Source organism: Microtus pennsylvanicus, chromosome X (assembly GCF_037038515.1).
Source record: "Microtus pennsylvanicus isolate mMicPen1 chromosome X, mMicPen1.hap1, whole genome shotgun sequence".
Lineage (NCBI taxonomy): Eukaryota > Metazoa > Chordata > Mammalia > Rodentia > Cricetidae > Microtus > Microtus pennsylvanicus.
The window spans coordinates 116339316-116483494 of record NC_134601.1 but is presented as its reverse complement, the minus strand read 5'-3'; the positions used below and the strand labels follow the sequence as shown (position 1 = coordinate 116483494).

Here is a 144179-nt window from a genome sequence, read left to right as displayed (position 1 = left end):
CACTCACCACACACATCATACACACTCACCACACACACCATACACACTCACCACACACACCATACACACTCACCACACTCACCACACACACCATACACACTCACCACACTCACCACACACACTCACCACACACATCATACACACTCACCACACACACCATACACACACACCACACACACCATACACACTCACCACACACATCATACACACTCACCACACTCACCACACACACTCACCACACACATCATACACACTCACCACACACACTCACCACACACACCATACACACTCACCATACACACTCACCACACACACCATACACACTCACCACACACACCATACACACTCACCACACACATCATACACACTCACCACACTCACCACACACACCACACTCACCACACACACAATACACACTCACCACACACACCATACACACTCACCACACACATCATACACACTCACCACACACACACCACACACATCATACACACTCACCACACACACCATTACACTCACCACACACCACACACACTCACTACACACACACCGCACTCACCACACACTCACTACACATTCCACACACACCACACACTCACCACATACACACCACACACACCATACACACTCACCACACACATCATACACTCACCACATACACCACACTCACCACACACACCATACACACTCACCACACTCACCACACACATCATACACACTCACCACACACACCATACACACTCACCACACACTCACCACACACACACCACACACATCATATACACTCACCACACACACCACATACACACCACACACACCATACACACTCACCACACACACCACACTCACCACATACACAACACACACACTATACACACTCACCACACATTCCACACACACCATTACACTTACCACATACACACCACACACACCATACACACTCACCACACATTCCACACTCACCACACACACACCACACACACTATACACACTCACCACACTCACCACACACACACCACACTCACACTCACTACACACACACCACACTCACCACACACACCACACACACCATACACACTCACCACACACACACCACACACATCATACACACTCACCACACACACCATACACACTCACCACACACACCATACACACTCACCACACACATCATACACACTCACCACACACACCATACACACTCACCACACACACCATACACACTCACCACACACACCATACACACTCACCACACATTCCACACTCACCACACACACACCACACACACTATACACACTCACCACACTCACCACACACACACCACACTCACACTCACTACACACACACCACACTCACCACACACACCACACACACCATACACACTCACCACACACACACCACACACATCATACACACTCACCACACACACCATACACACTCACCACACACACCATACACACTCACCACACACACCATACACACTCACCACACACATCATACACACTCACCACACACACCATACACACTCACCACACACACCATACACACTCACCACACACACCATACACACTCACCACACACACCACACTCACCACATACACAACACACACACTATACACACTCACCACACATTCCACACACACCATTACACTCACCACACACACCACACTCACCACATACACAACACACACACTATACACACTCACCACACTCACCACACACACACCACACACTCACACTCACTACACACACACCACACTCACCACACACACCACACACACCATACACACTCACCACACACACACCACACACATCATACACACTCACCACACACACCATACACACTCACCACACACATCATACACACTCACCACACACACTCACCACACACACCACACACACTCACCACACACACTCACCACACACACCACACACACTCACCACACACACCATACACACTCACCACACACACCATACACACTCACCACACACATCATACACACTCACTACACTCACCACACACACCACACTCACCACACACACCATACACACTCACCACACACACCACACACACTCACCACACACTCACCACACACACACCACACACATCATACACACTCACCACACACACCATACACACTCACCACACACACCACACACACTCACTACACACACACCGCACTCACCACACACTCACTACACACACACTGCACTGACCACACACTCACCACACATTCCACACACACCACACACTCACCACATACACACCACACACACCATACACACTCACCACACACCACACTCACCACACACACCATACACACTCACCACACTCACCACACACATCATACACACTCACTACACACACACCGCACTCACCACACACTCACTACACACACACTGCACTGACCACACACTCACCACACATTCCACACACACCACACACTCACCACATACACACCACACACACCATACACACTCACCACACACCACACTCACCACACACACCATACACACTCACCATACACACTCACCACACACACCATACACACTCACCACACACACCATACACACTCACCACACTCACCACACACACCATACACACTCACCACACTCACCACACACACACCACACACATCATACACACTCACCACACACACCACACACTCACTACACACACACCACACACATCATACACACTCACCACACACACCACACACACTCACTACACACACACCACACACATCATACACACTCACCACACACACCACACTCACCACATACACACCACACACACCATACACACACACCACACTCACCACATACACACCACACACACTATACACATTCACCACACATTCCACACACACTATACACACTCACCACACTCACCACACACACACCACACACTCACACTCACTACACACACACCATACACACCACATACACACCACACACACCATACACACTCACCACACACACACCACACACACTATACACACTCACCACACTCACCACACACACACCACACACTCACACTCACTACACACACACCACACTCACCACATACACACCACACACACCATACACATTCACCACATACACACCACAAACCATACACACTCACCACACACACCACACTCACCACACACACCACACTCACCACACACACCACACACATCATACACACTCACCACACACACCATACACACTCACCACACACACCATACACACTCACCACACTCACCACACACACCATACACACTCACCACACTCACCACACACACTCACCACACACATCATACACACTCACCACACACACCATACACACACACCACACACACCATACACACTCACCACACACATCATACACACTCACCACACTCACCACACACACTCACCACACTCACCATACACACTCACCACACTCACCACACACACCATACACACTCACCACACTCACCACACACACTCACCACACACACACCATACACACTCACCACACACACCATACACACACACCACACACACCATACACACTCACCACACACATCATACACACTCACCACACTCACCACACACACTCACCACACACATCATACACACTCACCACACACACTCACCACACACACCATACACACTCACCATACACACTCACCACACACACCATACACACTCACCACACACACCATACACACTCACCACACACATCATACACACTCACCACACACACCATACACACACACCACACACACCATACACACTCACCACACACATCATACACACTCACCACACTCACCACACACACTCACCACACACATCATACACACTCACCACACACACTCACCACACACACCATACACACTCACCACACACACTCACCACACACACCATACACACTCACCACACTCACCACACACACCATACACACTCACCACACTCACCACACACACTCACCACACACATCATACACACTCACCACACACACTCACCACACACACCATACACACTCACCACACTCACCACACACACCATACACACTCACCACACTCACCACACACACTCACCACACACATCATACACACTCACCACACACACCATACACACTCACCACACACACCATACACACTCACCACACTCACCACACACACCATACACACTCACCACACTCACCACACACACTCACCACACACATCATACACACTCACCACACACACCATACACACTCACCACACACACCATACACACTCACCACACTCACCACACACACCATACACACTCACCACACTCACCACACACACTCACCACACACATCATACACACTCACCACACACACCATACACACACACCACACACACCATACACACTCACCACACACATCATACACACTCACCACACTCACCACACACACTCACCACACACATCATACACACTCACCACACACACTCACCACACACACCATACACACTCACCATACACACTCACCACACACACCATACACACTCACCACACACACCATACACACTCACCACACACATCATACACACTCACCACACTCACCACACACACCACACTCACCACACACACAATACACACTCACCACACACACCATACACACTCACCACACACATCATACACACTCACCACACACACACCACACACATCATACACACTCACCACACACACCATTACACTCACCACACACCACACACACTCACTACACACACACCGCACTCACCACACACTCACTACACATTCCACACACACCACACACTCACCACATACACACCACACACACCATACACACTCACCACACACATCATACACTCACCACATACACCACACTCACCACACACACCATACACACTCACCACACTCACCACACACATCATACACACTCACCACACACACCATACACACTCACCACACACTCACCACACACACACCACACACATCATATACACTCACCACACACACCACATACACACCACACACACCATACACACTCACCACACACACCACACTCACCACATACACAACACACACACTATACACACTCACCACACATTCCACACACACCATTACACTTACCACATACACACCACACACACCATACACACTCACCACACATTCCACACTCACCACACACACACCACACACACTATACACACTCACCACACTCACCACACACACACCACACTCACACTCACTACACACACACCACACTCACCACACACACCACACACACCATACACACTCACCACACACACACCACACACATCATACACACTCACCACACACACCATACACACTCACCACACACACCACACTCACCACATACACAACACACACACTATACACACTCACCACACATTCCACACACACCATTACACTCACCACACACACCACACTCACCACATACACAACACACACACTATACACACTCACCACACTCACCACACACACACCACACACTCACACTCACTACACACACACCACACTCACCACACACACCACACACACCATACACACTCACCACACACACACCACACACATCATACACACTCACCACACACACCATACACACTCACCACACACATCATACACACTCACCACACACACTCACCACACACACCACACACACTCACCACACACACTCACCACACACACCACACACACTCACCACACACACCATACACACTCACCACACACACCATACACACTCACCACACACATCATACACACTCACTACACTCACCACACACACCACACTCACCACACACACCATACACACTCACCACACACACCACACACACTCACCACACACTCACCACACACACACCACACACATCATACACACTCACCACACACACCATACACACTCACCACACACACCACACACACTCACTACACACACACCGCACTCACCACACACTCACTACACACACACTGCACTGACCACACACTCACCACACATTCCACACACACCACACACTCACCACATACACACCACACACACCATACACACTCACCACACACCACACTCACCACACACACCATACACACTCACCACACTCACCACACACATCATACACACTCACTACACACACACCGCACTCACCACACACTCACTACACACACACTGCACTGACCACACACTCACCACACATTCCACACACACCACACACTCACCACATACACACCACACACACCATACACACTCACCACACACCACACTCACCACACACACCATACACACTCACCATACACACTCACCACACACACCATACACACTCACCACACACACCATACACACTCACCACACTCACCACACACACCATACACACTCACCACACTCACCACACACACACCACACACATCATACACACTCACCACACACACCACACACTCACTACACACACACCACACACATCATACACACTCACCACACACACCACACACACTCACTACACACACACCACACACATCATACACACTCACCACACACACCACACTCACCACATACACACCACACACACCATACACACACACCACACTCACCACATACACACCACACACACTATACACATTCACCACACATTCCACACACACTATACACACTCACCACACTCACCACACACACACCACACACTCACACTCACTACACACACACCATACACACCACATACACACCACACACACCATACACACTCACCACACACACACCACACACACTATACACACTCACCACACTCACCACACACACACCACACACTCACACTCACTACACACACACCACACTCACCACATACACACCACACACACCATACACATTCACCACATACACACCACAAACCATACACACTCACCACACACACCACACTCACCACACACACCACACTCACCACACACACCACACACATCATACACACTCACCACATACACACCACACACACCATACACACACACCACACACACCACATACACACCACACACACCATACACACTCACCACACACACCATACACATTCACCACACACACTCCACACACACTCACCACACATACACCACACACACCATACACACCACACACACACACCATACACACCATACACACTCACCACACACACCATACACACACACCACACACACCACACACACCATACACACTCACCACACTCATCACACACATACCACACACACTCACCACACACACACCACACTCACCACACACACATACACATGCACACACACACTAAAGGAGATGTTATAGAAAATAAGATGGAAAAATGTTTAAGATACCTGATGTTTGACTTTGACCCTCATTTACACATGTGCACATGCATCATCTTATACATGTAAGTACAGCAATTTCTGTAGTTCCAAAAGACTAAATATCCGATACCCAACTGACTTTGCAAAACAAACTTCAAACAATTCTGTTTTGAAATTCCCAAAGTAAGATCTAATACAGAGATTGAGGATCTGACTCCATTTCTCTGACCTTCTTTTGGTCTTCCCCATGTACCAAGTTCACCCTCTCAGTAGACTGTGCTTATAGTGACAGTATTGCTCAGAGAACCATACTAGCCTGAGTACGCTGAGTCTTGGTCCCAATTCTCTTTCCAGGAGCCCTGAGATTCATTCATGTTCCCTTTCCAGTTATGTGTTTTGCCCCAATCCTCTAGCAGGAGAAGAGCATGTACTAACTGTCTTAGGTCTGAGATATATGCCCAGCCCTGAACAATCTCCATTGCTTGGGAAGTGGACATTATTAATTGGCATAAGTCATCAGAACCCACAGTTATTGTGGAGTGGTATTAATCTCATGCAAAAACACACATCTGAGAAACTGGAGAAGGTTGGCTTCAAAAAGGAAAGAGGTTCTATTGCGAGGTGGTCAAGGGAATATTTGCTGGTCTTATAACAATAATTGTAGTTATGGTCTAATATAAACTAGATGCTACTTATACCATTTTGCAAATATATTGGTTAGAAAAAGTATATGGCTTCAAATAGGGAAATGGCAGAAGATGAACACTGAAGGGTTGTATTTTTAATCTTATGTTATATGAAGCCAAGAAATAGGCAGTTTCACTTTGTCCTCCATATCTCAGGCATATGTAGCACTTTATAACGTATAATAGATTTCTACTGAATTTTTTTCTTTAAATATATGCATAAAATAAAAATATTTTTAAACAAAAATAATATTTAAAGATATTAAAATAAATAATATTTATTATAAGACCTGAGTTTGATCCAAGGGAACCACACTGAAGGACAAAACAGACACTGGCAAGTTGTCTTCTGACCTCCACACTCATGCTGTGGCACATGACCCCCTCCTTCCACTCCTCCACCACTAAGTAAGTGTAACAATGTTTAGAGGGAGCCAGGCATTGTGGCTCCCTCAAGGTCTTCAGGCTTGTAGGGAGGTACCTTAAATCACTGAGCTATCTCTTGGGGTTTTCACCTCCCTTTTAAATCTCTGTTGTTTACTACTGAACACAATTCCTGCTGATATGCCATATTTCTGCTAGTGTGGTGACATGAAAAGGACACTATGCAATCAAGCTGGTAAAAGATTCAAGATTTTTTCTTAATTGCTTTTTTGCTAGGAAGATGGTGAAGTTAATATAAGGCCTAGAACAAAATGCTGTCTTATTTTTTTTAATTAAAAATGAAGTACTCAGTACATGAACAAGTGGGAAGATTAAGAAAGAGAATTAGGATGTTTTTGTAATTTCAAAACAGGATTGGTTCTGTCACTTATAACCTTTAACAATTTACATAATCTCCTTTGGGGCTCTGCTTCCTCATTTGAAAAATGAGCACTGGCTGTCCATGCAGAATGCCTGAGTTCTATTTCCAGCATCCACATGGCAGTTCACAACTATCTGTCACTCCAGCTCTAGGGGATGCTATGCTATCATCTGGCCTCTGCAGGCACTGCATGCACAAGGAAAACTATAACTATCTATATATTTTTCAACTGCATCAAAGACTCCAGAAGGATGCTATATGACCTAAGCTAACAATAAGTTCATTGTAAGCAACTTCCAAAACTCTAGAATTGACAGAGACATCTTACTGCCTGGACAGTCACCCAAAGTTCTTCTGTACCATTGGGGTATCCATCTTCAGCCTGCAGGCCCATAGTATCCTGGTGTGGGAGGTTCTTCTGTCTATGTGTTGCTTTTATTGGTTGAATAAAGAAACTGCCTTCGCCTTTTTGATAGGGCAGTACTTAAGTAGGCGGGAGAAGGGCAGAGAGAGAGAGCTTCCATGGAGCTGCCAGGTCAGACATGCTGAATTTTTCCAGGTAATCCATGACCTCATGGTGACATACAGATTATTAGAAATGGGTTGAATCAAGATGTGAGAGTTAGCCAATAAGAGGCTAGAACTAATGGGCCAGGCAGCGTTTAAATGAATACAGTTTCCATGTGATTATTTCAGGTGTTAGCTAGCCAGACAGTCAGGATGAAAAGCAGGCCCTCTCCCCTTGTAACAGATGGTGGTCCAATGTGGCCAACTAACTCCATGTAAAACCTAAGAGGACTTGAAAAGGATTTCTAGACACAAATATAGAGTTTAACACAGCTTTTTACTGTTTGCTGGTGGTGTGCCACAGAGAGATTTTCCTGACTCAGCAATAGCACCAAAAAAAAAAGCCACACCATTTTAAAACAAAGCTTCCTGGGCCCTGCCTCCAGTGCAAACTCCGGCTATGGAGCATTGGTGGGCCTGGGTGTTTGTGTACCCACTCGGGATCAGGTGGAAAGTATCTGAGATCATGCCCGTGGCTCAGCTCTTCCTGCCTGGGCAGATGGCAGGATCAGGCTTGGGCAGGCAGGAGAGCATGGCGGATTCCTGCCACCATACAGAGAGATGTTTCCAGGCTGCACAGTGCTCTGTGTGACAGATTTGGCTGTAACTCAGATATAAAGAGCTTATGTGCCGTGCACTCAGTCTCAGAGTTAAAGTGCTGAGTGCAGCTCCTACCTGGTGGCCCCAGAGCTAACAGAAATGGTACGTCTACCATTTTGAAATTGGAGCCAACATCCAGAGCAGCTGCAACCAAGCTGCTTAGCATTTTAAAAGCTCTTCAAGACAGTAGAAAATTAAAGACAATACAATAGGACAGATTTAGACATAAAAGACCTCTAAATGGGTCATAGCGTTAGATAAACATACGTAGGCTTGGGAGAGAGAAGAAAAAGAGTATAGAAAGTCATAAAATAAAATTAATGCTTTAAAAAGGGTAAAGTCTTTAAAGAGACAGAGTACAGATAATCATAGATTAAAAAAATAAGCCACATAAAAATGGAAAATTCACAGAGAGTCTGGATTTTGTGTATTATTGTATTTTCTTTGAATTTTTTGTCTGTGAATGAGCTAAGTACAGAGACTTTTCATTGTATGGACTGCTAAGTTAATCCAGCACATATATTATAAAGGTATTTTGACTTCAGAATTTGGGTCTAAGGATATGATGCTTTGGAAAGGAGGGTCTTCTTTTGTTTTCACAGAGGATGAGACCCTGTGGATTGCTTCTAGACCAATATGGTATGATAGACCATGCCCTCTTGAAAGGTTGCTGTAAACACTCTGAAAAACTTTCTTTGCTCAACTGCCAACTGAGATGAACCTAGCATACAGGATACACCATGAAAGACCTGATTAACAGCGCCCCCATACAGCATAAAGCAGTATATATAGAAAAAACTATTCCCATATTCCCAAATATTGTTTATAAATGTTCTTTTACATTTAAAGTGGTATATAATATACATATGAATAATTTGCATTAGCATGGATTTTGCTTTATTGATATAAATTTAAGATCAATCTTGTTATATGTATATTTCTGCTCTTGATTAAGGTATTGTGACTGTGCAGTTCATTTAAAAATGTAATGTCTACGGGGGGCGGAACGCGGCCGGAACACCGGGCGGCGGAACGCGGCCGGAACACCGGGTGGCGGAACGCGGCCGGAACACCGGGCGGCGGAACGCGGCCGGAACACCGGGCGGCGGAACGCGGCCGGAGGACGCCCAGCGCAGCTGGTGGGGACCCACTGGGACCAGAGCGGCAGCAGAGGACACAGGCTGCTGGCGGCGGGAACCGTCCCAGCAGCAGAAGCAGGCTGCAGGGACCAAGCGCAACACCAAGAACAGATCGCCCCACTACAATTAAACCAAAGAGGTAGGCCTTCGGTTGGGGAGGTCCCTGGCAAAGGAGGAGCCGGGTCCTATTCCTGAAGACCTTTCTGAGGGGTGAGAGGGATCTTGGCCCCCGGCAGGAACCAGGAAACAGAGCAAGGGCATTTTGTAAGAGGAGCCCCTGGCCAGCAGGGGAACCTGAACCAGTTTTAAAAGACCCCTTAGATAGCATCGATAGGAGGAGATGGGCAGGCACCAAGGAAAGAATTCACCCAATAATCTAAAAAACAACATGAAAACACCAGAACCCAACGATCTTACAACAGAAGGTCTCCAACACCATAACACAGAAGAAGTGGAAAAAATTGACTTTATGAAAGCTGTAGAGTCCCTTAAACAACATGTGAAAAATGCCCTTATAGAAATGGACGAGAAGTACAACCAAAAATTTGAAGAAATGAGTAAATATGTACATAATACCCTGGGAAACCAAGAAAGAACGATCAAACAGGTAATGGAAACAGTTCAAGAATTGAAAACTGAAATGGAAGCAAGGAAGAAAACACAAACTGAGGACCAGCTGGATATGGAAAATCTAGGTCAACGAGCAGAGCCTACAGAAACAAGCATAATCAATAGAATACAAGAAATAGAAGAAAGAATCTCAGATTCTGAGGACAACATAGAGAAAATAAACGCTCTGATCAAAGAAAACTGCAAAGCCAACAAATTCTCATCACAAAACATTCAGGAAATATGGGACACAATAAAAAGACCAAATCTAAGAATAATAGGAATAGAAGAAGGAGAAGAGTCACAGCTCAAAGGCCCAGAAAATATTTTGAACAAAATTATGGAAGAAAACTTTCCCAACATAAAGAAAGATATTCCTTTGAATATTCAAGAAGCATATAGAACACCAAACAGACTGGATCAAAGGAAAACATCCCCTCGCCATATAATAATCAAAACACAAAATATACAGGTTAAAGAAAGAATACTAAGAGCTGCAAAGGAAAAAGGCCAAGTAACTTATAAAGGTAAACCGATCAGACTTACACCTGATTTCTCTATGGAAACAATGAAAGCCAGAAGGTCCTGGATAGAAGTACTGCAGAAGCTAAGAGACCATGGATGCAAGCCCAGACTACTATACCCAGCCAAGCTTTCTCCAGGATAAAAACAAATTTAAACAATACGTAGCCACGAATCCAGCCCTACAGAAAGTAATAGAAGGAAAATCGCAACCCAAGGAATCCAACATTGCCAACACTGCTTACAATAACTCAGGCATCTAGCGACCCTTCACTAGCACAACTCAAAGAAGGGAGACACACAAATTCTACTTCCAAAAACAATAAGAATATCTGGCGTAAACAACCACTGGTCATTAATATCACTTAATATTAATGGTCTCAATTCACCTATAAAAAGGCACAGGCTAAGAGATTGGATACGAAAACAGGATCCAACATTCTGCTGTTTGCAAGAAACACATCTCAACCACAAAGACAGGCATCTACTCAGAGTAAAGGGCTGGGAAAAGATCTTTCAAGCAAATGGTCCTAAGAAAAAAGCAGGTGTGGCCATATTAATTTCTAACAAAACTGACTTCAAACTAAAATCAATCAGAAGAGATCGAGATGGACACTTTATACTCATAACAGGAACAATTTGTCAGGATGAAGTCTCAATCCTGAATATTTACGCCCCTAATATAAAAGCACCCACATATGTAAAAGAAATATTACTAAAACTCAAGGCAGACATCAAACCACACACACTAGTAGTAGGAGACTTCAATACACCTCTCTCAGCAATGGACAGGTCAATCAGACAGAAACCTAATAGAGAAGTAAGAGAACTACTGGAGGTAATGAAGCAAATGGACTTAACAGACATCTATAGAATATTCCACCCAAATAGGAAAGAATATACCTTCTTCTCTGCAGCCCATGGAACCTTCTCAAAAATTGACCACATACTCGGAAACAAAGGAAACCTCCACAGATACAAAAAAATATCAGTGTCCACCTGTGTCTTATCAGATCACCACGGATTAAAGTTAGAATTCAACAACAATCCTACCTCCAGAAAGCCGACAAACTCATGGAAACTGAACAGTCAACTACTGAACCACACCTGGGTCAAGGAAGAAATCAAGAAAGAAATTAAAGTCTTCCTTGAATTTAATGAAAAGAAAGGGACAACATACTCAAACCTATGGGACACTATGAAATCAGTGCTAAGAGGAAAGTTCATAGCACTAAGTGCCCACTTAAAGAAAACAGAGAAAGCATACATCGGAGACTTAACAGCACACCTGAAAGCTTTAGAAAAAAAAGAAGCAGATGCGCCCAGGAGGAGTAGAAGACTGGAAATAATCAAACTGAGGGCGGAAATCAACAAAATAGAAATGCAGAAAACAGTCCAAAGAATCAATGAAACAAAAAGATGGTTCTTGGAGAAAATCAACAAGATCGACAAACCCCTATCCAAACTAATTAAACGACAGAGAGAGAACACGCAAATAAATAAGATCAGAAATGAAAAGGGGGACATAACCACAGACACAGAGGAAATTCAGAGACTCATTAGATCTTACTACAAAAGCCTGTATGCCACAAAACTAGAAAATGCAAAAGAAATGGACATTTTTTTAGATAAGTACCACATACCAAAGCTAAACCAAGACCAGGTGAACGATCTAAATAGACCTGTTAGTCGCGAAGAGCTAGAAACCGTTATCAAAAATCTACCTTCCAAAAAAAGCCCAGGACCAGATGGTTTCAATGCAGAATTCTACCAGAACTTCCAAGAAGAGCTAATACCTATACTCCTTAATGTATTTCACAATATAGAAACAGAAGAGTCATTGCCAAATTCCTTTTATGAAGCTACAGTTACCCTGATACCAAAACCACACAAAGACCCAACCAAGAAAGAAAATTACAGGCCGATCTCACTCATGAATATCGATGCAAAAATTCTCAATAAAATACTGGCAAACCGAATCCAAGAACACATTAGAAAAATTATCTATTATGATCAAGTAGGCTTCATCCCAGAGATGCAGGGCTGGTTCAACATACGCAAATCTATCAATGTAATCCACCATATAAATAAACTGAAAGAAAAAAACCATATGATCATTTCATTAGATGCTGAAAAAGCATTTGACAAAATTCAACACCCCTTTATGATAAAAGTCTTGGAGAGATTAGGGATACAAGGGTCATACCTAAATATAATAAAAGCTATTTACAGCAAGCCGTCAGCTAACATTAAATTAAATGGAGAAAAACTCAAAGCCATCCCACTAAAATCAGGAACACGACAAGGCTGTCCACTCTCTCCATACCTCTTCAATATAGTGCTTGAAGTTCTAGCAATAGCAATAAGACAACATAAAGGGATCAAGGGGATTCGTATCGGAAAAGAAGAAGTTAAGCTCTCGTTATTTGCAGATGATATGATAGTATACATAAGCGACCCCAAAAACTCTACCAAAGAACTCCTACAGCTGATAAACACCTTTAGTAATGTGGCAGGATACAAGATCAACTCCAAAAAATCAGTGGCCTTCCTATACACTAAGGATAAGGAAACAGAGAGGGAAATTAGAGAAGCATCACCTTTCACGATAGCCACAAATAGCATAAAATATCTTGGGGTAACTCTGACCAAGGATGTGAAAGATCTATTTGAAAAGAACTTTAAGTCTTTGAAGAAAGAAATTGAAGAGGACACCAGAAAATGGAAAGATCTTCCTTGCTCCTGGATTGGGAGGATCAACATAGTAAAAATGGCAATTCTACCAAAAGCAATCTATAGATTCAATGCAATCCCCATCAAAATCCCATCAAAATTCTTCACAGATCTGGAGAAGACAATAATCAACTTTATATGGAAAAACAAAAAACCCAGGATAGCCAAAACAATCTTATACAACAAAGGAGCGTCTGGAGGCATTACCATCCCTGACTTCAAACTCTACTACAGAGCTACAGTATTGAAAACAGCTTGGTATTGGCATAAAAACAGAGAAGTCGACCAATGGAATCGAATAGAAGACCCTGACTTTAACCCACAAACCTATGAACACCTGATTTTCGATAAAGGAGCTAAAAGTATACAATGGAAAAAAGAGAGCATCTTCAACAAATTGTGCTGGCAAAACTGGATGTCAACCTGTAGAAGAATGAAAATAGATCCATATCTATCACCATGCACAAAACTCAAGTCCAAATGGATTAAAGACCTCAATATCAGTCTGAACACAGTGAACCTGATAGAAGAGAAAGTGGGAAGTACTCTACAGCACATGGGCACAGGAGACCACTTCCTACGTATAACCCCAGCAGCACAGACATTAAGGACCTCATTGAATAAATGGGACCTCCTGAGACTGAGAAGCTTCTGTAAAGCAAAGGACACTGTCGCTAAGACACAAAGGCAACCCACCAACTGGGAGAAGATCTTCACCAACCCCGCAACTGACAAAGGTCTGATCTCCAAAATATATAAAGAACTCAAGAAACTAAACCGTAAAAGGCTAATCAACCCAATTATAAAATGGGGCACTGAGCTGAACAGAGAATTCTCAACAGAAGAACTTCAAATGGCCAAAAGACACTTAAGGTCATGCTCAACTTCCTTAGCGATCAGGGAAATGCAAATCAAGACAACTTTAAGATACCATCTTACACGGGTCAGAATGGCTAAAATCAAAAACATCAATGATAGCCTTTGTTGGAGAGGTTGTGGAGAAAGGGGTACACTCATCCATTGCTGGTGGGAATGCAAACTTGTGCAACCACTTTGGAAGGCAGTATGGCGGTTTCTCAGGAAATTCGGGATCAACTTACCCCTGGACCCAGCAATACCACTCTTAGGAATATACCCAAGAGAGGCCTTATCATACAACAAAAGTATATGCTCTACAATGTTCATAGCAGCATTGTTTGTGATAGCCAGAACCTGGAAACAACCTAGATGCCCTTCAATGGAAGAATGGATGAAGAAAGTATGGAATTTATACATATTAGAGTACTACTCAGCAATAAAAAACAAGGACTTCTTGAATTTTGCATACAAATGGATGGAAATAGAAAACACTATCCTGAGTGAGGTAAGCCAGACCCAAAAAGAGGAACATGGGATGTACTCACTCATATTTGGTTTCTAGCCATAAACCAAGGACATTGAGCTTATAATTAGTGATCCTAGAGAAGCTAAATAAGGAGAACCCAAAGAAAAACATATAGGCATCCTCCTGAATATTAACCTTCAGCAAGCGATGAAAGGAGACAGAGACAGAGACCCAAATTGGAGCACAGGACTGAAATCTCAAGGTCCAAATCAGGAGCAGAAGGAGAGAGAGCACGAGCATGGAACTCAGGACCGCGAGGGGTGCACCCACACATTGAGACAATGGGGATGTTCTATTGGGAACTCACCAAGGCCAGCTGGCCTGGGTCTGGAAAAGCCTGGGATAAATCCGGACTCTCTGAACATAGCGGACAATGAGGACTACTGAGAACTCAAGAACAATGGCAATGGGTTTCTGATCCTACTGCACGCACTGGCTTTGTGGGAGCCTAGGCAGTTTGGATGCTCAACTTACTAGACCTGGATGGAGGTGGGGGTTCTGGACTTCCCACAGGACAGGGAACCCTGATTGCTTTTCGGGCTGGGGGGAGACTTAATTGGGGGAGGGGGTGGGAAATGGGAGGCGGTGGCGGGGAAGAGACAGAAATCTTTAATAAATAAATAAATTAATAAAAAAAATTAAAAAAAAGAAAAAGAAAAAAAACAAAAACAAAAAAAATGTAATGTCTAATTAGGAAATAAGTTGTTGATGGATAATCATCGATATCAGTTAAGCTTGTAGTCATGTTAGTTAGATTTTCTAGATATACAGAGATATATTACAGTTAGATAGGCATTCTTCATATCTTTCAGAGACTACAGAACATGGCATTTAAAATATTTTAATAACTTAGGGCTTTTCATGACAATGAGACACATCTGCTCCTGGCAGCACCAGCTACTTCAAGAGGAAGATGGGCATCAAAGAGTTTCCTCATGAAGTTTGATAGCCATTTGGGCAAGAAACTGCTCTTGCCTGGACTTTTGCATAAACTGGACACAGAGAACCCGCAGAGAGAGGACTGCTGAACTTGTCTAAAGGTGAGATGGTCCTTCGGGGTTCCTGATTCATGAAAGAGTCTGTGAGACATTCTGCAGGACACAAAAGAAAGTGACTGAACTGTCTTTGGAATTTGCTGCTTCATGGAAAAGTCTGCTGGATACTATGGGCCTGTGGGATGAGGATGGGTGCCCCAATGGTACAGAGGAACTTTGGGCGACTGTACAGGCAGCAAGATGTCTCTGTTATTTCTAGAGTTTTGGAAGTTGCTTACTTCTTGTTTACTTAAGTAATATTATCTCATTCTGAAGCCTTTGATGGAGTTGAAGAAGTTATAGATATAATTTTCCTTAGTTATCATAAGAGAGAAAATAGATATAAATATTGTAACTGTAATTCTTGCTTGATAACTGTTTTGTTATATGTAATTTTACTATGTTGAAGTTAAAGCCTTCCTTTTTGTTTAAACAGGAAAGGGGGAAATGGTGTAGGAGATTCTTCTGTTTATGTGTTGCTTTCATTAGTTGAATAAAGAAATTGCCTTGGCCTTATGCTAGGACAGCACTTAGGTAGGCGGAATAGACAGAACTGAATGCTGGGAAGAAGGGCAGAGAGAGAGAGCCGCCATGGAGCTGCTAGGTCAGACATGTTGAATTTTTCCCGGTAAGCCACGAGCTCATGGTGACATACAGATTATTAGAAATGGGTTGAATCAAGATGTGAGAGTTAGCCAATAAGAAGCTAGAACTAATGGGCCAGGCAGTGTTTAAATGAATACAGTTTCTGTGTGATTATTTCGGGTGTAAGCTAGCCAGCTGGGATGAAAAGCAGGCCTCTCTCCTTGTAACAGTATCTGGCAGACTTTTCATGAAGCAGGAAATTTCAAAGCCTATATTAACAGTTTGTCAGTAACTTTCTTCTGTGTCCTACAGAATGCCTAGCAGACTCTTTCATGAAGCAGGAACCCTGAAGGATCATCTCACCTTTAAGCAAGTTCAGCAGTCATTTCTCTGTGGGTCCTGCATATCCAATTCATCAAGCAGTCCAAACAAGAGCAGTTTCTTGCCCAAATGGCTAGCAAACTCCATAAGAAGCCTCTTCAATGCCCATCTTCCTCTTGAAGATATTGGTGCTGCCAGGAGCAGATGTGTCTCATTGTCATTAAAAGTCCTAACTTCTTAAAATACTTTAAGTGCCACATTTTGTAGTCTTTGAAAGATTTGAAGAATCCCTATCCATCTGAAATACATCTATTAATCCATATTTCTTAATTATGCGTTACATTTTTAAATGAGCTGCACAAACACAATACCTTAATCAAGAGCAGAAATACATGTACACAGTATAACAAAATTGACCTTAAATTTGTATCAATAAACCAAAATCCATACCCATGCAAATCTCTAGAGTATATCCCCCTTTAAATGTAAAAAAGATTTATAGACAATATTTGGGAATATGGGTATAGTTCTGTCCAAACTTCTTTCTGCTGTTTATTGGGCGAAGTAATTGAGGGTGTTCACAGCAATCTTTCAGGGGCTCTTGGTCCATAAAACCATATTAGTTTGGAAACAATCTACAGGTTCTTATCCTCTGTGGAAACAAAAGAAGAACCTCTTTTCCAAAGCAACATATCCATAGACTCAAACTTTGAAGTCAAGAATCCTTTATAATATCCATTCTGGTTTAGCTTAGCAGCCCATACATTGAAATTTATCTCTGTACTTAGCTCTTTCACAGTCATAAAATTAAAAGAAAACACAATAATATAGATAATCAGCACTCTGTGTATATTCCATTTTTACACGACTTATTTTTTTACTCCTTTAATCTATGACTATCTGTACTGTCTCTTTAAAGACTTTACCTTTTAAAATACCATTTACTTCTTTTTATAACTGTTTATATTCTTTTTCCTCTCTTCCAAGCCTACATACATTTATCCAACACTGTGACCCATTTGGAGGTCTTTTATGTCTGAATTTGTTCTACTATGTATCTGTAATAATTTACTGTCCAGGTGCCCTTCTTAAAATGTTAAGTGCTTCTTAAAATCTTAAGCTGTGACATTTATAGTACTGTCTGCTTGCCCAGTCCAGCCCAGCATAGTGGAACCTCCAAGAGCCATGCACACTGCCCCATCTCTAGGCACACAGCCGGTCAATGTTGCCACCAAGCAAGCCATGGCATGTTGCTCACAAACTCAATGTTTGGTCTTCTGACAGAGCCAGAGGTCATGCTGGCAGCAGGGCCCAGAAAGCTGGCATTTTAAAACCGCTGCTTTTTTTTCTATTACTGCTGAGTCAGGAAAACCTCTCTTAAAGGAGCTGCAGCATGCCACCAGCAAACAGCAAGAAGCTGTATTAAACTCTGTAGTTTTGTGTCTAGAATTCCTTTTCAAGCTATCTCAAGTTATAAGTGGATTTTAGTTGGCCACGTGGGTGCCAGTTTGTAGTAAGGAGGCTGCTTGTTCATTCTGGCTGCCCAGAACCAAAATAACCACACAAAAACTATATTATTTAAATCACTGCTTGGCCCATTAGTTCTAGGTTCTTATTGGCTAACTCTTACACATTAATTGAACCCATTTCTAGTGTATCACTGCATGGCTGTGGCTTACCAGCTACAGTTCCAGCATCTATCTCGGGTAGGGCTACATGGCGTCTCTCTGACTCTGCCCTTCTTTCTCCCAGCATTTAGTCCAGTCCTCTTTGCCTAGCTCTGCTCCAACCCACCCTGCTCTGCTATAGGCTCAAAGCAGTTCTTTATTCATTAATGGTAATCACAACATACAGAGGGAAATCCTATATCATGAAAAGAGCCTGAGTGAACTCAGAGAATATTCAGTGTTCAACACTTTGAAAACAACAGAGACCCTGTCTCAAAGATCTATCAGGGAGGGGAGAGTACAAGCAAGCACTGGTAGTGGAAGAGGTGGTGGAGGTTGTGGTGGTGGTGGTAGAATGCTAACCTAACACATATGAGGCCCTGGGTTCAATCCTCCATACTGAAAAACAACCAATCAACCAACCAACTAACCAACTCAGCTTTAGAAAACATCCTATGTTGAAAGACCTTAAATGAGAGACTTCATTTACCTACTCCAGGTAAGAGGCCTTGACTTGTGTCTTGTAGGATATTTGTACACTTTGTGAATACATACTGCTGTGATTGGTTTAATAAAGAGCTAAACAGCCAATAGCTAGGCAGGAGGTATAGGTGGGACTTCTGGGCAGAGAGAGAGTAAGTGGGAGATTAATCTAAGCATGCAGGAGATGCCAAGAGACACAGAGAGAAAACAGGAGGTGTAAGATGCAAGAGAGGTAATGCCATGTGATAGAACACAGATTAATATAAATGGACTAATCTAAGGTATAAGAGCTAGTTAGGGACAAGCCTAAGCTATAGGCCAAGCTTTCATAATTGATAAGAAGTCTCTGTGTCATTATTTGGGAACTAGCAGGTAGGACAAAAAAAGCCTTTTTATACTTATGTACATCACTTTCATAATACCTTCATCCTTCAGAGGAACCTTCCCTTACCTCTTTTTGTTTTCCTTCTTTTTTAAAAAAAAATTTTTGAGACAGGGTTTCATTATGTAACCTTGGTTATCCTGGAACTCATTCTGTAGACGAGGCTGGCCTCAAACTCACCAAGATCCTGCTGCTTCTGCATCCCGAGTGTTGGGATTAAAGGCGTGCGCCATCATGCACAGCTTTTCCTTACCTTTTAATTTACTCTCGCAATATGCATCCCTGATTTGTTGGTTTGGGTTTTTTTTTTTTTTGCAACTTCAAATTTTAGTTATTTAATATGTATTTCCCCCACAATACTTTAAACTTCAAGATGAAAGAGACCTTGTTAATTTTATTAACTGTTCTACCCTAGGGGTTACAACAGTAACAATAGATGCTCAACAAATACTCGTTGATGAATATATGAATGACACCAAGACAAGAATATTTGCTCTAAAATAAAATGCTTTAAAAGCTTTCTCAAAGGCCTTTTCATAAACTCTTAGTCATCGAAGAAGTAGAAAGAATTTTCAAAACAAAGCTATGGCTCTTCCATTGGGCATGTTTTTGCTAATAGTGTTGACATTTTCCTTAGAAACAAACTCTTCTTTATGTTCATATAAACATGTGTGTATGTACACACACATACACACAACTGGTTGTTAGGGAGGTAATGATGACCACAGAAAGCTTATGGAACCTTATCATAAACCACAAATAGTTCTCTCATCTGGGTTACATTGCCTACATGTCATTGGCAGATATTGTCATATCTCTATCCTACATTGTGGAGTTGCCAAGGCAACCTATTTAAGAGTCATTCTAGAATTTTTCTCTGAAAGATTCCAGACAAGGCCAGGGAAACCTAAGTAAGGCCTGTAAACGTGAAGATGGATTGTGTCCTGGGCCTGCAGGTCAGGCTGAAAGTTTTAGCCACCAGGAAAATGAAGATCTAGGAGTCTCGCTTCCTTGAGCCTGTGTGGAACATAAAACCTAGAGGGAACGGTAAGAGACCTTAGTGGACAGATGCACTGAGTGAGCACTGGCTAGGAAAGGGACTATTTGAGCTTCGAATCTGCTGCCTCTCTGGTTAATTCGGCCCAACTCTTGTGAACTTCATGTTTTAGGTATATGCTTTAATGTGTATATACAGTTTCTACACACAAGGTAGAAACTGTCATCTTGATGGGATGGAAAAAGTACCAACTAGCTACTAAGTTAGAAGACTTTGATTTCAGGGAGGCTGTGTAACTTCTCTAAGCCTGTTTCTTAATTTTAATGTTTTAAATTACATTTGTGTATTGCGCGTGTGTACGCATGTGTGGGCAAGTGCCTGGGCACGCTTATGCACAAGTCTGAGTGCATGTGGGATAGCACAAAAGGTCAGAGGACAACTTGTGGGAGATGGTTGTCTCCTATCACCGTGTCGAGCTTGGGGATCAAACTCAAGCCAGCAGGTGTGGTAGCATATGCCTTTCCTTATGGAGCCGTCTCATCAGCTCTAGGCCTGCTTCTTCATGCTTCTAAATTGGAGATGTCTGAACAAGTCTAAAAGACCAGAGGTACCCTCACATATCACAGGTTCAAGAATGTTGCCAAGATGGTCTCTCAATGCTACCTTGATGTCTATGCCTAAGTCACTTAACACGTATTGTGTTCCCATGAAAGGGACATGCATTCCCACATAAGCTCCGCTTTCCTTTTGTCTTGGAAAAGGCAGATTTGAGCTCCCACAGAAGGAAAATGAGAAGAAATAGGAGATTGCTACCATTCTGCCATTGACTCATATTCTAGATGTCAAACTGAGATACATGCAAAATGTAAGCATTTACGGGATAAAGGAACAGATTGTAGCGATACTTAAAATATCATAGCTCTTTAAATAAGAAGCAGTTCTGATAAACCTACTTGGAGTTCAGGCAAAACACCCATGGACTCTGAAAATCGAAATTGTACATTGTCAAGTAATGACGTCTGTGCTGAATTGTAGATAAGGTAGGTGTCACTCACACGGTACTGAGAGTCTCCCTTAGCTGACAGATACCACTTGCATCAATCTTTAACTTTGCAGAATGTTTTTTTTGTTAGCATCCCTGTCTGCTCCTTTCTTCTCCTCCTCCTTCTCCCTCCTTCCCTCCCTCCCCTCCTCTAATCTTGGTTCCCTCGTGTTCTGTTTTTACACTATTCTAGCCTTCTTATCTATTCATGCTCTTCACAGCCATATTTATTTTTCCCTATGTATTTCAGCTGTTATATATAACCCATGAGCTTCTTAATCAGACCTTGGTAATTGCCTGGCCTTGAAACCTAGGCTTCTGCTGCCTCTGGGACATTGGAACAGTGAAGTCTCACCAGCACCCAAATCAAGTTATTGTCTCTTAGAACTGTAATTTATAGGAAGGCAGGGACCATGTTTGTCCACCCACCATTATACCGCCATTACCCGAAACATGGTAGACACTTAGGGAGTACTGTGGGACAAATAATGAACCTTGGCATCTCCATGCTGTTTCTGTCTTTCTCACTTCTCATCCTCACGTGTGGACTTGTGGGAGTTGTGACATTTGACCCTATCCTCCTCTTCATGCCCACAGCTGGGGGGTTAATTATTGAGCCTTTATTGCTTATCTCCTGGATTATGGCAGGAGCCTCCTCATTGGTCTTCCTGCTGCCAGCTTTCTCCTGGTTCATCACCAGCTGACCCCCAGAGTGACTGTCCTGAAGCTTGAATTTAATCAGATTACCCTCAGGATCCCCTGGATTTAAGCAGAATGCAATCTGGCAGCTTCAAAATGAATCCAAACAGTCTATTCATGGTTTTGAGAAAATGAAAATTACTGTATTTTGTTGATTCTAAGATGCATATTTTTTTCACATTTTAGCATCTCTGATTTGGGAATGCCTTTAAATTGACAGCGTCATGGTTTTGATTGCTGATGGGTTTCTTTCTTACCAGTACATAAAATAGTGATTGTATCCTGTAATCTATGGCATCCTGATTGTGCTGAGATGTATTCGTGTGGACATTTAAAAATAGAAGATTGTGCATATAGAAGTATGCTTAGCTCTTCTTGAAAAAAAAAATGCATTAGGCAACACTAGCCCAGAATCTCTGGTAGCCTGAGATGGAGTTCCTGGCAAGTGGTGGCTGCCTTATTTAGATAAAGATTCTCGGCAGCGTCTGTAGTTTCTACCCAGCTTGTTATCTACTCCAGCCCCATTAAGAATCTTGGAATTACCTTTCCTGACCAGTAACCGAATTACATTTTTCTTTTGGCTGTGATTTATAAGAATGCTCACAGCTGTCCCTAACCTACCTCCCCACGTTAATGCTTCCGTCTCTGTTCTACACACTTTTTATTCCTTAATCTCGGGAAGCATTACTTACATATTAAGATGCTTTCATGACCCTTGGGATGCCTCTCCTACCTTTTATTTTTCATGAAATATTTCCCGGCTCTCCCAGGCATAGCTATTTTATTTCTGGACTCCAATAGTATGTGGGCATATTGCTATGCTTACACCTCATATTAAAAAATTGTGTGCCTGCCCCATGCCCTTCGTCCTACTGTGAATATGTAGGAGAAGACACCATAAATTGATTCACCACTGTCTCACGCTTTCATAGCTGGAAGAGATCTGGCAGTTATCTGTTAGATGAGAAAAAGATGAGCTGCACCTTTTGTGTTTTGTCTCTTGTTCTTGTTTTGCTTTGAAATTTTTTTAAAGATTTATTTATTTTGTTTTGTGTATAGGAGGATTTTGTCTGCATGTACCTATGTGCGGCACATACATATTGCTGGCATCCTTAGAGGTCAGAAGAAGACATAGGTTTTCCTAGAACTGGAGTTACAGACAGTTGTGGGGCATTATGTAGGTGTTGGGAATTGAACTGAGGTCCTCTGTTAGAACAGCCAGGGTTCTAAATCACTGAGCTATCTCTACAACCTGTTTTTTTTTAATTCATTATATAGTTGAGGTTAGCCTTAAACTCCTGATCTTCTTGTCCACACTTTTTAATTGCTTGAATTACACTTGTATGTTACTCTGCCTGGGTACTTTGGTTGTTTTCAGTATTTGCTACCTGAACCTGTATATAGGTTTTTGTGTGAGCAATTTGATTTCTTTAGAGGAACTGGTCTGTAGTCGAACTGTTGTCATATGGTAGGTAAATGTTCAACTTTATAAGTAACCATCTGTGCTAATTGGTTTATTGTCAAATTAACATAAGCTTGTGTCATCAGGGAAGAGGGAACTCAACTGATAAAAGCCCTGTCAGTTTAGCTTACAGATTGCAAATCTGTGGGGCATTTTCTTGATTAATGACTGATGTAGGAGGGCCAAGCCCACTGAGACCAGTGCCATTCCTGGGAAGGTGGTCCTGGGTTACGTAAGAAAGCAAGCTGAGCAAGCCATGGGAAGCTGCGTTCCTTTATTGTCTATGTTTCAGTTCCTACCTCCAAGTTCCCATCCTGCTTTAGTTCCTACCTTGGCTTCCTACTGTGATCCAGACATGTATGACATATAAAGCCTTTTCTCTTCAAGTTGCTTTTGGTTACAGTGTTCATCACAGCAATAGAAACACTAGCCAGGATACTACCCAACTCTTTTTCAGGGTGATCATACCACATTGTGCTCCTACCAGCAAGGTACTAAAGTTTCCATTATTCACCATTCTAGCTAGTTCTAGACATTATTAATATATTTTAAACAATTAACTATACTAGTAGGTAAATAGTGTATCTTCTTTGGGGTCCAAATTTGAAGTTCTGATGCCTTGAATCCAGTCCGAAAGAATTGAAAGAGAAAACAAAGCAAACTCAGAGGCACTTCAAACTGATTTGTTGACTTAATCTACCTTTTACTACTTAATTTCCAGAGGAAGCCTTATAGTTTTCTATGTAACAGACTAACATTTCAATGACTGTCAGTTGGCTTTTAATTAATTTAACACAAAACTAGACACAGCTGGGGAGAGGGAGACTTAACTGAGAAAATGCCTCCATTAGATTGTCCTATAGGCATGTCAGTGAGAACATTTTCTTGATTGGTCGGTGGTTGATGTGGGAGGGCCCAGGACACCATTATGTGTGGTGTCATCCCTGGACTGGTGGCCTTGGGTAGTTTGAAAAAGCAGGCTGAGCAAGCCATGGGGAGCAAGACAGTGAGAGCTGTCCTCCTCCATGGCCTCTGCTTTAGTTCTTGCCTCCAGGTTCTTGCTTGAGTTTCTGTCTTACCTTCCCCTGATGGTGGACTGTGTAACCTGTAAGCAGAAATAAACATTTTCCTCCACAGTTTGCTTTTGGTCATGGTATCACAGCAGTAGACAACTAAGACGGCCACTGAAAACGACACACATTGGGGATTGCACTGTTTCTGTGGGTTTGGACTCAGGCACAGCTTATCCGGCCCTCTACTTCAGGATCAGTGTGAGCTATCACAATCAAGGAGTTGGCAAGCTGCAGCCATAGGAAGGCTTGATTGAGGAAGGACCCACTTTCAAGATTAAGTTTCTCAGGACCTTTTTGATTTTACATCCGTTTCCCACCCTAAGGTGGTATCTGTCATTGACGGTAAAGTGTGCTTCTTAGAGGTAATACAAAGCTAGATCTTGTTTTTAATTAGGCCTTCAAGACAAGGCCCCCAAAATGACAAAGCTAAGAAACAGAAACCTGAAGCACTTCTTGCTGGGTAAGCACTCCTGACTGGAACAGGCACACTTGAATGCTTCTGACAGCAGCTGACCCGTCTTCTTTGTCTCACAAGAGTCTCCATACTAACCCACCTGGCTAGTCTAGCATCTGAGATGCCCCCCTCCCACTATTTGTCCCATTATAACTAAACAAGCTTTCCTAGCCAGACACTAGGTACTGTACTATCTGAGGAGGCCCAGGAGTTTTGTCTATTAAAGCTGCTATTTCTTTTTCAAGGAGTTTGGTTATGCTTGGTGATTTCTTGCTGTGCCTACAGATGGTTTTCCGATCCAATCTGCTAGTCTGTGTCCTTTTATTGGGCCATTGAGATAGTTAATATTCAGAGTTATTATTATGAATGATGAATTATTATCCTTTTGTTGATTTTGTGATGTTTCCTTTGACTTTTTTTTTAAATTAACTTTTCTGGTACTGTTTATTTCTTACCTGTGACAACATTGGGTGTGTTTCTCCTCCTGTTCACACTAAAGAATTCATTCAAATAACCTGTCTAGTGCTGAAATAGTGGTTATAATTTCCCCTAATCTGTTTTTATTTTGATTTTTATTTCTCCTTCAATTTTAATAGACAATTTTGTTGGTTATAATATTCTGGGTTGACAGTTGTGATCTTTCAGAACTTGAAATACATCTTTCCAGGCCTTTTTGTCTTTAAAATTTTCTGTTAAATAACCATGTTATTCTGATGACTCTGCTTTTATACAAATGACTTGATTATTCTTGCAACTTTTAATACTCACTCTTTATCCTGTGTTTCTAATAATTTACCTATGTCATGATGTGGTGGTTTGAATGAGAATGATACCCTTGGGCCCATAGGTTTGCAAACTTTGACCCCAGTTAATGGAACTGTTTGGGAAGGGCTAAGAGGTGTGGCCTTGATGGAAGGAGTGTGTCACTGGGAGTGGGATTTAAGATTTCAAAAGCCCAGGGCATTCCTTGGTAGCCTCTACCTCTCGTCCTTTTCTCTGTCTCTCTGCTTTGCACTTGCTGACAAGGATGTAAGCTCTGAGCTACTGCTCCAGCACCATGCCTGTCTGCTTCCTACCATGCTCCCCACCATGATGCTTATAGACTCATCCTCTGAAACTCTAAGCCTCAGTGAATTCCTCTGTAAGTCTCTTCACAGCACTAGAAATGTAACAAAGACACAGAGAATTTCTTTTCTGATCCTGTCCATTTAGAGTTCTCTAGGCCTCTCATACCTAGCTTTACATTTCTTATTCTAGGTATTGAAGTTTTTCTTCTCTGATTTTACTGAAAATATATTCCATGTCTTTTTGCATGGTGGTATTCTTCTCCTTTTATTTCCATGATCTGATGGCAATAGATTTTCATGGTGTCCCAAAGCTCTCCCATGTTCTGCTCACAGACTTTTATAAATTTGTCATTGACTTTTATTGACTGATACAATTCCTTTACCTTGTCTTCAAACCTTGATACTCTTTTTCTCAAGGTCCATTCTATTGATAAAATTTTCCACTAAGGTTTTTATTTGGATTATTGAGTTTTTCATTTCTAGTATCATTCTGGTTTGGCTTTTCTTCAGTAATTTTCTTTACTGAATTCTATTTTAATATCTTATCTTGACTTCTTTATTTCATTTATCTCTTTGCCTTTGTCTTCTTTGAGTTGTTTGAAAAAAGTTACAATCATCTTTTGAATTCTTTCTCTGGGAGGTTTTTGAAGTCATTCTCATTTGGGTCCATATTATGGGAAATTCTTAGAAGTCATTCTCATTTGGGTCCATATTATGGCATTAGTAATTTTTGGAGGAGACATGTTTTCTTTGATTTTCGTGTTTCTGGTTTAGGACTGAGATTGTGCATTTGGAGTTGGTTGAATGAGTACTGGGCTAGGACTGATGGTCTTGTGACCATTGTCTTTCAGTGTTAGGAACTAGGGAATCTTCAGAGGTGTGTATAATTGGTTTGGGGTTGAGAACTTCTTATAAGTCAGCACCATGAATTGGGCAGATAGGGAAAGTTTGGGTCCAGTGATTTGGGTCTGGGGGTCACTTACATGTTGGCATTGAACACTTGGTTGCCTAAGTAGTGTGGGCTGAGTTGTTGGTGCCAGGGGCCCTTACCTACTTGGGGTTGTAGCTCAGTGGACCAGGAATGCAAAGTGAATAGTTGGGTCTCAGGAGGGCCCTTACCTGTCACTGGCAAGAGCTCTTTTAATTACTTTCTGTGACTAGTCAAATCTAACCTCTTGCTTCTCTTTTGCGGTCTGATTGTTTTTTCAATACTTAGAATTCATCCTTGGAGATATGATTAAACCCTTTTATTTATTTAAATACAATTACTTGGTATTCTTTTAGTATCTTCATAAAGAGGTCAGACCTTCTGTATCAAAGTTCTTTGCATTTTTTTTGATAAATTAACTCTGTTGCCATAAATGTTTTTTGAGGATGGATCTGTGATATAGACATTTATGGTTATTTACAGCCAGACCACTAAAGTCACATTTTGTATACATGCTAAAATGCACATAAAAATAGAAAACTTAATGCGAAAGAAAACAGATAAATATATAAATTTTAGTATTTTGTTTTCTACTAGCAGATCTCTATTCATTTCTAGGGGTTGGAAGCCTGAACTAATTTCTCATCCCTTTGGTGCTATGAAACTTGAAGGCATCAGGGACCATGAGTGGATAGACTCCTTAAACACTTCCAGTCAAACAGATAGGTGAATGTTGCTATTTCTCAACCTATTCAACCCTGCCACTGTGCCTAGATTCTAACATATTCCTCAGGGCATGTCATGATTCATAATGGCAGCTACCTGTTAGAAATACTTTCCTTTGGCAGGAATTAGACCTGTAGCCAGTTCCAAAAAGTATGCAAAATAGGAGAGCGCTTCCTGCAATGCGCCTTCCTGCCTCAGCTAGCAGCCACCATTTTCTATTCTCTTTCTGTCCTTTTGAAGTTTGTTACTACCATCTGACTAACCAAATATCCTAGTTTGAGGACCCTCAGTAGCAGAGCCTGAGACCAACATTTTAGAACAATAAGTTTTGTGGGCTTTTTTCTTAAAGGGGCAGTCGCACTATGTAAATCCTGGCTGTCCTAGAACTCACTATGCAGACCAGGTTGGCCATGAACTGAAGAGATCTGCCTGTCTCTGCTGCCCAGATTCTGGGATTAAAGGTGTGTGTGTGTGTGTGTGTGTAACCCGTAAGATGAAAGCAAAACCAGCAGGGAAGTCGGGAACTGAGAAGAGGGAGGCTGTGAAGCATCCATTCCTCGTGTAGAGAGGGGTAGGACAGTTTTTCTATTATTATTTATTATTATTAAGAATGTGGTTCATTCTGATTTTTTAGTTCTCTCCCATTCCACGTCCTTGCTAAGCACTGTAGAACATGCATGTCTATGAGAACAGCAAATCTTTTGTATTCTATGTGTTTTTCACATCATGTGTCTTTAACCCATTTCCCTGTCCCTTCGCATCCGCCCTCTGCCTCTGCACGCCCCCCGCCCCGAATAAAACAAAATTCAAGAGAAAAAAGGAAAAGTCAATAAAATGAGAAAAATAAAAAAGGGAAGGAATTAAAAAATCTCATCATGGAAGCTGCAGTGCAACCCAACAAGTCATGCAGTTGCATCTCACTTGAGAGTGTTCATTGCAGAGTCATTGGTAGGTTCAAGGTTACTGGTCTTCACTGTATGTTCAATTCAGGGCCCCCACTGTGACTCTTCCTGGATACCCTGTTGTTGTCCTCTGTTGTAGAAATACCGTAGCTTTGGGTCTGTGGGTCAGGTCCCTTTACATGTTCCAGCAGATCATAGTCTGGGCTTGGGCAGCTACAGAGCTGGTCCACCAGATGGGACAGCTCTCCTGTGCTCACAACTTCAGGGCTGGTTCATCCACACCTGCGCTAACATGGCTGGCTCTACTGTGTTGCCCTGGTGAGATGCAGGGCCTGCTCTCCTAAGTGTTGCAGCTGTGGGAATCAGGGATAGCTCTTCTTTCTTAGGACCACAAGACCAGCTCTCCCACCTGCCCAGGCATTGATGGGCAGAAGGGGCACTTCTCCCTGCCCATGTTGCCACCAGACAGATATGTAATGACAACAACTCTCCCATGCTCACCTTTTGGGGCTTGTCTCTCTTATCTTCACCTCTTCGAAGTTCTGCTCAGTCATGTGTCCCTTCTTTTAGAAAACCTCACACTCCCCTCTATGGACTGTTTGTGCCCCTGTAGTGCCCTGTATTTGTCCTATTATGGATTCCTCCTACCATATCACTCATTGATTTATTGATGTAATATTGCTTTTGTGCCCAGCACCATTAGAGGTACCTGCAGTTTATAGAGCAACAAGGGAGGAAGATTTTTGTTTATAATTTTATGCCATTTCTCATCTACTTATGTATTTGCTCCACAAATCGCACAAAATACAGTTATTTTAGTTACCATTTGTGTCCTTTCCTTCAGTGTAATTGAGTGAACTGTCTTTTGAGAGAGAGTCTCGTGTAGTCCAGTCTTGCCTGGGGACTCACTATGTATACAAGGATGATCTTAAACTCCTGACTTCACCTCTCAAATACATAGTGTGTTGCTGCCATGTCCATCTCTCCATTCCATTTGTCTGTGCCTTTGGCAATGAAATCTCTGTCAAGATTAAAGCCTTGAAACCTTTGCTGTTATTCCAAGAAGTTTCTTATTTTCTTCTCAGGAATTTTATGGGCACAGGTTTTTCATTTAAGACTTTAATCCATTTTGAGTTGACTTTATTTGTACATATTGTAAGATAGAGATCCAGTTTCATTCTTGTGCTTGTGTATATTCAATCTCCCCCGCTTGAGTTCTGTTCTGACTTCCTTCTGTGATGAAATGTAATGTAAAACTGTGAGTGGAAACACATTCTTTCCACTTCAAGTTGCTTTAAGTCATGCTGTTTTCTCACAGCAATAGAAATCCTAACTAAGACAGGCATACTTCTCTGGTCAAGCCCATTTAGGGTTTTAAATATCTTGCTCTTGATAGCCACAGACTTGGGAAATTTTTTTTTCTTTTAGAAGCAATGTTTTTTTTTTAATTTTTTATTGATAAAAGGAGGATAAAGAAAAGAAAAGAAAAAAAAACAAATTTCCACCTCCTCCCACCAGCCTCCCATTTCCCTCCCCCTCCTCCCACTCTTCTCCCCCTCCTCCCACTCTTCTCCCCCTCCTCCCACCCCTCTCCCCTTCCCCCCACTCCTCTCCCCCTCCCTTTCCAGTCCAAAGAGCTATGATTTCATTGAATAGATATCGATCCCTTTAGCTTTTATCTCAGTTCCTTTGTCTACATCATGGATTCTTAGGTTTGGCTTCTTCCTCATGTCCCAGAGTTCTTGACCATTGTAGTCACGTTTGTTTATTTTTCTTTGTCAATGTGTTCATGTAATATTTCCCTGCCATTGTCTTCTATCTCTAATATTCTTTTTGGTACTTTATCTAGCTTACTAGTGATGCTTCCCATCATGGTTTTGTAGGATGAATTGAGTTTTAGTTTTCAATATTACCTACCTCCAATCTCATTCTTTCCTTGCTGAAATTTTCATCTGTGTTTCTTTCTCTTTTAGTTGCTTCTCCTTTCTTTTTCTTGTATCTTAGTTACTTTCTAATGATGTGATAAAACACCACAACCAACATTTAATTGGGCTTACAGTTTCAGAGGTTTAGAGCCCATGATAGCAGAGTAAAGGCATGGCAGCAGGAACAGCTGAAAGCTCACATCTTGATCCACAAACGGGAAGCAGAAAGAGAGCGCTGGGAATGGTGCCAGTTTTTTTAAACCTCAAAGTCCACCCGAGCATCATCCCTCCTCCAGCAAAGCCACACCTCTTATTTCCTCCCTAACTGTTCCACCTTCTAGATACCAATATTTCAAACTTATGAGTCTATAGAGGCCATTTTCATTTAAACCACCACACTTGCTGGCTTTCTAATCCATGTCTTGAATTGACTTTTTTACTTAATTCATCTATTTTCCTCTTTGAAATAAGTGAGCTACTATTTTAAACAGCGTCTCATCATATAACGTTGGCTGTCCTGGAATTCATTATGTAGCCCTGGGTGGCCTCAACTTGCAGAGATCTGTCTGTCTCTGCTGCCAAAGCTCTAGGGTTAAAAAGTGTATGTCACCACACTCAGCACCATTGGCTGATTGTATAAAATAGACGTTTGAATGTTTTGTTTAGTTTATCAACCATTTCAGTATTTTTGGATTCAATAATATTTTTTGGAGGGATCAGACTGCATACTTTTTCTTATTGTGTTTCTGTGCTATGAGATGTGCATGTGTTGGTTTGAATATTTCATCCTGCTTTCTTTGGAAATAGTAGTTGTGAGAAACCTAGAAATTTCTTTTCTGTTTTTCCCAGTATTGAGATAAACCTAGCTACCCATGCATGCCGGGTAAGTCCTCTGCCCTTGAACCATACCCTCAGCCACCTGGAGACAGAGGATCTCAATAAGTTGCCCAGGTTAGCCTTCAGCTCACTCTCTAAGCCAGGCAGACTTTGACCATGTGATTCTCTTACCTCAGCCTACAAAATTGCTGGGAATACAGGCCTGTGCCATCAGGCCTGGTTAGCAACCCATTCTCTTCAAAACGTTTTCAATCAAAATATAATTACATAATTTTCTCCTTTCCATTTCCTCCCTCTAATCATTCTAACTCCCTCTCCCTGGTTTCTCTCAAATTCACTGCCTCTTTTTCTTTATTTTGTTACGTGTGTGTGTGTGTGTGTGTGTGTGTGTGTGTACAAACCCATATGCATATGTATACACAAATATATGTATATGTGCATAAAGGACCACTTGGGGTGAAGGCAAACTGCTTTTATATGAGGTTCTGTCCCCTCCCCTCTCTTGGGAGCTATGCTGGGAGCCATTTTCCTTTTTGGTTTCTCTATACTCTTCGATTGCCCTAACTATCCTATTTGTGATTTCTCATATCTATTCTTTGTCACCCCGACCGCACTCATCCACTTATCACATAGAGGCAGCTTCCAATCTGCTGTCCTACCTTAGAAGTTACCCTATGTTTTTTTTTAAAAAATTATATTAAGGATATAGCCAATCGAATTCATGGTGCAGAGGCTGGCTGTTAAAATAACCATCTTAGCTCTTTTCCTTCTTTTCTTTCTTTCTGTGATTAAACAAATAATTATTGAGTACCTTTTGTGTAGCCAAGGCTATGGACGCCAAGAGGACTAGCATGAACCCTTTCTCGTTAGGGTTTAATTTAGTAAAAGGACAAATTAGAGCACACTTTGGGAAACTCTGTGATTGGCCATGCCCATGGCTTTGCGAGACAGGAGACAGAATGACTAATTCCCCTTTGGTGATTCAGAAAAGGCTTCACACAGAGGAGGTGACATTTGAACAACTACAGCTAGGCACAGCCATCATTTAATCACTGTGGATTGAACAGGCACTTGGCTGGAAAGCTAGCCGTAGCTACATGGTCCACAATTTTGCAGGGGAGCCTGGGTAATTATGCTATCATTTACAATGTGTGTGTGGCAGCCTCATCAGATTCTAGCTTTGGCATTTCTGCCATGAAAACCTGTTTGGTTGTAGTGCCTCCTAATGAGACTCTCCGGTAATATTAAATATGCTAATAAAATACAGAAACTTCAAACTGCCTTCCCGGTTTTCTTTTGAAGTGACTCCATCTGATTAAATAGAAAACTAGCCACTATTTTGTTAGCTCTCCTGTGGCTCTCAATTGTAGAAAGGCATTGGACTAAAGAACAGTTTGGGTAGGGTTATAAAATGGTGCTATCTAGAGTCCTGTCAATCTTTGTTGCCAAAGCCTAAAGCCAGTTAAGTGTGAAAACATATATGGATGTAACCACCTCGTGAGAGCTTGAGAGAAAAATTGCTGGTGGTGTAGCCAATAGCCAGCATGAGCCTCTAGGAGTAGAGCCTCTGGGAAGGATGGCCGAGGATTGTTCCAGAAGGTAGATGAGCTGCTGCTACTGGCATCTGTTAATGATATCGTTGCTTTGAACATAGCGGACAATGAGGACTACTGAGAACTCAAGAACAATGGCAATGGGTTTCTGATCCTACTGCACGCACTGGCTTTGTGGGAGCCTAGGCAGTTTGGATGCTCAACTTACTAGACCTGGATGGAGGTGGGGGTTCCTTGGACTTCCCACAGGACAGGGAACCCTGATTGCTTTTCGGGCTGGGGGGAGACTTAATTGGGGGAGGGGGAGGGAAATGGGAGGCGGTGGCGGGGAAGAGACAGAAATCTTTAATAAATAAATAAATTAAAAAAAAATAAAAAATAAAAACCCCGCAGACCACAGATCAGGTTTCTGTTTCCTTTTTGACAATAAGGAGTTAATTGAACAGCTGAAGCAATATAAATGTCGCATGAAATGGTTTTTGACAGTGTTTTCAAATGCATTTCCTTTAAACCCATGTCTTTCTAGTCTTAAGGAATATTTTCCTATTTCTTTCTCTTAATTATCCACAAATTACATCAATGCTTTCTAAAATTCACCTTCTTTTGACCCAAAGAACGATTTTTCTCCCTTCATTTACTGAATTTTTCTTTTCTATTTTATACTGATGTGGCTTGCCTTTGCAAACAGCAGTCTGGTCCTGCCTGGGTGGAGTATGGTCCCCTTGGAAGTAGTCATGTGACTGCTGAGATTGCAGCCCATTACTTGGGCACACCCCTCTAAAGCCAAGCCAGAAACAGCAGGGTTGTGGCAGACAACCACGCCTTAGAGGCTTGATCAGCTTCTCCAGGAAGTGTATATCCGGGCTTGCCTTCCACACTGGAACACACAGTAGTTGGGCCCAGTTCTAGCTATTGCTCTCTCTCTCTCTCTCTCTCTCTCTCTCTCTCTCTCTCTCTCTCTCTCTCTCTCTCTCTGTGTGTGTGTGTGTGTGTGTGTGTGTGTGTGTGTTTATTTAAGCAAAAACTTACCCTACAAAGATGTGAAGTGTGGCTTTGTGTGTATGTGTGTGAGGGATGCTCTAGAGAGTGATGAAACTGTACCTCTTTCTTTTCAGACCTCTGAATTCTTTCACAAGCAAGGTTTTTCATCTTTGCTCCTCCCAAAACACCTGGAGTGAGGAAAATCTCTGCAGTGGCCCAGCGGAAGATACAGGTAATAGGTTTCTTTTGCACTTAGGCATTGTGGGTCAGAAAAATCATATACTATAAATGTATATCATACTGAGAGAGGGAATAAGTACTCCTTAGAGTATATTTTATGGCTTTGTAATTTCTCAGAATGTTTTTTTTTCAGCGTTGCTGTTTGTAAAGCAAGTGGCATCATTTAACAAGAGTGTACTTTGTACTCTAAAGACTTGTAGCCTAGCCCAAATGAATTTGATTTTTTGAAAAACTCTTTGGTTTCCTTGGGTAAAGGCTAAGAAATGAGGCCAGAGATAAATGAGGAAAGGACCTTCAAGGCAGTTCCTTCATGGGGTATTGTCCTCATTCGTCTATCCAATTTCATATTTGGAATTTTCCCTTTCCTTTGGCCCCATATAATCTCAGAAGACTGCCACATTCCTATCTGTGTGTAAGAATTGGCGATATTTCCTTGCAGTGGTCAAGAATTCCGTTTATTGATTTAGTTCTTCTAGAGAATGACAGACCAGACCCTGAAATGAAGGCCTAGCTAGCCTTTAGAGGGCAAGCCTTTTCATTTTTGTTTGTTTTCCAGACATAGTCTCACTTTAGAACACAGATTGACCTGGACCTTACAATGTGGCCTGGGCTGGCTTGGAATGCAAGGTGTTTCTCTGAAATACAGGGATTATAATGTGAACCACCATGCTCATTTTAGGTCTACTCTCCCCACCCCACCACACTCCCTGACTGCCTCTTTGCCGTGGCTTATGTATACCAGGCTGGCTTTAAACTTACTGAGGCTGTTTTCGAACTCCTTATCCTCCTGCCTCCACCTCCCAAGTGCCAGGATCATAGGTATGGGCTACCATGCCCCGCTATCATCAGTCTTTAATGATTGCTAAGAGGTTTTAGTGCTACCACTAATAACCTCAAAGAATACGATATTTAGTTTGTGAGTCTTATTTTCTTCATAAAATGGAATGATGATTCTACCTTGAAGATGTGCTCTGAAAATTCACTAGAATACTCTAAACATAAAGCACCTACTACATGAGTAAATAGTAGTGATTTAGCTTATTGTCATTATGGTTAGCACAGATTTTAGCACACTGCTGGGGACTAGGAGATCCCATTTCTTTGTGAATCGTCGGTTATCCCAGATTCTTTAGATACCCATGGGGTTTAGCCTCTGAGAAACCCCCCAAAACTCCTTCTGAGGGAAGTGAGCTGAGCACACACAGCCCCTCCTAGCTTTATGCCCTCTAAGAAGGGTTGCTCTTTGTTTAAGCCAGCTTTGTTTTCAGCAAGCTCTTCACTAAGTACAAGCCCTGTCAGGTACGTGCCCTTACCCGGTTTTCTTCTGCACGATCTGAGGTATAAGGGAATTAAAAACAAGCTGAATTCAAATTCTAGTTCATCAGACTTTAAAACCAAGGCTCTCTGGGCCAGCGTTAAGTGGTTAGGAACAACAGTTTTTTGTGAGATGCTTTCCTTCAAGAGTCCCTTGCTAGGCTCTTTGGACAACAGTGATCAGCTTAGAGAGTCACAATGCCTATTATTGTGAGAAGTCCTACAGTAAGGAAACCTGTTAACCTTACCCTCTCCTGAACTTCTCAGATGGTGGGACCTGTACCTCTACAATCATAAAGCACAGAGAGAGTCGAACTTTTGGTAACCCGATGCCAGTGCAAACTGCTGCCTGGCTATGATAATTTCAGATGCACAAGCAGCTACTTTCAGGCCCTTTCCAGGAGCTGAGACAGTTTCCTGATTGTTTTCTATTCTTTCATCTGATGGGTTCAAGGAAGAATCGGCACATCAATCTCGCGTGTCTCTCCTGGTTCATCTAAGACCGTGAACATAGGCAAATGGTATGATATTCTTGGTAGAAGAGAGCTGCGGAAAGGACGTACATAGTGCAGTCTGCCAGCCATTTCTCTACCTGACTCAATCTCCCTTAAGTATATCTAGACCACAGACAGCAGGCTGCAGAACCTCTGTTTCAGCAAGTGGTAATAAAAATGCAGAATGAGAACCTGATGAGGTACCTGTCCCCCTTTCTTCCCAGTGAATGTCTATACAGTTCATGGAGAATAAATTACGCCTTCTTGCCAAATTCCCATTATGATGGCGAGGAAGGGCTTGATGACAGGGTCAGGTTCCCGATTTTACTTCCATAGGGCCAGAGCTTGAGTAGCAATTTTCCACCAAAACAACCCCTTTAGGAAAGAAAAGTTGTACTTCTGACATGGCAGGGGAGCAGGGAGGGAGCTGCAGAGCTGACATCCAAAGCTTTGTCAGAAGGGGGCTCATGGTCAGGGTGGCTGAGCCCAGGTATGGGAGTTGGACAGAGATACACTTTGTAATAAAAACGAATGCCAAAAAGAAATAAAGGCAAGTTGGGGAGGCTGGGCTAGCACTTAGGAAGCTCTGGAGATGAAGCTGACTCCGGTGTCAGCTTTTGTTCTTTCCACGCATTTTCAGCCTTGCAATTCCAGTGGAAAGGGTGAAAACAACGCACGACACCAAACAATCCCACCCTCCAGGCCTCCCCGAAGTACACTGTACAAACCTAGTAGAAGCCCTTCTTTTGCAGACTGTCCATGACTGTCGCGTTCGCCCTTTTAAAACACCCTTGGTATGGGCTTAGAGAAATTTTCATGGTACAAGTTGTCAGCCCAAGTGGAGCTTTAGAAACGCCTGAGAAACCCATGCCCCCCCCCTCTGCCCCGTGCCGAGCCTGAAAGTTCCTCAGGGAATCGCTTCTACAGGCTGTGTTAGGGCACTAAGAGCTCTGCTAGCGCTGACAAGGAGTGGGGATCGAAGCAGCTCAGGCTGCACTGAGGAGTGGCAAGTCTCTAAATCATCTTTATCAGTTGTTCAGTCAGAGGTGTCCTCGGAGGCACATGGACACCGGGCACAAACTGTTTCTCCCTCTGCTTCAAAGTCTAGGTTGGGTAGCCTGAGTCAGCTTTTCCAGTCCTGATTTGGCTCATGTTCTGGTGAGAGCTAAACAGAACTGTTTGTCTCTTTGTCCTCCTCCCTTCCTTTATTCCTCGTCCATTAATGGAGAGAGAATAATAGGCTTAAAATAATTTAATAATTTATAACATGCAATTATAATAGTCAATTACTGTTTCTAACAACCAAATGATTCTAGAACAATTATTTCTTTCCATCATGATTTTAAAATATGCTTTCACAAAGGCTAGATAAGGACTACCCACTTCTACTTTAATAAAAGGCTTTTATACCATCAAAATAGCACATATTTGTGTATACAATGATGCAATAGTAATGATTTTTCGTAATTAAATTTTAAGGAACTCTGGCTTAGAAATATTCAGCATTTATCAAACACAGTCTATGTGAATGCATTGTACAGGTACCTACAATTCAAGGGGCATTCAGGGAGAAAGCTTTGAGCATAGAGCCCACAGTGTGCAGAAATGGACTCAAGTTGGCAAGCTTTTTAAGTTTCTCGTGACTCTTTTGTTCTGTTTTGAATTTTCGAGACAAGCTCTTCCTGTGTCTCTTAGGATGGCCTCAAGCTCTTATTTTTACAAATTAATGAACTTTCTTCTCTCAAGTTCTTTACATTTTTTTCTATTGCATATATTTATTTTGTGTAAATATGTGGGACCGGTTACAACACGGATTGGAGGTCAGAAGACAGGACTGTGAGGTTAGTTCTTTTCCACTGTGTGAGTTCCAGGATTGAACATAGGTCATCAGGCTTGGTGGCAAGTGCCTTTTCCCACTGTGCCATCTTGCCAGCCCTTTGGGACAGTTTCATACATGTATGTAGTACATCCTGATTGTTCTCATCGTCACTCTCTCTTACTGCCTTCCCATCCCTGTCACACTCTGTTCTCCCTGTTGGTCCCTTCACCATGTTCATGTCCTTTTATTTTGTTTTGTGGCCCACCGAGTTTAAGCAGGGTCGTTGGTGTGTCCTTGGGTATGGAACTAGCTAATGAAGTCTGACCGGTTGACTGGGTGACTACACCACTGAAGACAATGATTGACCTCATCCAGAACCCTTCAGTAGCCATTAGTTCAGCAGTGAGAGATAGGGCCCTGTGTGCCTATCCTCCATCTGATACTGGGTACTGACAGGGTCAGTTCTTTCCTGCGCTTCAAACTCTTGAGTCTGAATGCTGAGATTATAGGCATGTGGTAATGAATCTTGTGTCATTTTGTTCCGTGATGGATTAACTTTGAGGGGGCTTAGATCCAAATAGCTTTGGAGATGCACTGTTTTTTTTTTTTTTGGCAAAGAAAAACATCAGTATTAAGCTATATCACTTCCTGTTATCTAGTCTGTTTGTTGCCTGCTCAAGGCCCAACTCTTAAAAGTATTTTACAAGTTATTTATGTGTATCAGTGTTTTGCCTATATGTATGTGTGCATGTCTGGTACCCATGGAGGCTAGAAGAAACCATTGGCTCCTGGTACTGGAGTTAAAGATGATTGTGAGTCAACATGTGGGTGCTGGGAATAGAGCCTGAATACTCTGGAGGAGCAACCAGTGATCTTAACCACTGAGCCATCTCTCCAGCCTCTCAAGGTCCTACTCTTACAATTCATAAAAATGGATAAAGGAACTAGCATAAGGAAGGAGCAAAACCCAAAAGGAATATGGATGCTATGGGAAGATAGTGTTTTTGGCTTGGGAAATGTAGGTTGCCTCCATCAAAGTTCCCAGAAGGGTACACTTTATTGTTTCTTTTAATAGTTCTGGGGATTGAACTTGAGGTTCTTGGGCATGCTAGGGAAGAGTTCTACCACTCAGCTATATCCCCCAGCCCATGACTCTGTTTCAGGGCAGATTCCAAGACTCCAGGTTTTAAAAAAAATGTCTGATTTTATTGGTAAGGCCTGGGGATCTGCATTTTAATCCCTTTCCCCAATGGAAAGCACTAAATTGGAAATAGCTGCTCGGTCTAGAATAATAACTTCCAAGGGTGGGGAAAGAACTTGCTTTCTCATAGGTAACCACAAATGACCTTTAAGGAATTCCTGAGAGTGGAAATGGCACCCTAATTAAAAAACTTAGAAAAGAATAGGTGCCCCAAGCTACAGGCTTGTAATTGCGACTGGAAACATTCACTTTCAAATAGACAGATTGAAAACATTTCTGGGAAAACAATTGCTAGGTAGAATCGCGGGTTTGCTAACATTCACTCTCTAGTAAAGACTGTCAAACTTGGTTGCATATTAGAATTATTTGGAAAACTTTAACAGCATCTTTATTCTAATATCTATATTCTAATATATAATATATATTGTATATATAATGAGTATGTATATGTACACACGTTCTATATTATTGTTTAGGTAGGTGTGTGTATATGTTAATCTATGTGTAGGTACACTGTATATGTTGTGGAGACCAAAGGACAATTTTATGTATTATTTCTCAGAAGCTGTCCACATTGTTTTTTTGAGACAGGGTCGCTCATAGGCCTAGAAATTTTTGGTTAGGCTAGGCTGGCTGATCACCCAAAGAGAGGAATCTGTTCATATTTTGCCTTCTCATTGCTTGCTTTACAAGTGTGCACTACCATACCTGGTTCGTTTTGTTTTGAACCAGGGTCCTGGAGATGAAACCCAGGTTCTTATACTTGCACAGCAAGAACAGTACTGACTGAGCCATCTCCCTAGCCGCCTCCTCTGATGTTTAATCACCATCCAGTAACAAATCTCAGTGGGTTGTTCCTGGGCATCAGTCTTTTTTAAACTCCTAGAGATTCTGATTTAATGGTTCAGGCTGAGCACTGGGAGTTTTAAAAAGCTCCTTAGATAATTCGAATTGCTAACAAAATTTGACTATAGGTCTATATGACACTAAGCAAGTTGCTTAACCTCCTTATACTTTGTATACATATTAATTGTAAAGATCTTTTTTTTACACCTTTAAATGTCTGTGATTCCTTTATTGAAATCTCAACAAACTGACTGTTTTCCTCCCTCCTTCCCCAGACTACCTCCTCCTTCGTCGCCTCTACTTCTTCTTCCCCACCTCCTGAACAAATATTCTTAGGCTTATAGATAATGAACATAGTGGATCTATAGTAATCCCGAAGAACTATGTGGACTGTCATAAGGCTCGTTCTGCCTTTGAACTTGAGCTCGTAAACATTTTTATCCATGTGTTGTGTGACAAAACTTTTCCTGGAGAGATGCAACACACAAATCTACCCACCTCAGATAGGAAGCCCATGACAGACCAAAGTATGGATACCACCAAAGTCCAACTTGGTAAACCACTGACTTTAATTGGGGTTACTTACGGGTATGGGTGAGAGGTTACAAGAGCAGAAATGCCTTGAAGACAGCTGCATCACAAAGTCCACCCCAGCGTGGGTGACAGCTTACAAAAGCTGGGAACCTGGAGCACACTGCACAGCCTGCAGGCAGCTCAACAGGTTGGAGAATCCTTTCCAGGTGATTCCCTTGGTCTAAACCTCTTCCAGGCAGCTTGGCTAGCTTCTGCTTCTTTCAGGCAGCTGGTTTGGTCTGGTCTCAGAGTCTTTACTGTTTGGCTCCTCTGACAATGAGAAGCTTGTCTGAGAGGACTCTAGGTCGTCTACCTTGCTTACTCTAGCCACAAGGAGCCTAGTGAGAATCTGGTCAGTTTCAGGGACTTCCTAAAGCTATTTTGAGTTGTTTACCTCCCTGCTTAAAGAGCTTCCCTGCAGGATAGGATATTTCAATCTTGGTAGAAGCTGTTATATAACACCATGATTTAGAAAACAAATATGCAAAGGGGGAATTTAAGGATTTCAGATTATGAATTTGGGGGAGGTCTTGGCCCTTGGTTGTTTTGTTGTTGTTGTTGTTGTCTTGTAAGGAGCATTTGTCCTTAGTGTTTTTAAGGAATAGCCAAAAATTTCACTTTAACTTGGTTTTTTGGCATAGTTAAATGTTTTCATCTCATAGTCAGCCCCCAATTTGTGGTTAAAAGCACCGATACGTTTAATTGCTTTTAACTTAAAGCCAAAGAAATTGAATTACATTAGCTCAATTGGTAGAGTGCTTGCCTAACATGCACGAAGCCTCCAGCACTGCATAAACTGAATGGTACATTATCTGTTATCCTAGGGCTTGCAAAGTGGAGGAGAAAGATTAGGAGTCTAGGTCATCCTTGATTGCATAAGGAATTTGAGGCAAGCCTGGGTCACATAAAACTCAATCTCAAAATGAAGCAAGACAAGCCCCCAAATGCAAAAACAAAACGACCGCTAACAAAACAACCCACAAAAGAAATTCCCATCCAACTTGAAATGGCCCTATATTTAGAAGGATTAATTCACACAATATATAACGAAATCAGTTCTGATTAGAAAATCTGGTTGTTAAGGTTATTATTGATTACGAATAATTCCATAGTTAAATTTTATTTATTTGATTTTGGTGCTTGAACTTGAAATTAAAGCATCAGGCATGCCAAGAACATGAGCTAATTTCTAGCTTGGTCATCTTAATGTTTTCTTTCTTTAGCTGAGTTGAAAAAATTTTTAAAGTTTTTAGTGAAAGAAAAAAACACAGTTGTTCTCTGTGGTCTTGTCAATAATTGTAAATAGGCCATCTGAAAGTATCACAAAATAACAGAAATGAACCCCAGCAGCAAACAATGAGATGAGGAGATGCTATGTTGCACAGAGGAAGCCTGTGGAAAGCCTTCATCAGGCGATTCCAAAAGCACTGACTGGGTGGCCTCATCTGAAGACTGTAGTAAGTTCCAGGGGAGATGGCAAAGCTCTTCGGGCTGCCTCTGCCACATCTGAAAGCTTGTTTAAGGACGCACTCAAATTATGACTTGTAAGTTTTAGGGGAGGCCTTGAGCCTTCTGTTTTGCCAGGAAGGCTTTTCTTGACTGATTCTAAGGAATATTGCCAAAAACTCACTTTGATTTGATTTTTGGCATAGTTAAATGTATTGTTTCTGTCTCATAGCCTCCAATTTCAGCTTAAAAGCCTAGATAGATTTAATTACTTTCAGTTTTAACGCCAAAACAACTGAATTATGTTAGCTTCTCCATATTCCATCCCCTGTATTTTAATTAGAAAATTATACACTCTTGCATTTCAATGTTTCTTTTCAGTTTTAGTGCCTGAATTCATACAAAGCTTGAAGTGACCCGAACATGGGAAACTATCATTTTGGTCTAGCAGCAAAAACTATCTATAGCTGTTTTATAGCTCTTCCTGTGGTTTGAAAAATAAACAAGAATCACTGTTCACATCCCATGATGAATGCAATTCAGAAGCAGAAAATGAATCGTGCTGGGAAGGGCCTTAGCTACCACGTTGTTGACGGGTGCTTTCTCTCCCTTCTTTGTCTTTCTCATTAGTATCTATGAACTAAAGGGAATCAGTTGAGTGACTTCTTGAAGCATAAAGGGAGGAACTTCACACTCTCTCTTGGAACCAGAAGTTGAATTTGTAAGCATAATATGATCTAGAAGACATGGGCTGTAGCAGTTCTTCAGTGAAAGGCAACAAGTCGGAGAAAGGTGAGTGCTGGGAACAAGCCGGGTTTTATGAATGAAAAAGAAGGATTAAGCTGGACCCACAATCCTTTCTGTTTCTTGTTTATTCCTGTGGTTCTGAAGATGCCCTGTAAAATTCTGTACTAAAAGATCAATATGTGAACTGAAGGGGGAATATGGGAAAACACCTGTAAAAAGATGTAGTTTTTAGTTTATGATATACTACAAGGTATTATTTAAGACATGTGTTTGATTTAATTTCAGTTAAAATGTTTCAGTAGAAAGTATCAATTTATATCACAGTGACAGGGAAACGGAAAGACAATTGAATTTGTATAGCTACATCTTCTATTACTCATGTAATAGGTATCCCATACCTATGTGACATTTAGTGGTGGCATTAAATTTAATTAAATTTTATAGCTCAATGATTACATTTTTAAAAATATCTATTCATTGCAGAACTTTATGAGAATTGCCTTATAATTTAAAAATATTCTAGTGAGAATGCCAGGTAATCTGTATCCAAAAGAAGTCCGTTGCTTCTGCTTCTATGACATACCCACTTCTACCTTTAAAGAGAGACTTAGATGTTCCCTTTGTTTCCTCTGCGTGGAGGTGCTTTTCCATGGCTACTGGAATCTAGCTGAAACTCACTTACATGTTTAAGACATTTAGCTTTTGCAAGCAAACTAAAATAGCAAGCTGGGGCAGCTATATGAATGCTTTGCTCTTAAGTTCCATTCTTTCGTTATCTAAGTTACAAATTCTTACATTGGTTTTTATCCTGTATCTTGGTTCAAAGTTTACCCTAGATTGACGGCAGAGAGTTGTGGGCGCAGAATATTCTATCCTAATTAGTCTAGGGTATTTTCCTTTGGGAATCAACTGTTGTTCTCATCAACTGAATTGTGCGAGGTTTGCGAGCTAATTTCTGAAAGTAGGAAGGGACATGACAGGTGCGCTGTTTGGAATCTAAGTATGCCAAACATTCATCCCAAAGTAGTAGTTTGTTAACACAAACAGAGGAGACTATTTGCCTTATTTGTTTTTACAAAATGATTGAACAAATAAAGGATTTTATTATGATACCTTTCTTTTTTTCTAGCTAACTCATACATTTTATTTTTTATTTTTATTTATTTATTTACTTTTATATTATTTAATTAGAAATTTCTACCTCATCCCATTTCCCTCCCGCTCCCCCATCCCCCTTCCTCTCCCTCTCCAGTCCAAAGAGCAGTCAGGGTTCCCTGCCCTGTGGGAAGTCCAAGGTCCTCCCCACTCCATCCAGTACTAGGAAGGTGAGCATCCAAACAGACTAGGCTCCCACAAAGCCAGTACATGCAGTAGGATCAAAACCCAGTGCCATTGTCCTTGGCTTCTCAGTCAGCCCTCCTTGTCAGCCACGTTCAGGGAGTCCGGTTTGCAGAGAATTATGATACTTTTGTATGCACATCATTTACTTTATTATGCTCACATGTATTTTGCTCGCAGTGACCTTCATATCATCTTCTCCTACCAACTCCTTTACATTTTGTCTGATTTCTTGGTTTTATGAAACAATAAGCTTAGGCTGGAGAGAGGGCTCAGTAGTTAAGAGTAATCGCTACTCTAACAGAGGACCAGGGTTTGGTTCCAGAACCCACACAGTGGCTCACAACCATCTGTAACTCCAGTTCCAGGAAAAATGATGGTTTCTTCTGGCTTCCGCAGGCACCACATACCCATGGGACACACATATATATGCAGGCAAACATATGCATAAAATAAAAAATTAATAAATATTTTTAAAAGATCATATGTTTAAGGACTGAAGAGATGTTTTAGTGGTTAAGAGCACTTGTTGCTCTTACAGAGTGCCCAGATCGGTTTCCCAGCGCCCACACGATGTCTTCAATAGCTGTAACTCCAGTTCCAGGAGACCTAAGTAAGTTCTAGCTCTTTGGATTGCTTTTCAACTTTTCAAATGTTATTTATAAATGGAAATATTAGCTTAGGTTTTGTATTGATTTTTAAGTAACATATTGAGATAAAATTCACATAACATGAAATTATCCATCATAAAGTAAACAACTCAGTGGCACTTAGTGTATTTACAATATTGTCTAGCCACCTCCCTTGTCTAGTTCCAAAATGTTTCTATGACTTCAAAGTCAGACCCCAATAGTTTTTGTCTATTTCCATCTCCTCTCAATCTATAACAACTGTCAATTTGTGATCTATCTCTATGAACGTATATAGTCCAGACATTTTATTTCAATGGAACCGTATACTATGTGGCCTTTTGTGTTTGGTTTCGATCTTGTTGTAACATCTATCAGTATTTCCTTCCTTTTTTAGATAATACTTTACTGTAAGAATAGGCCATATTATGTTTATCCCATTTATTAATTAGTAGATGCTAGGTTATAAGTTGTTTATGCTTTGCACACTTTTTGCTATTATGAACAATGTTTCTATGAACATGCATATATAAGTTTTGTATAAACATAGACTTTCACTTTTCTTAGGCATATACCAATGAGTAGACTTGCTGTGTCAAAAGGTTTAACATTTTGAGAAACCTCCAAACTATTTCCTCAAGTGACTAAACCATTTTTTTTTCCTACCAACAATGTGTTAGTGTTACAAAATTTCCACATCCTTGGCAACATTTTTTTATTGTCTTTTTAAAATTATATTAGTGGGTATCAAGAAATATCTCATTGTAGTATTTATTCATACTTGCCTAATGACTAATGATTTGGAGCTTCTTTTCATGTGTTGATTGACCACTTGTACCAGTCTCTTTAGATAAGTAAATATCTATTAAGATCATTCACACCCCCACTTTTTTTGAGCCAGGATGTCACTAGGGAGTCCATGGGGCCTGTAACTTGCTGTTGCAACACAGATGCCCTTTGTTACTGCCTCCTGAGTGCTGAAATTACAAGCATGTGCTACCATGTCCAAACACTCATTTATTTCTATTTATTTATTTATCGTTTTTTTTCAAGACAGGGTTTCTCTGTAGCTTTGGAGCCTGTCCTAGAGCTAGCTCTTGTATACCAGGCTGGCCTCGAACTCACGGAGATCTGCCTGCCTTTGCCTCCCAAGTGCTGGGATTAAAGGCGTGTGCCACCACCGCCCAGCAGAACACCCATTTTTAAAAAGTCATTATTTTATGCTATTTTGTTGTAAGAGTTGTTTTTGTATGCTATAAAAAGTTTTGTATGCTATAATTTGGAAAGTAGCTATACTTACCAGTGTTTGCCCACCTATCACTCAAATATGTAATTGTAAGTATTTTTCTCACTCAATGACTTGTCTTCAAATTTTGTTATTATTATTGTTTTTGAGGTGGTATCTGTAGTTCAGGCTGGCCTTGAACTCACTATGTAGCTGAGGCTAACTTTGAACTCCTGATCTGTCTGCCTCCACCTCCCAAGTGTGCACCACCACGTCTGGTTTAAGGCATGGTCCAGGCTGACCTTGAACTACTAATATTTCTGCCTTCTATTTTTTTAGCACTTGCCTACTAGCATGTGGCCTTTTTTATTTCTTCTTCTGCTGCCGCTTCTTATTCTGCTTCTTCTTCTTCTTCCTCCTCCTCCTCCTCCTCCTCCTTTTCTTCCTCTTCTTTTGAATTGGAAAATGACAGTACTTTGTGTCATTTAGGTTTTGAACCAACAAACCTAATTAAGATTACTACTGAAGCACAGGTGAGGGGTATTTAGAGAACCATGGACACTTTATCAGTGGCTATACTGCTGAAGAATATCTCCTTCTTTCTGCAACTGTTAACTGCCTATAGATTCCAGGGAGGGGCTGGAACTCACGAACCCTTACTCTTTAAATTTCTTTACTATGAAGTTAAAATATAACATCAAAAGTCCCTAAGAAATAGTGGAGAAGGTGCCTGAACTGGCCTTCCCCTGTAAGCAGACTGACGACTACCTTAATTGTCATCATAGACCCATCATCCAGTAACTGATAGAAGCAGATGCAGAGATCCACAGCTAAGCACTGAGTCAAACTCCTGGAGTTCAGTCACAGAGAGGGAGGAGTGATAATATGAGCAAAGGGATCATGACCATGATGGGGAAACCCACAGAATCAGCTGACCCAAGCTAGTGGGAGCTCACTGACTCTGGACTGACAGTGAGGGAACCGAAATAGCACAAACTAGGCCCTCTGAATGTGGGTGATAGTTGTGTGGCTTGGGCAGTCTGTGGGACCGGGATTTATCTTTAGTGCTTGAACTAGGGTTTTGGACCCATTCTTTTGCTCAGCTTAGGTATGGGGAGGAAGGCCTCTGTCCTGCCTCAACGTGAAGTATCAGACTTTGTTGACTCAACTTGGGAAGCCTTACCCTCTCTGAGGAGTGGATGGGGGGCTGGGGTGGGGGGATGTTGGGGGGACGCAGGAGGAGGGGAGGAATTGGGAACTGGGCTAGGTATGTAAAAGGAGAAAAGACTGATTTTAAAAATATATAGTTTTAATTGGAATATATACATATATATGCACACACACATATAACATCAAAGAGCAGCACATATTTTTATAGCTGCCATTTAACTGTTGCCCTTGGGAGTTTAGTGGTGTCATCCTGGAGACCCAGGTTTATATTCCCTGACTGGGAGGTAGGTAGGGAGATGTGTAGATATGGTGTGTGTGTGTGTGTGTGTGAGAGAGAGAGAGAGAGAGAGAGAGAGAGAGAGAGAGAGAGAGAAAATCTGTTTTCTTTCTGAAGGGAATCTTTTGGATTTCAATATAAATTCAATACCAGAAAGTAAGTTCAAATAAAATGTTATGAAATAAAGAAAATAGGACAGAATAAAGGCTTCATTTCTAAAACCCCACCCTTGGTGGGAACTAATGTAGCTCTACTGCTTGGTGAACTCACCTCATCCTATAGGGCATTATGATGGGCTGGGGCTGTAGACACCCTCCATCTGAATCCTGAGCTCCATTCTGTTACCATGTAGGTGTTACCATGTAGAGGTCTTGATCAGGTTCATTTTCTCTGCCAATTAAAGAAGCAGAGGGCATGGAGAATCTCAAGCTCAAAAGGTAGCAATGGGGGAAATTCTCAGACATAGCAGTCAGCATCATCTGCTAAAGAAAGGCCTTTATTGGGTGTCAGGCATGCATGCATACGGCAAGCGCACAGAGAGGAAGACCCTCTGCAAAGCAGAGGAGATTTTTAACATCATTTATGGTGTTCTTCGTAGTGAAAAAGTTTTCCATTTTGACAAAGTATAGCTTATGTTTAATTTTTGGTTTCTTTTGCTTTTGATGTCACCTGCAATAATTGTTGCTAAATATCAAGTGATTTATGCTCATATTTAACCTCTAAAGTCTTTGTAGTTTTAATTCTTATGTTTAGAGGTTTTGATCCCTTTTGATCCCTTTTCACTTATATGCGGTATGGATATAAACACGTTCCTTGTCTGTGGATATCTGTTGCTTCCATTTGTTGAAGGAACTACTTTTTTTATTGTCTTGACACTCTCAATAAATGACCTAACATGAGGACTGGGGCTTGGAGCTCAGGGGGGAGACTGTTTGCCTAACGTGTGGAAAAGGCCTGGGTTCTGTTCCTAGCACTACAAAAACCAAAATGAGGCTTCAGATGTACCTCAGTTGTTAACAGTACCTGTGTAGCACGCTCAAAGTCCTGTGTTTGATCTACAGCATGACATAAAGCCAGGCACAGAGCACACACCCATAATCCCAGCACTTGGGAGACAGAGACAGGAGGATCAGAAATTCAAGGTCATTCTTGGCTACCTTGCAATTTTGAGGCCAACCTGTTTTACATGAATCATGTCTCTTAGACTTTGTGTCTCTTTTACAAGGTTGCTCTAGGCATTTTGGATCTTTTGCATTTTCATAAGGATTTTATAGTTAATTTGTCAACATATTTTAAAAATTCATATGAAATGTTCAGGGGGATTATACGGAATGTGTTTGGGGAATATTGCCAACATAACAACTGAACCAGGAGATCTGTGAACATAATATGTCTTCTCATTTATTTAGTTTTGGGTGCTACTATGAATAAATTAATTTCTTAACTTTTAAAAAATATTCATGACAAGTGTGTATAAAAATAACTTTTTTTTTTACAAGACAGGGTTTCATTGTGTGGCCCTGGCTGTCCTGGAACTAGCTTTGTAGACCAGACTGGCCTTGAATTCAGAGATCGCTTGCCTCTGCCTTACAAATGCTGGAATAAAAAGTGTATGACACCGCTACCTGGCTAATAACTGATCTTTGTATCCCCCCAAAGTTTTTCTAACTTGGGTTATTAGCCTGAAGAGCTAATTATTTAGGGATTTTTTATGTCATGTCATGTGCAAATAGGATTTGTTTTAGTTCTTTCTTTCAAATACTTTTCATATTATATTATTACTTAATTATTCTGGCTAGATACTTTGTTTAAATACTAAACAGAAACAAGAGAGTAAATTTCCTTGTCAACTTGACTGGACTGAGAATCACTTAGTAGATTGAGCATACTCCTGTGAGGGCATTTCAAGATGGATTAACTGATGGGAGAAGACCCGCTTTGAATGTGGGCAGCACCATCCCAAGGGCTGGAGCTTGGATAAAATGTATTATTTTATTTTAATTTTTTCATATAATATATCTTGATTATGTTTCCTCACCCCCAACTTGTCCCAGATCCTCCTCACCTCCATATCCATATCCTAACTTTATGTGCTGGTTTGCATTCTCTCTCTCTCTCTCTCTCTCTCTCTCTCTCTCTCTCTCTCTCCCTCCCTCCCTCCCTCCCTCCCTCCCTCTCTCTCTCTCTCTCTCTCTCTCTCTCTCTCTCTCTCTCTCTCTCTCTCTTTCTCTCTCTTTCGTGTTATTCTAATAGGTTGGCCTGTCTCTGTATGTTACTTGGTCTTTTTCATTTGTAGCTTTTAATATTCTTTCTTGGTTCTGTACATTTAGTGTTTTGATTATTATGTGTTTTCTGATGCAGTCTATTTGGTGTTCTGTAAACTTTTTGTACCTTTATAGACATTTCCTTCTTTAGGTTAGGAAAAAGTTTTCTTCTATGATTTTGTTGAAAATATTTTTGGGAAGCCGGGCGATGGTGGCGCATGCCTTTAATCCCAGCACTCAGGAGGCAGAGGCAGGTGGATCTCTGTGAGTTCGAGACCAGCCTGGTCTAAAGAGCTAGTTCCAGGACAGGCTCCAAAGCTACAGAGAAACCCTGTCTCGAAAAACCAAAATAAATAAATAAATAAATAAAATAAAATAAAATAAAGAAAAAATAAAGAAAAAAAGAAAATATTTTTGGGCCTTTAACCTGGTTTTGTTCCTCTTCTACACCTATCATTTATAGATTTGATCTTTTCATAGTGTCCTGAATTTCCTGGAAGTTTTGTGCCTGCATTTTTTTAAAGATTCAATATTTTCTTTGACTGAGCTTTCTTCTTCTTTGTCTTCAAGTCTTGTAATCTATTGGTGAGGCTTTCCTCTGAGGTTTTTGTTTGACTTTCTAAATTCTTCATTTCCAGTTGTAGTTCTGTTTGAGTTTCTTTAGTGATTCCACTTCTTTGTTAAATTCTGCTTTCATGGCTTGAATTGTTTTCATTATTTTGTTTAGCTTTTGTGTTTTCTTGAAGGCATTTGTTCATAACCTTTTTAAAGTCCTTGAATATAGTCACAATTGCTATTTTTGAGTCCTTGTCTTGTGCTTCAGCTAAATTGCTTTTCTCAAGGCCTATTGCATAGTGTGGCTGACTTCTGTAGGAAGCACATTAGCTTGGTTGTTAGTGGTTGTTTTATTTTTTTTTTGGCTGAGATCTAGACATCTGGAGTTATGTTTGAGGTGCTCGTTGGTGTAGATATCTGGTCTTGTTCTGTTGGGTGGGCGTTATATTCTTTATGGATCTTAATTAAGCTTTTTAGATTACTTCCACCATCAGGTGGTTAGATATGAATTTACTGTGTCAAGGACTAGGGATAAATTGAAAGATCTTGATAGAAAAGAATAGCTTTTAGGGTTGTGGGGTCCCTGGTAGAGTGTTTCTCAGGGTCAGTGGGAAAGACAAAGGAATGGAGATGGGGAAGTCATAGAGACAGGAACTTGAGGCAGCGGATCCTACTCATCTGCAGACAAGAAAGAGAGCAAGATGAATGAATGCATGGCGCTGCTCATCTCATCATTTGCAAGAGCGGGTCCCTTGCCCAGATTTAAGGTAGATCTTCCCACTTCAATTAAAGTAATTGAGATAATGCCCCAGAGGCCTATTTTCAGGTGACCCTAGATTCTGTCAAGATGACCACACCAATCATCACAGGTCTGTTTATTTCTAATTCTTTTTATGCTTTCATTATCTCTTGTTCAATCAATGTGTCAAGGTTTATTATGACTTTATATAATAACCCTCTGAAATGCTAATACGGCGCTGCTACCCTCTTCATTCATAGACTAACATTTTAGTAAAATAGAGTCTTGCATCCATGGTGTCTGTGTGCACATGTGCGTGTGCCTGTATTTAGAGGCCAGAGATTGATTTTCTGTGTCTTCTTTGTCAACTTTCAACATTATGTTTTGAAAGAGGACCACTCAGTTAACCTGTAGCTCATCAGTTCAGCAAGACTGACTAGTGAATTTCAGAGGTCCTTTGTCTCCACCTCCTGAACATGGTGATATCTCCATGCTTGGCTTTATGTGTAAGGGCTGGGGATCCAAATTCAAATCCTTCTCCTTGGGGAGCAAACACTTTACCTACTGAACCAGATCCTGTCCCCATAAACTCTCTTTAGAAATTTTGAAAGCTATAGAAGCAATTAAAACTAGCTAATTCTACTCCTCATAGATTACAAACTCCAGACATTTTCTTAAGATACTTTAATCATCCTAAATTTTAGTTTTCTGAAGCCTTGCTTGCAGCACAAAATATTATTCAACATAAATATTTCTCAATTTTTATAAGTGTTTTGTAGACATTTTCTGCATTGATAAATACATGATTTCATAGATGATTATACTGTGTTGAAGGATTTTTCTAATATTGCAGCTTTATGCTAAATATAAATAACACTTTGAAGAATTTCTCCATGCAAAGCTGTTTATTTCAGATTGCTTCCACCATCAGGTGATTAGATATGAAATTACTGTGTCAAGGGCTAGGGATGATTTGAAAATTTTTGATAGAAAATAATAGCTTTTAGTTCCAGAGTATTCTAGAAAGTCTGCTCCATATTGTGTGTGCATTTTATTTACTGCTTAGAGTAAACCTGAAAATACTTTACTTTTCTTTTCTTTTGGGACAGTCAGTGTCTCACTATGTAGCCCAGGCTGGCCTCAAATCTATGTTAATTCTGCTCCTCAGCCTGCCAGCACATTGTGAGTCCAGCAAGAGGTGCCATGCCCTGCTCCTGAAGGAAGTTTCCTCATTCCTCTTTGTATAGCTGAAGCAGCTGAGGGCAAATATTTGACATTTGCACAGCTTTAGGCTAGGAGAGTTGAGATTTGAGCTCATGCATTTTTTAAAATTATATATGTTTTAATTGTTTAAAAACAGTCTTACATACCAATCCCAGTTCCCTCTCCCTCCCATTCTTCTCCCCCCATCTCCTTACCCTACCCTCCATCCAATCCTCAGAGAGGGTGAGGCCCCTCATGGGGAGTCAACGAAGTCTGTCAGAGCACTTGAAGCAGGACCAAGGCCCTTCCCCCTGTATCGAGGTGGAGCAAGGTATCCCTCCATGGGGAATGGACTCCAAAAAGCCAGTTCATGCACCAGGGATAAGTCCTAGTTCCACTGCTAGTGTCCGCACAAACTGCCCAAGTCACATGACTGTCACCCACATTCAGAGGACCTAGTTCAGTCTTATGCAGGTTCCCCAGCTGTCAGTCTGAAGTCAATGATCTCCCACTAGCTCAGGTCAGCTGTTTCTGTGCATTTCCCCATCATGATCTTGGCCCCTCGCTGTGGCTGGACTCCAGGAGTTTGGCCCAGATACAGATCTCTGTATCGGCTTCCATCAGTTACTGGATGAAGGTTCTTTGATGACAATTGTTGAAGTCCATGTGGGTCCAACACAGATTCCTTAACTGGACTGGAACGGAGTCGAGAGGAATAATCAGACACATCTTACATGGTCATCCTTCAAGGGCAAGATCTCTCCTTTATTATCCAAACATCTTATATATCACCACATCAATTGAGTGGGAAAACACATTAGGCTGTCTCCTAGGCAACCAGGTGAATGGGCTCAAGTCAAGTCTGCATCTACCTGTGTGTTAGCTGTCACATAGGCCATGAATTAGCATCTCTATAAGACATCTTCCAAATTACAAAGGAAGGAAGCACCAAAACTCCTAACTCTTAAGTCATCAGCTTCAGCCAACATCTCTTCTCAGGTAATCTACATTTATAATAAAAGAAACTAGGAGCGGCACATCCTGGCTATTGTTAAACAGAGACAGCTTGTCTGCAGAGTTCGTGACCACTTCAGACTGGGCTTATGGCTCTTGTGCCATACAGAAATATGGGCCTACAGACAATTAAGGTAGTCATCTATCTGATTGCATGGGAAGGGCAGTTCAGGTACCCTCTCCACTTAGATTCTTAGCTGGGGTCATCCTTGTGGATTCCTGGAAATTTCCCTAGTGCCTGGTTTCTAGCTAACCCAATAATGGCTCCCTCTTTCAAGGTATCTCTTTCCTTGCTCTCCCTCTCTCCTTCACCCAACTGGACTATTCTGATCCTTCGTGTTCTTCTCCCCTTCTCCCTTTCCTACTCCCCTACCACACTTGCCTTCCCTCCACTCCTCCAATTTACTAAGGAGATCTTGTCTAAGTCTCCTTCCAGGGGGGATCCATGTGTTCTTAGTGTTCTCCTTGTTTCCTGTCTTCTCGGGGTTGCAGACTGTAGACTGGTTATCCTTGGTTTTATGTCTAATATCCTCTTATGAGTGAGTACATACTTTGTTTGTCTTTCTGGGTCTGGGTTACCTCACTCAGGATGTTTTTTTTTCTAGTTCCATTTATTTGCATGCAAATTTCAGGACGTCTCCCCGCCCCCACTGAGTAGTACTCCATTGTGTAAATGTACCACATTTTCTTTAGCCATTCTTTGGTTGAGGGGCATACAGGTTGTTTCCAGGTTCTGGCTATGACAAACGATGTTGCTGTGAACATAGTTGAGCAAATGTCCTGTGGTATAAGTGTGCATGCTTTGGGTATATGCCCAAGAATGTGGTATTGCTGGGCTTTGAGGTAGATTGATTCCCAATTTTCTGAGAACTCTCCATACTGATTTCCAAAGCGGCAGTACAAGTTTGCACTCCCACCAGCAAAGGAGGAGTGTTCCCCTTACTCCACATCCTCTCCAGCATAAGCTTTCATTTGTGTTTTGATCCTAGCTATGCTGATTTTACCATGTATATGATGGTATTTTAGAGTTGTTTTGATTTTCATTTTCCTGATGGCTAACGATGTTGGAGCTCATACATTTTTGCTACAAAGCAGCTTTGCTACTGGCCATTCCACCTTCCTATGCCTCCCATAATTGCTCATTTCAGAAATTGCCTTTTTATTCTATTTTGTTTTCTTGAGGCAGAGTCTCATGTATTCTAGGCTTCTCTTGAATTCACTATGTATCTGAAGATGACTTTGAAGTGCTTTTGATCCTTCTGTCTCTTCCTCTGGAGAGTTGGGATTATACACATATCTGGTTTATTTGGTGCTAAGGATCAAACTCGGGGCTTTGTACCTTCTAGGCCTGTGCTCTACCAACCAAGCCACATTGCCAGCCCTAAAATTAGCTTTAATTAAATTGGCTTATCTAAAAAAATACCTTCTGTTTCTGTAATACTTAGTATAGGCCAGGCCCTTTCATGTGTAATCAATCTTCATAACCTGCTATGAAAGTTTATTCTTTTCAGAATGAGGTTTTAAGAGGGAAACTGATTTGCTCCAGAATACATAGCTAATTAATTACCACTAGGACCATGGCCAAAACTTAATTCTTATTTCTTGGGGTCTGGCTGTGTGTTTGTTTTGTTTTGTTGTGTTGTGTTGTGTTTTAGCATGGGATCACTCAGCTCCATCACAGTACTCTGGCTCTGTGTATTGTGGCAATTTTGAGGAAGAATAGTCTTTGTAGAGTTCCAGGACAGACTCCAAAGCTGCACAAAGAAACCCTGTCTTGGAAAAAAAATCAAGGCCATCTTCTTGTGAGTTAGGCAAAATCTATAAACAGAAATAAGAACTAGACTTGTACTATTGCTATGATTATTACTTTGCTTCTTTTGTAACAGATAAGAGAATGCAAGTCATAGCTATCATTCATTGAGTACTTACTGCATTCACTCGTTTTCACTAAAGCTCTTAGAGGAAGCTTTGTCATAGACAAAGAAACTTAGCCTTGAATTAAAGAATTATCCAATATTATGCACTAATTGTTGGCAGAGGCTGAATTAGTGGCAGCTCTAACAGAGTTCAAAGTTTAAATCCATGTGTGTGTTCGGGTGCATGTATGTATATGCCTGTGGAGGCCGTAAGGCAACTTTGGCTGTTGTGATTTTGAGATAAGGTCTTACACTGACCTGGAGCTCACAAAGTAGGCTAGGCTGGGCAAACTGAGTTCCGGGGAGCTGCCCGTCTCTGCCTCATTTGCTCTGAGATTACAAGTGCAAGCCACCATGCCCAGCTTTCTAGGGTGTCAAAGTTGGGTCCTCATGCATTCACAGTGACTTGGCTATTACCCCCGTCCCAACATTTAAGTCCCATGTCATATGCTATCCTGACTTGGAGAATTGAAATTTATGCAACAAACAGAAATTAAACATAATTTCTTTTGGCTGAAATGCACTTTGCACTTATACTTTTATGTCTCTGGGCTTTCAGTTGATCATCCATTTCCTTTTGTTCTACACAGAGCATTCTGAGAGCACTAATACATGGTCTTTTATTTCTGCCCTTGAAACCACTTATCTTTTTAAATGCTAAAAAGCAGAAAGAGACCCATGCCTCTTCGGCTTTGAAGTTTGATTCCTAAGCTCTAACAGAAAATTTTTCTAATGGAATTTTTTTTTATTAAAACTATTTGTTCTTTGTTTTTACTTTAAAATCTGAAAAAAATGGGGAGCAGATTAGGGAAACAGTATAGTAAAGTGCTTACCATGCAAACATGAGTGCCTAAGTTCAGTTTCCAGTAACCATCTATAAAAATGTGATGGCAAATTTCTATAATCTCAGCACTGGATAGATAGAGTATCTCTAGGGCGTATTGGCCAACCAATCTAGCTAAGTACATGGGCTTCAGATTCAGCCAGACACTGAGTCCCAAAAAATAAGGCAGGAAGCAATTGAGGAAGATACCTGTCATTGATTTCTGACTTCCACATGCAGGCACATACCTGTACTTGTGCATGTAAGTACACATATGCATATGCATACACACACAGATATGACACTAAAATCTGAAAAATACTTAAAGCAAATCAAACATTTCTATAATTCTTGATAAAATTTCTTAAATTTAGGGAAAAAAAGTTCATTGACTTAAGCTTAATTTACTTACAAGCTGTTCCCAATGGCTAGAGAGACTCTCTATGGTAACTTCTAGTCCTGTGTCCCCCAGTCCCTCACTCCCAATTTTAAATGCATATTTAAATTTAGGACCATATGGAAAATGGATTCTAACATTCCTTCTCTGGTATTCCCTAAAGAACGTTCTCCTCAGGTTAGAGACTCTTTTGCCACCCCTGTTATTGTTGTCATTATAGCTGCCACTGAGCGGTCTTTACTGGCACTGGGAAGAGCAGCAGACGTCATCTGAGCTGGGGCCTTCCTTGTTTTCCCCCTGCATGAAATCCAGACACCAGATTAGATGCATTGTAACGTCTGTCCCTGAAAGTCTGCTGGACTGCGTGGAGCTGCAGGGTTCTTTCTACCTTGCTGCCTCTTTTGCTTAACCTTGGCATGCTAAGTTCCTCTGCTTTAACTCTTTTCTTTTTTGTGTATATGTGTGAGCGTGTGTGTGTGTGTGTGTGTATGAGTGGCATGTGTCTGTGTGAGTACATGAGCATACCTCTGCATGAATGGAGGCCAGGAGGATGACATAGACTGTGCTTTGTTTTACCTCTTTCCACCTTATTCTTTTGAGACAAGGTCTCTGAATCTACAGCTAGGCTGGCACCCAAGAAGCCTCCCTACCCCATCCTCCTGTCTCCACTCCCTACAGGGTTGGGCTTACAGGCAAGCTTGGCTCAACATGGCTTTTTACTTGGGTGCTGAGGTCGGAACTCAGGTCCTCAGATTCGTACAGTGGGCACTCTTAACCCACTGAGTCATTGTTCTCATGAAATTTTGTTTAGCTTTCCTTCTAACTTATTCTTGAAAACCAAAGGCTAGTGAATACCTGTCTACTCATTACCTGCCATCACCTGTTCACATTTTGCCGTCCTTTCTCTCTTTCCAGTCCTCTCTCTTCTTTTTCATTTGAAAAGGAAAAAGTACCCAGAGCCAGTATGATGGTAACCTATATATACCTCACCATGAATGTCCTAAAAAGAGAGATATTCTCTTATATAATTACAAAACTGAATTGCCTTGAAGAAATGTAACATTAGTGATTATATCTACAAAGAGATAATATTGTATTCAGACTTTCCCTATTGTCCAAAATTGCTGTCTCCTACTGACTCAGCCTTAGACCAGAGAAAATGATCTGAGAGATACTTAAGCATCTTCAAAATTCAATGGAGCATGTCTGGTCTGATTTTGTTCAGCTTCCTGGCAGAAAATGGCATTCCTGCATACTCTTCCTTAAAACACCATTGCTCTTGGCTTCAGTGACAACACATTCTCCTGCATTTCCTTTTACGTCTTTGTCTTAATTGTTCACACTGGCTCCATTCTCTTCCAATTTTTAAATATTGGAATGCTTCTGGGTTCCTCTTAGGCCTCTTACTTTGTCACCCTTATGCTCACCATTGGTGGCATTATGACTTTATTTATGTCTTCACTTTTCACTACATCATACATTATAATTCCTACTTTATTGAGAATTATTGTAAGAACTTTTCTTTGTAAAAGGAGATTACTTGTTTTCCCCTCTCAATTATAGTGAATCGATCACTTTTTGATATGGTAATATGTATGCCTCAAGACTTGTGTAGGATTGATATTACAAACATATTTATGTTTAAGTAAAATAGAAAAAACTCAAATCAAGTCAAAATAACAACCTAGTTCCAACAATGTTTGTATTCTATATATCAATTAAATGGATTTTCACTTTTTTCTTTATTTTCTGTGTGATTAGCCCACCTTTGCTTTTAAGATCCTAAGTATTTTCAACCGGGTGGTGGTGGCACACGCCTTTAATCCCAGTACTCAGGAAGAAGAGGAAGGTGGATCTCTGTGAGTTTGAGGCCAGCCTGGTCTACAAGAGCTAGTTCCAGGACAGGTTCCAAAGTTACAGAGAAACCCTGTCTCAAAAAACCACAAAAAAAAAAAACCTAAATACTTTCAATACCTCTTAAGTGATGTGATATTATCTATCTAAGTGACTTTTTTCCAGCAGCTTTAAGTTTCTACTAGATAATGTGCCATATTTATGGTTGCATTCTGTTAATCATTAGAAGATCCTGTTACAGAGAGACACGTTTCAAATTAATAAAGAGCAGTGCCTAAGCTCCAGTTGCCAGTTATTTTCCAAAATTAGAACATTTATATAATTACAATTCATATTCTATCAGGCTTTTAGCAAGTGTAAATGACAAAATACTGATTGTTTTTGACCTTTGAATAACAAATGTGGCAATATAACTCAGATTAGTAATTAATACCAAGGAGACAAAACAGAATTGTCATCAGGATATTTAATATTTTTAAGTAAGATTAAAGATCACTACTGAATTGTGGCATAGGGCACATTTCCTATGAGAAATTTTAAATAGTTGAAAATGATGTTGATACTTTAACCTAGCTATATTTTTTAGATAGTTAAGAATATAATAGCATTATAAATTAGATATCTTCACAATAATGATTCTTTTAGAAAAATGAATACTGCTTTTGTCCTTCTCTGAGCACTTTGCTGAGCTGTCCTGTTTTATTTTGATATTACCTAGATATATCTTCACATTTTCCTAAACTAGCGGTATAGCCAATGGTTACATTTGTAATGTAAACTTGCATAAGATAGCTGTTTGTAATCTTTGTGCTGTGTCATCTCCCTATTAGATAAAATAGGGCTTCAAATGGGGTGTTTAAAAACCCAAGTCCTAATAAATATAGAAAGAATGAGTTGGAACATAGCTGTTCTGTGACCACCACAGAAGCAATTGCTTTAAGCAAAATCCAGTAGATACTTTGTAGGTTAGACTAGCATGTTACTGCCAACTGTTCATTAAGAGGATACAAAACAGTACTTCTTTGGTAGAGGGTTTCTGGTCCTGTGAATACCACCTTTATCAAGCTATCCAAGTTAGCATAATCATGAATGAGACTGAACATCATGTGCTTATTTTTTTAATTGTTGCTCTTCGCATTTTTTAAGATTCACTTATTATTTTATTTTATGTGTATGAGTGTTTTGCATACATGTATGCATGTGCATCATAGACTTGCCTGGTGCCTGTGGAGGTTAGAAGAGGGCACCTGATCTGGAACTGGAGTTATGCATACTTGTTAGCCATCAGGTGGATGCTGGGAACCGAACCCTGGTCCTCTGCAAGAACAATAAGTGCTTTTAACTATTGAGCCAGTTTTCCAGCTCCATCATGGAACTGTCCCCAAAAGGACATATTGCTTATCCCAGAAAAACATATAGCCCAAATTGAATTGAGAAGAAATAGCAGAAAAAATAAAATTGAGGGATACACACACACACACACACACACACACACACACACACACAACTATCCAAGACTCTTCAGTAATTTCAGTGTTGAAGAGATGGTTCGGTGAGGAAATTTCCCTCAACTTGTAATTCTTCAATAATCCATCATTTTTGGCCCCACAATGCTTTTCGACACCTCAGTTCTTTGACCTCCTGAGTTTAGCAACCATCTCCACTGCTCAGATTCAGTTGCTTACTTCCATCCCCTGCCACAGCGGCTTACCTCTGAAATCTTTGTAGTTGTCATCTCTTTCTCTTACCTCTTTGTCCACACTGAGGCCTCTATGCCTCAGACTCTGCCTGTATATTTGTTAGCTTCGGTTCCCTCTGCTCTTCATTTTCTTCTCCATTCATCCTCCCCTCCCCTTGTTCATGCCAGTGACCACATTAGCCATGGCAGTCACATTGTAGAGTATTTAAAGAGGTAAATGGGGAGTGGTGGCACATGCGTGTAATCTTAACACTTGGAGACAGAGATGAGGATTGCAAATTCCATGACTATAGAGAGAGAACCTGCCATAAAGCAAACAATCAACAAAATAAAGCAAGACTTGAGACAAAAGGTCATTCTAGGAAAAAAAATAATGTTCTTGAAACAATTGTTATCGACTTTGGCCATAGTTCCTTGATGGCAAAACCAGAGTTGTTCATAGTTTTACTTATATTTTTCTAAGGGGATAATTTATTTATTCTTTGTTTATTTAGTTATATTTAGGAGTTCTAGGGACGAAAAACAGGGTCTTACACATAGTAGGCAAGTGGTCTTCTGCTGAGCTACATCTGTATCAAGTCCTATGTAGAATCGAATAGCCTTTCGAATTTGTCTTGCTTTTCCAGAAGTTTCTGCTTGAGCATGAAGTTTTACTCATCATATTTTGCCCTTCAGTAGTTATTTTCAACTTTGCTATGTGCAATAATAGGTTAGCTGCAGCTGTGTCCCTAAAAAAGCAGATGGTTTGAATATTTTCTAATTGGAAAGGATCTTAGAGAGCACATAAACCCAGCGTTGCCAGCGTTCACCAGAGAAATGATGACCAGGGAGGTTACATGATCTGCCTGAAGTTACACCTGGCACCTGCTTCAGTAAAGACCAAAATGGAAGTTCTCTAATTACAAATTTAGAACTTAGTTGGTTTTGTTTTTGTTTTTAACTCTTACAGATAGGTGAATGAACAAGTATATAGAATGTAAAACAAATGAATTTTAATTCTTACTCTTCTCTAACTGGAAAGCCAGAGGTTTCTGACAAGGATAAAATTCTCATCTCCATTGTCACTTGAGGAAAGTGATGGTTCTAAAACACCCATCATCGTTTGGAGATGGTTTTAGTTTCTTGTTTAAGAACAGGTCTGGAGCTGGGATGGTGGCTCAGTGGTCAACAGCACACAGTACTTTTATAGAGGAATGCACCCATATAAGACAGCTCAACACCAGCTGTCACCCGCTCTCCGAGGGTCGAATACCTCTAGCTCCATGGGCACTTACAATCACACGTAAACACTCATATGCATGCGTGCACTCACAATTCAAAAATCTTTTTTAAAAATGCCTTTCAGGGACTGGTGAACTGATTTAGTGTATAAAGACCTGCACTTGTTCCCTGGCACCCATATAATGAACGACAGGAGAAACTCGACTCCTGTAAGTTGTCCTTGACGCCCGTATGTGTATTACAGCACACACACCACCACCACCACCACCACCACCATCACCATCACCACCACCACCACCACCACCACCACCACCACCACCATCACCATCACCACCACTACCTCCACCACCACCACCACCACCATCAACACCACCACCACCACCACCATCACCACCACCACCACCACCACCATCACCATCAACACCACCACCACCACCACCATCACCACCACCACCACCACCACCATCACCATCACCACCACCACCACCACCACCACCACCATCACCATCAACACCACCACCACCACCACCACCACCATCACCACCAACACCACCACCACCACCACCACCACCACCACCACCACCACCACCACCATCACCATCAATACCACCACCCCCACCACCACCACCACCATCACCACCACCACCACCACCACCATCACCATCACCACCACCACCACCACCACCACCACCACCACCACCATCAACACCACCACCACCACCACCACCACCACCACCACCACCACCACCACCACCATCACCATCAACACCACCACCACCACCACCACCACCACCACCACCACCACCACCACCACCACCATCACCATCAACACCACCACCACCACCACCACCACCACCACCACCACCAACACCAACACCAGTAAAGAAATAAGTGTAGTGTAAAAATGCAAACCTATGTCTTTCAGGACCACCTCTTGCTCTGCAGGGGAGCCAGACTAGAGTTTGTGGATGAGCAAATCTCAATAAGCTCTCTGCTTTCCTCGCTTCCTAGTTTGGTCATTTTCTACTGTTCTGACAGAATACTGCAGACTGTGGGATTTATAAAGAAAAGGCATTTCTCACGGTGCTGGAAACTGGGAAGTCAAATATTAAGGCATTGTCATCTGGCCAGGTATTTCTTGCTGCCTCATAACATGACTAAGAACGTTGTGTGGTCAGAGAGCCTGTGCACTCAGAGAGATGAATGGAGCTACACCATCCTTTCCTCAGGAAGCCACTCCTAAGATAAAAGTACTAATCTATCCATCAGGGACCTAAGGACACCCCAGAACTCTTACCTCTCAATATTGTCATGCTAGCGGTTATATTCCTTTTTTGTTTATTTTGTTTCAGTGTGCATGTGTGTGCGCCAGTCCCAGGATGGCCTAGAACTAACTGTGTAGTTCAGGCTCCATTTGAACTTACTGCCTTGGCCTCTAAAGCGCTGGGGCTCCAACTGTGAATCACCATGCCTTGTATGACTGTGACGTTTGACATAGAAGCCATGGCACTGTTCAAGGAGTAGACTTTGTGACCATCTCATGTCTGCAAAGCATGCACTTCATGTTGTCTCTCAAGAGAACTTGGGAGAGGGACTAGAAGAGTCTCGCTCTCTTGCAGGTGGCAGCTATAGAATATAGCTAAACAAGACTAACAATAATGACAGCTGTGCTCCCCACAAAGGCAAACCACACTCTATTCTTACTCTGCTTTGAGCAGTTGGGGGAATAGGTGCTTTTCCTTCTCAATTAAAGCCTTTTGTCAGGAGAGGATCCATTCTCTTTCCAGTTCATTTGAATTCCTTTTAATCAGCTCTATTGCCCTTGTGCTCCGTGTCTTTCTGACTGGGTGCCAGGCTCCTTAAAGGGACGTTAACAGTTTGCTCCTCCTGGTGCTTCCTCAGAAGGCCTCTGCCACTGGAATCTCAAAAGCAGAGTCTGAATGCCTTATCATTCCAAATACAAAACTTCTGGTTTAAGGAACTGCCTGCCAAGGAAGCTCTTGATTAAAAAAACAAGAACTAAGCAAGATAAGACATCTTTACCAGTCAGCATAAAGAGAAACACATATAGAAAGGGGGAACCTCTGATTCTTGAGCTCTTTTCCTTTTGTTGGTTTGTCTTGTTCAACTTCAATGTGGTAGCTTTTATTTTATCTTACTATATATTATTTTGTTATATTTTTTAAAAATGAATGAATGAATGAGGTAACCCTGACCCAGAAAGACAAACATGGTATGTTCTCACCGATAAGTGGATGTTAGCTGTAAAGTAAAGGATAGCCATGCTACAATCCACAGACCCAGGGAGGCTAAGTAACAAGGAAGGCTCTAAGGGGAAATGGAGGAGATTTTGCTAGTGGACTGGGGCAGGTGGGAATGGGAACAGGAGGAATTGAGTGGCAGAAGAGGAACAGAGGGAATGGAATTGGAGGGCATTTGATGAGGCCTGGTCTTCGTGGAGAAAGAAAAATCAGACATGCTTAGATATCAAGCTTCCGACTTCCTGGCTCCTCCAACTCAGGCCCTATTAGAGTTCTACACTGGTATTTTGAATTCTTGGGCCACAGTTGACCAAGAAAATGGGTTTTGATCCGTACCTTGCTGTTATCTTTTTGAGCATTTAACTTCCTCAGAACCTCTCCAGGAGAGGTTAGGAGATTGACAGACAGGATTAGGCATACCAACAGCAGGCCCCTAAGACCTTATTTGGTGCCAGAGAGTCCACCTACATGCTGTAGGGTAACACAGCCCCTCCTCTTGACTGGAGAATTCCAAAGTAGTGCCAGGTAGAACCGAGGGGTTGTTTGCTTCAATCCATCCAGCCCAAGGAGGCAAAGATCTGTGTTGTCTAGCTCTCACCTTGCTTGACATCTTAGAGCTGCTTTAGGTCAATGTGTAAGAATTGTGTGTCTGTCTTCCCAGTCTTATTAATCTCTGCAGGAGGAGAAAAAAGTTACTGCCATATGTAAGCTTTGGGAGGCAACAGTATAGATTTAGTTAAGGTATCAATCCATTTTTTTCTCTCCAACATGCATGGCTTTCTTTTTAATTGCCAAGTTGTTTTTGTTTGTTTGATTTAATACTCTTATTTCTGGTGATGGTCATTATTGTGGCATTTTGAAAGAATTTTTTTTTTTTGGTTTTTTGAGACAGGGTTTCTCTGTGGTTTTGGAGCCTGTCCTGGAACTAGCTCTTGTAGATCAGGCTGGTCTCGAACTCACAGAGATCCGCCTGCCTCTGCCTCCCAAGTGCTGGGATTAAAGGCATGCGCCACCACCGCCCGGCTCACACAGGATTTCTCTGACCCAGACTGAAGGCAGCACCAATCAATGGGTATAAACATAAACATTTAGAAGGCAGTTTGACATCATGTCCATTTATCCAAATAATAGTAAATTTCCTCCTGGGGCCTATGACCTCCTTGGCCATGAGCTACCAGCCAGATTTATAGTACCAGGCAGGACCTTTGAGGTCTTTTGGAGTGGACCTCAAATCCCATCAGAAACTGGTTAGTTACCACCCCCCTTAACAGTCATGCCACTCTTGCCTGGGGTAGTGTATTGTAGTGTATTATAGCCTGCAGAGTTCACAGCTGGCTAAGACTATTGATGACTTTTCTCCTCTCAAATTGTACATAGCACCTTCTGGCACTAAACTAGCTGGCCATCGGGGAGGAAGCTTCCAAATTGATTTACCAATTAAATTACATGAGTGATGTAGCAAACGCACACCGGGTCTCCAGAAATAGGGTCTTGTCATCCAGTTTTGGTGGGTAAACAAGAGTAGTAACAATAAACTGTGTTATTTGGGGGGGACCTCTGGGATCTCTCTGACCATCCTATACCTGTGGAATATTTGATTCACTGCTGTCTGAAGACTTTCACTAGACACCAGGATGAGAGGCTCCTTTCCCTTCCACGTCCCTGTCTTTCCATAGTGCCTTGGAATAGAACCCAATGAATGCAGTTGTTTACCTGAGAAAACAATGACTCCTCCCATGTGGGGTAGAATTTCAACCATGCCCTGCACAGAGACCAAGCAGAGACAGAAGGACATTAGCTCCCATTTCTCCTTGTGTTGGAAAGGAGCAGAAAGGGTGGTATATGTAGTGTCCCGTTACTGCAGTTAGTAGGCATTTGGTATACAGTGTTTGTTATTAGTCGATGAAAAGATAGATCCAAATGAGTTAGGGAATAAAGTAACTGGCCCTAGTGGAAAGAACGCAGGGTTTGGACTCAGATATCTATGCTAAGTAACTTTGAACAGCACACTCGCTGCTCTGAACTCAGTTTCCTTACATGTGGCATGGAGCTGATGATGTTTGTGGGCAGACTGTTCTATTATTAAACAGAAATCAGCTCGGTTATCTATTATTAACATTATATTATTTGACATTGTTAATTCTAAGTAGATGAAACTCCCGTGATCATTCTTTCTGCTATATCATTGTATAAATGGGGACATGATGTATAGCAATAGGTGAACATCTCTTTGGAGGTGAAAAGCTTGGGCCTTGGGGTCAGATCTGTGTTCAGATTTTCCCTGTCCATTTCTACTTAGTGACTAAGTGAGCTAAGTAGGTACTCTCACCTCTCTTAGCTTCAAGGTGTTGTGTAGTACGAGCTGTGGGCCTCTTCCCACAGCCCGGCTCCTGGCCACCTGGCTAGCTTATACCCCGAAATAACAACACACAAACTGTATTCTTTTAAACACTGCCTGGCCCATTAGTTTCAGCCTCTTAACCCATTTCTAATAATCTATGTAGCACCACGAGGTGCACTTATCAGGAAAGATTCAGCATGTCTGACCTGGTGGCTGGCTGCATCGAGTCTGCCCTGGAGAGAGCTGCATGGCATCTGAGCTCACTTCCTCTTCCTCCCAGCATTCTGTTCTGTTTACTCCGCCTATCTAAATTTTAACCTATCAGGGCCAAGGCACTTTCTTTATTTAACCAATGACCTTCCTCCATCAGTGTTTGGAGGACTGCAGGGACTCTCTAAGTATTTGGTAAACATTGTTGAACACTCTGCGCATGGTGAATACAAAACTCTTGAGGAAACCGAGATTGAACCTGGAAACAGGAACTGATAGAGAGGCCATGGAGTAGAGCCAATTAATGGCTTGCCCCTCCTGGCATATTTAGTTTGATTTCTTAAACCCTCTAGGACCACCTACCTGTCCAGAAGTGACACCACCCACAATGGGCTTAACTCTCCCACATCAATCACTCATCAAGACAATAATACCCTATGGGCCAATCATATGGAGGCATTTTTTTTTCCAGTTAGGTTTCCCTGTTCCTGTATATGTCTAGGTTTGTATCATATTGACAAAAACCAACCAGTGCACTCATATTTCCCAGGGTTTATTTAATCCTTTCTTTCTAATGGTGGCAAGATACCCCATGGAATGTATTCGCTGCAAGTCTACACTCCTTTTTCTAGTGACTGACAGGTAGGAAGCATCGCGTTCAGGCAATCTTACCTTAAAGCTTCTACCCTTAATGGTTATGACATCATTGTGCTCTGATCTCTCTGAGTGTTTGAGCCTTAAGAACATTTTATATAAAGCATAAAGGTCAATCTCATTGTTTATTATGTTCCTATTTTTTAAAACTAAGAAATTGTTGGATTGTTTTGGTTAAAACACCTGCTTCCCTCAAAGCTATAATATAATTGTTTTTCTCTGCCTTTCATATCCTGTGGGTCTGCAGTGCTGAAAGCGGCATTAGTCATCCAAAACTGGTACCGGCGGTACAGAGCTCGACTAACGGCTAGACAGCATTATGCCCTCGCCATCTTCCAGTCTATCGAATATGCTGATGAGCAAGGCCAAATGCAGGTCTGTTTGGCAAGCATTTCTTTGTTTCCCTCCCTTCCGCCTTCCCTCCCCTCCTCTCTGGCGCTCTCCCCTCTTCTTGTTTTTGAAAGAATGAAACTGCGGGTCTATTTGAAGCTGAGGAGCCTTGATGAAAGGTTTTCATAGAAGCTGCAATGGCATTATTTTGGAACTAGTTGAGAGATTGTGATTTGGGGAGATGGTATTTCTCAGTTTTGAAGCTCCCACTTTTAGAACAATGCCAGATGTCTAGCTAACTAATAAAAAGTATTTTTTTCTATTTTTTGAGCATATTCCATAATGGTAAATGAACTCATGACTTTATGAATGGAAAAATAAAAAAATGGAAGTGGAGGGGCTGAACCCAGAGCCTTGTGCAAGTTGGGAAAACACTGTACCACTAAACTATATATCCCCAACCTCAAAAGAATAGCTATGTTTGCATATGTTCTTGTGTATGTTGCTGCAGGGGTGTGTGCACATCCAAGTGTATGTGTGTGGAATGGGTATCATTCCTCAAGAGCTGTCCACCTTGTCTTTCTTAAGATAGCATCTTTCATTGAGATCTAAAACTTCCCAATAGGGTTGGCTATTAGGGAAGTGATTCCTGGGGACCTTCTTATCTCAGCCTCCCCAGTTCTGGGATTACAAGTGAATACTGCCCTGTTTTTATATAAGTTCTGGGGCTCAAACTCAGGTTCTCATAGCAAACACTTTGCCAACTAAGCTAACCTCCAAAGCCCTTCAGACAGGCTACTTTTAGACCATAAAAACAGGTTTTCCAGGGAACAAGTCTATGAAAGTTATAAAAGAAAATATATGAATGTGTAAGTCCTTTATAAAACTGGTGATACAAATTCATAACTCTTGCTTTGATATTCACTAATAAAAAATGAGTACCTTTTACCTATAAATGATCTTAGAAAGATCCCCAATATAGTTATTAATGTAAGACCCAACTTACATAGTGCTACCTAGAGTTTATCTCATGTATGCAAAAAACCTGGGGGCTGGAGAGGTGGCTCAGAGGTTAAGAGCATTGCCTGCTCTTCCAAAGGTCCTGAGTTCAATTTCCAGCATCCACATGGTGGCTTACAACCATCTGTAATGGGGTCTGGTGCCCTCTTCTGGCCTTCAGGCAGACACACAGACAGAATATTGTATACATAATAAATAAATTAATTAATAAATGAATAAATATTTTTTAAAAACCTAACCATTCAAACATATTCTAGAAAAACATACACAGCAGATTCTGTGTAGTGGCTACTGGCAGAAACAAGGGTGAGTGGGTAGTGATATTAAGGAAGACCTCATTTTCCTTTGGTGTTTTTTTAAAGTTTTAACAACCATATTTAAGTATCAGGTTATGGTCCTTAAAAAACAAATTTCCAAAGGAGTTAAGTTGGCAAATCTCTTCTTGGTAGCTATTAAAATGATATAGGTTAGGCCAGGCATGGTGATACATGTCTTAAATTTCAGCACTCAGGAGACAGTAGGAGGAGGATCTCTGAGTTTGGGGCCAACCTGGTCTATATAGTGAGTCTGAGTACAGCCAGGGCTATATATTGAGACCCTGTCTCAAAAAAAAAAAACCACACCATCACTTCCACCACCACCACCAAAAATCCCAACAACAACAAAAGACATAGGGCATTCAGTGTTCCCTTTGCTTTGATTAGGACCTCATAGAGTTGGCTGTCTTTTTAAAAGTATTTAGTTGTGTTTGTGTGTGTGTGTGTTTTGATTTCATGTATATCTGTTCATCTTGTGTGTTCAGTGCCCATGGAGGCCAAAAGAGAGCATTGCATCCCATGAGCCTGGGTTCACAGGTAGTTATAATCTGCTTGCTATGTGGATGCTGCGCATTGAACTCTGTTTCTCCGAGAAAACAGTCAGTGCTCTTAGCCACCGAGCAATCTCCCCAAGCCTATGTAGACTGTCAATTTAAACAGTATTAATTTTGATACCAAAGAGATAACGAGGAGACCATAAGGAACAAAGAAGTCAGGAAGAACTATACCTTCTGGACAAGTCTAACTTCAGCCGATCCCATAGACACGTTTTAATGTGAATTACATTATCATTTGTCCCATGCATGGCAAGGAGGTGGAGGACTGGGATGTTACACATTTGCTTTATCCAGTTCTGTATGGGCAGCCTCCCAGGAGGGATGCATATATAATTCCTATGCAGCTCAGTGTGGTGCCGCCCATCTGTGACTCTTGGCATGCGCTGTAGCAGGAAGAATAAGGGACTTGCACAGAACTTCGCTGTTTGCTGCAGTGGCTCAGCCTTTATTAATGATTTATATTATTTTATCTTGTTCAGCTGTCCAACTTCTTTTCCTTCATGTTGGAAAACTACACAAAGACAAATAATGAAGAGTCAGGTAAGCAAAAAAAAAGTTTTAGCCTGTTAAGGTTTTATTTATTTTTATTTTTAAATTGGGTGTGTGGGGTGGTGAGTGGGTGGGTGGGTAGGTGTGTGTTTGTGCAGGTGAGTACAGAGTCCATGCGAGCCAAAAGAGGACATCAGACTCTCTGGAGCTCGAGTTTCAGGAGGTTATGAGTCATGCAATATGGGTGCTGGGAACCGAACTCAGGTCTTCTGCAGGAATAGTATGTTCTCGTAACTGCCAAACAATCATTCCACTTCTAAAGGGTAGTCTTTTGAAAAGCAGTTTTATATATTGAATTGTCTTCATTAAAATGTAAATGACGATAAGAGATGCTATGCCATTAAAGATGCTCCCCTTTCTTGTCTGTGTGACACCTAGCAACTAAACTTTGCTCAACTTGTTTTTATTCCCCATCTGGATGGGATTTGTTAAGTCAGCCTTTAATTAAAAAACAAAATTCAGCATTCCTTGGTTAAATATTTTGTCTGGAACCACAATCTGTTAATACACAAGAGAAGTTTAGTAATGAGGAGCTTGTGTTTTACCTATAGAAGTTTTATGCTAAGAAATCCAAGTATTTTGAGTATTGCACGCAGTGGAGTCTAGATGAAAATGATAGATTGATGTGGGAGTGTCATATATCAATCTGTTGATTTCATTGGTTAAGCAATAAAGAAACTGCTTGGCCCTGATAGGTTAAAACATAGGTGGGAGGAGTAAACAGAACAGAATGCTGGGAGGAAGAGGAAGTGAGCTCAGAGACGCCATGTTCCCCTCTCCCGGGCAGACGCGATAGCTCTGCTCTCTGAGGCAGAAGGTGATGCAGCCAGCCACCAGGTCAGACATGCTGAATCTTTCCTGGTAAGCGCACCTCATGCTGCTACATAGATTATTAGAAATGGGTTAAGAGGCTGAAACTAATGGGCCAGGCAGTGTTTAAAAGAATACAGTTTGTGTGTTGTTATTTCGGGGTATAAGCTAGCCATGTAGGTGGCCAGGTGCCGGGGACACAGCCCTGCTCCTACTACTACAATAGATTAAATGTAATATCTTTCCCTCTCTCCAGTCAGTATGTCTGCTATGTCTTCAATCTTTTCCCCAAAGTTCAACATGTTGAAAGTGGGACCTGTAAGAGCTGTTGAAGTTAGAGACCCTTCCCCTATACTGGATTATTTGAACAGTGGTGACCTTATAAAGTATGATCCTTCAGTCCTCTTCCTTGCACCTGTTCTTTTGCTGTGATGTTTCCAGTCATGTTATAACTTAGAGCACAAAGTCCTCACCAAACATTTCTCCTTAATCTTAGATTTCCAAGACTTTAGAACCCATAGACAAATAATTTGGTTCTGGTATGAAGACTGTGGGTGATTTTTCTTTTATTTCTCACTTATACTTAAAATTTTTAAATCTATAATACATGCTAATTGTTTTTATAATTCTCTTTAAAAATTGGCAACAGTTTTAGACTTAAGGTACATGAGAACTCATTTTAGTTTGATTTTTGTCTGGACAAGAATTTTAAGAAATCCAAAAACAACTAGGCCCATTCATAAACATGTATTTGCTTTAAATTATCCAGTTTGTGGTATTCTGTTATAATACTATAAACTAGACTAAGGTACTTTCTGTGGTGTGTTTATATTATCTATTTATCTATCAACTATATAATCATTTTGAATTGATACAGGCAACATAGGAGTTTAAAATTATAATTATTCATAAGACATATATTTCTCATGCTAAATACAATCTGTCTGTTACTTCCAAAGTAGAGGTCAAACCCAAAAGCTGGGGGCTGGAGAGATGGCTCAGCGGTTAAGAGCATTGCGTGCTCTTCCAAAGGACCCGAGTTCGATTCCCAGTAACCACATGGTGGCTCACAACCATCTGTAATGAGGTCTGGTGTCGTCTTCTAGCAGGCATATATGCAAACAGAATAGTGTATCCATAATAAATAAATTAATTAAAAAGAAACCCAAAAGCTGTTAAGAAGGAAAACCACCTTGGGTAAGCCATTTTTAATTCTAACAATGTGCAAAGTATTTAGGAGCCCTACTCTGTATATGCACGTGCACGTGTGTGTGTGTGTGTGCGCGCGTGCGCGTGCGCATGTGAGCATTCAGAGGCCAACAGAGGATGTCAGGTTACCTGCTCGGTCACTCACTACCTTATCCCTTTAACATAGAGTCTCTCATTGAGCGTGGAATTCATCATATTTCAAGCAGGCTGAGTGTCCAGCAAGCCTCGTATTTCTGGTTTCTACCAGTGATAAAGTCACAGAAGTGTGCAGCCACACCTGACTTTTTATGTGGGACCGTAGTGGCCACACTTAGGTCCTTAAACTTGCACAGGAAGTGTTCTTACCCACTGAGCCATCTGCCTAACCCTAAGAGCATCTTTAAATAATCTGATAAAAGATTTTTTTCTAAAATTTCCTTAACACACACACAGGAGAGAGAGAGAGAGAGAGAGAGAGAGAGAGAGAGAGAGAGAGAGAGAGAGAGAGAGAGAGAAGAGAGAGAGAAAGCTCACAAATGTGCCTTGGTACATGTGTGGAGGTCAGAAGACAACTTGCAGGATTTGGTTTTCTCTACCACGTGGATCTTAGGAATTAAACTCAGGTCATCAGACTCGGCAGCAGGCACTTTACCCACTGAGCCATCTTCCCAACCTTTAAATGCTCGTTAAAGGGGTGAGGAGAATGGTAGTGGCATGGTTCGAGTCAAGTACATATGTATGAAACTAAAGAAAGCATTTAAGGATCCATAGAGGCTTTCTGAGTGGTAGAATAGCCAAACCTGAGGAGCGGGAACTGCATGGAAGTAGGTACTTTGCCATTCTCTCCATTTTAGGAAGCTGCAGTTTAAAGACAGTCGTTTGTGCTTCGTGTTCTTGGTCAAAAATGTTTGGGGGAGAAATATAATAATGATGAAAGGAAACATGTCTCTCTCTGCTAATCAGCTACTATTTCAATCTAGACTCACTTCATCAGAGTCGCTTATATGGGCTTCAGAACCACAGATGGCTGGGTTACAGCTCAGAGATATTTATTCAGATTCTCAATTTTTCAAAATCTGCATTTTGAAAAAAAAACTTTGCAGATGATTTAAAAATATATCAGAATGTTTCTTCTCAAAAAAAGAAACAGTGTTTTCCTTGGAATATAAAATACATTATAGGAAAGTATACAAATAATACCTGACTGAAATTTTCTCAAAGAAAACATGCCCAGAAAACAGGTACTCAGAAGAAGAAAGAAAGCAGAATGGCTGGGGACGGAGCTCGGTTCGCATGCAGGGGCCCTGGGCTCAGTCCCCGGCACTGCAGAATCAAGCATGGTGACACGTGCTTGCGGTCTCAGCTTCTGAGGAGCAAGTAGGGGGATCCAAAATTCAAGGTCATCCTTGCTAAGTGAGACCTTGTCTCAAAAACCGAAAATATACCCTCAAACCATTATTGGAGTTACAGAAGCCTCCCGTCTGCCTCTTCTCGCTGCAACCCGATGTCTAGTGCACTGTGGAACTAGTTTTGAACGTCTATACCATAAGTTAGTTAATTATGCTTGTTTTTAAAATTTATTTATTAGTAGAAACATCCAGAATAGACCTTGAATCTAGCTAATCTTACTCAACATTATACTTGTGAGATCATTCCTGTTATTGTAATTTAGTCACCCCTGTTGTTGGATTACATTCCATTTTACCAATGTACTATAGTTTATTCATCCTACTGTTTTCGTGTGCATGGGCTGTTTTCCGTCCAGTTGTGCGGCTGTATTAATGTGTTTATGTGCATGTCCCTTTTGGCGAACATCCACATTCTTCTCTTCACTCCCTCCTTCTCCATCCTCCTGCCTCCCTCTCCTCTCCTCTTCACCTTCTCTTCTTTTCATTGCCAGAGGCAGAATTTAAGTATGTATAAGGTGACTTTATCTATGTAGATCAAGCTGGCTTTGATCTCATAATCATCCTGCCTCAGCATATTGAGCACTGGAATGACAGGCATATGCCATTATGCATATACTGTGTAAGTTGATTTCTCATGCTTTGGTGGGAGGGAGGATTCTAGACAGCCTCCACCTTGGCCTGTTTAATTGAAGTACTAAGATCTTTTAGCAGCAAGGAAGTCCCAGATATAGAGTCCAGATCAGTGATTGATTTTTTTGAAGTGCATAGTATCTCAAGACATTTTGGTTTTGCAAGAGGGGTCCTAATGTAGTATTCATGCTGGCAAACATACTGCATCTTATGCAAAACTCACTTCTACCAGCTTATGTCCGTGTTCTTCTACTTGCAGAGCTAAAACAGATTCATAGACTTGATAAAGAGTAGAGTGCACGTACAAGTTTCCAGTCTGTATTTTTACAACAATGCTGTCTACAGTCAAAAAAAAAAAAGAAGAAGAAGAAGAAGAAGACAAGGTTGCCTTAGGTTTATACAGAGACTGGTGGGGGTAGGCCGAGTCATGTGCAAATGTTGTTTAGACTTTTCTTTGGACTCACCATCAGCCAAAGTGTCCCCTCAGGCCACATAGTTTACATACATATACACACACATACACACACACACACACACACACACACACACACACACACACACATATATATACATACATTCTTTAGGAATATATGTATGTATATATGTATTTATATTTTTAACTTTTGTGGTACTAGAATATTTTAATTTTATGTTACTATGGTGAATAAAATATTTGCTAGCATGCTATCTTCCCATTACTTATTTGGAATATCTTATTAAATATTTATATTTATAGCTCATCTTGTGCTTTTACTCAATATTATTAGTAGCTCATATATTATTTTTTCAGTAAACTTCACCATGTACCATATGTTTCAATAATTTATATCATTTCATTTAGTATTCATGACAAACTAAAAAGATTACTAGTATTAATTATTTACCTTTTATAAGAACGAGGGTCTGAGGGTACCCTTCCAAGGTTACTTATCGCATCAGGGATAAAAATATGATTCAAGCCTGTGAGATTAATCTCTGTATTGTATTTAATTTCCTTATCAGATTTTGGAGTTTTTCTTGACTTTATTTTTTTAATCACATCAACAGATTTTGTTATTATATATTTTTGTATAATAGTTAAACTCTTCTTGTTTCAGCTTCCTATCTTATTGCAGAAGATAGCAGAAGAGTATTAAAAACAAGTGAAAGTAGGTAGCATTTTTTTTGTTGATTTAATGGAAACCAATACACTCATTTATTTAATTTAAAATTTATGCCAAGAATATATCCTTCCATTCCATATTTTTAAATCAAAAATTGATAGTTAACTTTATTAACTATCATTTTGGTATCCATTGAATTTAATATATGAACACTAATGATTTTGGCCCAGATTTAAGATTAACTTTATGAGCTGTCATTTGGCATCTGTTGAATTTAGTATATGGACACTAATGATTTTGACACAGACTTATAATTAGGAAATGAAACAACTATGAATGGTGCCAAATGATGCTTTTCCTTGTTCAGAAACATGTGGTTTTTTTTTTCAAAGTAATGTGTGGGTGGTATAAGCTGATATTATCTGTGTGCAAAAATTATGAGCTTCAATTTTTATACTTTTTCCCTTCTTCAGATGAAAGAAAAGATCTTTTATTCAAGTTTTAATCACTGGCAGTGATGAAATTTGCTTGTTATTAGCTAGTGGGAAACAGAGAAATGCCAACATGGTGAAGACAAGGGTTTAAAAATTATTTTCTTATAATAACTTGTATAAGTATCATTTGTTTGTGTTAATATTTTATTATATTTAATTAGTTTAGATCCGTGTTTACAAAGTTATAAATCAAATAACTAAGGATTAATTCCAATTAAATGTTGTATGAATTTTCATATATTGCTTGCATTCATTGAATTATTGTTTATTAGTTATGGGCAACAAGGACAATATATGTGTTAGAAATGTTAAAGCATGCCAGACAGCGATGCTGCACAACTTTAATCCCAGCCAGCACTCAGGAGGCAGAGGAAAGTGGATCTCCGTGAGTTCAAGACCAGCCTGGTCTAGAAAGTGAGTTCCAGGACAGCCAGAGGAATAAATTTAAGACTCAGTTTTCATACATTATACAAACTAGTTATTAGAAGAGAATCTCTGTTACTAATTTTCGTCTTGCTAAAAACCCAACAGAAGGATAATGATTTAATATAGAGTAAGACTTGATATTGGAGCTGGAGAAATAGCTCAACAGTGAAGAGCATTTGCTGCTCTTGCAGAGGGCCCGGGTTCATTTCCTAGTGCCCACATGGCAGCTCACAATCTTCAGTTACTCCAGTGCCAGGGAGACCAATGTCATCTTCTTGCCTCTGTGGACACCAGATATATATGTGATGCAAAGATATATGTGCAGGCAGAAATTCATATACACAAACCAAAATTAAAATAAATTAATCTCAAATATTTCATATTGCATAGTTTTACTGAAGAATTGACTTAGAAAAGTGGAATTTGCATTAATTTATCATTAAGCTTTTTATGAAATAAGGGTCACTAAATATCTGGAAGAAAGGACTATACTAAGCTATTGATTTTAAAAGAATATTTTGTTTTGTTCTTAAAATAACTGAACTCGAGTTTTCATCACTGACTAGCATTGATAAAATGTATTTGTTACTAGCCAATGGGAAGGGGAGAAATGGGAGCATGTGTGAAGGCAGTGACCAGGAAAATAGAATATTTTCCTAAATTAAAAATAGTATTTTTCATGATCTATTAAAATTAATTCTTTTGGTTAATGCACAATCAACAGTCTTTATTGTTGATGTAGTTTCTTATTTATCAATATCAACGTATTTAATGAGAAAATAGCAACCCTCACCTTCTTATAACACTGCCTGCTACGTAGCAAGCATGCAGTAAGTCAGAGCTATCTATTGTCTTCTTGCCATTGTCGTGATCATCATCATCATCAATTTTGTTATTGAAACGGTAGAGTTTGGGACCCGACCTGGGAAGCCTGCTGAGTTTTGAAGGATGAAGATAAATTATCCAAAGCATAAAGATAAAGAAGAAAGGATTGTCCTAGGGTGGAAAAAAATACTAGGAGCAATAAATGTAGACATGTCCATATAAGCAGATATGTGATCCAGGGCTAGTGTTTTAAATTAGAGATGTCTTTGGCCATGTCTTATTGTATGACAAAGCCTAAAGAGAGGGTTACACTGAAGATGGAGACAACAGAAAGTGACTCCCCAGGCTGCCAAGCTTCTGGAGACTTGGAAAGGGGCCGCATGTGGGGGGGGGGTTCTCCATATGTATTGGCATCTACAGTGTAACGGCGTAAACGAATGCAGACAGATTGTAAATATATATACAGCTTTAATGGCGAAATAGGCTTACAGAACCACCGTTCCTGCGGAGACCAGGAAAGCAGAAGCAAGCCCTGCAAGCATGCTCGCCAGATTTATAGGTAAACATTAGCCCGAGGCAAACACGCCCCCTAAGGGGCGGGACTTATCCCTACACTACAGATCTATATACTCAACTTCTTTCTCTTTTCTGCTAGCACCCATGTTTTAATCAGGTGCGTTTCAAAAACTATACACTACAGTCATGCCATAAACATACCTCACCTAAAACACAAGGTTCCTCAGTTCTAATCACATGTGCTCCATGTTCGCTTTCTTTCTTAGAGTCTATAACAAAAACGTTGTCTCCGTTAGCTGATGCTGTAAAACTGTTGGGGTTTCTGTGGACAGGGGTGTTATATTCCTAAGAGTTGCCTGATATTTCATCTTTCCTTTGCAGGACAATTCCCAAATAAAATGAATGGCGTGATCATTAGGGGAGTTAAGGAGACTAAGCTTCACTGCCTACATGATGAATCTGAAATCAAATTAAACAGGATGTCCTGCATTTCTGGTTTCTAGCATAAATTGAAAAATTCAGTTTTCCCTAAATATCAGACCAAAATCAAAGGAGAAAAATGATGTCTGCTGACCTCATTGAATACAGATGTTATTATACCTCAGTTCCACTTTTTATACAGTATTATCTACTCTCACCAAAACACACTGGGATTACATAACAATTTAGAATATATTTTAATGAATTTGTTAAATGTTATTTCCTAGTTTAGAACAAGCTTTCAGATTTACTTTTTGACTTACTGCTCATCATAATTGACCATGGAAAACATATACTCTGTCTACATCAGATAGCACCCTATCTTTTATAGGTGACCAACTTTAGATATTCGGAAAAGATATGGTTTTGTTTTTGTTTTTTGCAGAGAACTTAGGGTGATAGCCCTAATAACAAACACGTGGTTATAATACCACAAAGGAGCCACAATATCTCAGTGACATAGGAAAAAAATGTGTTTTTTTTTTCCTAGCAAGTCTATAAGTTAGCTGAACATTTCTGACATTGGCACAGTCGGTTTGACAGATTTTTTAATATTGGCTGGAGTTTATTGATGCGTCTAGAGATCTGCTGGCTATTAGCTGATCTAGGACATCCTTGGCTCGGTTTAGCTGCCCTGTTCCATTAATCATGGCCTTTCGGTAGGAGAGCTTGGGCTGAGTGAAGATGCCTGTGTTCCCAAACAGAGAGCATGGAATCATAGAAGGCCTCTTGAGACCTGGACTTGGAGCTGGTAGGTAGCTCTTGAACCACATTTTTTCAGAATAGTTTAAAGTAATTAGCCTAAGTCATCTCGAAGCAAGGGAAAGTTACTCTTGATGAAGATCACATTGTAAGAAGCATGGATAGAAGTTAGGATGCAATCCTGAGGCCACTTTGCAGCTACTCTATCACATTCTCTTGCACCTTTCTCTGCCTGAATTGTCTAGGTTTCTGTTCAGGGGCCTGTTTCATAGGCAACTTGGCAGGAAATGATTGTAGGTTTCAGCCATACTAAATTACCTTAGTAAACGGGCAATGCTGGCAGACTATTACCATACAGAAATATCTCAGAGACAGGGAGTGGCCTTTGGTTATTTTTGCCTATGGTTTGTCATTTAAGTTTTATCTGCTTTGTTCCCAAGAAAAAAAGAAAACCACAGAAGAAACATTGTACATAGAGAGAAACAAATCAATTAAAGCTAAGCAAAATCCTCTGAAGTCTTTAACAAGGGGAAAATTGAATGTTGCGGTTTAATTTCGTGTAGATCCTGAATAGCAGCAGCTGCTTGAACCAAATGCAGCGCATTGTTCATACTTTTAGCCTTGCTTGTAAGGATCTGGTAAGTAAGAGTGAACCAAAGAATCAGACTTCAACTTCAGAACATCAAAATACGTTGACTAACCAGTTTTTCATGTGCTTCATGGTCTTCTCCCCATTGATCATGGACTCACTGCTTTGACGAAGCATAATTCCAGAAAGGGATGATGGCGGCTACCAACTTCAGAATTAGATATTCATCAGAGTTTTATGTGCGCTCCGTTGGCATTCATAGCAGTGCAGTGTCTTGCACAGATATTTAAGAGTGGTTTTTGAGGCATTAATTAGACTGCTGAATCCCCATCTGATACCTCTTTATCTTTCCTTTCCAGCAATAGTAAGTCGACTTTTTGAAAAACCTATGCAGGAAAACAAGGATAGACAGGAATATTTGGGGTTGATCGAAGTACCCGACTCTTACGATGGCCCTCGGCTGCAGTTTCCTCTCACGTTTACTGACATTGATTTACTTCTTCGGGCCTTCAAGAAACACCAGGTAACCTCAACAGAAGCTGCTCTGGTTCTTGTTCACACCTATCAGATGCATGGCTGAAAATGTTCTGACTTGTATTTCCATGGGAAATGGTTTACATTGTGTGACAGTTACTCTCTTTGTTTAACCTAAAAAATAGATGTCTCCTCGGGTGCCTGCAGCATCTCCCTGTTCATCTTCTGAGAAGAGTGCACAGAATGTACAGTTTTTATTTAAAAGTATATGGCTCAGCAATTTTAATGTAGTCACAAGGTTGTATACGTATTAGCACTAATTATAGAACATTTTCATCATTTCCATCTATTATTCCTTCCTTTCCCCTAAATAGCTACTCTTCTATTTTCAGTCTCTGCTGATTTGCCTATTCCAGATATTTCATATACATGAATGAAGTTGTATTATATTGGTTTTTTTTTTGGTTTTTCGAGACAGGGTTTCTCTGTGGTTTTGGAGCCTGTCCTGGAACTAGCTCTTGTAGACCAGGCTGGTCTCGAACTCACAGAGATCCGCCTGCCTCTGCCTACCAAGTGCTGGGATTAAAGGCGTGCGCCACCACCGCCTGGCTTTATATTGGTTTTTTTATGTTTGGCTTCCTTCACTAAACACAGTGTTTCTAATATTTGCCTGTGTGGGAGCACATATCAATACATCATTTCTTTTTATGGCTGCATAATATTTCATTGTATACTACACATTTGTTTACTGATTTCTCAGTATATTGATATTTGAATATTTTATACCTTTTGGATCCTATAAATAATGCTGCTATCAAATTCACATACATTTTTTTCTGGACGTGCCCCCATTCACTTGGTTGTGTATATGCCTAGGAGAGGAATTCTGGGGTTATATAGCTAACTCTATGTCTAAATTTTTGAATAACTGCTCAAGTTTTTCTGCAAGCAGCTGAACAGTTTCGCATTCCTACCAGCTGTATATAAGGGTTCTACCTACTCCACTTTTTGATACTTATTATTTAATTTGGTGATGGCTCTCCTAATGTATTTGAAGTGATGTCTAATTCTAGTTTTGACTGGCGTTTCTCTAATAATGTTCAGTCTTTTAATCTACCAGCCATTTGTAAACATTTGGAGAAATATCTATATAGAACCTTTGCCAGTTTTAAATATCAGTTATCTTGTTATTACTGAGTTGTGAGGGTTCTTTCTAGATATAAGTGCCCTACCACACATATGACTTGGAACTATATTCCCCTTTCATTAGTTTGTCTTTTCACTTTGTATTTTTTGAGATTATAATGTGATTACAACATTTTCCCTCCCCTCCCCTCCCCTTCCCTCCTCTCCCCTCCCTTCCTTTCCCTTCCCTTCCTTTCCCTCTTTCCAAACCCTTCCATGTATCCCTCACCACTCTTGAATTTCTTGGCCTCTTTTTCACTAATTGCTGTTACATGCACATATGTATACTCATATATATTCCTAAGTATAGCCTGATCAGTATGTATAACGTTACTTGGTTGTATGTGCCAAATGGTCCTTTCTTGGTAATGCACTTTGATATACAAAAGTTTTAAATTTGGCTGAAATATATATATATATATATATATATATATGTATATATATATATATATGTTTTTATAATCCATTGCCAAACTCATGATCATGAAGATTTCCCTGTTCTTCTAAGAATTTAAAAATTTTATCTGTTGCATTTAGGTTTACGACCTCTTTAGAGTTAACATGTAACAAAAGTGGGCACAGTTATTTTGTTGCAGGTCTTCAAACAGTGTTGAGTGTTTTGTCTTTGAGTTTCATGTTAGCTGCAGATTTTCCCCTTTCTCATGCTGAGGAAGTTGCCTTTTACTCATAGTTTTTTACATAGTTTTCACATAAAAGTTGTGGATTTGGTTAAATGTTTTTCTTATGTCAACTGTAGTGAGGTTGTGTGTATGCATGTGTGTGTGTGTGTGATCTTTCATTCTGTTCATGTCTTAAAATACATTGATTCATTTTCTATCTTCATCACATGGATTAATTTTCTAACTTCATTTACCCCTGTATCATTGAAATAAATTCTTTTTGGTTGTGGTGTGATTCTTCCTAAAATGCTATTGGATTTGGTATGCTGACATTTTCTTGAAGATTTTAAGATTTCTTGAAGATTCACAGGAGATAATGGTTTTTAGTTTATTTTCATATCTCTTTTGACTTTACTATCAGGGTAATGTTGGTTTCATGGAGTAAGTTAGGAAGTATTTCCAATAGTTTATGAAGAATTTAAGAAAGATTGTTAATTCCTTTTTAACTGTTTGGTACCCTTTCAGTGCTCCCCTTCCAAGATATATTTATTTTTATTTTATGTATATAAGTGTTTGCCTTCGTGTATATGTGTGCTACATGTGAATACCTGGTATGTATGAAAGTCAGAAGAGGGTATGGGATCTCCTAGAGTTGGAATTATAGACAGTTAGGAAACTAACATGTGTATACTGGGAAGCAACTTATGTTCTTTGTAAAAGCAGCAAGTGCTGTGTGTGTGTTTGGTTTTTTGCGACAGGGTTTCTCAGTAGCTGTAGAGCCAGTCCTGGCACTCGCTCTGTAGACCAGGCTGGCCTTGAACTCATAGAGATCTACCTGCCTCTGCCTCCCAAGTGCTGGGATTAAAGGCTTGTGACATCACCACCCGGCCAGCAAGTGCTTTTAACTGCTGTACCATCTCCTCAGCCCAAGGTCTTGAACTTTTCTTTGTTAGAGGGTTTTGGATACTGATCTAATCTCTCCATTTTTTCAAGGACCATTCAGAGGTGGTTTTATTTCATCCAACTTACCAAATTTATTGGTATACAGTAACTCATAGTATTGCCATAACCCTTTGAAATGTCTTGAATGTTGATAGTGATTTCTTACTTTGTTCTGATTTTTTACCTCAATATACCCCAGTTTATTCTTTCTCTGTCTCTCCCTCATCCCTCCCTCCCTCCTTCCCTTGCCACAGTTACTTTACTATAGCTAAAGATTTTTTTTTTAGAAAAAATTGTTGATGGTTTTTAGAGAATAAATTATGGCTGACTCTTGATTGCTTTTTAAAAAAACGCTTTTATCTCTACCATAATCCTTATTTTCATTCAACTTTTAGTTCAGTCTATTCTTTTTCTAATGCATTAAATCATTCTTTCCATCTGATTTCTGTTTTTTTATTTAATTTTTTATTCCTTTTACATACCAACCACATTTCCCTCTCCCTCCCTTTCCCTCCCTCTACCTCCTACCCACCCATGTGATTTCTTTTCTTTCAATTTGTTTATAAGTTGGATTACATTGACAGGATTTTGTATGTTGAGCCATCGCTGAATTTCTGGAATGAAACCTACTTGATCATAGTGGATAATTTTTTATGTATTCTTGGATTTGGTTTGCTAGTATTTTATTGAGTATTTTTGCATCAATGTTCATGAGGGAGATTGGTCTGTAATTCTCTTTCTCTGCTGTATCTTTGTGTGACTTCGAATGAAGGGTAAACTGTAGCCTCATAAAAAGAGTTTGGCAAAGTTCTTTCTGTTTCTATTGTGTGGAACAATTTGAGGAGTACAGGTATTAGCTCTTCTTTGAGAATCTGGTAGAATACTGTGCTGAAACCATCTGACCCTGGGCTTTTTTGGTTGGGAGACTTTTAATGACTGCTTCTAAATCCACAGGGGTTATAGGTCTATTTAAATCTGGTTTTGAGGGCTTGAGAGATGGCTCAGAGGGTAAGAGCATTGCCTGTTCTTCCAAAGGTCCTGAGTTCAATTTCCAGCAACCACATGGTGGCTCACAACCATCTGTAATGAGGTCTGGTGCCCTCTTCTAGCCTGAAGGCATACACACAGACAGAATATTGTATATATAATTAATAAATAAATAAATATTTTTTTTAAAAATCTGGTTTTGATTTAGTTTTGGTATGTGATACCTATCCAGAAAATTATCCATTTCTTTTAGAGTTTCCAGTTTTGTGGAACACAGATTTTTAAAGTACGACCTAATGATTCTCTGAATTTCCTCAGTGTCCGTTGTTATGTCCGCCTTTTCATTTCCGATTTTATTAATTTGCATATTCTCTCTCTGTCTTTTGGTTAGTTTGGATAAGGATTTGTTTTTCTTGTTGATTTTCTTGAAGAACCAACTCTTTGTTTCATTGATTCTTTGTATTGTTTTCTTTCTTTCTTTCTTTCTTTCTTTCTTTCTTTCTTTCTTTCTTTCTTTCTTTCTTTCTTTTTTATTGATTTCAGCCCTCAATTTGATTATTTCCTGTTGTCTACTCCTGGGTGAGTTTGCTTCTTTGGTTCTAGAGCTTTCAGGTGTGCTGTTAAGTCACTAGTATGAGATTTTTCCAACTTCTTTATGTAGGCACTTAGTGCTATGAACTTTCCACTTAGCACTGCTTTCATAGTGTTCCATAAGTTTGGGTACATTGTGCCTTCATTTTCATTGAATTTTAGGAAGTCTTTGATTTCTTTTTTATTTCTTCCTTGACCAGGGGATAATTTTGTTGAGCATTATTCAGTTTCCATGAGTTTTTAGGTTTTCTGTAATTTGTGTTGTTGTATTCTAACTTTAAATCATGGTGATCTGATAAGATACAGGAAGTTATTCCAAATTTTTGCATCTATTGAGATTTGCTTTGTAAGCGAATATGTGGTCAGTTTCAGAGAAGGTTCCATGAGGTGCTGAGAAGAAGGTATATTCTTTTTGTATTTGGGTGGAATATTCTATAGATGACTATTAAGCCCATTTGAGTCATAACATCTGTTAGTTCTCTTATTTCTCTGTTAAATTTGTCTGGCAGACCTGTCCATTGGTGAGAGTGGGGTGTTGAAGTCTCCCACTATTAGTGTGTGTGCTTTAAGCTTTAGTAATGTTTCTTTTATAACTGCGGGTACCCTTATATTTGGGGTATAAGTGTTCAGAATTGATATTTCATCTTGATGGATTTTTCCTGTAATGAATAGGAAATGTCCTTCATCTCTTTTGATTGATTTTAGTTTGAAGTCTATTTTGTTAGATATTAGGGTAGCTACACCAACTTGCTTCTTAGGTCCATTTGATTGGAAAATCTTTTCCCAATCCCTTATTCTGAGGTAATGTCTGTCTTTGAAGTTGAGGTGTGTTTCTCATATGCAGCAGAAGGAGAGCTCCTGGTTTTATACCTATTATGTTATCTTGTGCCTTTTTGTAGGTGAATTGAGTCCATTGATATTAAGGGATATTAATGATTGGTGATTGTTAATTCCTGTTATTTCATGTTTTTGTTGTTGGTGGTGGTAATCTGTATGTGTATTTTCTTTCTTTATGATTTGCTGGTGTAGTACTATCTATTGCCTGTGTTTTTGTGAATGCTGCTAACTTCCTTGGGTTGAAGCTTTTTTCTAGTACTTTCTGTAAGACTGGATTTGTGGAAAAATATTGTTTAAAATCTAGTTTTGTCATGGAACATCTTGTTTTCTCCATCTATGGTAATTAAAAGCTTTGCTAGGTATAGTAGTCTAGGCTGGCATCTGTGGTCTCTTAGTGTCTGCATAACATCTGTCCAGGACTTTCTGGCTTTCAGATTCTCCATTGAGAAGTCAGATGCTATTCTGATGGGTCTGCCTTTATGTACTACTTGACCTTTTTCCTTTATATCTCTTAATAGTCTTTCTTTATTCTATATGTTTAGTGTTTTGATTATTATGTGGCAAGGAGACTTTTTTTTTGGTTCAGTGCATTTGATATTCTGTAAGTTTCTTGTATCTTCATAGGTATGTCTTTCTTTAGGTTGGGAAAGTTTTCTTCTATGAGTTTGTTGAACATATTTTCTGTGCCTTTGAGCTGGAGTTCTCCTTCTTCTATACCTATTATTATTAGGTTTAGTCTCTTCATGGTGTCCCAGATTTCCTGGATGTTTTGTGTTAAGAATTTGTTGGATTTAGTGTTTTCTTTGACTGATAAATCTACTTCTATTGTATCGTCAACATCTGAGATATCTCTTCTATCTCTTGGGTTATGCTTGCATCTGTAGTTCCTGTTTCTTTACCCACAGTTTCCATTTCCAGAATTCCCTCGGTTTGTGTCTTCTTTATTGTCTCTATTTCAATTTTCAAGTCTTGAATTGTTTACTTCACCTGTTTGATTGTTTTTTATTGGCTTCTTTAAGGGCTTTATTGATTTTTTTCCAATTTTTTGTTCATCTTTCCCTCCATTTCTTTAAGGGAATTTTTCATTTCCTCTTTAAGGGCCTCTATCATCATCTTAAAGCTATTTTTAAGGTTGTTTTCTTCTATTTCATCTGTGTTGGGATGTTCAGTTCTTGCTGTCGTAGAACCATTAGGTTTTGGTGGTGCTATGTTGTTTTTTATTTTTTTGAATGTATTCTTATACTGCCGTCTACCCATCTGGGTTTGGGGTAATTATAGATACAGGTGTTGATTCTTCCTCCAATTTGTGCAGATGGTGTCTGTGCCTCTGGGTCACTAATGCCTTGGGGAATGGTTGGCAGAGATGGGGGAGATGATGGGTTCCATGGGTTTGTAGGGGTGGAGTGGGACTTGTAGGCTACAGGTTCCAGTGGGTGGTGGGGATGGTAAAGCAGCCTGTCTGCACTAGCCTTCCCTACTGACTGGCTGCTGGGGTTGTGATGGGAGGGGTAGGGGCACAGGATGTACCCCAAGGCCCAAGACCTAGAGACCTCAGTTGTACAGCCAGGAGACCAATCATCCACCTCTTCTCCAATCTGTTCTTGTGGTGCCTATGCCTTGGAGGGTCGCTGATGCATGAGGAAGGGCTGTTTGGGGGGATGGGTTCTGTGGCTTTGGGGGCCTGAGTGGGGCTTGTAGGTTACAGAGTCCCATGTGTCGTGGGGGTGGAGGATCAGCCTGCCTGCAGAAGTCCCACCTGCTGATCGTGCTTGTCTTTTCCTTTTTATGTGTGGGAGTGCATCATACCCACAGAGATCGGAAAAGGGCATCACGGCATGGGAGTCGCAGGAACTGGAGTAATGGATGGTTGTGAGCCATCATCTAGGTGCTGGAACCAAACCTGGGTCCTCTGCAAGAGCAGCACATGCTCTTAACTGATGAGCTAGTTCTCCATCCCACCTTAAAGCCTTATGTTAATGACTTAGAGCCTTTTTTTTTTAAAAAAAAATGCAATATATATTTCTTTTTGAGCATGTTTGTTTCTATATCCTGTAAGTTTTGGTACATTGTGCTTTCATTTCTGCTCATGTCCTTTTTAACTCATTGGTTAGGGATTTGTTGTATAATTTTCACATATTTATAAATTTGGTAATTTTGCTACTGATTTTTTTCCATTCTGATCAGAGAAGCTACTCTGCTTGCTTTCAATCTTAATTTTTAAAAAATATTCTGAGGCTCAATATTCTTTGTTTATAGCTAGTATCCACTTATGAGTACATCCCATGTTCATCTTTTTGGGTCTGGGTTACCTCACTCAGGATAGTGTTTTCTAATTCCATCCATTTGCATGCAAAATTCATGTTAAATGTGATTGACAATTGTATGGTATGGCTGGGGCAGACTACAGGTCCACTGGCAGTGGCACTAGGATTTATCCCTACTGCTTGTACTGGCTTTTTGGAAACCCATTCTCTTTGGATGGATACCATGCTAAGCCTAGATATAGTAGGGAGGGCCTTGAACCCTCCACAAAGCAATGTGCCTTACCCTCTCTGAGGAGTGGATGGGGGTGGGGTGGGAGGGTATTTGGAGGGAATGGGAGGAGGGGAGGGAGTAGATACTTGGATTGGTATTTTTTTAAAAAAATCAAATAAATTAAAAAAAACTTTTAAAAAGATAAAAAAAATCTGAGGCTTATTTTGTGGCCTATCATCTAGTCTACCCTGGAGAATTTTCCACATGTGTTTAAGGTAAATGTGTAATGTTCTTTTGCTGGGTAAAGTGTTTTATAGATGTCTATTAAGTCTGGTTGTGAACAGTTTTGTTACTACAGCTTGTTCCTATAGCTTGTGTACAGTTAATATTTTAACAGAGATTGCCTTAAACACCAGAAGACAAGAGTAAGCAAGAGAGAAAAAGGGAAAGGAAAATAAAGTAAAATAAATTTTGCTTGATTTTTCAATATTTCTCTGGAAAGATTGGGTCTTGGATTTCCCTATACTACCCTTTTCTCTGACATCATCCCAAACCCTCATTCTCAGATTAGGACGCTAGAAGGCATAGCCCAGAAATAAGAGTGAACTGGAAGTGGTAGATTGGCTTTGCTGGAAGTGCAGCAGGCCTTTGAATCATCTAATTCCTAAAAATGATTTGAGATCACGCTAGATAGCTAGTTCTTCTGGCCACCTGCCAACAGCAAATTTAAATTCTCTGGGAGAAAATAGGCCTAAAATAGTTTTATAGTTTTTCATATATAATATCCAGAACTCAGTATCAATATAACCAGGCCTATGAGGATGCAAAATACAAGAAATAAAACTGAGGCAAATAAGAAACAATGGCAACAGACTTGTAGAGTATTTAAATAATTACATCATTGGAGGCCGAGTTAAAACAAACATGGATAGTATGTTCAAGTAGATAAAATATGCAACCATTATATAGATGTTTGATGATTTGGGCTCTATAAATATGGAAAAATATATTAAAAGAGGAATCAATGTTAAGCATTGTATATAATGTGTTCTCATTTGTAAAAATAAATTGAGAAATACATATTTAAAATTGAGATAAAAATCCCATAAAATTAGTCATTTTAATTATTTCAAAGTATATGCTTTGGTGGCTATGGTGGTCTGAATAAGAATGGCCCCCATAGGCCAATATATTTGAATATTTGCTCCCCCCAACACACAGACATTGATGAAACTGTTTGAAGAGATTAGAAGGTGTGGCTTATTGGAGGAGGGTATCACTTGGGGTGGGCTTTGAAATTGAAAAGACTAGAGCCATTCTCTCTGCCTAGTTCTTGTTGATTGCGGAGACCTGCGCACTCAGCTACTGCCACAGTACCGGCCTGCCTGCCTGCTGCTATGCTCCCTGCTATGACAGTCATGAGCTTTCATCCTCTGGAACCGTAATTCCCTTGGTCCTGTTGTTTTGTTACAGCAATTGCAAAGAAGATGGTTTGGGGGTATATTAAAATGCTATCCAACTGTCAATGCTATTTAGTCCTAGAACTTTTTTTAAAAAACATATTTATTTTTCAGTATTAGGGATTGAACCCACAGCCTTGTATATACTGGGCAAGGACTCCTATTTTCCAAATGTTTTTGTCATCTCAAAATGAAACTTTCTACTCATTAGCAGTCACTCTCTTTCCTCCAGACTTCGGCTCCCAGCAGTCACTACTCTGGATGTTTCATATTAGTGGAACAGACATGGTCCTTGGTGTTTGGCTTCTTTCACTTGTCGGATGCTATTAAAGTTCATCCATGTGCTTTAGTCCTAATTTTTAAGTTAATGTACAGTTACTTTGATATATAATATCACGTTTAGTTAAGAGATTGAACATTTATACCTACATTTGAATATTAATGTATGGTTATATTAATTTTTATATGCTCATAAACAAAGAATATTTAGGGGAAAGATACTCAAAACATTATCAACATTAGCTATCTCTAGGGACAGAAATTAAAAGGGAAAATAATTTTTCATTATTCTGTGCCACTCCCCACTTTTGGGTTATTTTGAGACATTGTTTCTCTGTATCTTTTGGAATCCATCCTGGAATTTGCTCTGTAGACCAGGCTGGCCTCGAACTCACAAAGATCTGCATGTCTCTGGCTCCCAAGTGCTGGGATTAAAGGTGTGTACCACTACTGCCCGGCTTATTCCACCTCCTTTTTAATGATATTTTTTTAATTCAGTAAAAACAATATATTGTTTGTAATTTAAAAACTACTTGAGCCATTTATGGTGACACATGCTTTTAATCCCAGTACTTGGGAGGCAGAGGCAATAGGGTCATTATAAATTCAAGGTTAACTTGGTCTATATAGTGACTTCTAGGTCAGTCAAGGCTATATAGTGAGACCCTATTTCAACAAACAACTTAAAAACAGAAATAAGCCAGACATGATAGCATATGTCTGCATTCCAGAATTTGGTATGAAGGCAGAGACAGAAGGATTGCTCCAAGTTCAAGACTAGCTTAGTCTACATAGCTAGTTCTACAACAACCCATCTCTCTCTTTGTCTCATCTCCCTCTGTCTCTCTGTTTCTCTGTTTTTTCTCTCTCTCATACATACAAACACATATACACATTACCACACACACAAACACACACAAAGAAGATGATATCCTTTCAAAGTAGAAGTTTCTTCCTTGAATCCTTTTATGATAATGCTAATATTTAGGTGATTCTTTTATCTGATATATTTATAAATGCAAAAGGCAACATTTGAATAAACTACTTTGAATATTTAACATTTTTTAACATAACAATTGTAATCCTGCTGATATATAGCTGTCTCGAAAAACTAAAACAAGAAAAGAGAAAATTGTATTAAGAATTTTCTGTTCATAAGATATTTTCAGTGAAATTTGTTAACATTAGAAAACAAAATGAGAACTGGAAAGATGACTTGGCAGTTAAGAGCACTGGCTGCTCTTCCAGAGGTCCAATTCCCAGCAACCACATGGTGGCTCACAACCATCTATAATAAGATCTGATGCCCTCTTCTGGCACATAAGTGTCCATGCAGAATATATATACACAAAATATAAGTAAATAAAATAAAAAAGAAAAGAAATATGCCTTTAGATGCAGTTACTCTGAGAGTGGTACAAAGGGCCAGAAAAGCTACAATTGCACGTTAAACCAGCATTAGAAATCTGTAGATTAAATGTACAGACAGAAACAAGACAGTCAAAGCAGCATTTTTGCCCATTCTTTAAAAATATTTATCCAGGGGCCATTGAGATTGATCAGTGGGCAAAGGCAGATACCACCAAGCTGAAGAATATGGTGGAAGGACAGAAACAGCTCTCATAAGTTGTCCTCTGACCTTCCCACACGTGCTGTGACATGTATGTGCTCCCCAATAAAATATATAACAAAATGTAAAGCTATGAAAAAAATGTTAATCCAAAGACTTGGGAAGCTGAGGCAGGAGGGTTGTCATGATGCTTGAGCCAACTTGTGTTACGAACCTAAATAAATAAGTGGACAAGTAGAAAGTAATAAGATGTGGATGTGGATTGAATGTCTTTAGAATATTATTGTAGGGAAAAGGCTTACATGGGCAGGAGTGATGGTCTAATAGAAACATATGGACCATATATTTAGAATTTTCTAGTAGTCACATTAAAAAAAAGAAAAAAGACAAAATCAATTTTAACAATATATTTAATTCAGTATATGAAACATTTTAATATATAATAATATTAAAATCATTGAGGCTTGCTGTGCTTATTTTCATACCAAGGCTTTGAAATCTAGTTTGGATTTTATTCTTTGTTGTTGTTGTTTGAGACAGGATATCTCTGTGTAGTCCTGGCTGTCCTGGAACTCACACTCCAGTCCAGGTTGGCCTCGTACTCAGAGATCCACCTGCCTCCGCCTCCCTAGTATGCGTGCTACCACCGCCGTGCCTAAATTTTGTTCTCAATTCTCAGTAGCCTCCATTTTAAGCACTCTGTTATCTAATATTGCAAATGACTACCATAGTGAACATCCCAATTCTAAGCCAACCTGACTCTTAAAGCTGTGTTGATATCAGTTAAGTCTGTGTGATAATCACTTATTTGTTATCTTTTCTTTGTGGAGTATGTGTTTGGAAAATTCATAATTTAAAACCAAGGAGAAAGACACATTAGATTTTTAAAAGCTTCAGGGAGAACACAGAGTAAATGTGTAGGAAGCAATGATCCTATGGATGCTGTAACTGGAGGAGTATGGGAAGGCAGTAGCAAATAGTCCATGTATTTTGAGACTGGAATATTTTCTATAGTTAGACTTTTATTGCAATGTGCTTCTTGTCCTGAGCACTCTGTACACCAAATTCTGGAGCCATCTTTAGGAAGCTTGGGAGCTTGTGTGGCTGCCTCATGAGGTCTCCATGCTCAGCAATACCTACTACACGAATGGTAGGGTGTCTCACAAAACACAGAGCTACACCTCATTCACAGGCTCTCTGCTTTTCTTTTCCTTCCTTGCTTCCTTTTTCCCTCCCTTTGAAATGATTCTGACAGTCTTTTGTCTGAACCCTTTCTTCAGGCACGTGAATCTCACCCCCATTTTCCCCATCTTTCCTCTTGGAATCTAAGAACCAAATATAATCAAAAATATTCTAAGCAAAGGGATAATATCAAAAAAATAACATGAGACTATAAATGATTTGAGGAACCATTCATTTATTCAATTACAAATAGCTCCTGAGGGCATTTTATGTACTAGACACTATGTTAGATTAATCTATTTGAGAATAAGGATTATCCTGAAATGTGTTCATACGCTTTGTTTTTACAGTTTTCTACAATCATGCCTTTCGCCCTTGTTCATTATCTCCATCTCCTCTCCTCCCCTTCACAGACACTTCATGCTCATTACGTCTTAGAGGTGCTATTTGAAGCTAGGAAAGTCCTGAAGCAAATGCCGAATTTCACTCACATAAAAACCTTTCCCTCCAAAGAGATAACAATCTGCGGTAAGTTTCGGAGTAGACTTGGCACGTTAATATTTCGGAGCCTCTTGGTCCTGCGTCATTTGCCTAACTTGAAAACTATGGAAATTGGATTGTGTTAAGGGGAAAATGTTAATATAGAATTATCTATCATGATAATACTGTTCCCCATCTTGTCTTTGTTTTGCATACCAGCTGGCAGGAATTAATTATGTGGGAAATTAAAGAACTCTTGTAGCTTTTTCTAAAGGCAGATAGCATTTTAATATGGAAAACCACTGATGGGTAGACTAAGTGTTCTTTGCCCTCTGCCTTGCTCTCATTCTCTCCGTCCCATGTTGCTTTTTCCAGGTGGGTCTCTGCATGCATGCCACTTTAGTTGGGAAGAGAAACACCCAATGCAGGGTGGAGATTAAATTCTTTTCTGCCCTTGGCTGTTGTTTTAGATTTTTTTTCCAACTGGTCTTTGCAGTTTTTAAAGGAGTGGGAATGTCCCCAAAATCTGTTTCTTGTTCTTCTAAATAACAAGATTGGAGATTTTGTTATCTTATAGGCCAGCCTGGCAGGATATTGCTTGGAGAAACAGTACACATTGAAATTCATCACAGTTGGTGCACAGCGTGCTTACACTGTCTGAGAGTGGGGTGCATGGAAGGAACAGCAATTCCCTAACTTCTAATTAAGGCTTTAGGTTACAAAACAGTGATTGTTATTTTCCAAATCAGTTTTTAGCCCACGTTCTCTTCTGGTGGCAGGTAGAAGTGGATTTGGCAACCTAATTGAACCCTTTCCATTCCCTGCAGCTCATAGTGGTGACAGGAACTTGATGTCGCAGTATATACCTCATGACATGGCTTGACTCCGGTTTTTGAAGAGTCTCCAGTGGTTTAATTCAACCTAATCAGGCCACCAGATCTCTCAAGACAATAATGTACCTCAGCACAGAGACCTTTTGTTCAAAGCCGTAGCAAGCTTTGCTTTTGATGGAAATAAAGGCTCAGTAAACCGTGCCAACCTGTGAAGCCTCTGAAGCCAGGGGCTAGATTTTCTAGTCGAATGTACTTTAACAGTCCAAACCAGATGCTAGGATCTGCTCCTGTGCATTTTCCATTAGCCCCCAGTCGCCTTTGCGGATCTAGCGGCAATGAGGTCACAGATGTGTGCCACTGCACCCTAGAAGAAGAAATGAGTTAGAGGGCCTGGAAGTCCTAGAATTCCACACTATGAGAACCAAAAATCTCTTACAGAGATGTTCTGGTTAAATTTTTCCACTGTTTTTTTTTTTCCTGTGTTAGAGATTAAACCCAGGACCTTGCACATGCTAGGCAAGCACTATATCACTAACTATATTCCCAGCCCCATATCCTGTTCTTATGGGTGAAACAGAGGCCCAAAGGGAAATACATATTGTCGCCAATGTACTTCTATATAGTACCCTGTACTATATATACCTCATGACATGGCTTGACTCCGGTTTTTGAAGAGTCTCCAGTGGTTTAATTCAACCTAATCAGGCCACCAGCTTGCTCAGCTAGTCAGTGATAGGGTTAGGATTAAAAATGAGAGCTGCTACATTCCAGACTAAGGAGAAGGCCGCCTTTGCACTTGTCTGGCTATTTTTCACTTGCCATCATCAGAAAATTACCAGAGACTAGGTAGACTGGGCAAGTCCATTCATTTAAGGGACGCTACATTTGGGGCATTTATTTCCATATCCTCCCCCCCACACACACCCAAACATACATAGCACCTTCGGTAAAGAGAAAAGCCAAAACCAGTAGATTTCCTCTGCCCCCTCTTCATTTTTAAGAAAAATAATTTTTAGATTGTGTCTCATTTTTTACTGATGCTTGCCTGGAACTCACTGAGTAATATACAATGGTCTTGAACTCTTGATCCTTCTGTCTTAGCTTCTTGAAGTTTTGTTGTTTAGTTTCCAATTCATGCTACAAATCATAATCAATTCTGTACTCATGTCATTGTTTGCAGGGAAAATATCTTTATGTCTGCCTTCCCATTGCATGTTGAAACTAAACTAGAAACTAAAAATATTTTTATAGTTTTCTTTGTTCCTGTCTGCTGTGACTCAACCCAAGGACCCTCAACTCGTAATATACTCAAACAACTTCGTACTTTAGCATGCTAGCTATTGTAGTACTTCATATTCAGATTTCTGTACGTGTGCTGATGGTAGTGTTGGTGGTGTTTATGGTGGTGGTAGTGGCAGCGGTGGTGGTGGTGTCTGTGTGTGTGTACATGTGTGTATGTGTGTGTATGTTCTCGCACATGCATGTGCACACACATGCACGTGGGAATGTGTGTGTGCATGTATGCGGAGACCAGAGATTGATGATAGGAGTCTTTCTCCATTGCCGTCCACTTTACTTTTTGAGACAAGGTCTTTCTCTGAAGCTGGGGCTCACTAATTAGCAAGGCTGGCTGGCCAGTGAGCTCCAGGACTCTGCTTGGCTCTGCTGCCTCCAGTACTGAGGTTACAGACGGGGGCCACTGCATGTTGTTTACGCTTGGTTAATGGGGACCCGAACTTGATTAGCAAGCTCCATACTCACTGAATCATCTCCACTGCCAAAATACTCATATTTTTAAAAGGCAAATGACTCTGAAGAAAATTAGGAAAGCAAAATAATTAGCAAAATATATTAAGTTTTTAACTGTTTAGCTTTTGGAGGGAGACTATCTAAAGGTATTGACATTTAAGTATCCACTAACATCAATATGCCCCCTTTATTTTATTGTTACTATTATGACAATTTTATAAATAAGTGCTGGTGATGTAGGACTTAAGCTTTATTCTTTCTAGTGTAATTCAAGAATCTGTCACATAGACTTGATTTATCTTGCTTGTGGGATTTTAAACTGGAAAAAAAGTTCCTAAATTAAATTAAATGGTAATTAAGTTGAATACAAATTTTGAGCATAGATTATGAAGGATAGATATTTTACTTAAAACTATTTATCCAAATAGAAATTTTGAATATTCATATAGTCGCTCATTTTTTAATTAATGAGTCATATATTCAATAGTTTCCCTTAGTTGGATTTGTTTTTCCCTATAACTGTCTTGTCAAAAGAATTTCAACTATCTAGTCATACTTTTTAAACTTTTAAAGTTAGAAGTAAAATAAAGCAAAACCCAGCAATGGTTTAGATTTTGTGAATGGCTGTGGATTTAGCAACTAAATGCATGCCACATATTGAGTGCCTGCTATTTCCTAGGTTCTATGGTAGGTCTTTGAAGGGTTCATGTTTTTAACTCCCTGGGTTCTATGGTAGGTCCTTGGAGAGTTAATTCTTCCTGTGATAGGTATTTTTGCTCCTCTCCTGAGCCTGAAAATATAGGCAGTACAGAGTAAATCACTCTGAGCTTTAATTTTGAGGTGAGAATATGCTGGGTTTGAATTCTAGCTCTGATTTTGGTGACTGGGTGATCGTACGCGTTTCTTAACTACACTGGGCCTCATTTGGAATATAAGAATGACATTACTGCCGGGCGGTGTTGGCGCATGCCTTTAATCCCAGCACTCGGGAGGCAGAGGCAGGCGGATCTCTGTGAGTTCGAGACCAGCCTGGTTTACGAGAGCTAGTTCCAGGACAGGCTCCAAAACCACAGAGAAACCCTGTCTCGAAAACCCAAAAAAAAAAAAAAAAAAAAAAAGAATGACATTACTACGCATTTCATAAAATGCTTGTTGAGGATTGAATAAGAAAATAAACATAAATATCTTAGTATAGAGTTTAGCTCAGAAGGAATGAAGCCCTACGAAAGACTAGAGAAAACAGGTTCCAGATGCTGCCTGCCCCCATTCACACCACAGGAGGGGAAGAAAGAGTTCGTGGAAGCAAAGTGCATATTCAATTAGTATCATCAACACAAGGTGAAAACCCAATCTCATGAGAACACTTGGGGTATTTGAGATTTAAAATTTTATGACAAAGCAAGCATTGCATCTTGGTGCTTACGGAATAGTGATGCTTTTTCATTTGTATTTCAGGTGATTTGCATGGGAAATTGGATGATCTTTTGTTGATCTTCTATAAGGTAAATGATTGCTATTCTAACTATTTGTGCTTTTGTTGAGTGAGGGCAGTCCTAGGGCATATAACAATATTAGTTTTGTTGTATGCACGTCTATACCACAAATATAAATGTAATATAGCAGGTTTTTTTCATCTTAGAAACTCAAAGATTCGTAGAGACATGTCTTTTGTTTTTTTTCACACATCTCAGAGATTGGCTAAAAAATATAATTAGATTATTTGTTCAACATTGTGGCTATCTGTATATCTATTAGAATGTGTATCTTGCTGTCTTTAGTATGTCATAAAGGTTGAAGTGGTACAGGATGAAGAGAAATGTACTCTGTTTTATTTTGCGTGGAAATTAACACATTGTATAGCAAGTCTTCACCTTGATCACACACTAATTATGTGTGAAAAGAGATTCCTTTGGTAAATTTCAAATTGATGACTTTTCTTCCTTGACTCATCAGCTCTGAGTTCAGTAGCTCTGCTGGTGCGTCTTCTTTTGCACAGAGGATATAAAATCGTGTGGTTGGCGGGGAGTTGATCTGTATCCTTTTGACCGGATTCCTTCTTCTCTCTGAGTCAACAGTTGCTCCTGAATGTTCGCTTCTAGGAGATGACATCTAGAAAATGGATCCTAGGATTCCAGCGCTATCTTTTAACACTGGTCTTATACATCTCTCTTTTTTTTTGTTTAATGCATTAATTATCCATCTACGTCATCCTCACGACCAGCAAGATTAACCACAATTCAGTTTTCAGCTTCCATATTACCTTGGGCTTCCACTCCATACATTATTTTATAGATAAAATAACGGAATTATTCAAGAGTATTTTTATTTTTAATGCTTACTTACTATATTTTATTTGAATTTTTCCATATAATATATTCTGATAGTATTTTTCCCCTCTCTCAACTTCTCCTAGATCCTCCCCATGTCCCTACCAACCCAACTTCAAGTTTATGGTCTAGCATTTCTCTCTCTCTGACCCCATAGCAATTTTACTGGTATTTCAAGACAGGGTTTCTCTGTGTAGCAAACATCTCTAGCTGTCCTAGATCTCTCTTTGTAGACCATGTTGGCCTCAAACTCACAGAGATCTGCCTACCTCTCCCTCTGAGTGGTGGGATTAACGGCCATGCCCAGCTGGCCCAATAGCATATTTAAAGAACTGCATTATAACAGAAATGTAATATTTTGTTTCATTCATCCATAATGCCAACTTGGAAGAAAATGGGATAGGCCAAACTAAAAGTAGGTCACTGGATCTGGGACTTTGGAGAGATTTGGGTGAGACTTCCAGGAGCCTAAACAAGGTTATATACAGAGGGTGTTCATAGGAAGTTGGGAACTCCCCATGCAGTGGTCTAGGAATTACAGACCAAAGCTTACTGGTAGGGAACTGAGGGAGTTAGTAAAGAGAATGTGTGGATATCATTCATAGGAGTCAAGAGAAGGAGGGGAGGCCAGTGTGGGAGGAATGGGAAAACTGAAGGATTAGGATGCTCACTAGGGTTCGGGAGTAGCTGGAAGGGCTTTAGGAAGCAGGAGGGATGGAAAATTGCAGGAGAAATATTGCCAGGTGAAATGAGGATCTGAGGCAGAATCCAGAAGACAAGCTACAAGGATGTGTAAAAGAGGATGAGCAGCAAGGAGAATACGTACCAGGTGTCGAATGAGTTGACCCCATAGACCCAGCGATAGCTGAGGAGCTGAGGAAGACAATTAGTCAAAGGTCCTGGGTCTGAAAGGAAGCAGGAAAAGTGTTAGAACTTCCCCTACCCGGACCCTGAAGGGCTCATCCTTGCAGGAAATGGATTCTATTCTTCCAGAGCGGCGCTGGAGTCAGGGCTCCAGCAGCATCCTTAAGGGAGGCCCGCATTTGTGGAGAGGATTCTTTCTGGATGAGGAGAATTAGAGGGAGTGTGTTTACCGTAGCATAGGACTATTCCTGGCCAGATAGAAAAGGTGTAGGAGATAAAGATGGAGCAGTAAAGGGAAGTGTCAGGTTGCCCATTTGAGGACTATTTGCCTGACTTTCCCTATTACTGCATGTTAAATATCCAAAAGTACAGTCCATCTGAGGATGGGGATATGGAGATCAATAACTAAAACAGTCTGGCAATAGTCAAAAGTATCTGGTAAGAACCAAAATGATCTGGCAAGTCTTTACCTAGAGACTTTGGAAAATAGGTAAAAAGGAAAATGGCTGACCAAGTGGAATGGGGAATGTGGCCACTAAATTCCAAGACATTGGGAAAAGAACCGTTTTCAAGAGGAGCTGAAGGTGTTGAGGTGTGATCACAGACTGAGTCCTGGAGTAGAGAGGTCAGGACAGAGTATTCTGACACAATGCTTTAATTGCACTGGCAAAGTGACATGGAGCATATAAAACTGGAAGGTGCTAATGTAAAGACTGAGCAGGAGGAGGTGGGGGGGAAGAAGCATAAAAAGAACTCAAGGTGAAAATATAGCATTCAAATGGAAGCAAGAAACATCTCAAGAGTTCTCCAGTGACATTATTCAGGGAAAATGGAGATTACAGGCCTGAAATAACAGAGAAGGAAACTACTCTGGCATGGATTGGGGGACTTTTGGGGGTGATATATAAGAGCCATGGGTTAGAATGTTGCCAAACTCAAGGTGAGAGGTAAACGCTGATTGGGTCTGAAATAAACTGTACACATGACTTGCTTGATTTAACGGGGAATGGAGAGAAAGATCATTGATAATGGCAAGATTTCAGTTTTTTTTGAGACTGGGTTTCTCTGTGCAGCTTTGGAGCCTGTCCTGGAACTAGTTCTTGTAGATAAGACTGGCCTCTAATTCACAGAGATTAGCCTGCCTCTGCCTCCTGAGTGCTGGGAGTAAAGGATTGCACCACCACTATCTGGCTAAGAATTTTGTTTGTTTGTTTGATTTTTCAAGACAGGGTTCTCTGTGTAACAGCCTTGGCTGACTGTCCTGGAACTCGCTCTGTAGACTGGGCTGGCCTCAAACTCGAGCTCAGAGATCCATTTGCCTCTTCCTCCCAAGGGCTGGGGTTAAAGGCATGTACCCCATCGCCTGGCTAAGGTTTCACTTTTAAGAAACTGAAAAGAGATCTATGTACAACATGAGAATTATATTAATAAAGATATGTTTATTGACTGCTGAGTTATGAGGTAGGTACCTTTTAGAGACAAACTACTGTATTAATGTATTTTCAAAAAGTACCCTTTCCCTTCTGCAGCTAAAACCTTATGTGGGAAGTAAGCGTGAGCAGGTGCTTTCCTTCTTGCCATCTTCATGATACAAGTTGAGCATACCCCAAAGTGTCCCTTCTACCATGTTGACCTTTGAAATGTGTGCCTCCTAACCCCTAGCTGAGCATACTCGAAAATGTGCCCGCTGTCTTTCTTTCTTAAACTGAACATGCTCAGAAACGTACTCCCTGAGTGAGTGTTCCGGAGCATGCACACCCTGAGAGAGGATGCTGCTTTAGGAACAAAGCGACGCTGCTAGTCCCTTGCATGCTGCAGGGAGCAGACTTCCCTCCCTGTCATTTCTTGGTCATGCCTGTTTGGGTTTCGTGCTCGCCGAGTTGTGAAACCACTGTGCTCGGTTACTTACCATGTCTGAGATCCATGCTAAATGAGTTGATGTGAGTGAGTGCTTAGCGCCAAAACATGACCGGCTCTGTGAGATGATAGGTATGCTGATTTGCTTCACTGTGGTTCCTCCTTTAGTCTTTGTATGTTGCCAGTCACATATGTTATATAGCTGAAACATATACAATAATAACCTTTTAAAAGGAAGAACTAATTTTTGAATATTTAGGTTTTTTTAATTTAAAAAGAAATAATCGCCTTTTAAAACCTTTAAAAGGAAGTCGGGAGTAACTATGATAAGGCAGTGAGAGCAAAGGGGGAGTTGGAAACTAATATCATTAGTGTTTTTAACAATGGCACAAGAAAAAGTGCTGAAACCATACATACCTACGTGTGTGTGTGCGTGTGTGTGCATGTGTGTGTATGTGTGTGTGCATGTATGTGTATGTGTGTGCGTGCATGTGTGTGCGTTTGTGTGCATGAGTGTGTATGTGTGTGCATGTGTGTGCGTGCGTATGTGTATGTGTGTGTATGTGTGTGCATGAGTGTGTATGTGTGTGCATGTGTGTATGTGTGTGTGTGTGTATGTGTGTGCGTGCGTGTGTATGTGTGTGTGTATGTGTGTGAGTGCGTGTGTGTGTGTTGGTGTGTGTGTGTTGGTGTGTGTATGGGTTCAGTTTTTTGAGACAGGATCTTGCTTTGTAATCCAGGCTGCCCTCAAGGCAAGGCTTCCTTAAATCTCAGGATGATACTCCTTTGAATGCTGAGATTACAGGTCTGAATCGCCATGCTCAGCTTATACTACTGTTTGGAGACAGGGTCTCACTGTTGCATTGGCTGACTTAGAACTCACCCTATAGACCAGGCTGGCTTTGAACTCACAGAGGTCCTCCTGCCGCTGCCTGCCAAGTGCTGAGATTATAGGCATGTGCCATCCTGCCAAGCCTCATGTTATTTTAAAAGCATTTGTACTAGTTGAATAAAGAGATTCTTTTTTATCTAATTGGGAAAAATACCCCAAAAGTTGTAGTTTAATGCCATCTGAGAAAAGAAAATGCCAGGATAATCTTATGATGATGGTACAGGGTCTCTTAGCGTGTGACAACTGAGTACTTAGATGAAAGCAGCGAGATGAAGAGCCAGGACAAACGACACATCCAAAGAAGCACGCTCCAATTCCCGAAAGTCAATATTTTGGCCCTTTCTGTCTCATTTTGGCCTGTAATTTAAATGCAGAATTATAATTATATTTGCATGAGGCTGGTCCTACATAAAACCAAGAATGCAAACCGGTCTAGGAATAGAACCAGTGTTTCCATATGAGGAAAAGGCTACCTCACCTCTCAGGTTGTCAGGCTCCCAGCTACATTGCTTTCTTCGCCATCGCTCCTATGGTTGCCAGCAGGACGGGTTTCAGATCTTCTCTCTTGACCTCCTGACGTAGTCCTTCACCTTTATTCATAGGGCAGACCCTAGGCCCTAACTCGAGGATCATTAATCGTATATCGGGGAAATATTTCCTCACACAAGGTCTGCATAAATTTGCCTGTCTGGCTACAGATGATTGGCCAGTAGGAAGAGACGAGGCAAAAGTCAGATACAATGGCAACAATGAAAAGTGAGCATACTTCCTTATGGTAAGAGGAGATGTGTAATTATAAAAACAAGAGAGGAAACGAGACAGTAATGGTCTGAACTGGGCGATATTGGGAACCATGTTTGACTTCGCAGCGGCACCTAAGGGGATGATTAGCCTGTGTGATCAGGAGAGTTTTAGGTCATGTGGCATAGTCTGCTAAGAAGCAAGTGAACAAACGGAACATTTTTCAAATTCCCAACCAAAACACTTAAAGTAACCCACAAAATATTTTAACTTTTAAAGAAGTCAGTCTCCCGGGTCTGGATAATTCATATAAACAATGTATTTAGGAACAAATGTTATTGTGGCAGCAGATACAAAGGTTTTCTGCTCAGGGTTGTAGCAGGCGCATCGCTATGAGCTAAGTGATCACCTCAGGGCATGGTGGGATTTCTGTCATGAGCTCGGATTCTCACTGTGATATTTTTATTGCTGTTGTTTTTAATTAGTGCAACAGGAGCTCCCTGAATTCCTGTCCAGTGCAATGATTCACATCTGCTCATCGACAGGAGCTGTGGGTTGAGTCATGTTGCTGTGAACCCTGATCTCCAAAGCTTGTTTAGAGCTAGCTAGTGGTCACACTTTAACTCATATTGATTTGATTGTTATGCTTTAAGGAAAACAAATTTTGTCTTTTGCAGAACAGTTTGCTCAACTGTATCCTGTTGGAAAAATTTAAAGCTAAAAGTACCGGATGTTTTGCCTTCTTGTGGCTAAATTCTTCTTCATCATCATTGTTAAAGAAACCAGAAGCACCTCTCAGTTGCACCTCTCAGATGCACCTCTCAGTTGGAATTTTGCTATACACTTTCTTCCCCGTCGGTTCCTCTGTACATTCTAATATGAGCGGGACTATCTGCTCAGGTTTGGTCACGGTCAACCAAGTCTGAGAAAAGGGCATTACTGGAAAGCCTTACCAGGTCACTTTTCTCTTCCAGGTGGTGGGTTTGGCTCAAGACTTTGTTTTACAGTACCAGGAACTTAACCTAGAGCCTCCCATATGCTAGTCAGGCATACTACCACTGAACTATATCCTCAGTCCTGTTTCATCTTTTTAAGTTTACGACATTAGACTCACCCCCTAGAACCTAGGCATGCCTCGAACTTGTGATCTTGTAGCCTCATCCTCTTGAGTAGTGGGTTTCAGGGTCAAAACTTTTATCATTATAACTGATCATGTGCAAAAAATGAATCTTTCCATGAATTTATTCATTTAATAAGTTTTTTATTTGGTCTCTGTGGTGCTGGAGGCAGAAGGATTATGGAAAAAGTAGAGCAACATACAAAGATGGACTATAGGGTCCATTCATTTCATACATATTGAATACCAGTTACATATGAAATGCTATATATATATATATATATATATATATATATATATATATATATATATGCTATATATACCAGTTATCTATGATATGCTAAAACTTGACAGCATAACATGACTAAGAAAATTGTTGCACTGGCAGATGGGTTCAGTGGGAATTTGATTGATAAGAAAGATAAGATACCCTGGGATCAGTTCCTAGCACAGGGATCGAAGTGGGGACCACAACAAACAAAAGCTAATTGAGAGAAGATGTATTTTGATTGGCATGACTTTGGAGTTCGAAGGGAACTTATTGGTGGGACACTAACTTCGCTGAAGACTTCCTGGGTGAAGTGGCTAGTTTTTGTGTTTGAGACAGGATCTTGCTGTGGAACCAACTTTGACCAAGTTTGACTTGTAGCACTCCTGCCTCAACTTCCCAAGTGCTGGCAAATCCAGGTGTGTGGCGTCACACCTGACTTATTATTTTATTTTACCTTGAGATAGCCCCGCTATACAGCCCAGGCTAGCCTTGAACTCACAATCTTTATCATTTAGCATTCTGAGTACTCCTGGGATTACAAACATGTACTACTATGGCTGGATTAAGGGGTGCCAGTTTTGACAAGCCTTTTAAGGAAGTTTAATAATTTAGTAAGGGCCCAAAAATCATGAAGAAAAGTCTCGAAGGGTAGGGAGGATTTTGTTACACACTTTCATGCGGTATACTGCAATAAAGTTTGGATTTCAGAGAAATTTTTCTTAGTTGGTTTTTTGTTTGTTTGTTTAGTATTTAACTATTCTTAAAATTTTTGTCATTTAGCACTTCAATACTGATATATTTTCAGCTCACACAATCTCATCTGGCTTGGGAAAGAATTTTTCCCCTCTAGGTACCACACTCTTAACCACAACAGACATTTGCTTAAAAGGGCACCTCCGCTTTCTGTCTTCAAATGTAATTTTATCATCAAGTGAAGCAATTTGCATATCATTAGTTAGCTTGCGTTTTTAGATTTTATTTTCTGAAAAGGTTAATTCTAATCAGCCACTTTTGCTTAATTGGAGTGACCAATTTGAAATACTTCATTTAGAGCCTCAGCCTTGCTAGCATTCCAAGACATTTTCCCTCCCTGAATGGAGAGCTTGAAGCTGCAGATCAAGTGTTAGTGAATTAGTTCGTTAAATTGGAGCTGAGAGTGGCCCTCCTGAAGCTGCAAAGGAGCTGGCCATGGCCACAGGGCAGCCAATTAACTCTTAACCCTGTGGGTAGCATGCTGCTGTTGTTTGTTGGGATTCCGTGAGGTCTTGTTTTACTTTTCTTGCTTTCTGCCCCACACTCCTCCACCTAAGCCCCCCGCCCATACCTTTCCTGCTGGCAAGGTAATCAAACCCTTTGTGCCCATCACCCGGGTGCTTCCTTCTGCCACTGGGAAAAAGTCATTTCCTTTCTCAGAAGACTAGATCTTCAAGATCCGAGGTTGTGAAAAATCAAAGTTGCAATATTATGGAGTTGAAGTCCAGAAGTTATTGTTTGGTATACCTTATGAAAATGTCCAGATATGTTGAAATCACCTCCTGGTGTCTATTATAAAAATGCTTCAGTAGGAAGTGGGTAAGAATATAGGAAAACGTCTCTTTTTTGTGTGTGTGTCTTTTCAAGTTATGCTCTGCTTCTTTTTCCTTTTCCCTCATAGATCATCTGAGTGCTTTTTAAATTTGTAGTTACCCTGGGTTTTCTGTAAATTTTGGTTTAATCTCCATGTCATAAGCGATGTGGTATTTATTAGCTATAGCATAAATCTGAGTTTATTGGAAGTGAGTGAAGAATTTTTGCTCTTTTAAAAGGAACTGAGGGAGCTCTCAGTGGCAGGAACCTAAAAAGCCTAGAGACTCATGTAACTAAGGATACTTAGTTCTTTTATTATTTGAAGACTAAAATGTGTTCTAACTTAGATTATGCAACAAGCGAGGTAGAAATACATCCAAATAAATCTTGCCTTTCTTGGAGCCATTGCCTTATAAGAGGCTTAACAGAAGAGATCAGTATACATTTAAGATTTTTTTTAATTGTGGAAGTGGCATGGGGAAGTGTTGGAGGTGTTTATGCATGCATGGGCATGTGCGCCTGTGTGTGTGTGTGTGTGTGTGTGTGTGTATACTCGCCTCTGCTAGCATATGTGCAGGCTATTGGTTAACATCAGTGTCTTCATCACTTTCCACATGATATTTTAAGACAGGGTCTTTCAACGTACCTGATGCTTACTGTTGGCTAGGCTGGCTAACCACTGAGTCCCAGGATCCACTGGTCTCCCCTGCGTTGCGCTTACACACCTGTGCCAGCACACCTATCTTTACTGGGAGTTCTGGAAATCTCAACTCAGAGCCTCACGCTTGCCTACCAACTGCCTTACTCACTGAGCCTTCTCCTCATTCCTCGTGTGAAACCTAAATCTTGCTTTAATTTTTTCTTTGATCCACTGCTTATCAAGAATACAACTGTTAATTTCTAAGAATAGATTCATGAAGCAAGAATTTTTCTAGTCATGTTGTATTATTTATTTCAGACCTTACTGGACTGTAATATAAGAAAATGCCATGTGAGATATTTTTCATCTTGAATTTAATAAAGATTTCTTTTAGGCCAAGTATAAAGTTAATTTTCACAAAGGTTACATGGGCATTTGAAAAATTAGTTATACTGATTTGTACAATTTTCTATATATCTATAAGTTTATTGTTTTTTCAATTTGCATATATTTTCTATTTTAGTTGTCTAAGTATGTGTATTATACATTATTATAAATAATCACCTCAATGCTTAGTGCCTTGAAATCATAAAATTTAGTATGTAAGAATTTATGTGGGTCTGAAATTTGGGTGCAGCTTAGCTGTATGCTTCCGGTCCAAGGTTTCTCATGGGATTATCGGTAAGCTATTGTCCAGGGCTGTGGTCATCTGAGAGGTTGACTATCAAAAGAACCCATTTTCAAGAAGACTAACTCAGGGCTAGAGAGAAAACACAGTAGTTAAGAGCACTTGCTGCTCCTGCACAAGACCCATGTTTGGTTCCCAGTACCCACATGACGGTGCACAACCATTTTTAATTCCAACTCTAGGGCATCCGATACCATCTTTTGACCTCTGAGGGCACTGTACACACATAGTGTATGCATATATATACACGTGCAGACAAGCACATACACATAAAATGAATAAATCTTTAAATTTTTTAAAAGTACAAAAAGAGATGACTAACTCATATGGCTCTGGGTATAGCATTTCACTTCATTCCTAAACCCATGGACCTCTCCACAAGGCTGGTTGAACCTTCTCACAACCACGGAAGTTTGTTTTCCCCAAAGTGAGCAATCTAAGAGGAGAAACAGGAAGCTTCACTGTCTTCTATAATTTAAGTCTCTAAAGTTTCACATAATCACTTCTACTTTCTTTCTGTTTATTAGAAGCATGTCATTAAGTCTGTCTCACTCAAGGGGAAGAAAATTAGACTTCATCTTTCAAAAAAGTGTCAAGAATTTATGGAGGTTATTTTAAAGCAGTGATTAAAGGCAAACATTCACTACCTTTGTATTGTTAAACAATTTCTTCTTGCACTTGTGTTTAGAATATGAGGCAAATATTTCTTCTCTGCATGTTGATACAAGCTCATAAAATGTATATTGCTTATAAAGTGCTTTTTATCGTGTTATAATTAAGCTTTGTGATTTTGTTAAATACTTTAATTTTTAGGGTGCTAGGGGTCATACCCAAGCCTTCTATGTGCTAGACAAGTATTCTACCAGGGTCTCATTATGTCAATCAGGCTGGCCTTGAACTTGTTCTGTAGTTTGAATTAGCCTAAAACTTGTGATCCTTCTGTTTCCCCAGTACTAGAATTGTAGATGCTGATACTACACTCAGTTAACATTTTAATCTTAAATTCCATTTTGTCTCCTGTTAATATTTCTTTTCTTGTCTTTTCTTTGTTGTATTTACCTGTTTTCAGTCTTCTCTAAGCTATTTATATATTTATTTATTTTTAGAATAATATTTACCTGAGTTTTTGTTTTAATACATCTTTCATATTTTAATGTTCGCATGTTTGAAATTTTTCTTCTTTAACATTTATTTTGCTTTGCTTTGTTTTTTTCCTTTATATTGTTTTGGTGATTTTCTTTTTGTATTATTATTATATTTAAACTTTTAAAACTAATTTTTAAAGTAGTGTTTGAAAATTTAGCTTTTCCCCATTTATTTTGATTACTTTCTTATTCTTGATATTTCTAACCATTGTGTGTATTTATTAAATAGTTATACATTTATTTTTACACCATATTTCTTGCTTAGGGTTATCACTACTGCTGTGATAAAACACCACAACCAAAAGCAAGTTGGGGAGGAACGTTTTTTGTTTGTTTTTGTTTTTTTTTTTTTTTAGCTTATGCTTCCACGGCACTGTCTAGCACCGAAGGAAATCAGGACAGGAACTCAAGCAGGGCAGGAGCCTGCATGCGAACTGATGCAGAGGCCGTGGAGGAGTGCTGCTTACAGGCTTACTCCTCATGACTTGCTCAGCCTGCTTTCTTATAGAACGCAGGACCACCAACCTGGGGGTGGCACCACCCATAATGGGCTGCGCCCTTCCCCACCAATCACTAAAGAAAATGCCCTACAGACTTGCTTATAGTCTGAATTTATGGAGGTATTTTCTCAACTGAGGCTCCCTCCTCTCTGATGGCTCTAGCTTGTGCCAAGTTGATATAAAACTAGCTAGTATATCATGGTTCTCTTTTACTGAGCACAGCATCCATTTCTTATGCTATTTATTTATTTATTTATTTATTTTTGAGACCAGGTCTCATATTATTTAGCTTAGACTGGCTTTGAACTCTTTATGTAGCTGACTCTATGTCTCAAGTCCTGAAACTGTAAGTGACTGCCAAGTGCCTTAGCACTACAGTTTTTGTGATGCTAAGGACTTCATGCATACTGTGGTGGTTTGAAAGAAAATGCCCCCCAGAAAGAGTGGCACTATTAGGAGGTGTAGCCTTGTTGGAGAAAGTGTGTCACTGTGGAGGCAGGTTTTGAGGTCTCTTTTGTTCAAGCTTCCTTCAGTGTGACTATCAGTCAACTTTTTGTTGCCTGCAAGATGTCATACTCTAAGCTCCAGCACCATGTCTGCCTGCATGCCACCATGCTCCCTGTCATGATGATAATGGACTGAACCTTTGAACTGTAAGCAAACCACCCCAATTAGATGTTCTCTTTATAAGAGTTGCCATGGTCATGGTGTCTCTTCACAATAGACAACCTAAGACACAAGCTAACATTCTACATCTCCAGCCCTATTTTTTTTTAGATCCTGAGCTTTATTAATTTCTGTCTCTTCAATCTGAATAATGTATTTGTACTTTTAAACAATTTCCTCTTCTGTTTCTAGAATTCTTGCTTAGTGCTTAAATGCAAGTTTGATAATTTCATATTGAGTTATATTTAATAATATATTTGAAGGCTAACAGTTCATAGTTGTATTCTATAAACAGATGTTTCTTGGGCTACTAGCTCCCCACAATAAAAACAGCATGGGGACTTATTATTAATTAGGAAAGCTCAGCCTTAGCTTAGACTTGTTTCTAGCTAGCTCTTATAACTTAAATAACCCATATTTTTTAATCTATGTCTTTCCACAGGCTCATTATCTCATCTCCATTTTGATCCTCCTGCTTCATCTGTGTCTGGTTGGCAAGTCCACCTTTCTTCTTCTCTCAAGACCTCTCTGTCCCCAGAAGTCCCACCTAACCTCTTTCCCTGCCTAACTATTGGCCATTCAGCTCTTTATTAAACCAATCATGGCAAAGACACATCTTTACAATGTATAAAAAGATTTTTCCACAATATTTCCCCCTTTTGTTTAAGTAAAAAAGAAAGGTATTTAACATAGTAAAACTATATACAGTAAGAACAATTATCAGGTAAGAATTATATTACAATATCCAGTACATTTGTATTTGGCAAATTCAGAGAAAATACTATATTATTTATCTTATCTCAATGAATCTAAAGTTTTATTCCTAAAACATTTTCTATCATAACTTGCATTACCATTTTAAAACTATCTTTTTAGACCTCAAAACATTTTCTTAGATAAACTAAGCTTTTATGTCTCTCAATCTTATAATAAACTTTACATCTCTTATGTAAGTTTTTTTCTGAATTAGGTAACAAGAAAAAATGTAAAACTATAACTACTTAATCTTCAATTCCCACCAGAGACCTAAGAAGGATAAAATATCACTTGAGTAAGCAGAGAAAACAACTTTCAAAACTATGAGAAATGACAGAAACTGCTGGCTGCCTGGGCAGTCACCCAAGGTTCCTCTGTAACATTGGAGCATCTATCTTTGACCTACAGGCCTAGAAGACTTGACAGATCTTTCTGTGAAGCAGTAGTTTGAGGGACTGTCCTACCATGTCTTGTCAAAGTTCAGTAGTCACTTTTCTTTGTGTCCTGCATGTCCACTTTGTACAGCATACTGTCAGCAGTCAAGGCAAGGGAAGTTTCTTGCACAAATGGCTAACTTTGCCTTAATAAAAGCAAACTCCATATGGAGGTTCTTCAATGTCCATCATTCTTTTCTGAAGTAAATTGGTGCTGCCAGGAGCAGATGTCTCTTACTCTCATGAAAAGACTTGTTATTAAAACAGTTTAAATGCCAAATTATTTATGCCTTGAAAGTGTTTGAAGACCATCTATATATTTAGAATATGTCTGTGTTTGACCTTGAAAACACACCTAATATGACTATAAGCTTGATTGTTACAGACAACTAACTAATAACCTGTCTTTCTTTATTATCTTAAATAGCTTTTAGGGACTAAAACTTTACATTTTTAAATGAGCTGTGTAGGTACAATACCTTAAACAAAAATAGAAACATTTATAGTATAACAAAAATAACCTTAAATTTGTATCAATTTACAAAAATCTATACCAATATTAAAATATTTGAGACTAGTGGTTGTTCAAAAGGAGACTCAACAATCCACCCTTTTATCTCATTATTTCTATATTATATCCCCCCTTTCCCTTCAGAAAGAGATCCCTGAATCTAATCTCCTTTGTTTAGCTTTCTCCCCTGACCATGACCAGTAACAATGTGTAACCTACCCCCCCAAATGATGACAAATATCCATAGTCCACCTACCAACCAAAAATATCCCACCATACCTATGGGGAATATGGGTGTTGTATTCTCTAGATGGCTTCCTGTTCTCTGTGGGTAATCACATCTTTAGGGTACCTGAGAAAATTGAGATAATGGTCAAGTCCTGGGAAAACTAGCCATAACATTTGCTGTCTGTTCTTTGTGCAATGGGAAAGCGCAAGGCTTATCTGTAGCCCTTGCCGGAATTGTCTGTGAGGCTGGACAGTCTCAGCCAGCAGCTTTGAAGCTGTTGTGGATGCAGAACCCCGAGGAAATTGCAACAGAGGCACTATCACCTGGGCCACCCATTGCTCTAACACACAAACTTTCAAAGGTAACATACATATCTGTGTTAACACAAGTATGGACTTTATATATATATTGTCCACAAGTTAGCCAAAGATGATTTTTTTTTGTTTTATGTCTGAGCAGGTAAATTATATGTAACCTGTCTTGTAGTTTCTCTAGGTTTATTTCTTTATGTCTGTAGCCAGGATTTTCAGGGAGCCTTTCCTGATCAAACCTGATCTCTATCAACTTTGAAGGAATCCACAGCCTTTCATTTTCTGTGGAAACAAAAGCATAACCTCTCCCCAAAGCAATATATTTTCTGACTTCCATTTTAAAGTTAAGGCATTTCTATAGTATCTAGGCTGGTTTAATTCGGCACTCCCTCTTACAATCCCATGTCTCTCCTCAGCTGTTATTCATCAGGAATCAAAAAACCCAAAGTCAACAAGATACCATATAAGATTCTGACTGTGTACTTTCCAAGTTTATGTGGTTTGCCTTTTTTATATTATTTTATTCTGTCTTTAAGTACTTTATCTTATTATTTATAAACAATCTATGTTTTTCTATGACTGTCTATACCCACATTTTAAGCCTACACACATTTTTTGAAACACACTGTAAACTGTTTAGAGGGTTTTTTCCCCAGCTGGCTCTATCTTTACTGAGCACCTGCAATGTACTCTGACTGCCTGAGACAAATCCTGAACTGTCATGCCAGCTGCCACACAGCTCAGCTTAGCACATGGTACTGGTGACTGGTTCCAACATGCAGGCAGTGGTTGGTGGCTGCAGCTCTGTATGTCAAGCCTACCCAAAAGAGAACTTGGTCACCAGGAAGCCTCATTTGGCTCTGTCTTCCAAACTTCTTTTTTTTTACTTTTCTTAGGCCTTTTGTGAATATATGTGGCCAGATGTTGGGTACCATGTGTAATGAATCTTTCTCAGTCCTGCCTACCAGCTCCCAAATAACCACATGGAGACTTCCTATTAATTATGAAAGTTCGATCTTTGTTTAGTCTTGTTTCTAACTAGCTCATATAACTTAAGTTAACCCATTTCTATTAATCTATATGCTTCCACGTGGCCCGTGGCTTTTACCTCTTCTCCTACATATCCTTCTTCCTCTACATTTGGCTGGTGGCTCTGCCTTTTTGTCTTTTTCTGAGACCTCTGTGTCTGCCTAGCCTCTTTTCCTATCTAACTATTGGCCATTCAGATCTTTATTAAACCAATCACAAGGCACTTCATCAAAGATACATCTTCACAGTGTAAAAAAAGATTATTCCACAACAGTATTCTTTCCTCTTAGTCTTTCCCTGACTTGAAGACATTTTAATTGTTATTGTTGTAACTTGGTTAGAGTATTTTGTTGAGTGTGAAACCTATGAGGGCTATCTCTCTGAGTGCAAGCTCATTGAATACAATGGCTTTGTATTATCAACTTGGTTGTTCCTTATACCTAAAACTATGCTTGGTATACATGTATACATGCTCATTGCTTTTGTGGTACTAAACTACTACGTGTTTTTTTCTACCCTGAAGAACCTTTGAGCCCTTACATATCTGTAAATATTTTTCTGCTATCCTTAGATGTTAATGATGTCTTTGTTGACTCATTGTCCCTTTTTCTCTTTAATTTGTAGATTTTATTCTAACATCTTCTGCCTTTCTCTATGTCACATGGTCAGTATAATACCAGGCTTATTCTTTCCTCTTTGTTATTTATTCTTTTTTGTTGGCATCTTCTAAGGCCTTTAACAAGTAATAGAGTTTCTCCCTCATTATATCTAAGAGTAATGAGCTCTTTCAAACATCAAGCCAGGCGGTGGTGGCGCACGCCTTTAATCCCAGCACTCGGGAGGCAGAGGCAGGCAGATCTCTGTGAGTTCGAGGCCAACCTCGTCTACAAGAGCTAGTTCCAGGACAGGAACCAAAAGCTACGGAGAAACCCTGTCTCGAAAATAAAAAAAAAAAATCAAACTGTAATTTTCTTTTAAAAAATTATTTTTAATTTGTCCGTGTGTCTGCACACATCTGTGCATGCTCATGAATATGGATACATATAAAGGCCAGAAGGAGGCATTGGATTCTCTTCCTCTGGAGTTTCAGGTGGTTTGAGATGCTCAATGTGGGTGCTGGATCCCCTGCAAAAGCGACAATCTTTCTCAACCACTGAGCCATCACTCTAGCTTCTAGCCATTGAAAAGTTCTTTTAGTATTATTTTAATTACTTATTCTCCATCTGTTCTCTTCCAATATGGAATGCCTATTATTAGTATATTAGTTTCTTGGGTTTTGAGCTCTTTCTCCCTCCCTACCTCCCTTTTTTTCCTTTATTCTTATTTTTCTTCATTCCTTTGCTCTTTTTGTTTCTTTTTATTCTTTTGAGGGGCCTTATGTTTCTTAGGCAGGCCTTGATCTCAGTATGTAGTCAAGGATGACCTTAATTCCTGTTACCCTTGCCTCTTTCTCACACCCAAATGCTGAGATTCTAGGCATACATCACCATGCATGGCTTCTATTTATTCTTTATGAATTTCACCATTTTTTGCTTTTTAAAAATCTATTTGCTCTCTCAAGTCAATAATATTTTTCATTTCTTCTTTAGTTATTTATAATCTATTAATTTTTAAAACTTAAATATCTTATTTTAATCCCACAAATTTTAAGATTTACTTATATTTTGTGTGTGTGTGTGTGTGTGTGTGTGTGTGTGTGTGTTTATGTAGTTGAAATCAGGTGCCCTTGGAGGCCAGAGACATCAATCATATCTCCTTGCAACTGGAGCTGCAAGTGAGCCACTGGATGTAGTGCTGGGACAAGAATTTGAATCCTCTGCTAGAACAGTATTTCTTACTTTAATTTTTATTGAAGATATATTTTTTCATGTACTATATTCTGATCATAGTTTCCCCTCCTTCATTTGCCTGATACTCCCACCTCCTCATCCATCCAACTCTATGCCTTCTTTCTCTCTCTCCTTAGAAAACAAACAGGCAAAAAGAAAAAGGACTAGAATATGAAAAAAAGAAAAAGCATGAGAAGCACATGCACAACACACATGCCAGTATATATATGTATATACACCCACACACATATGCACAACATTGGAAACCATACTATGCAAAGGGGAAAAAAGATAATAAGGTAACATAAAAGTTGTCCCCCCGCAAAAGCATTATGAGACAAAAAAGATATCTACAAAATCACCATTGAGTTTACTTTGTGTTGGCCATCTACTGCTGAGCCTGGGGCTTATATTTAAGTGTGGTTTCTATACCCCATGAGACTTTATTCAAGAAAACTGGTTTTTCCTTTGTAAGAGGTTGCCAACTGGGGACAGCTTCTTGGTTAGGGATGGGAGCTCATGACCTCTTCCCCATCCCGTTGCTAGCATGCTGTCTTGTACCTGTTCATGCTGCCACAGTCTCTGTGAATTCATATGTACATTAGTCCTGTTATATCTAGAAGGCCTTGTTTCTCTTGGTGTCCTTCATCCTCTCTGACTCTTAGAATATTTTTGCTTCCTCTTCTGCAAACTTCCTGAGCCCTAAGGGAAGGGCTTTGATGAAGTCATCCTATTTAGCACAGCATATTTCAAGGTCTCACTCTGTATGTTGTCCAGTGTTGTGTTGGTCCCTGTATTAGGCAGTACTTGTTCTTAACTGTTGAGCCATCTCTACAGCCTTTCCCATGAATTTTGAGACCTTTTATGCTTCATACGTGTCTTACAATTTTCTTCTGAAATAAAGTTGCTCTTTGTTTTGACTTTTGTTACTTGAAAGCAGTTCCCACTCTTTTCCTAGGAAGATCCAACATTCCCTAAAGCCCATGCAGGACTGTCCTCTTCCTGTGAGACAGTCATCCTTTGTCATGGGTTCCTTCTTTCCCTTCAGGCTTAGTCCTTCCATGTCCTTGCTCCAGCACTCTCTGCTGCTGTTCCCCCTAACCTCTTCCAGAGAATGTACATCTCAGCAGAGTCTGTCAATCCTCACAGCTCTTATTCTAACCTGCTGAAGGCTGGGGAAAGGACAAATATCAGAGGTACTGAATCCTTCTCTCTTTCTGTAAGTTTTGATGAGTATAGCTTATATTTTTGTAACAGTTTTCCCTATCTGAGCCCCATTAAGAAAATGTTCTCCATCCCCTCACTCCCTCATCACCCTCCCAACCCACCCCTACCCCCCACCCCCGCCACCACCCATCAACACCTGAGGCAGGTGGGAAAGCTGGCCCTGAGGTCCTAAGAGCAGGAGAGCTGATTCCCTCCCCACCCCTCTTACCAGCACACTCGGGAAAGTGGACCCTACATTTTGCCTGGGCAGCGCAATAAAGCCAACCCTGTTGGCAAAGGTATGGGCAAGCCAGCTCTAAAGTTGTGAGCATGGGAGAATCCCCATTACTTCCATTACGTATCTGTCATGTGGTGGCATGAACTGTGGAGAGATGCCCCCACCCCCTCCCATCAACTCCTGAGGCAGGTGAAGAGCTGACCCTGAGGTCATAAGAGCAGAACTGTCCCTGTCCCTCATCAGCTGCAGCACCTGGGAGAGTGGCCCAGATGCCTCACCTGGACCACACAGTAGAGCTGGCCCTGAAGGTGTAGGTGTGAGAGAACCAACCCTGAGGATGTGAAAGCTGGAGAACTGGCCACACCCCTTGCTCATCACTGCAGGGGGTGAAGTAGCCAGAGCAATGCTGGAGAGCCCACCCTGGTGGGGAAGACAGGGTAGAGCTGGCGGGCTGACCAACCCTGTAACTGCCCAGGCCCAGAACCAAGGTAATGTGTTGAGCAACCCCAACATCCACTCCATTTGTAATCTGCTGGAGTATGAGACTGAGGGGGTCAGTCCTGTGGACCTAGGGCTGCAGGACCTCCATGCCACAGACAAGCAATGGATGTCCAGGAAGAGTCCCAGTGAGGGCCCAATGTTGACGGTGTAGTAGAGACCAAGGGTCTTGAACCAGACCAGTGCTCTTTTGTGATGAATGCTTCCATGTAAAAATGTATGAATAAAGGGGTTTACTGCATGGCTCACTGTGTCACACTGCAGCTTCTATGACAAGATTTTCTTTTCCTCCTTTTATTTCTTTTTTTCTCTTAAACTTTATTTTGTTTCATTCTGCAGGGCAGGGGTGGGGAAGGAGATGGGGGAACCAGGAGGCATGCATGATATGAAAGACAAGACACAAAGAATAAATAAAAAAGTTTAAAAAGAAAAATATTAAATAATGCACTCTTAGAAATAGCATGGAGATCCTAATTAATGACTCTATTTGTGTTTGTGATTTGCATGGAATTATTTGTACATGTAATGCTTAGTTCCTAAATATTATTGCATGGTAATTAAAGAGGGTTTCATTTCCATTTTTCAGATGAAGGAAAGGTTAAATGGCTTTCTCAAAGATAACTGTGTTATACAGGAAACTGGACTGTGATATTAATCATCTTATTACAATATGCCACTGCGTCCCTCCCCCACTTATCTCCAGAACACATTATACTGTGAAGATAATTCTTGGAATCCCCTAAGTCATGTATTATAACCTGTATTGTTTTCAATTACTTATTATAATGCGATGTATGATTTAAAATGCCCATAAATGGTAGAGCGTTAAAATAAAGTAATAAGATTTTCTTACCTAGTTTGAAATCTAACAAAAGAAGAATTTGAAAATAGTTTGAAACATTAAAATAATTATAATATGTGTATTCTTTCCCAAAGATAACATTTCTGAGAAAAGTGTATATTTGATATGACTCTCCTCTTTGTAATACATTTCAAAACATTTGACTGTATCTTGCTGTGCAGTAGGAATGCACTTGGCTATTTCCTTATCAAGTATGGCACTGTGAAAATGTAACCATGTCGTCTTATGTATGTTTTGTTTGAGAGTTGCAGTGAGGAGCTGAACAAGCTGGTAGCTATTTTAAAATTAGTGCTTGTCCTGCTCGCTCTCAGTTTCTTTTCATACCAATACTGTTTTTATAAGTACAATCTTAACAATAAAGAAATAAATAAAAATAGTACCTCATATTCAGGAGTGATACTCAAAGGGGCTGATATCTGATATGGCCTGGTCATAAATCAATCAATCAGAACACATACTGAGTAGCGGCACCAGGTATGGTTATATCTGCCCACTATTATTCAGTCCTGTCCCAGTCATAGCTAACAAAACAGTCCCGTTGCCTAAGTTCTTTTGTTTTGTTTTGTTTTGGTTTGGTTTTGGTTTTGTGGTTTTTTTTTTTTTTTGAGACTGTGTAACAGTTCTGACTGTCCTGGAACACCCATTGTAGACCAGGTTGACCTCAAACTCACAGAAATCTGCTTGTTTCTGCCTCCTGATCAAAGGTGTACACCACCACTGCCCGGCTTGCCTGAGTTCTCACAGGTGATTTGGCAAGTGATATATTGTCATCTCCACTCTGCAAATTGAGATAATTACAACCCAGGGAAGTTAAATATAGGGCCCTTTGAATGAAAGTGCTCATACTGTTTGTTAACTTAGTGTTTTTCTCTGGGTAAAAGTTTCTCTCTTTTCAGAGAAAAAAGGGCAGGATAAGACTTTCTTGGTAGTTACAGTATGTGTTTTCCTTTTCATTGAATTTTTTTCATACGGTATACTCTTCTCACAGGTTCCCTTCCCTCACGAGGGCATCTCCTTTGTACTGGACAAATCCTAGCTCCTTTCAGAGAAAACTCATGGGATGGGTCGAATAAACAACCCCCACCCTCCCTGAAACCTTCCTGTTGCAAGCCTTCTCTTTGGTTCCAGGTCCCTTGTTGATATGTGCCCTGGATGAAGCTCTAGCCAGTGAGCAGATTCTTCCCAGTGAAAGAAATGACTGGGCCTCTTTTCTGTTTCTGCAGGAACAAACACATAGCCCTACTTTTAAAAGAACATCCTTTTAACTCCTTGTTTTCTCCCCCCTCCTTCCCAGAATGGCCTGCCTTCAGAGAACAATCCGTATGTTTTCAATGGCGACTTTGTAGATCGAGGGAACAATTCCATGGAGATCCTCATGATCCTGCTCGTTAGTTTTCTCGTCTACCCCACTGACCTGCACCTGAATAGGGGGAACCATGAAGACTTCATGATGAACCTGAGGTAACACTGACTTTAGACTTCATCTTTTATTCTCCCTCTGGAACTGCTGCTCTCTTTAGTTTCCCCGATGATATGTGTAAAGTTAGCTGTATAGGAGAGAGAAGATGAATCGCAAGGAGAGTCTCCAAGTTCTCACTCTCGTTCACCAACCCCCATCTTTCAGCTAAGTGTCAGCTGCTTTGAAGCTCTCCTACCTCTTCTTCCAGTCATGTCTTTGCTTCCTCTTTACTATGTCCTTTTTTTTCTGTCTTACTTCCCCTTCATAGTCCAGACTGCACGCTGGGTGGGCATGCCAGGTCAGGTTTGTAGGTCTGGTAGGTTGTATGAGCAGACTTAGATGGAAGTTTCTCTTGCTTCTTTTGGCTTGCTTCAAATTCTGTCTCAGAAGCTAGCACAGTGTTTTACATTGCTACGTGATTTTTTTCTTTTGGTGTCCTGGTAATTGCTTCTGGCATAGCTGCTCATAAACATTTTTGAGAACAGCTGTAACATAGCATTTGGACTATCTGACTCACTGGAGATTTGAGGGATAAAGACTGCTTAAATGGCTTGTGAATTCTGTCTGAAAGGCACAGTAGGTAATAAATGTTTCCTTCTTTCTTTTTCTTTCCTTTTTATGGCAAACAGAAATCAATTTGTTCTAAAACAACGGAGGCTAGGAAATGTCTCCCACTTTGGGTCCTAGGCTTTTGGGTGCTGGGATCAAAGCTCAGCAAATCCCCTTTGTCTTCTGGGTAGTTTCAACACCTGACTCAAGCAGAGTTTCAGCTCTAATTCTCGAGGTGCAGTTTGCAAATACAGAATCTCTAAAGAACAAGAATCCAGAGGTGTTATAGGAAGCCTGTTCCTGGGTGCTCTAAGAAGGAAGGCCGAGCAAACATGGGGAGCAAGTCACTCAACAGGGATCTTCCATGTCAGGGTTTCTGCCTTGAGTTCCCTTCATGATGTATTGTGACTGGGACATGTAAGCAAATAAACCCTTTCCTCTCCAAGTTACCTTTGATCATGGTGTTTTAGCACAGCAATAGAGACCCAAATATGATTGGGCCTGGTAGGATTGGAGATGTAAAAGATGGTTGAGTGTTGTGAAGGTATATGAGCATGTATCTAAGGATAAGAGAATATCATTGAAGAATACTGCACCTGTTTTAAAAAGAAGGGTAATTTGGAGGAGGGCCAAGAATGGCTCCATGGAGTTCAGTTGAAGAAATGGTAGCATCCTATGTAGACTAGCATGATAGCAATGGCGATGGCCAAAATAGACCTAGACTTTAGGCAATAGCAGTTAAGCACCCAAGAACTTGATAGGGAGGCCTTAACTGAGGAAATAATGAAAGATGAGCAAGATTGAGTTTAAGGGCATAACAGCATCATTCTAAATGGGAATGGATTTAGTCTGAGGTAGATTTATTTGATGTATTGTTGAGTGTAGGTCCAGAGATAGAAACGAATTATAACCTGGAGTGTCACTCTATGTATTTATTAATACTAGATATCAATTGAAAGCACCACAGATGGCAGGATGTATATTGGTCTAACAATGTGATGTCTTTGGTGAGTACGGGGAGGGAATTCCTTTTGAAAAACGCGGTGTTATACTGGAGAAACCCGACATGATGTGGTTTGTAGGGAAATGAGTGGGGAGTGTGCTCTGTTCCTCCTTTACCTGTTGGCTCTGGAGAGTACACATTATTATCTGGGTGTGGTGTTGCATGTCTTTAATCCCAGTGTTAAAGAGGAAGGGCTACCTGAAAAGGGTATGCAATACTATCCTAAAGCAAGAAAAAAAGAATTGAAAACTCTCCCTTAGCTTTTCTTAACCAGGCATTAAAATTCCTGATACTTTCTATTAAAACCCTTAATACCATTCATTCCCATGATCCATGTCGTAGCAATGTTTTTTAAATGAAAGCTCTTCTCCATCCAGCTTTCTCTAAATGTCATTGCATGCCTCTCAAAATCCCTGTAGCCTTTACGTAGCTATGGTACGCATGTGTTAAGTTGTCTTGCATTGTTCCACAAGTATCTATTTTCTTTCCCCAGTTATAATCTAAGCTTCTTGAGAATAGAAGTTGTGCTATTGATTGCTTTTGTTCTTTCTCACAATGCTCCAGAGAGACTCTGCTAAGTACCACTGAAGTCTATAGTTTCTTGAGTTCCTACTATTTGGTAATAGTGAGACATCAATGGCTCTCCTTTTAGCAATAATTAATAGTTTAAAATATGTTTTTCAGGTATGGATTCACAAAAGAAATTTTACATAAGTACAAGGTAAGACTCATACTTGTTTTTCTGTGAAAAAAAAAAAGGAGCTAAAGAAAACCAGATTGTTGCTTTAAGAAAGGTGATGGGCTAATTAGTTAGAATCTGTTCCAATAAAATAATAAGCACAGCAGGAACCCCTCACCGTGGTAGAATCTTAGTTTTTCTTTTTCATTATGACTGTTGGATCAGTTTCAGCATAGCTATGAATATATGGCATTGCTTTAAAGGTACCCATCCTTGATATTTAATTCAGGCAGGCAGACAGAGAAATTACCAATATAGTGGAAGGGTTTTATACATGCAGGAGGCATAGCATCCCACATTAGGGATACCACACAGGGAACTACCAGAGTCAGAGACAGAGAGAGACAGAGAGAGACAGAGAGACAGAGAAAGAGAGACAGAGACAGAGAAAGACAGAGAGACAGAGAAAGACACACACACACACAGAGAGAGAGAGAGAGAGAGAGAGAGAGAGAGAGAGAGAGAGAGAGAGAGAGAGGCAGATGGAGCCAGAAGAAAATACAGACAAGAACATTTGTTAGGTTTCATGGGCGAGAGAGGGCAAAGCCCCTCAGTGTTGAAAGCTGAGTAGTTCGCACAATGGCAGCCAGCTGTGGGGCATGACGGTCGTCATCGTTAGTTGTCTACTATCTTGCTCTGGGTTGATTGGTTAGCGCACCAGAGAAGGAGCCCTGAGTCCAGGAAAAGAATTCCTTAGTGTGGATTCTGAAATGGCTGGTTTGTACTTGAGAACCGTCATGTAGGATCTCTAGGGATTAGCTCTGACAGGGGCAGTCTCCTCCCCGAGGAAGACCCAAAAATGTCAAAGTATCAACAATACAGGATGGAAACGTCCCATGCTAAATACTCGCTATCTGGTCCATAGCTCCCTGACTGTTTCCTTTGGTTGGTATGGAAAACTTGGTTTTTGTCTACATATTGAGACTATTCACTTAACTGGACGTATCAGGAAACTAAAAACTGACTCAGGCTCTTATTACAGCTACATGGAAGAAAAATCTTGCAAGTCCTGGAAGAAGTCTATACCTGGCTCCCAATTGGCACAATTATTGACGATGAAATCCTGGTCATACATGGTGGGATATCAGAGTCCACAGACTTGAATACACTCCGCCACATACCAAGAAATAAAGTAAGAAGTACTATTGCACGGATCCGACATTTATAATGGAATATGCTTCTTTTTATCTGTCATTTTAAGGAGTTTTGGGCTTTGGTGGTGTAGATGAGACAATTAGTAAAAGTCTGGAAAAAAAGCTATGACGGCATGCCTGACCACTAGGTGGTTTTTCTGTGTGCCATGCATTTCCAACAGCGAATCCTGTTGGAAACGGAAAGCCGGGATGCATTAGCACATCAGATAGCTTCTAAAGGTGAGGTTTCAGAAGTAGAGTTTACATGAATTCACTTACACTGTAATTCAGCACTGTTGTCTTGTGAGTAAGTATAAACTTCCTTGGCACTTCCTAGTATCTTACTGTCACCGCTGTGACCACCATCCATTAACAGAGCTTCCTTGACTGAAACCCATAAAACAGCGACAGCTCCTTCCCTCTCCTTCTAGCCCCGATGACCAATATTTCTTGTATGAGCTCTAGGTAACTCATATAAGGAGACTCATAGAATTTATTTCTAAATTACTATCCTGTCCCTTTATTTCAACTGAGCAGATTATTTTAACTCTAAATAATCACTCAGTACAACCCAGTCAGGACAGGAGCTTGCACAGACCCTCTCAGGGAACTGGCTTTATGGTAGCTATGGATTCCACACCTACTAAAGGGTTGCTGGGCTGTACCTTACACACGAGAGCTATTTTACTCCTTTACCAAAGGCAAGCTGAAGCCCCAAGCCTAGAAGTAAACAAGGGGCCAGGTGGGCATGAAGACCAGCAGCAGCTATAGAACAGAGGGTGATATATGGTCCAACTGGGAAACTTGAGCCACTGTCTTTACAGACCAATAGTAACTAGCCAGTCATTCTGGGAAGGTGGGGTCTGAGACTGATAGAGACAGAAATGTGATCGCAGTTGCACCTTGAGGTGTGGGAGCCTCCATACTTTTATACACATGTGAATGATAATATTGCCATCTTCTCATTAACTTTCCACTTTAACCTCTAGGCTAGATAGCTCCTCTTTATGCACTCTCAAGACTTTTATGCATAGCTTTCGTAAGTTGCCAAATTTAAGTAGGGAAAGGTAATGCTATTTTCTTACTATATTCTTATGCTTCTCTAATCCCTGCCAAAACCCCAGTACCTAAGTATGTCTTATTTGTTGAATACTTCTTTAGAAATGGAAGACCAAAGCAGGGCAAAGTAAAAATGGATAGGAATTTTCTTAGAACTTCTTTCCCTGGTCTATGGTGATGCCCCGAGGAGGGCAGTCTTCACCACAAGCAAGGCCTCAAGATGTCAAAGTAAGATTCTATAAGACAAAGGCTCTGGTTTCGTAGTGTTCAAATTCCCAAGCAGGAGTATAGAGAAAGATGGTTTGGAGGACTCCCAGGAGAAAACGGTGCCTATGGTGGTGTGGGGAAAGCAGCCTGATCCTAAAGAGCTTTGAAAACTACAGAGCTCCGTGTTCTAAAGTGGCCATGAGGCCATGCCTAACGAGCTTATCAGAAATAAATTATGTGGACGTAATCCTGGAAGGTCTTCCCGGAATATTCTGTTCTGCCTAAGACCTAAGACCATTTACTTGGGGAAGAAAATGTAGGCTATGAACTAGTGATTAGTAGCTGAGATTGAGTTTCTAAACCAATTTTATGAGGACATTATAGAATAAGACTTAGTTTTAGTCTTGAAAAATAAAAACAGAATTTCGTACCAGGGGTTATTGGAAAAGCGAAGTATCTGCCACAGAGATGTCCATCACTAAACTACAGCCACCAGTGTAACAGAAGTATTATTTAAAGTTTAATTAAAGGATTATAAAAAGCATCTGTGGGCCAGTGAAATGGAAACGGCTCTGCAGGTGAAGATGTTTGTCCCCAAGCCTAACAACCTGAGCTCAGTCCCTGGAATTTACTTGGTAAAGTTGTCTTCTGACCTCCATTATGTGCTGTGGAGTGTGGCACACACACACACACACACACACACACACACAAATAAGTGTAAAACTTTTTAATTGCTTTGAATGAAAGTATAATGCTTAGAAGAGACAAGAACAAAATTCCAATCTCAGATTATATAAGGCAATCAAGTGGGCTTATCATGTTGTATTTTTAAACCATTTTCTTTTTTCTTTCTTTTTTTTTCTTTTTTGGTTTTCCAAGACAGGGTTTTTTTTTCTGTGTAGCCTGAATTGTCCTGGAATTCACTTTGTAGACCAGGCTGACCTCAAACTCTCAAGAGATCTGCCTGCCTTTGCCTCCCAAGTGCTGTGATTAAAGGCATGTGCTACCATTGCCCAGCTTTCCTTTGCAAAGAAACAGGTTTACAACTAGGCTTAGACAACATGATCAGTTGCTGACAGGTCTGGCTAAGAACTATACTGAATTTAGGTTGAAGAACTTCCAGGTTTTCAACCTGTGTTCCCTGGGAGAACTCTCATGGACATGAATGTGGGTTTTTCCCCCTCGTTTATCTGGGAAAATACAGCAAGCAAATCAAATGCATACCCCCTCTTGAAAGATGTTTCTGAGCCAGGCGTGGTAGCACATTCCTTTAATTCCAGCACTCAGGAGGGAGAGGCAGGTGGATTTCTGTGAGTTTGAGACCAGCCTGGTCTGCAGAGTGAGTTCCAGGGCAGTCAGGGCTACACAATGAAACCTTGTCTCAAAAAACAAACAAACAAAATATCTGTTCCTGAACTCCTGAAAGCCCCAGGCGTAGAGAAAGGTGCAGAAGGAGGCCAGGAGGCCGGTCTCTCCTACATTTCGCATCTTCGATTTCCTTCGACAGTGCCATGCAATATGTCTAGCACCTACATGCGGGCCTCTGGGCTCTCTTAGAATTTCTGATGGGAAGCTTTCCCCATAAGGTAACATCTTTAGTTGCAAAATACAGAAACTATTTTAATAGGCCCACCTTAGAGACATTAGTAAATTAACAACGCGTATAAAGTGAGTGAGATTAAGGGGGGAGGCTGCATTTTTTCCGAGTTGACTGCACACAGTACAGACAGATTTCCAACCATAGCTGAAGTGCCCGCAAATGGCATTTAACTAAAGCATGATTCTATGTTTTACAGATGAGATCTGTGCTGATGCCACCGATGTCAATAAATCGAGAACATTCCGCCGACTTAAAAAGAAGTAAATCAGGTTTGAGCACTTGTGCTCCTGGGAAGGCTGAATCCTCTACGGACCTAACAAAACATGAATGGGAACAAGTAGGTAACCAAAACATTCACCAGAGTGGTAACAACAGCTTGTGATGATGTTGTCCCTTATGAAATGCAGGTTAAAGTGACTTCACCTCTGTAGGCACGATGGATCGATCATCTTCTCTGAATCCATCTCTATATTGTGCATCTAACCAAGTTTATTTCTAGACTCAAAAAAGAAATCTAGAACTCATGGAATTCATTCTGAGAGAGAAACTCATTTCTTAAAACAGCCCTTGTGATTTTAAGTCCATTAAAAAAGAATACTAGGTACATCTTTGTTTGTTGGTAATGACAGCACTCAAATAGTAAAGGCATTCACCTATGGTAACCTAAATAATTACCTAAGAAGCCATTGGACTAGCACTTATCCTGCCTCGATGGAGTTCCAGCAGTATGTAGTTTAAAATGATTTAATTTTTAAAGATTATAATAACATCATCTCCCCTTCCCTTTCTTCCCTCAAACTCCTCCCATGGAGCCATAGCTTTCATTTAAATTCATGGCCTCTTTTCCTTTAATTCAGTGGTTCTCAACCTTCCTAATACTGTAACCCTTTACAATAGTTCCTCATGGGTTGCTAATCCCCAACCATAAAATTATTTTCATTGCTACTTCCATAATTTGCTTTTACTTCATAAATTTTTGCAGTTGTTATGAACCATAATGTAAATATCTGCGCTTCCCAATGGTCTTAAGAGACCTCTGTGAAAGTGTTCTTCAACCCTCCAAAGGAGTCATGACCCCCAGGTTGAGAACCACTGCTTTAATTGTCGTTGCATGTATCTATATTTATCTATCTATGACCTAAATAATGCATACATCCTGTTTAGTCCATGCAGTGTTATTTGTATTTTTATATAGTGCTAGAGATTGAACACAAGCTTTGTGTAGGCTAGGAAAGCACTCTAATAATACACTATATATGCTAGTCTTTAGTTTTTTGGAGACAGGGACTTGATGCATAGCCGAGGTGGCCTGGAATTTGTAATCCTTCTGCCTCTGCCTCCCTAAAGCATGTGCCATCAAGTTCCCCTCATATGTACGTTTACTTTATGTAAATTTTGAGTGTTCATAGTAGTGGTAAAAAGGAAGAAGAAAGATTCCGTGAGAATTTACCTTCATATACTTTATAATGGACTGCTCATCCGTTATCATATACATGAAATATTTTCATATATATATATATTCCTATATAGGGTTACGTACCCAAAATAATGTATGCTGTACTTCACGGGTAAGTTAGCATGCTTTCCAGATGAAATTTTACCTTTAAACTCTATATTCATGTAGGAATTGAAAGCTTAATCCTTTCCTAATAAAATATGGCCCCTTATCTTCCATGTTTCCTCCTTTATTATACTACAAGTCAAGTCACACTCAAAAAATGTGAATTCATTCTACAGGAGCCAGATATGATTCCGTTTGAAATACAAGTGTTGTTTTTGTCATAAGAACCAGAACTTAAAGGTGTTACATTGTATTTATGTGTGTGTAGGGTACAATTGTGCCATTATTGGAATTCAGTGAGAAGGAAGGAAGCCCTTGGGGTGATTCTTCTTTGGGAGATTTTAATTCTCACCTCAACTAGTCATCAAATATTCACTGTCTGAGCTGAGCCCGGTACAGAGTGGCTCTGGTGCTGAGCAGGTACTGATCCTTCTGCTCTTCTTTCTGCCCCTCTGTCTTCTCTCTCATTTATCTCCATGTCTCCCTTTATATCAAACCTACAAATGACTGCAGAGTCCAGTTTAGGGCAGCTGCAGTGTCTGAACCTCTTCTCAAGACCTGCTTTAGACTTACTAGAATCACTAGAGATTTTCTATTGAAGGGACTTCACAAGATGTCTCAGCTTGGTGTGCAACCATGAGGTCCCAACTTCACATCCCCAGCACTGACATAAAAAAAATTGGTTGTGGCAGCATCCAACTGTAATCACAGCACTGGGGAGGCAAAGGCAGGTGGATCTCTGGGGCTGGTTGGCCAGTCAATCTAACTAAATTGCTAAGCTATGGGTTTAGTGAGAGAGGAGAGTAGTTGAGGAAGACGCCTGATGTAGACCTGGCTTCTACACACATAAAAATTTCAGTTGTGTGTTTTTTCTCCAAAGAAACATGCAGATGTGGAAAGGTTGGGGTGTAGCTCAGAAGGATTATATTGGCCTAGCCTACATGAGGCCCTGGATTCAATTCTCTGCACACGTAGGAACAGCAGAGAAAACTATGGAAACTAATAGACTTTTAGAATAATTGTCTATTAGAACACTGACATACTTTGCAGGTTAGTTGACCCAAATGCCTGATTGAGGGATAGACAGATTTCTCAAGGTTGTCACTCTAGTGATAAAGAGGTTTGCAGGTTTTTTAAACCACTCTTTCTTAAGTTTGTGTTACAGTAGTAGTTTTAAAACTTGAGTCAAATATTAAATGCAGACCTCTGATTTTTCTGTGAAAATGTTCTTAGAAATTTGAGTCTTCATCCTGGGTATTGTGTGACCTGCATTTGCTTCTTCAAGCCACCAAAGGAAATATTAAGCTGAAAAAAATCATTGTGGATTTAGAATACCTTCTGGAATCCAGTCAATAGGTGAACCTACTGCTGAATTGGAAAATGGTCTTATGGAGGCCAAAGATCAAAGAAGCTTTAGGGGATGTTCTTGGGGAAACACAAACAACCATGCCCAGCTAAATTCAGAAGAGAAAGTAGTTCCTTTCAATAAACACTTATTAGGTTTCCTTAAGGAGTACAAAAGGTCAAAAACCTGAGTCAGTGTTAAGAACACTTAATACGTGTTCATTGGAAGGCACTACTTTCTCTTCTGAATTTAGCCAGGCATGATGGTTCATGCCTGTAACACCAGTTACCTTTAATATTTCTGCTAAATAATATGGGATAGAAAAAAGATGATAGACTGTTACTTGTAAGTATAACCCTAATTTATTTTATTGTTCCAAGATTATTGACCTTCTGTGGAGTGACCCCAGAGGCAGAAAAGGCTGTTATCCAAATACAAGCCGAGGAGGGGGCTGCTATTTTGGACCAGACGTTACTTCCAAGATTCTTAATAAAAACCAGTTGAAGATGCTCATTAGGTCTCATGAGTGTAAACCTGACGGGTATGAAATCTGTCACGATGGGAAGGTGAGCTGGCATCATGACTGAAATCCTCATAGCCATCCTTGCCACAGCCTGGTCTTCTCCACACTGTGTTGTCCTACCTAAAAGGCCAAGCAATGTCTTCACTACTTCTATCTTTACTACTCCCAGAAGCAGAAATTCTGATGTGTGAATGTAGTAATTACTCTTCTCAGTGTCATAATCAAGTGACGAGAAGCAGCTTAAGGAAGGCTTTATTTTGCTTCACAGTTCGAGAGTATAGATAGTCACATGATGGAGAAGACATGGTGGCAGGCCACTTGTCACATCTTAGGTGACCAGGAAGTAGAGAGAGATGTTGATGCTCAGCTGACATTCTCCTTGCACCTTTTTTGAGACAGAGTTTCTCTATGAAGCTCTGGCTGTCCTGGAACCTGTTCTGTAGATTAGGCTGGCCTTGAACTCACAGAGATCTGCCTGCCTCTGCCTCCCGAGTGCCAGGATTAAAGGCACGAGTCTTCCTTTTCCCTCTCATCCCCTTTTAGTTCTGTCCAGGACCCCATACTAAGCGGTGGCACCATCCACATTCAGGGAAAATCTTCCTCCCTCAATTAATCCTTTCTGGAAATGTCCTCAAGAGACACACCCAGAACTGTGCTCTGCTCAGGAATGTGATCTAGTTGACAGATGAAATGAAGCATCACAAGTGTATATCACAGTTGCACCTCTTTCCAACTCAGTACCCAAATATATCACTTTAGACCATAACAGTGACACTAAGTATTTTGGCTCTCTCTCCACCTCTCTCTCTCTCTCTCTCTCTCTCTCTCTCTCTCTCTCTCTCTCTCTCTCTCTCTCTCTCTCTCTCTGTCTCACATATGCACACACACTTCATTTTTTACTAATTGTAAGCCAGTTCTCACAATACACAGTGCAATTCCCACAGACCACACTTCTCCTTACAAAGCATATCCAATCCCGTTTTCTCTCTTCTTTTGCACATCCCCTGTACAGGACAGAAAACACAGTACACTTCTTTCAGCTCATTGAGAAGGTGGTCACTAGCAAGTTGCTTACTGTGGTCAGTTTAACTACTGCCATCAAAATGGAGTGTCTTGTTGTCCAATTATGTCAATAATACTGGAAGAGGACTAAGAAACTGGTTCTTACCCTCAGTTGTCCTAGGATGGTTCTTTTTGTTTTTCTTTATCGTGAATAGAAGCAAGTTACAACAAATATGGAATCCTTTGGCATTTCCTTCTACTCTGATTTCTTAACTCTATCAATTCAGTTTTGGCTCATACTAACACCGCAAGATAAATAAGCAAAGTATTACTTAGAATGTATTTGTAATTAGAAAATAGCCGTGGTTCATCTGAAGTGACATCCTTATTAGACCAGGACTGGATTAAACCCAGTTTCCCGTCACCAGCAAGTATTATCTTTCTATAATCTACCTACCATACCTCCCAGGCTGACTTCTTCCTAAGATAGTGGCCACAGTCCCATTATGTCTCTGCTCTTAAAACACTGGATTCGGGGCTGGAGAGGTGGCTCAGAGGTTAAGAGCACTGGCTGCTCTTCCAGAGGTCCTGAGTTCAATTCCCAGCAACCACATGGTGGCTCACAACCATCTGTACTGGGATCTGGCGCCCTCCTCTGGCGTGCGGGCATACATCGAGGCAGAATGTTGTATACATAATAAATAAATAAATCTTTAAAAAAAAACCCACTGGATTCGTCCAGCTCTGAACCTTCTAAATCACTCAGCTTTGTGCAAAAGAAAAAGCATGAGCTTCTAACCAAATTTTATTTTGAGCCCACAGATATCACGAGGTAAGAAAATATGGAATTTATCTCTGTTGAAAATTAGAATTTATGAAACTTAACATTAAAGATAATTCTAAGATCTGGCACTAGATTAGTGTGTAGGAATTCAGGGCCATACCTGGGGCACTGGACGAAAAGCTAGGAGTTAGTAATGGAGACACCCACTGGAGACTTTTCCTTCAAGGGAATCATATGAAATCATGTCAGACCCAGATAATTTGCAGATTATGAGGTGTTTTTTTTTTGAGAATTGAGCTATTTCTGGCTTATATTGAATGACCTTTTGAGAATTAACTTAATGAACTTGATCCTCTTTTTCTTTAATCAGGTCATTACTTTATTTTCTGCTTCTAATTATTACGAAGAAGGCAGCAACCGAGGAGCTTACATCAGACTAAGTTATGGTACAACTCCACAATTCTTCCAGTACCAAGTAACTAGTTCATCATGCCTGAGCCCTCTTCACCAAAGGTAAATAGCCCTAAAAATACTAAGGACTATATTTGTGACAGAGTAGAACCAGACCTGAGTGACTAAAAGCAGCTTTGCCATTGAAGTTTCTAGCCTTTGTTGTTGAGTTATCTGTTTCTTTAATTCTTTCAGTTTGTGCTTCATGTAGTTTTCGGTTTTGCTGTTAGGTTCATTATCTTCTATCATTAAGAATTGCCCTTTCCCTTACCTCTAGATTTTAGTTACAGTTTCTAGTTACCCTTTTTGTCTCCTATTAGCATGACAGTCTTCATTTTGAAGCCTCATTGAGTCTCATAATCCCTGTCTTTTTAGTTGTTTACTTAATTTACTTACATATGCTGTTATTATTCATATTTTCATCTGTCATTTTATCTTTTTGATACATAGCCTACACGTTGTATTAGTGGGTTCCACATTGAAAACATTTTTTTTAAAAAGTCAGTTCTATAAATGTACAGACATTTTTGTTATATCCCCAAATAATATAATACACCAACTATTTGTATTAAATGGAATTATAAACACTCTATAAATTAAGGTATATAAGAAGTTGTATATCAATTATATGTAAATATGGTATCAGTTTATGTAAGGAAATTGAGAAGCCTTAGAATTTTTTATGTGACAGACACATAGCAACAAGAACCTGCATTATTGTTTCCAGATACAAAAGTTTGCATGTTTTATAAATATTGATTGAGAGCAACATGCCTATGTACAGTGCCTTTCGTCTAATCATATGTATTCACAGATACATATCCACAGTGCAATGTTGGCTCAGCCAGGATCCACCTTGCATACATGCTTAAACAAATGACTATCAAACCAGAACTGTTGTGTCAAGGGGACTTTCCATACATAGGTGGATAGCTTTTCTGAAGAGACAGAATTTAGGTGGTGCACATCTTTCTAAATGGTATCAGCATTGTTTGCAAATGACAGATTCCAGTGCTTCAACTTAGGGGTTAGTTCACTGTGACCCAGGAACTGGGAGTGGAGCCCCTCAACGTGCCTTTAAGTTAGGAAAGAAGTGAAATTCTCAAAACATGGGGAGTCTCCTTTGCTTCCCTAAGAACAAAAGTCACAATGAAATCAGATCACTTTCTTCATAAAACCTAAATGATAAAACCAGCAATGACCACATGACAAAATTAGGATCATTCAGTTTCTGAAAATCTATCATTTTGTTTGTTTGTTTGTTTGAGTCAGGGTTTCTCTTTGTAACCTGGAGAAAAGCTCTAGATTTTTTTTTCATTTCTCTTTTATTCTTGTTTTATTTTATTTTAATTTATTAAACTTTTTTAAAAGGCCAGTCCAAATTCTCACTCCCTCCCCTCCTCCCATTCCCTCCACACACCAAGCCTTAGATTTTTTTTATTTTTTTATTGAAAAAAAAATTTCCGCCTCCTCCCAGCATCCCATTTCCCTCCCCATCCTCCCGCCCCTCTCCCCCTCCCCCTACTCCTCTCCCCCTCCATCTCCAGTCTGAAGAGCAGTCAGGGTTCCCTGCCCTGTGGAAAGTCCAAGGTCCTCCCCACTCCGTCCATGTCTAGGAAGGTGAACATCCAAACAGGCTAGGCTCCCACAAAGCCAGAACATGAAGTAGGATCAAAACCCCGTGCCATTGTCCTTGACTTCTCATCAGCCCTCATTGTTCGCCATGTTCAGAGAGTCCAGTTTTATCCCATGCTTTTTGAGTCACAGTCCAGCTGGCCTTGGTGAGCTCCCACTGTCTCAGTGGGTGGGTGGGTGCACCCCTTGTGGTCCTGACTTCCTTGCTCATGTTCTCCCTCCTTCTGCTCCTCATTGGGACCTTGGGAGCTCAGTCCGGTGCTCCAGCGTGGGTCTCTGTCTCTATCTCCATCCATCACCAGATGAAGGTTCTATGGTGATATGCAAGATATTCATCAGTATGGCTATAGGATAGGGTCATTTCAGGTTCCCTATCCTCAGCTGCTCAAGGAACTAACTGGGGACGTTGCCCTGGGCACCTGGGAGCCACAGTAGGTTCAAGTCTCTTGCCAACCCTAAGGTGGCTCCCTTAACTAAGATATGTGCTTCCCTGCTCCCCTATCCAACCTTCCTTTATCCCCAATCATCCCGTAAGTACCCCCCATCCTCCCCTTCTCACTTTTCTCTCCCCATCTCCCCTTACCCCCATCTCACCCCACCCCCAAGATCCCAATTTTTTTTGCCTGGCAATCTTGTCTATTTCCCATAGCCAGGAGGATAACTATATGTTTTTCTTTGGGTTCACCTTCTTATTTAGCTTCTTTAGGATCACAAATTATAGACTCAGTGACCTTTATATATGGCTAGAAACCAATTATGAGTGAGTACATTCCATGTTCATCTTTTTGGGTCTGGGTTACCTCACTTAGGATAGTGTTTTCTATTTCCATCCATTTACATTCAAAATTCGAGAATTCATTGTTTTTTACCGCTGAGTAGTACTCTAATGTGTATATATTCCACACTTTCTTCATCCATTCTTCCATCGAAGGACATCTAGGTTGTTTCCAGGTTCTGGCTATTACCAATAATGCTGCTATGAACATAGTTGAACAAATGCTTTTGTCATATGATAGGGCATCTCTTGGGTATATTCCTAAGAGTGGTATTGCTGGGTCCAGGGGTAGGTTGATCCCGAATTTCCTGAGAAACTGCCACACTGATTTCCAAAGTGGTTGCACAAGTTTGCATTCCCACCAGCAATGGATGAGTGTGCCCCTTACTCCACAACCTCTCCAGCAAAGGCTATCTTTGGTGTTTTTTATTTTAGCCATTCTGACAGGTGTAAGATGATATCTCAAAGTTGTTTTGATTTGCATTTCCCTGGTCGCTAAGGAGGTTGAGAATGACCTTAAGTGTCTTTTGACCATTTGAACTTCTGTTGAGAATTCTCTGTTCAGTTCAGTGCCCCATTTTTCAATTGGTTTAATTAGCCTTTTACGGTCTAGTTTCTTGAGTTCTCTATATATTTTGGAGATCAGACCTTTGTCTGTTGCGGGGTTGGTGAAGATCTTATCCCAGTCAGTAGGTTGCCTTTTTGTCTTAGTGACAGTGTCCTTTGCTTTAAAATCTTTTGTATCCTAGAATCTACACTCTGTGAACACAGAAGATGTCTGTATCTCAGGACTCTTTTGTTCTTCCGTTCCTCCTTCAAACTCATTTTTTATAAATGATTGAGGGTAGAAGTTTATGTTGAGGTAGTTAACTACATGTTCTAGCGTTGATCAAAGGATTGTTTTTTCTACTAAATTGTTCTACCTCTGTTGCCATATGTGTTTTTATAATAGTTGGATCTATTTTTTGAAGTTCCTGGTATGTTCTACTCGTGTATATATTTTCTTTTATCACAGTCAGAATGGCAGAGTTTTTCTGTCAGGACTGTCAGTTTCCCAATAAATGCACAGAGACTTAATATTAATTATAAATGCTCAAACAACAGCTCAGGCTTGTTGCTAGCTAGCTCTTACAACTTAAATTAACCCATATTTCTTATCTATGCTCTACCATGTGGCAGTACCTTTTTATTTATCATGGCATGTTCATCTTGCTTCTCTCCTTGTCTCCTGGCAACTCAACCCTCCTTCTTTCCCATGCTCTCTTTTTGTTTGCAAGTTCCTCTTAACTTCTACCTGTCCAGCTATTGGCCATTCAGCCCTTTATTAGACAAATGAGATCAACGAATATTCTCAATGTACAAAAAGATTATTCCACGGCACTAATGTAATGGTAAATTTTGGTATCTCCATGGATCTAATCTACATGGGAAGTAGAAAAAGATAAGATCTCCTGAGTAAATTGGGAGCATGGGAACTATGGGAGAGAGTAGAAGGGGGAGGAAGGAAGGGGAGTAGAAAGAAATATATAGCTCAATAAAATCAAGAAAAACAATTTAAAAAATTTTGGTTCCTTTTATCAAATAATTATTCAATATTCATATGAATCTTTCAAATTCCAGAAAACTCTATCTATAATCTTAAAAAACACAAGAAAGCATTTCTTGTGGCTGTTATAATTGCTGACCCTGTGAGAATGTGAAACTGGATTATAAATGAAATACAAAATAAAAGAAATTAACAAAATGGCTGAGCATGATGGTGTATGCATGTAATCTCAGCGCACAGGAGTCAGAGGCAGGAGGACTTTGGATTGTAGGCTAGTTTAAACTCTTTAAAAAAAGAATTTTCAGGTCATCAAGATAGCTCAGCAGGTAAAAGCACCTCCTGTGCAAGCCTAGTTAGTGCCTTGTGTTCGAGTCCTGCAACATACATAAAGGTTTAAGGGAAGAACCAGCTCCACAAAATTGTCTTCTGATCTGCTCACATATACTGCACACAACCCGTTCACCATATCAAGTTGTCAAATACAAAACATAAAATGTCTAAGAAATGAAAAAGGAACAATATACTAATACTACTACTACTAATAATTTTTCAAATGTTTAACAAATCTCCAAAATATATACACAAATATACTACATTTACTATCTAGCAATATAGTATGTATAAACAGACAATTTATTTAATGTAGAAACTGGTATGTGGTAACATAGCACATTAAAATTAAGTAGAAGCTAATGATTTATTTAAGTTTCACTGAAATGCTGTTTTCTTAACATAGGGTGAGTGCTATGGAATTCAGTGCCTTCAAGATATTGAAAGAAAGAATGCTTTCACGAAAAACTGATCTCATCAGTGCTTTCCAGCTCCGTGACTATGGGAGAACAGGTAATAACTCATTTATCATTTCTTAACATTCTGGCTATATACAGAGCAGGTTTTCTTCAATGGGATTTTAGTTCTTCTTTGTTGTTAGAAAGGAACGGTAGAAAATAAAGAATCCCTTCACTAAAAAAAATATCAGAATGTATCTCCTTTTCAGTAAGCTTCTTCGAATTTAAGAAACTAACAGCCCTGAATTAGACTTCTCTTCTGGAGGATGCAGAATGATAATATGTTTGTCAGCTTCCCAGTATCTTAGTCTCATGACTGCCATGCTTTTGAACAATTATTTGAGCTTGGTATAGAGGCGCATGCCTGAAATTCCCAGACTGAGGCTGAGGCAGGATAATGATGAGTACGAGGTCAGCTTGGGCTACACGGAGAGATTCTGTCTTTAAAAAGTACAGTCATAACAAAAAGATGATTTGAATCATGTGTGGAAGCATGAAGCAACAATTAAGCACCAAAGGCTAGACTGTCTTGGCATGAAGGCTAATGCTCTAGCAACCATCCTGACATGAGATTCTAGCACGGTAGAAAAAGAGAAAAGATGAATTTTGGATTTGTGTGCCTTCAAAGTGACTAAAAAATGTCCCCAACTGCCTCTTTGAAGAGAACATCCTTAATTGTAGCCACTGGTGTATTCGGAGGTTAGCATCAATTAGTGTGCGCTTGCAATTAAGGCCTGACTACTGAATAAATGAGGTGAGCTGAGATGACAGCGAGACAACAATGACAAGAACAAAACCCAGCAGATAACAGAGCTAGTTTCTCCCAAGGAAACCAGCTGTGGGAACTGTCAAATACAAAACAGAAAATACCTGAGAAAGGCACGGATGAGAACCGCGGATATGTGCTTGAAAGATCTGAACTATGATATGGTTTGAAGAAGTATCAAATACTTATAGCACTACGTTGATTAAAATAAAGAGGAAACAGTGCTGATGCTGCTTACCTGTAATGCCAGCAGTTGGCAGGTGGTGGCAGGAAGTCAGGAATTTGAGGCCAGCTGGGCTACATGAGTCCTGGCCTCAAGCCAAAACAAAACCCCAGAGAGTGAGAGAGTGTTCATAATGAATGTGTTTAAGAGAAGGTTAGCATCAGGAATTAGATTGAGAGCTAGGAACTTCCAAGGCCAGCCTAAACTTATAGCAACCCCCAAGGATAGCCTGAGCTACATAGTCACTCACACCCCATCTCAAAAAATTATTATGTACAGCAAAAATGAGCAAAACATATAGTCAGGATCGAAGTCTATTGTTTATCAGGATACAAGGAAGGAAGACTAGAGAGAGTGTAAGGGAGGCAGTCTATATTTAACACGATAATGCCTACAGACCCATGACAGAGTCCTAGAAATCAAGAGGAACAATGATTCTCAGACAGGATAAATAAAATTAAATCTGCACTCCCATCCACTTGTAATGAAGATGCAGAGCACCAATACGGAAGAGGGCATTCAAATGTAAGCAGAGAGGAAACACAGATTGCTAAAAAGACACAGCAGTTAGACTGATAGACTAATCAGCAACTGAGCAAAAAAGCCAGTAGATAGTGGATCATATAAACAAAGATTGAAAGTTATATTTAGAAAAATAGCATGAAAACATTAACAGAAACACAGCTGGAAGTACTCTGTTAATAGCACAGAAAGTAGATTCTGAGGAAATACATGTTGCTAGACATGAAAAGGGACACTTCATGATAGCAAACATTTAATTTGCCACTTGAATTTATTCTGCATGTTTGTGTTCCTACTGATATAACCTCAAAATATGTGAAACAAAACTGACAGAGCAATGAGCAGAAATAGAAAAATTTGCCATCATAGTGGGAGACTTTAATATTCCTTCTTTAGTAACTAAAGAGACAGACCAAAGAAAATGCCCTGACAAGTGCTACAGCTCTATATAATCTAAACATAAAAATTCCTTTTGGTGGCACACTCCTGTAATCCCAGTCAGCACTCGAGGCAGAGGCAATGGAATCATTATTTTGATACTAGTCTGTGATATATAACAAACACACACACACACATGCGCACACACATATGCGCGCGCACACACAGACACTTTTAGAAATGAGAAACGTACTTCTGAGTAGTCCTTAGATCAAAGAAGAAATCATAGTAGAAATTAAAATACTCAAGCTGAATGATAATGTAAATTCACATGTAAAGTTTACAGAATACAAATTACAGAAACATTGGTCACTTTGAATGCATCTATTTTAAAAGATGAAACTGTTGTCAACTAATAAGAAAATAGTTCTTTGAAGAAACTGGTAAACTTGATAAAACAGAGAGAGAGAGAGAGAGAGAGAGAGAGAGAGAGAGAGAGAGAGAGAGAGAAAAGCAAGCTAGCACACAAATTAGAGAATACATATTCAAGTACAAATAACCAAGAGTAAGATAGAAAGAGATGCTTATAAAATTTATAATCATTAAGATCATTAGATACATTATGAAAATTTATCTAGCAATGTTTTAGAACTTTACATCAAATGGACACAGTCCTAAAATAAATTCATCCACACACACATTCTAAACAGAGACAGAAATAAACCAAAAAGCTTGATGACTGAAACTGTTAAAGAAACTGAATCAGAAAATTCGAAAGTTTCTATAACAGCTTCATTCAGCATGGCGGCAGGCATTTAAGAAAACAAGAAAGCAATTTGATCCCTTTTTCTAGAGAACAGGGACAGAGTATTTTCGGAGCTCAACCTAACCTTTGGGCTTAAACCTAACAAGAATATGGAGAAGGACAATTAAGGGCTGATCTTATTGATACATTTATATAAAAAATAAACAAAATAGTCAAATATTAGAATATCACAATCAAGTTTGGCTTTTGCTATAAATACTAGGAGCTCCAAGCTGTTTTGTCATTCCAAACCCAGTCAGTATAATTCACTATTTTAATAAAGATATCCTATAATGTACTTTAAAACAATTATTTGGTATATTTAACCCTGTTTTATGGTTTAATTTTATTTAAAATTTTTTTAGGTTTTTCAAGACAGAGCTTCTCTGTGTGTAGCCCTGACAATACTGGAATTCACTTTGTAGATCAGTAGACCAGGCTGGCCTCAACTCACAGAGATCCACCTGCCTCTGTCTCCCAAGTGCTGGGATTAAAGGTGTGTGCCACTACAGGCCAGTTTATTTAAAAATTTTGAGACAAGGTCTCTAAAAAACAGTCTGGCCTCAAACTCCCTGTGTAGCTGAGGATGAATACCTGAACTGTGGATCTTCCTGCCTCCACCTCCTCTGTGCTGAGAGTATAGATTTATGCCAGCATGCCCGATTTATGTGGTACTGGGGATCGAACTCAGGGCTCTGTACATGCTAGACAAACACTCTACCAATTGAGCTCCATCCTGTGACCTGGTTTCAAGGTTTGTAAAAGCATTTAGACAATTAAGAATAAGTGTCGAATGTGGTGGCTCATGCTTCTAATTCTAGCACTAGGGAGGTGGAGGCAGGAGGATAAAGAATTCAAGGACAGCTTCAGCTACATATTGTATGCAAGGTATGAGCACTGTACACATGGTACTCAGACATACATGCAGGCAAAACATTCATATACATAAAATAAGTCTAAAAATAAAAGAGACACTATATATACATGTATTTATATATATGAATATTTATATTTTTTATTTTATTTATTTATTAAAGATTTCTGTCTCCTCCCTGCCACCGCCTCCCATTTCCCTCCCCCTCCCCCAATCAACTCCCCCTCCCTCATCAGCCCAAAGAGCAGTAAGGGTTCCCTGCCTTGTGGGAAGTCCAAGGAATATTTATACACTTAGCAAAATATTTATACACTTAGCAAAACCACTAGAAATAATAAAATTGTTTATTCAGAATCACTGAGTGCTGGGCATGGTGGCTCATGCCTGTCAGAAAAAAAAATGAAAGGAAGATTGTAAGTTTGAGGCTAGCCTGAGCTATATAGTGAGTTCAAGGCTAGCCTGAGTTATATATTGAGGTTCTGTCTCAAAAGCCAAGGTTTGGCAATATAGCTTAGTGGTAGAATGCTTGCTTGTTGTATATACTAAGTTTCATCCCCAACAAAAAGTTGCCTCAAATAAATATATATCTTCAATAATCAGAAAAATAAAAATACTTATGGTTTAGAAAATTACAATATAATATTAAATCAAAAACAGTTGGGAAAATAGGTAAATGATATGTTAAAATGTTAAAAATGAAAGTAAGTCTCTCTTCTGTTTTCAAATCTTATTTTATGTATTAGATAATGGGAAAAGGGACTTTTTCTTTTTCTTTTTTCTTTTTTTTTTGCTTTTTGTTTTTTTGTTTTTGTTTTCTGAGACAGAGTTTCCCTGTGTGGCATCATCTGTCCTGCAACTTTCCCTATAGCCCAGGCTGGCCTCAAACTCACAGAGATCCACCTGCCTCTGCCACCCAAGTGCCTGACTACAAGGAGAATTTCTTTCATGTGACAGTAAGATTTACAGAACAAAAACTTTCTTTACTTATTCTTTACTTGAGGTGCTAGAACCTAGTCAGACGGATCATGGAGGAGAGGAGGGGCCCTCAGTCCTCAAAACTCCCGGCTGTCACTAGCTCTGTGAAGGAGCTTGCGCTTTTATTTTGTCAAATTATGTACCAATCATATGGGCCTTTGTTGTTGCTGTCAGGGAGGATTTCATTGGCGCAGTGGGCTTTTTCTATGGAGAACATTTTGGGGCTAAACTTACCATGGAGATCTCTGAGTTCACACCTGGTACACATAGATGAAGATAGAAATGTTGACTACATGTCCAGCTTCCAGGATGTCCACATTGAAAAGCCTGTCAAGGAGGTGAGTGACATGTTAGTTCCAGCTAAAAACCTGGCTCCGTCACAACACCCTTTGGACAACCTCCAAGCAACTTAGTGCTTTCAAAAATTAGGGTTGGAATTATCTAATGTATGGGAATGACAGTCTCAAGAAAGGCCAGAAGGGAATCTCCGGGGAACATGGTGAGGAGGTTGGGGAATGTGTGTATGCTCTGTCGAACAGACAAAATAAAAAACCAAAAGCTTTGTAAGCAAATCTATGTCAAATCTGACATTTTTAGTTTCAGGTGTTGTCCCGGGCAACTGTAACATCACCACAGTCTCTCATAAAAAAATACCACTCAAATACTCAACATGCATGTACAGACTTGCTGACATGCCCTAGAATATGCCTTAAAGTATTAGAAGATATAAAATATCTTATTAAAATGACAGTACCACAGGGACACTGATCAGAAATCATCTAACTAGTTAGCAATTCATCAGTTACTAGTTAGAACACAGCAGATGGGAACCTGGGTGATCCTTTGTAGGGAAGATGAGAAGAACAAAGAGAATCATGTAGACCAGATGGGAAAATAGGAAGAAGGCCTTGGATGGTAGCGACCGTTTACCACGGCGATTCAGATCATAGGCTTCAGCACAGAGGGGCTAAGATCCAAATATCACTACCTGACCTCTGGGAAAATTGCTTTATCTTTTTCTTTTCTGTCCTTATTCTTTAAGATTATAGAAGATGAAATGGAACAATCCCTGTAGACTTTTCTGTAGATTTGCAGCTGTTATTTCCTGCTGTCGTATTGAGTCTTTGTCCCTGTAGAGCACATGGGCAAGTCTTTAATCAGACTCAGAGTGGTTAGGCCAAGGGACAGCTTGCCTTCTCAGATGTGAATTGGTGGTCTTAAGACCTAGTTCATGGTAAATAAACCCAGCATGCTTATTGGATTTATCCCTTAGCACCATAAAGAGATAAAAAGAATTTATGAGCTTATTTTGTATTTGTTGCATTTGCTGAAATTATTCTGTATTGGTTTTTTTTTGTTGGGGGGGTGAAAACCTGTTAGCTCAAAGAGACAGAGAAAGCACCCAGCCGACTTTCCTCCTCTGCAGATGTCCCAGAAGGCTCTTTCTCCTACTCTGTCTCCAACAAGCCTCCTCAAACTAAAATATCCCTCCCCTCTATTTCCTGTGCCTCTCTCTGTTCATCCTCCTCACTCCCCTGTAGTCTCTATTGTTTTTTTCTATGTTTACTTCCTGTGAACTGGTTGCTTGTTCTGCCTCTTGACCTATGGTTGACTTTATTTAATCCTGCTTACGATATTCATGAAGAAGGCTCTTGGATGACAGGTGTGGGCTAGGGCAGAGGGTTACCACAACTAGAAACAAGTTTGTCCAGCAAACAATACAATCTCTGGGTTCGCAGTGTGATCAGATGTCCTGTAATATTTCTTTCTTTTTGTCTAAATTAAGAGGAAAGGACTTAACTCTAACACAGCTAAACTATTTGCAATAATGAAGGTATTTCTGCCAAGCTTTCTACAATGTGCAGTTGCTTGCATTTGGTAGTCCTTTTTCTTATTCAGGCTTGTGGAAACTCATCACTGACAGCCGTGGAACCTCCATGGGACCGAACTAGGCCCTTTGCATGTGGGAGACAGTTGTGTAGCTTGGTCTATCTTAGGGGCCCCTCTCAGTGGGACCAGGATCTATTCCTGGTGCATGAGCTGGCTTTTTGGAGCCCATTCCCTATGGAGGGATGCCTTGCTCAGACTCAATGCAGAGGGGAGGAGCTTGGTCCTGCCTCAAGTGAAATGTGGCCGACTTTGTTGACTCCCCATGGGAGGCCTAACCCTTTGGGAGGAGTAGATGAGGGGTAGGCTGGGAGGGAGGTGAGGGGGGAGAGTGAGGAAGGATGGGAGGGAGATCGGTTGGAATGTAAAATGAAATTAATCCTCAGTTTTCTAACACTTAAAAAATCTTGATTCTAGATGAAATCTAGTCTAACTGAAACTCTGTACAGATACCGATCTGACCTGAAAATCATATTTAATATCATCGACACTGATCACTCAGGTAAGTGAATATTGACTGGCTTAGGAGTAATACTGAACACTGATTGGTTCAGGAGTAATACGAAGCAAAGGCTAGTTTGTTTCTTTGAGTTCGGGACTCAGTTTTCATTGATTTCATTCTTCATCCAACTTGGGGAAATGTAAAGAAAAAAATAAACGAATATTTAATATTATTGGTCATTTAGTTTGGCCACAAATTCTGTACCGCAGACCATAGAGTTCTCCAGAAGCCTTTATAATCATTGGTCTCACTGAATAGCTCCTTTATATAAACCACCAGCAGGGATGAGAAAGACTTGCACTTGATCGTAGCCACAAGACTGAGAACCAATTAAAGATGATTCGCTTTCTGCTGTAGTATCTTAGTTAACAGGAAAAGAGTGCTGATTTTGTTTAAGGGATTGAAAACTCAGTTTTGATTTAGCTTTAATATATGATTACTGATTTTGTGATTTAAAAAGGCAGGGCTGGGAATATAGCTCAGTTGTAGAGAGATTGCCTGTTGTGTATGAGGCTCTGGGTACCATCCTCAGCACCCTGCCCCTAACCTCTGTGCAGAGACATCTGAGTGTGAAAAAGTATCAATAATGATCCAGGAAAATAGATTATTGCATATAAAAACAGCACCCATGGGTTTATGAGATGACCCATCAGGCAAAGTTGCTCACTGCTGACCATGATGATCTGAATTTAATCCCTGAGACACACGTGGTAGAAGGGTGGAAGGGGGAACTGACTCTCAAGTTGTCCTCTGACCTCAGCATGTGCAGTATGGCTTAGGCTGCACACACACACACACACACACACACACACACACACACCATCATCATCATATTGACTCTCAGGGTACTTTCTCCTGCTTTAATGTTGCAATCTCTTCTGCCATCTTTCTCCGTATCTTGTACCCTTAGATTTTAGTTTATAGAATTTCTACACCACTTTCGTCCATATCCGCTTACTAGTTCTTCACCTGGTACTCTTTTTGGCATTAACATATTCCCAGGATCCTTGGTAGTAGCAAGCAACATACTGTTTCTTACACGTATGATCTTATTCTTTTGTTTCCTTCAGTATTTTGATTCTCAGGCATGTTAGTGAGTTTATAATTGGGACTATTCAATCAGTGTGGCTTCTCCCCTACTCTTTCAGGGGGGTCTTAACATTAGCACTTAACTTTCTCCTGTTTGCTTTTAGGTCTAATCTCCTTGGATGAATTCCGGACCATGTGGAAACTTTTCAACACTCACTACAATGTTCAGATTGATGATTCCCAAATTGATGAGCTTGCCAAGATAGTGGACTTCAACAAAGATGGAAACATAGACTTTAATGAGTTCCTAAAGGCTTTCTATGTAGTACATAAACATGAGAAGCCGCAGAGCCATCTTGCTCAAGATGAACAAAAACTTCTCCCAGCCTCTTTGAAAACAGCTGATCCCAACCTCTAGTCTTAACCAGGACCTTTGAAATCCATCGTAATCACGCAAAGTAGACCCTAATTCATAGAACAAGCAGATGCACAGTGTGAGTGTTGGCAGTCCTTAGCAAACCACTATTGGTAAGACTAGGTTAAAAATCTGTTGATGAAATTGACCTCCAGTGTTGGGATCCATACACGGCCTGTGATGAACTGGCTTTGAGCCTGCTGGTTTTAGATCATACCTAACCAGGAGACTGGAGCAATTTGGAAGCATACTGGAAGGAACTCACAGAGCAGGAGAGGAAACTATTAGGTATAATATCTATGAGTGGCTGAGAATAAGAAGAACGCTAAACTGTTATTGAAATAAAGCATTTCCATCATCAAGCTGTCATCATTTTTGGGGATTCCATAACCAGCGATCTTCAGTTGGTGGGGGACCACCTTCAGGGAAGAGGGTCATATCAGAATCTTGAGAGAGACTGTGAGACCAACAACAAAGCCCTTATTTTTTATATTTGTTGGAATTATAAAATAAGTATATTCAGATTGAGCCCTATAATTAATATGGTTTGAGAACCTGACTGATAAGACAGGGTCTTGGTTATATATACTACAACTTACTCTGCTGTTCTGATTGCATATCAGACAATTAAGTTCTATCTAAAAGTTAGGCTATGTTTCATTATTTTTACAACTTTAGAACTTCAAGATCGAGAAAAAATCCAGATCCTACAAGTCTGCCTGCTACATATATCAGAAATAATGCATGAATTGTATCAGATATCTTTTGAAATGAATATCTAAACTTGTAGAAAAACAAAAGAAACTCCCAGATGCAGGAAAACAGTCTAATGGAAATCATGATAATTCTATCATCAGACAAGATAGGTATTAATGCTGTTGTAAAAATGTAATTTTCACCTCAAAGAACAAATGATAATTTATTTAAATATGTATGGTCATGCCCAGAAACCTG

The 144179-nt window shown here is 40.2% G+C and overlaps 1 protein-coding gene across 1 annotated transcript; it reads left to right on the top strand.

Annotated features, from left to right (window-relative positions):
• The first annotated feature begins 35337 nt into the window (after nt 1-35337).
• Nucleotides 35338-143636, top strand: Ppef1 (protein phosphatase with EF-hand domain 1). Its single transcript, XM_075957185.1, has 18 exons — nt 35338-35667; nt 43999-44160; nt 45995-46066; nt 68153-68280; nt 70609-70669; nt 80210-80373; nt 92866-92980; nt 96970-97016; nt 117986-118152; nt 120387-120423; nt 121424-121573; nt 124637-124777; nt 127727-127912; nt 130026-130168; nt 134798-134904; nt 139567-139730; nt 141697-141781; nt 142975-143636. Exons 2-18 carry the CDS (start codon nt 44115-44117, stop codon nt 143226-143228), a joined length of 2067 nt encoding a protein of 688 aa, XP_075813300.1. The 5' UTR covers nt 35338-35667; nt 43999-44114; the 3' UTR covers nt 143229-143636.
• The last annotated feature ends 543 nt before the right edge of the window (nt 143637-144179 follow it).

Bases quoted from the DNA above. Each gene is read 5' to 3' on its own strand.
- Ppef1 (XM_075957185.1), top strand. From the start codon at position 44,115: ATGGGCTGTAGCAGTTCTTCAGTGAAAGGCAACAAGTCGGAGAAAG. The intron at 92,981-96,969 runs GTAAGTTTCGGA...TTTGTATTTCAG, and splicing joins CAAAGAGATAACAATCTGCG to GTGATTTGCATGGGAAATTG. The intron at 120,424-121,423 runs GTAAGACTCATA...CTCTTATTACAG, and splicing joins AAATTTTACATAAGTACAAG to CTACATGGAAGAAAAATCTT.